This window comes from Lacerta agilis, chromosome 8 (assembly GCF_009819535.1).
Source record: "Lacerta agilis isolate rLacAgi1 chromosome 8, rLacAgi1.pri, whole genome shotgun sequence".
Taxonomy (NCBI): domain Eukaryota; kingdom Metazoa; phylum Chordata; class Lepidosauria; order Squamata; family Lacertidae; genus Lacerta; species Lacerta agilis.
In genome coordinates, this window is record NC_046319.1 from 82816980 (window position 1) to 82930600 (window position 113621).

Consider the following 113621-nt stretch of genomic DNA (forward strand, 5'->3'; position numbering starts at 1 on the left):
CAGTCGTTTAGTCGTGTCCAACTCTTCGTGACCCCATGGACCAGAGCATGCCAGGCACCCCTATCCTCCACTGCCTCCCGCAGTTTGGCCAAATTCATGCCAGTCGCTTCGACAACACTGTCCAACCATCTCGTCCTCTGTCGTCCCCTTCTCCTTGTGCCCTCCATCTTTCCCAACATCAGGGTCTTTTCCAGGGAGTCTTCTCTTCTCATGAGGTGGCCAAAGTCTCGGAGCCTCAGCTTCAGGATCTGTCCTTCCAGTGAGCACTCAGGGCTGATTTCCTTAAGAATGGAGAGGTTTGATCAGAATGGAGAGTCAACAGTGTGATGCAGCAGTTAAAAAAGCCAATGCAATTCTGGGCTGCATCAATAGGAGTATAGCGTCTAGATCAAGGGAAGTAATAGTACCGCTGTATTCCGCTCTGGTCAGACCTCACCTGGAATACTGTGTCCAGTTCTGGGTACCACAGTTCAAGAAGGATACTGACAAGCTGGAACGTGTCCAGAGGAGGGCAACCAAAATGGTCAAAGGCCTGGAAACGATGCCTTATGAGGAACGGCTTAGGGAGCTGGGTATGTTTAGCCTGGAGAAGAGAAGGTTAAGGGGGGATATGATAGCCATGTTCAAATATATAAAAGGATGTCATATAGAGGAGGGTGAAAGGTTGTTTTCTGCTGCTCCAGAGAAGCGGACACGGGGCAATGGATTCAAACTACAAGGAAGCAGATTCCACCTAAACATTAGGAAGAACTTCCTGACAGTGAGAGCTGTTGGACGGTGGAATTTGCTGCCAAGGAGTGTGGTGGTCTCCTTCTTTGGAGGTCTTTAAGCAGAGGCTTGACAGCCATCTGTCAGGAATGCTTTTATGGTTGTTTCCTGCTTGGCAGGGGGTTGGACTGGATGGCCCTGGTGGTCTCTTCCAACTCTAGGATTCTAGGATCTTCTTGCAGTCCATGGGACTCTCAAGAGTCTTCTCCAGCACCAGAATTCAAAAGCATCAATTCTACAGCGATCAGTCTTCTTTATGGTCCAGCTCTCACTTCCATAGCTTTAACTATACAGACCTTTGTTGGCAAGGTGATGTCTTTGCTTTTTAAGATGCTGTCTAGGTTTGTCATTGCTTTCCTCCCAAGAAGCAGGCGTCTTTTAATTTCGCGACTGCTGTCACCATCTGCAGTGATCATGGAGCCAGACCAGGACCTGGGTTCAAATCCCTCCCTCGGCAACAAAGCTCACTACAGTGACCTTGGGGGCCGGTTACGGCTTCTTAGCCCAACCTACCTCAAAGGGTTGTTGTGAGGATTAAACGAGGAGGTGGGGAGAACCATGTCCGCTGCCTTGAGCTATACTTGAAATTTAAGTGGAATGTAAATGCAAGAAATAAACTAACACAAGGTTCCCCTTGTCTGAATCCAACGCTTAGTACAGGTAGAATCTGTTCATCTGTTGGAGGAGGCACTAAGCCATCGGGTTTGCCAGCAACGGAGACAAAACATTGATGCCCGGAGAGGATTGTTCTCATTACACAACTTTTATTCTTGCGTTTAGAAAACAGAGTGGGTGTTGGGAGAGGAAGAGGCAACCGGCACATTTTCGAGGCAAGGGATTCTCTCTGCAATCCGGCAGAATGGCCACCCTCCCCTCCCTGTCTTGCATATCTCTTTTTTAAAAAAAATCAAAGGCACACATTCTCTTCTTCTGGCTGAAACACCTCTTTCACCAGGTCCCCGTGGGACGGACAGTGGGTGATCTTTTCCTACAGCTTCCTGGATTTTCAAAATTAGACAAATTACAATAAAAAATAAAAAATAAAAATTCCAAAACTCACACTGTGATCACCCATTCTGAGAGGGGTACATCAAAACAGGATGTTGGAGTGGGCAGGCGTAAAAAAAAAAAATTCATTTTGAGATCTCCCTCCATGCCTGGTATCTGAAAAAGCCGGACTTGGGAGCTGTTTGATTTCAAAGAATCACATTCCAAAATCCAGCACTAGAGGCAGAAATTCTCTCCAGATTAAAAATGGGAAGGCACCAAACAAATCTCTTTCACCAGTTACGTTTTCTGGATTCTCAAGGGGGGGAAACTCTACTGTACAGGTGAAGCTGGAAAAATTAGAATATCGTGGAAAGGTTCATTTCTTTCAGCAATTCAACTTAAAAGGTGAAACTAATATATGAGATAGACTCGTGACATGCAAAGCGAGATATGTCAAGCCTTTATTTGTTATAATTGTGATGATTATGGCGTACAGCTGGTGAGAACCCCAAATTAACAATCTCAACTTGGGGGTTTTCATCAGCTGAACGCCAAAATCATCACAATTGTAACAAGCAAAGGCTTGACATATCTCGCTTTGCATGTCATGAGTCTATCTCATATATTAAACTCCAGTAGCTAATGAAAACAATTGCTTGCATAAATGGACTTTTCCACGATATTCTAATTTTTCGAGTTTCACCTGTAATACAAAGTATGGCCGCTAGAGGGTGACAGAGCCACATGTTCAAGGAAATCTGTTCTAGGAATACTTGGCGGCAGTCTTGTCATTCAAGGCACGATAGATAGATATATATAGACAGAGAAACAGCTGCCTTTCTGTTCTTTTATTCCTTCAAAATGCATGCATAGAAATTGCATATGTATTGCAAGTATAGAGCTTGGGGGCAGAGTCTGCATGGCACTCTAGCCTCCATGCAATTTGCAAAAAAAGGGGGGCAGGGACACACATTGTTTTTAAAGTGCCAGGAAGACTTTGGCTGTGGTTGCACAAAGCAAACATTTCGCAGTTGCCCTTGGGCAGAATCATACCAGCTGTTTCTTGGGTTTTTAAATATTTTTTAATAAACTGCAAGCCTCTATAACTGGCGATCCTTAAATAGTTTTGAGTGGGTTTCCGCTATTACTGACCTATTGCTTTTAAAACTGCATCCATGCAAAGTGCTACAGGGGCTTACTCCCCAGTTTATAAATGGGGGGGTCCTTCATTTGTGGGGTGCCTGCTATGGCCTTCACGTCAGTCTAATAATCCGACTCCCATCACAACACTCCTGGCCTAACTTGCCCATAACAAATGGGAGTTAAAATGGATTTTATTTTATTTTATTCCTGCATTGCAAGATGACACTTGGGGTCCCTTCCGTCTTTACAGCTGCATGATTCTCAAGGATTATTCGTGGGGGGCAAACACCAGCCACAGGGCAGAATTCGCACACGCAACTGCAGCTGCGATCCTGCCACCAACCCAGACACAAGGACAGCAATGGCTTTGCTAGGGGTAAGAATTTCATATGCACTCCCCCCCTCGGCTCCCCGATTCCCGAAACGAAGGCAATTGTTCCATCGTGAAACTATGGCGAATTATAGAATCTGCAGGGGCACCGCGATAAACCGAGCCGGCCTGGTAAAGGGAAAGCAAAAATCACGCCAAACTGGAGGTTTCTTCTAAAAAGTCACCCATCCGCTGTTAGTAAACAAATCGGAGCGGTTAACGCAAATCTGTATTAGCGGCTGCTTTTCTAATGGAGATTTAAAAATGCTATATAAAACAAACACAGTAAAAGGCCACCCCCCCTTTTTTTTTTTGCTTTAGCAAAGGGAGCGGAAGAGAAACTGGAAAAAAAGGAAAGAAAGGGATTTATTGTAGACTGTCCCGCATCGCAGGGAGGACTGCTAGGCAGCTGTAGCGTGGAACTTCTAAAAACAGTCCGGAACAGGCTCGGTGGTGTCGGTGGGGGGCGCGGTCCCACAGGCAGGCTGGCCTTACGAATACATGGTGAGCTGCAGCCACTGGGGGGGAGAAAGAAGACAAATGTCACTCTCCACATCCTCTCCAAGTTTCTAGTCCTCATCTTCAAAGCATCTCAGCAGCCCAACTCCTTCCGGTGGAGTACAGGGTCAGGTTTAAGGTGCTGGTTTTGACCTTTAAAGCCCTATGCGGCTTAGGAACCTCGTACTTAAGGGACCGCCTCTCCTGGTATGTCCCGGGTAGGACCTTAAGGTCCTCAAATAATAATCTTTTGGAGGTCCCGAGCAACAAAGATGCTAGGTTGGCTTCAACTAGGGCCAGGGCCTTCTCAGTACTGGCCCCGGCTTGGTGGAACGGTCTATCACAAGAGACCAGGGCCCTGCGGGATTTGGCATCTTTCCGCAGGGCCTGCAAGACGGAGCTGTTCCACCTGGCCTTTGGGTTGGTTTCTGTTTGATACTTATGCTTCATTCTTTTATTGGTGGGCTATTTGAAAATGAGACTGCAGATTTAATTTTGAATTTTTAAATTTGTATTTTAATCTGTATTTTAAATGGATTGTTTTTATGTTTTTGCTGTGATTTTAATTAGTGTTAGCCGCCCTGAGCCCGGTTTTTGGCTGGGAAGGGCGGGGTGTAAATAAATTATTATTATTATTATTATTATTATTATTATTATTATTATTATTATTATTCCCCGTCTGCATCTCTCCATCTCCTGCTCCCCCATCCTGCCCCGTATCTCCCAGTCTCGCCCATATGCTGTTCCCCGTCTCCGCCCCAGCACCTCCTCGTTCTTTATTCCCCTCCTCGCATGCAGAGCTCACGGCAAAACCTTTCCCTGAGCCGCAGCACTATGGCATGTGGCAAGTTTGCACCCGGCAAATCCACGGGAGACTCAGTTCCTCCCTTCTCTTTTTGCCGGGCCCAGGAAAACAAACCCCACCAGCACCGTGCGTTGAAAACGGTGTCCCACCACTGAACAGCCACGGATTCCCCCACCCCAAGGAATCCTGGGAAATGTAGTCCGTTAAGGGTGTTGAGCGTCATTAGAGCTACAACTCCCAGAATTCCCTGGGAAAAGGAATTGGCAGTTGGGCCACTCTGGGAACTGTAGCTCTGTGAGGGGGTTATTATTATTAATTATTATTATTACCGTATTTTCCGGCGTATAAGACGAGTGGGCTTTTAAAAGCAACCCCTAAAACAGCTATTTAACATGAATTTTACTATCTTAGGAGACCATCGATCCATAAAATGAAAGCAATACTGTACTATTAAATAAATAAGACAATATTTTAATGTATCCTAATATCTGTTGGAAGCTGCCCAGAGTGGCTGGGGAAACCCAGCCAGATGGGTGGGGTACAAATAAATTATTATTATTATTATTATTATTATTATTATTATTATTATTATTATTATTATTATTATTATTAAAATTCAAATTACCATATTTTCCGGCATATAAGACGGCTGGGCGTATAAGACGACCCCCCAACTTTTCCAGTTAAAATATAGATTTTGAGATCTACTCGACCGCAGATTCTCCACCCGGCATATAAGACAACCCTTGACTTTTGAGAAGATTTTCCTGGATTAAAAAGTAGTCTTATACGCCAGAATATACAGTATTATTATTATTATTATTATTATTATTATTATTATTATTATTTGTTAGTTGTTTTTTCTTGCCCAGGGCAACCCAAAGTGACTTACAACCAACCAGACAATTGGCCCCACATAAATGCAAAAGAGAAAAAACCACCCCAGCCACTTCTAAAAGGCCACAGATAGTTTAAGGCCTGGTTATAAAGGAAGGTTTTCAACTGGCACTGCAATGAAGGTGCCAAGCGAGCCTTCCTAGGTAGAGCGTTCCACAAACAGGGAGCCAACACAGAAAAGGCCCTGTTTTCGTGTTGCCAACCTCTGGCCGTAACAAACTACAGTTCCCAGAATCCCACAAAAGGTGCAAGATTCTGACTGAACATCAGTTAGGACGTCCCGACGGCAAGAGCCGTTCGAGAATGGACCGGGCTCCCTTATATTCTCCTTCATCGGAGTTTTCTAAGCAGAGGTTGGACGGCCCTCTGTCAGGGGTGCTTCAGCTGTGATTCCTGCATTGCAGGGGGGTTGGACTAGATGACCCTCAGGGTCCCTTCCAACTCTACCATTCTGATTCGTTTTGTTTGTTTTTTATGTAGTGCACCACTTAGTGGTGCTTTTTAAAAAGCGCTTTTTATAAACACTTTCAAATAAACAATAAATGCATGTGGCCGTTTTTCGCTCGGCTCATTCTTTACCAACCCTAACCATAGCTGTCAACTTTTCCCCTTTCTTGCGAGGAATCCTATTCGGAATAAGGGAATTTCTCTTTTAAAAAAGGGGAAAGTTTACAGCTATGACCCTAAGCCTTCCGTCCCCCAGATCTTTGGATTTTTGCTGGGTTTCCACACTCGTCGGGTTCCCCCCGCTCAGCTCCCTCGCCCTAGAGCACAAAGTGGAACAAGAGCCGGAAGTTCTCCTTACCTCCTTCAAGCTCACGCGAATCTGCCCGCTTCCATCCCTGTCCAGAGATTTGAAGGCACCTGAAAGCAGAACGGATATCGTCACGGAAGGATGTGGTCGAAGAGAATGCATGGAGAAGAGAAGGTGAAGGGGTGATAGGATAGCCATGTTCAAATATATAAAAGGATGTCCTATAGAGGAGGGAGAAAGGTTGTTTTCTGCTGCTCCAGAGAAGCGGATACGGAGCAATGGATTCAAACTCCAAGAAAGAAGATTCCACCTAAACATTAGGAAGAACTTCCTGACAGTAAGAGCTGTTGGACAGTGGGATTTGCTGCCAAGGAGTGTGGTGGAGTCTCCTTCTTTGGAGGTCTTTAAGCGGAGGCTTGACAGCCGTCTGTCAGGAATGCTTTGAAGGTGTTTCCTGCTTGGCAGGGGGTTGGACTGGATGGCCCTTGGGGTCTCTTCCAACTCTAGGATTCTAGGATTCTATGGTTCTGCACTCAAGAGCCATAGCCTTGAAGTCCGGGAATCAGTGATGCCCATGTTGGGATTTCTATTTATCCTCTGCTGCTACAGCAGGACTGTTGTGATATTATGTTTAGTGTAAATCACATGAGTGTCTGAGTAAGCGTATGGGAACGGAAGTCTGTCTCTTATCTCTTCCGCCTAAGAGTGTTATTGTATGTTTTGGTTTCACTTCTGCCGTGTCGCAGTTCTGTACTCTTCTTCAGAGAACACAGACGTGCTAATGGAGTCTCTGTATATAGACTGTAAATAAAAGTAGTTTAGAGCTACAAATGAGTCTTTCTTCTTGCTGCGTGATGCTAGAAGACCTGTGTGCTCTTTTCATAAGGAAAGGGTCGCAGATTACTGGCATGCTGGACTGAGGGATGTTCCGGCCAGAGAGGGCCACCGGGAGGACGCTCCGGAGTCTTGGGGAGTTTGCCGTCCGCCCCAGAGCGTTTTCCCAACAGCCCTCAGCCCAGGCCATGTCGACATTCACACAAGCGGGTGCAAAGACTCCCGTGCAAAGGCAGCCAGCCTCAAGGTTGGGCCACCAGAGGCACCGAGCCAAATCTAGTGGTTCCTCGAGACAGCTCTTTTTGGAAAGGAATCAAGTCACCCGCGGAGGACCCCTCTGGAAGAACCCCCGGGGGCAGCGACTTACGAAACATGGCGTCCAGGCGCACCAAACAGCTGATGAAGTTGTCGAAGTCCATGTTCCCGTTCTCATCCGAGTATCTGCGTACGATCATGCTGTACAGTTGCTCGTTGAGCTGGAAGCCTGGCGAGGAAAGAGGGGGGAAATGGAGGGCAGGAAAGAAGAAGAAGAAGAAGAAGAAGAAGAAGAAGAAGAAGAAGAAGAAGAAGAAGAAGAAGAGGAGGAGGAGGAGGAGGAGGAGGAGGAGGAGGAGGAGGAGGAGGAGGAGTTTGGATTTGACATCCCGTTTTATCATTACCCAAAGGAGTCTCAAAGCGGCTCACATTCTCCTTTCCCTTCCTCCCCCACAACAAACACTCTGTGAGGTGAGTGGGGCTGAGAGACTTCAGAGAACTGTGACTAGCCCAAGGTCACCCAGCAGCTGCATGTGGAAGAGTGCAGACACGAACCCGGTTCACCAGATTACGAGTCCACCGCTCTCAACCACTACACCACACTGGAAAGAGGGAGGAGCTAGTCAGAGAACAGGTCTATTATTAAAACAAAATAAAAATTTAAAAAAATTACTTCCAGTAGCACCTTAGAGACCAACTAAGTTTGTTCTTGGTATGAGCTTTCGTGTGCATGCACACTTCTTCAGATGTTAACCGATATGCATGAAATTTCATCTATACGGTAGTATATAATCCCTAGTATAGTAAGATAAGACCTTTGGAACAGGCATTAAAAAAAAAAGGTTTTTTTATGAACCGCCCTGGTAGGGGAGTAATTGTTCCTAGATAATTTGTCACCCCCTCCATTATGGAACATGGGGTGGGCAAATGGCTTGAGATACCTATGAGGTCCATAAATGACCATCTAGCGTATATTCAACACACAAAAAACATTTGTTCTTTAAAAAGGACAGCTGGACATAGAAAGGGCCCCATTACCTTCAGGAGCTGAGGGCCGCATCAAACCTCAATCCGGCCCTGCTGGGAACTGTAGCTCTGTGTTCAGAGCTCAACACCCTTTTTAACAAACTACAGCTCCCAGAATTCTTTGGGGGACTGTTTAAAATGACGACATAGTGCTTTAAATGTATGGTGCGGATGGCATTTTTTGGTTAACCAATCACATTTGCCCCTCACCTGCTGCCTCAAAGGCTCCTGGGAGTTCGCTGCTGCCGATGGTCCCAGATCGATCTGTATCAAATTGCTTGTAGATGCACTGGTGTCAGGGCAACCCCAAAATCGGAGAGGGGAAACACAGGTAAGGCAAACTGGACAGCCAAACACAATAGTGTCCTCACCAACCCAAGACTCTCCGTTAAAGAGTCGTTGCAATGGAATCTGGACCTCGTACAAAGTACCATATTTTTCGCTTCATAAGACACACTTTTTCCCTCCTAAAAAGTAAGGGGAAATATCTGTGCATCTTATGGAGCGGATGGTGGTCCCTGGAGCTGAATTGCCCAGGGGCCAAAAGAGGATCATGCTTTTTATTTTACAAAGAGAAAAGGGGGTGTTGAAAGGACCCCGCTCAGCAGCTGATCAGCAAGAGATCGGGAGAGAGATAAGAGTCCCGGCTCCCTTTCAGCCCCGCCCTCCTTTGTTGAATGTGCTGCAGAGGGAGGTTGTTTGTTTCCCCGGCGACATGGGACTGGCTGATTAGATTATCTGTCTGGAAACTGTAGAAAAGGCTCCCTTTCCTTTAGAAGCTGCAGAAATGTGAGTTGAACCCCATAAAAACGGGGCTTTTCCTTTTTGCTTCTCCCCCTTTGCAAAAGGAGCTTTGCTTTCCCCCCTTTGCTAAAAAAAGTTGCAAAACTTTTAGCTGATCCTCAAAAAAAACAGGGCATTTCCCTTTGCAAAAAAAGCTGCAAAACTTTTAGCTGATCCTCAAAAAAACAGGGCTTTGAGAGGAGGAAACCAGAAAAAATATTTTTTTTCCCTTGTCTCCTCTAAAAACAAGGTGCGCCCTATGGTCCGAAAAACATGCGCCCTATGGTCCCTATGGAGCGCAAAATACGGTAGAGGTGAATGTTTTCCACCACAAGAAACGAGCTTCCAAGCTCCACTGTCAACAGCCTTAAACTAGTTATAAAGCAGACGTTGGCAAAATACAAAATCACACATTGCTTTTAAACAGGATTGCAGTGCCTTATTCTTTCTGTTCTTAATGCAGCGCAGGAAACCTGTTCTCTCTTTGGTCCCAGAGAGAGATGCTTTACAGCGGTACCTTGGTTTGCATACATTTTGGGTTACAAACACATCAAACCCAGAAGTGCATGTCCCGGTTTGCAACCTTTTTTTGGATTACAACCCGTTTTTGTTTTTGAATTACAAACAAATTTTTCTGAGGCCCCATTGGCGAAAGCGCGCCTTGGGTTACAACCTGTTTTGGTTCACAAACGGACCTCCGGAACAGATTATGGTTGTAAACCAAGGTACTACTTGGTTCGTCATCCAGAGCTTAGCTTCTGTCGCTGCCACAACTGGCTCCATTGGCTGACTAAACTCTGTTTTGTTCTTGTTCCCTCTCTCTCTGTTTATAATAATTTTTATTGATTTTCTTTCCTCAAAACAAATATCCAGTATCATTGCTAAACATCCAATTTCCCCCCTCCCTGTTGACTTCCCTCAACTACCATTTCTGGTTTACAGGAGAAACTCGAAAAATTAGAATATTGTGGAAAGGTTCATTTCTTTCAGTAATTCAACTTAAAAGGTGAAACTAATACGTGAGATAGACTCGTGACATGCAAAGCAAGATATGCCAAGCCTTTATTTGTTATAATTGTGATGATTATGGCGTACAGCTGATGAGAACCCCAAATTCACAATCTCAACTTTGGGGTTTTCATCAGCTGTACGCCATAATCATCACAATTATAACAAACAAAGGCTTGGCATATCTCGCTTTGCATGTCATGAGTGTATCTCATATATTAAACTCCAGTAGCGAATGAAAACAATTGCTTACATAAATGGACTTTTCCACGATATTCTAATTTTTCGAGTTTCACCTGCATGTTATCACATTTTTGTACTTCTTGTTCTGTTTTGTTCTCGTTCTGATTATGCACTGACTAGTGATTTAAATCAAGACTTACTGACCAGTGATTTAAATCAAGTCTTACCGACCAGTGATTTGAATTGTGATTTAAATCGATTTCATTTAAATCAAATCCACCCTGCCCCAGCCCCATCCCAAAATAGGAGTGTGCTAGATGCAAAAATAAACAAAATAATCATTTTACCTGCCACTTCTTGATGTTGTTCCAGAGGTACTTGAATTCCTCAAAGCCCAGTTTTCCGGTTGTGTCGCTCTAGGCGGGGCACAGTCAAGGAGCAAAAAGCCACAAGCACACAGATTCCCACCCCTTTTCCCCCAGAAGCAGCACGGAAAGGGCCCCCTCGGGCACCAGGTCCCTGATCCTAAGAGCCCCACGGAGGCCCAACCCTGCACAGCCAGTGACCAGGTCGCCAGGCAAGCAGGGAGCCGGGGAACCAGGAGATCTCTGGACTGACGCTTCTGTTTTACTTGAGAAATATTAATGTGGGACTTGGACATTCCCAGCCCGCCCCAGAGATACCAGGGACCTGGGCCATTGGCAAACTGAGCTCCTCCGCCGCTGAGCTTCCGCCCTTCCTCTAAGAATGCAGAGGGAGCAAACCCCAGCTCCAGGTCCCCATCTGGCAAGAGGATACGTCCATGACCGCCACCATGCTGCGACAGGTGTCAATCCCAAAGCCGTCCGTCTTCAAGTCCGGATCTGGGAAGGAAGAGGGGGGGGGAAAGGGGGTTGAAGCCAATGCCGGAATTAGAAGACGGAGGTCTTCTCATCTGGGGTGGGCAAGACCTTGCTGTTGGGACCTCATCTTCCAACAGCTCCAGCCAGCATGACCAATGGTCAGGGGTGATAAGGGTTAATAGGTACTGAAATAATAAATATGAGACACTCCCATCTGTGTTGGCATCCCGCCGGCTCCCATTACCTCGCCGATTTAGGCAAGCGTTCCCCTGAATTGAACTTGAGATTTTAACGGTTTTTAATCTTTACGGTTTTTAATCGCTTGCTGTAGAGTAGAGCAGGTTTTAATGCCATCGTGTATGGGTTGTGTCAGGGAATTGTCCCCGGCTCAGCACAGGGTGGTGAGAGGGCTCTCGGGATTTTAGAGAGACCCTGCACCCCCCCTCCCGCAAACGCCATTTCCGTCCCCCAAAACACGCAGAGGGGTCAAACGTAAAGAATGTTAGAGATTTCAGAGTTGCCTACGTGCAGAATTTCAGCTGTCTATCTCCAAGCAATTAGCAGTTGGCAGAAAGCCCAGATCTGCTCTCTCTCTAGACCCTTAGCAACGACCTGTGATTGGTCAATGAGTTCCTAAAGACTGAGCTCCGTGTGAGAGCTTCTGTGGTTAGTGTGGTTAGTGTGTGGTTGGTGTAGAGAACGTGGTCAGTATAGAGAGAGAGACAGAGAGGAAAAGATTTTATGTTTTGTTTCTTTTATTTTGTAAAGTCTGTAAGTAGTAACTTATGGATACTAGTTGCTTCATTCAATAAATACTGTATATAGTTATCCAGTGAGTTGCTGAGTTCCTGCGTTGTGCTGTCCAGTCAATTACACAACAGCCAGAAGCTTCCAGAAAAGTCTGCGTCTAACTCTGCAGTGTCCAGGAATACGTTATACTCCTGACACTAAATCTTAAGAAAGAAGGGAGGCGGGGATTTCGCATCCCAAAAATCTTTATGTTGGGGGCAAAACCGGAAAGGGGCACTCCCGGATTCTGCGGACGGATGAGATGGACACGAACTTTTGAGCTCTGCACTGTAAATAGCATGCACAATAAAACTGCCTAAAGAAATGTCAGCGTTTGCCTGGTTACTCGTGAGCAAACTACCCAAGGACCTTACAGATTGATTTTGTAATGGTAAACCGCTTGGAAGCCATTTGGGAATATACAATCCTAGATAAGTAAAATGCTGGTTTTTATTGTTGATTTTAATTACTTTTTCTATTTTTTTCAAATAATTGCTTTTAACTGGTTTTTTTTACTGATAACTATCATTGTTTCGTTTTAATCTTTTCCCCCCAAACTGCTTTGAGTTTTGTTTTCTTTACCATCAAGTGGTATATACATTTTATGGAATTAAAACAAAAACCCAGCAATTCCCAGAGGGCCACAGATACCCTATCTGTGCCTCTTTTAAGTTTCAAAATTAAAATACTGTACAGGGATGCCTTGGTACTCAAACGCCTTGGTACTCAAACGCTTTGGTTCCCAAACGCCAAAAACCCAGATGTAAGTGTTCCGGTTTTCAAACGTTTTTCAGAAGCCAAACATCCAATGAGGCTGTCGGCTGTTGTTTCCGGGGCGCCTGCACCGATCAGAAGCCGCGCCTCAGTTTCCGAACATTTCAAAAGTCAAACGGACTTCCGGAACGGATTCAGTTTGGCGCTTTTGTTTTTGCAATTTATTTTGCATTTTCGTTTTTGAGGGCTTTTCCGGTTAATTTGTTTTTGCGACTTGAGTGGAACCCACTTCAGCTACTGACTGATTGTATGACTGTGGAAATGAATAGAAGTCCCCGATCCAAACAATGACTATTATCAATGCAGGGAAGAAGAAAAATATCTACTGTATATTCTGGAGTATAAGACTACTTTTTAATCCAGGAAAATCATCTCAAAAGTCGGGGGTCGTTTTATATGCCGGGTGGAGAATCTGCGGTCGAGTATATCCCAAACTCTATATTTTAACTGGAAAAGTTGGGGGTCGGCTTATATGCCCAGTCGTCTTATACGCCAGAAAATATGGCAATTTGAATTTTTATCATTAATAATAATAATTATTATTATATATTATTTGTACCCCACCCATCAGGCTGGGTTTCCCCAGCCACTCTGGGCAGCTTCCAACAGATATTAGGATACATTAAAATACTGTCTTATTTATTAAATAGTACAGTATGGCTTTCATTTTATGGATCGATGGTCTCCTAAGATAGCAAAATTCATGTTAAATTGCTGTTTTAGGGGTGGTTTTTAAAAGCCTGGAATGGATTAATCCGTTTTGCACTGCTTTCTATGGGAAAGTGCGACTCGGTTTTGGAACGTTTTGGTTTTGGAACGGACTTCCGGAACGGATTAAGCTTGATGCACCAATCTAGGAGTTTCCAAGTTGCTAAATTGCCAATAGATTTAATCCCGGCAGACGCTTGGGACTACAACTCCCATCAGTCTCAGCGAGTACAGCTGGGTAGGCGCCTCCACCCCAATAGGCCCCCAAGGAAAAGAAATCTCCCACTTACGCCGAGTCACCACTTTGTTGAGGATGTTCATGAGCTCGGTCGCACTGACTTCCATGTCCTAGGACAAAATTAAGGGAATGGTGTCAGCTGCAGCAGACAAGGAAAAGCTCAGAGCTTAGAGAAAGTTGTTTTCCATTTCCCATGCGTGTTTTCTCTTTTTTCTTTCTTATAAATAATTTTTATTAAGTTTTACATACATTCTTTTAAGCATCCAATACTATTCATCTCTTACACATATTTTTGACTTCCGTCAACCACTTAGAATCATAGAATTATAAGAGTTGGAAGAGACCCCAAGGGCCATCCAGTCCAACCCCCTGCCAAGCAGGAAACACCATCAAAGCATTCCTGACAGACGGCTGTCAAGCCTCTGCTTAAAGACCTCCAAAGAAGGAGACTCCACCACACTCCTTGGCAGCAAATTCCACTGTCCAACAGCCTCACACTGTCGGGAAGTTCTTCCTAATGTTTAGGTGGAATACTTCTCAGGATTTTCAAATTTCCTAATTTCTCATTGTATTTCCAACTTCACTATTACTTTTTATCACAATAACTGATTATTACCTTCCAGAATTATCTCCACAATATTTCCTAAAATTAACCTTACAAAATGTCTTGCAAACCTACTAGCGGGATTTGTTGCTTACAACTGTCTTTCAAATATTTCTCAAATTTAGTCCAATCCTTCAGGAATTCCTGGTCCCGCCAGTTTTGAATTCTTCCTGTCATAGAATCCTAGAGTTGGAAGAGACCCCAAGGGCCATCCAGTCCAACCCCCTGCCAAGCAGGAAACACCATCAAAGCATTCCTGACAGATGGCTGTCAAGCCTCCGCTTAAAGTCCTCCAAAGAAGGAGACTCCACCACACTCCTTGTTAGCAAATCCCACTGTCCAACAGCTCTTACTGTCAGGAAGTTCTTCCTAATGCTTAGGTGGAATCTTCTTTCTTGTAGTTTGAATCCATTGCTCCGTGTCCGCTTCTCTGGAGCAGCAGAAAACAACCTTTCTCCCTCCTCTATATGACATCCTTTGATATATTTGAACATGGCTATCATGTCACCCCTTAACCTTCTCTTCTCCAGGCTAAACATTACCAGCTCCCTAAGCCGTTCCTCATCAGGCATCGTTTCCAGGCCTTGGACCATTTTGGTTGCCCTCCTCTGGACACATTCCAGCTTGTCAGTATCCTTCTTGAACTGGGGTGTCCAGAACTGGACACAGTATTCCAGGTGACCAAAGCGGAATACAGTGGTACTATTACCTCCCTTGATCTAGATGCCATACTCCTATTGATGCAGCCCAGAATTGCATTGGCTTTTTTAGCTGCTGCATCACACTGTTGACTCATGTCAAGTTTGTGGTCTACCAAGACTCCTAGATCCTTTTCACATGTACTGCTCTCAAGCCAGGTGTCACCCATCCTGTATTTGTGCCTTTCATTTTTTTTGCCCAAGTGTAGTACTTGACATTTCTCCCTGTTAAAATTCATCTTGTTTGCTTTGGCCCAGTTGTCTAATCTGTTAAGGTCATTTTGAAGTGTGATCCTGTCCTCTGGGGTCATCTTATCCAATTCTGCATGTGCGTTTTCTCAGAGGTAAATCCCACCAAGTTCAATGGGGCTTACCCGCGGAGAAAACTGCAGTGGGCAGCAGCCTCAAAACAGCAGTGCCGTTGTGCTGGATGCAACTCAGTTCCCCGCCTGGGACTTTTCTCCCCCTCCTCGGCCCAAACCCAGAAGCATCAGGCTAGTCCTCAGTGTTCATGGAAAGGCCACCGGGGAGGGGGAAAGAGGAAAAACACTCACGTCTCCCGCCAGCTGCACAAAGAGCTTCCGGAACTGCCGCTGTTCCTCGCTCTCGTTGGCTTCGATGTTGGAAAAGTGGCTGCGAGGAGGCTGCGAGGAGAGAAACAGAGAAGCACGGAATTAGATTGGAGGGAAGGAATCCCTGCCAAGCGCCCCGGGTTCGATTCCCGGAGGACTTGAGAAAACCCACGCCTGAAAAGCTTGAGAGCAGTGTGGCCGGGGGGGTGGGGGACCCAGCCTTCCCCAATTCTGTTCAATAAAATTCCAGGCAGTGGCCAAAATCAAACCCCTGGCAGCTTCCTGAATCGGCAACCCAGTATCCTGTCTCCAGCAGGAGCAGCAACGAAGGCTGCGGAGTAAGAAAAATGGAAATGGAGGACTCACCGGAGGTTCTGGGTTGTACTGCGCAGCAGCTTCACTGATGGACGGCAGGCATGGAGGAGAGAAAAGACGGATGTGATCAGTGGTGGGTCTTTCAAAGCATCGCCACGGGAAGGGGTGGTTCAATACAGACCTTGCCAAGCTGGACTACAATTCCCATCAGCTGCTTAATTTTTTTTTTTTAAGCCGTCAATGTGGTTTACAGAACAGGAAAATCCAGAAAAAAACCACAACGATACTTTAAAACAGGCACCCCCAACCTTCGGCCCTCCAGATGTTTTGGACTACAATTCCCATCATCCCTGACCGCTGGTCCCGATAGCTAGGGATCGTGGGAGTTGTAGGACAAAACATCTGGAGGGCCGCAGGTTGGGGATGCCCACTTTAAAACATACACAAAGTAGAATATTAAAACGGATTAAAATTACTTCAACTTTCTACACACCTGGGCAGACTGGACTAAACAAGGTTTTCAGCGGGCATCAAAATGCAAGGGAGAAAAGGAACGAACAGTAACATGTCTCTCTCTCTGTGTGTGTGTGTTCTGCATGTTTTAAACCAAGCTTCTAGCCCTCATTGTCTCAGAGAAAAGCTTGGAATGGTGGGAACATTGCTTTCAGAAAGCTCAGAGGCAGAGCTGACTTGGAATCATCGTGCCTCATGCTGTGGCATTATTTGCATACAGGATAGTTGGAAAATTCCAGGTATGATTCAGCAGGAAAAGGAAGAAACGAGTCATTCGCCTCCCAGAACTACCAATTCACAGAGAGGTTTAACAGTCAATCCCTCTCAGTGTTAGAAACTCAGATATATAATCTAATCGCGAAATGGCACCTTAGACCTGGGTTATGGTCACCACAACGGAAAGTCTAGGCTCCTTGCCCCTTGAAGATTATTATTATTATCATAATCCTATATTTACCACTTTATACAGTGGATGCTCGGGTTGCAAACGTGATCCGTGCAGGAGGCGCATTCGCAACCCGCAGCGTCCGTAACTCGCAGCGCCGCGTCTGCGCACTCGCGGGTTGCGATCTAGCGCGCCTGCGCGAAGCGCTGAAACCGGAAGTTACCCGTTCCGGTACTTCCAGGTTCGGCGTGGTGTGCAACCCAAAAACGCGCAACCTGAAGCGGCTATAGCCCAAGGTACGACTGTATTTTAAAGAACAACTCTCAAAGAAGTTGACAACACCTTAAAACGCCAAATAGGACAATTCAGAATAAAACAAACTCAAGCTTCAAAGAAAATATCTCAGATCCTTCTCTGGCTTTCCCCAGTTGCCAACCTGTTATCCAGAGATCTCCGCAATTTGACATGTGCCAGTCCCAAAACGTGCCTGGTGCCTGGCTGATTTCAGACCCTGTCTCATCTCGCTTTACTGGCCGAGGGAGCCGGCGTACAGCTTGCGGGTCATGTGTCCAGCATGACTAAGCCGCTTCTGGCGAACCAGAGCAGCGCACAAAAACGCCGTTTACCTTCCCGCCGGAGCGGTACCTATTTATCTACTTGCACTTTGACGTGCTTTTGAACTGCTAGGTGGGCAGGAGCAGGGAACGAGCAACGGGAGCTCACCCCGTCATTGCGGGGATTCGAACCGCCAACCTTCTGATCTGCAATCCCTAGGCTCTGTGGTTTAACCCACAGCGCCACCTGCGTCCTGTCTCAGCGCCCTTAACAAACTACAATTCCCATCATTCTTTGGGGAGGAGGGAAGCCATGACTTTCTAACGTGGTACCATGGTTCTTTAAAGGTACGGGGTGAGTGCAGGGGCGGAGCGAGGGGGCAGGGGGGCGGGCCGTCCTGGGTACCACCCTAGGAGGGGTGACACTTGGGGTGACCTCTCCCTCTCTGGCCCGCCCCTCGCCTCCACACTGTGGCTCTGAGTGTGGCCCCAAACTCCTCCTTCCACTCAAGAGCCCTTGACAACGGTATTTTGTTGGGAGCCGCCCAGAGTATTTTTATTTTTATTATTCACTCCCGAGAGTCCAAACTTCAGTAGCAAAGCTGTAAGTGGCACAATAATAACTGCAATCCTCAGTATGTTTACCCTGAAAGGAGTGCCCCAAAGTTAAGTGGGCCTCACTCCCTTGGGACCGAAGCCTAACTCTTCTTCTGGGTTTCATCCCAGCTGATGGTGGATGTTTGCTTGTTGACCTGGGATTCCTTGCATGCTAGCAAACCAGTCCGACGGCAAACACCAACAGCCGTTCCCATCTCTGCAAACAGCGGAAGGAAAGGTGCACATCATGTTTGCCGCTCCGGGTGCCCGAGCAGCTTCCTACACCTCTGCACATCAGGAGGGAACTGACATATTTTGATTGGTGGAATCTGCAGAAAACCGTGGCTGGGTGGATCCCAGATCAATGGGCCAACAATTTTCACCTTGCCGTGCAGGAATTTAAATGCGCCGGGTGGCAGACAAGGTATTGGGCCGTAATAATTTATACCTGCATGGCTCCGCAATAATTTCTGATGCGTTAAACGCTCGGAAGAAAAAAACTACCACTGTCTTCCCTTTCTGGTTACCTGGTAAGCAGGCAAGTGGCTATTTACAAGCCAGTTGGGCCATTCCATGAAAATTGAGCCTGATAAGAATGCTAGATGAGCGCTGGACTTGGGTGAGGAAGATTCCAAACGTGCAGTCTAACCAATTTTTTAAAGCTAAAGACAAAAAAAAAGTTTAGTTTATGGACCTTCTTTTCAAAAGTCCACCCACGTAGTCTTCACAGAAGTGTTCAAGTCAAAAGTTTTCTGATGATTGTCCCACCCGTGACAGCATTTTTTCCTTAATTTTGTATCGTTAAATTTCTTAAACTTAATTTCTGATTGCATAGTTGTAACCAATAAACATTGATTTAAACAGATATGCTGAGTTTATCATTGATTCACCTCCCAACTCACAGAGTTTTTCCATAAATCAAACTTATCTCAAGCTCCGTGTCTTCTTTTTTTTGTCCCACCCGTGACAATACTTTAACATTTAATAAAATTGTCAAAAATATCTATAAAAATAATTTTAAAAAATAGTAAAATGTTCGGTATCTTATTAAGAACATAGTTTAAATTTTGGTTGTTAATTTTTTATGTATATTTACATTGTTACACATGTGTGAATACCAAAAAACTACCACCGTCTTCCCTTTCTGGTTACCTGGTAAGCAGGCCAGTGGCTATTTGCAAGCCAGTTACATAAACAATATACCGTAATGTACTCACCTGATGGCGCTGATGACTCCTCCCAGGATTCCCATGGCTCCGCCTCCACCGCCTCCTCCTCCTCCGCCTCCACTTCCCCCTCCGCCACCTAAAAACCCTCCGATGACGTTGCCAATGTTGATGTTCGCTCCCCCGATCTTGATGTTGCCTCCTCCTCCTCCGCCTCCTCCGCCTCCGCCAAGGAAGTTTTTGACAAGGAACATTTTCGGAAGGGTTTTCTCTGTTTGGAGAGGAAGGGAAGTTTGTTTAAAACACACCGACACACAAAAAAGTGCAACTTCTGCCGTGCAAGGTGCACACCGCGGTGTTACGTTGGTCACAAGTTTCGTGGCGCGTGAAACACATTTCAGGTAACACCTCGCCACATTTTCTTAATGCTAAGAACCTGAAAGAAGAGAATTAAGCAGCAGATCTTTCTTTTCTTTTGTTAAGGGGGGAGAATTACATTATTTTTTTTAGTAACACACCCAAACAACCTAAATCCTGTTGTGTAACGTTAATCTGATTCTGTTCCCAACTCCTGTCCCTGAAACTGTTTCTATTCCAGTTTGAATAAGAGCTACTTTTTAACACTTTGTGCCCAAATTTCCTCCCAACCCGCCCACATTTCCTCTACCCTCCCCATCCTCTCTTCCTTTTGTGCCGTGTCTAAGTATTGTAATCCTGCAGGGAGAGATTCTGTTGCTTTGCCTATATATAGAAAGGAGAAAACCGGTGATATTTTAGGGAGCAGGCTAGCAGGCGGGGCCCACAGTTTACATCATAGGAGCCGACACAACACAAAACACGGTTGCTGTACGTCGGTTTTATTTTATTTTATTTTTTTATCTTATATTTTGGAAATGTACATCCGGGTTCTTTTTTCCTTTAAATTTTATTGGGGCTCCCAAGAGAGGGGGGCCCTAAGCTAGAGCTTGTTTAGCTTATACGTAAATCTGGCACTGGTCCCCAATATTAACCATTCCCACCCCCTAACCGTGTGCATCTGTGTTTCTGCATGATTTCATGTGTGTATGTGTGAACCTGCAACTCAGGATAACCCTGCATTTGGATAGAAATGGTCTGGAGTCCAGAAACCTTTCTGCCATATTTGCAGGGGGTTGGACTAGATGACCCTCAGGGATTCCCCTCCCATCTCTACGATTGTATGGAATATTCTGGTCTTTCAGGAACTCTGTGTTGGTTTTTGTTCCGTTTCGTTTTTGCATCTCGACGATTCTATGAAATATTCTGGTCTTTCAGGAACTCTGTGTTGGTTTTTGTTTCGTTTCGTTTTTGCATCAAAATAGAAAGTTCTTTCCAGTAGCACCTTATAGACCAACTGAGTTTGTTCTTTGAATATACAAAATATTCAGAATTGTATAAATGCATGGAATTGGATATCGGATAGGGGTAACAACAAAGAAGAAAGTGTACTAGAAGTTATGAAACAAAATAATCGTAACTGGTTGTGTTGTACAATTCTCTATCTTTATTTGCAATTCATTGTTTATTACTGTACATTTTGTAAAATAATAATAAAATTATTTTTTTAAAAAAGAGTTTGTTCTTGGTATGAGCAAAGAACAAACTCAGTTGGTCTCTAAGGTGCTACTGGAAAGAATTTTCTATTTTGTTTCGACTATGGCAGACCAACACGGCTACCCACCTGTAACTTCGTTTTTGCACGTTCAACCTTTCCGGGGAAGGGTTATTTGCAAATCTCACGCCAAAATAGCGCTAATTCTGGTTTTAAATGTTGTTGGTGAGCATCGGAGGACACAGAGAGGGAGTTTTGGGGCGACAGGAAATGTTCCGACCCCATACGGACAAGGAAGGAGCAGCGGGGAGAGAATGCAATTGACTTTTCCTGCCCTAAGCACTCACTGTTCCCACACCCTCACGCAATACCGGATCTATAAGCTGGGAATCCTGACACCCAGCCCCCCCCCAAACCTAGTGCTGATGGGAATTGTAGTCCAAAACATATGGAAGACACCATGTTTGTGTGTGGGGGGGGGTGCATTAGAGTTGGATAAAACTGCTCCAACTTCCCCGGTTATTTCATTCTCCCCAGCTATCTAGTCAAATCCATATTTTTCTTTCCAAAGCTGCAAAGGCGACCCAGATACCCCATGTTTCCTCTTTTTTACCCCTTTTTCCACTAGATTGTTAACCCCCCCCCCAAAAAAAGAAGAAATCACTTAAGAGCAGGACCCTCTAAGAAACATTGCTGGCGTTTGGAGAAAGGAAGGCATTTAAGAAATGTTTTTGGAGCAGTAGTTGAAGCCAGAAGCTGGAAATGTCCCTTCCAACATTCCGGGTTGTGTGTTTGTGTGTTTTTGGAGGAACTTTTCAGGCCTAACAGCCTGTCGTGTCTGTCGGGTGGAATGAAACTGGATTAACTGTCACAGGCTCCTCCTCGGAAGGAACTCTGGGGCGTGTAGTTCTGCGGGCGATTAGGGATCTGGCCTGCCACAGCATCCCGATTCATTGCCCTGCCTACAACTCCCAAGGTTCCCTGCGGTTACAAAAAAAAAGGGTTTTCTGTTTAACTGTGGGCAGATCCATACATTCAAAGAATAGCAAATGGACATGATCCCCACGCCGAAGAATCCTGGGAACAACAGCTTGCCTTCACAACACTACCATTTGCGGCACCCTGAACCAAACTACGGTTCCCAGCCTTTTTGGGGTGAAGACATGCTCTTTAAATGTGCGCTGAATATGCTTCAATTGTACGGATCTGGCCTTTGTTGGGGTCCTGGGCTCATTTACCTGGGAGTAAGCCCCACTGTGCACAATAGACTTCCCACCCCCCAAAGAAAAAGGTTTGCTGGCAATTTTAAAAATGCTTTAGAATACTGTAAAAGGACGGTTTGGTGTGTGTTTCCGCTCGTGAAATATAAGGAAAGTGGAAGATGGCCTGCTCATTTTAGCATGATCACTGAAACCTTGAGATCTGGGCAGGGATCCAGACCATTGCAGCAGAGTAAAATGTTCCAACACAAGAGTAACCCTACTGGAAGGAATTTTTTAATTTTATTTTGTTTTTCCTCCCCAATTTAGAGAGCGGCTCAACACAGGGCAAGAGGGATCTGTTGACTTCAAGGGATCTAATATTTTGCAACACTTTGTGGAAGAGTTTGCAATAGTGTTGCCTAGGAGTGTGTGTGTGTGTGTGTGTACACATCCCTATTGCCAAGGAGCTGTGAGAATCCTAGAATTGTAGTTGGATGGGATCCTAGGGGTCATCTAGCCCAACCCCCTGCGATGCAGGGATCAAATCGGGGCAGCTTGGAGCTGGGAAAACACACACACAGAGAGAGAAGCATCCCTAGACAAAACTTCCTCAAAATATTAAATCCTGTGAGGTGAATGGATCCCTTACTTGATTATCTCGCTCCCGACATCATAGGCGTCTCATAGTAGGCCTGGAGGGAGACCCCATAAAGTTCCTGGAACTTTTATCTGTTTAGGGAAGTTTTTAATCTGTGATATTTTAATGTATTTTAATATTTGTTGGAAGTCGCCCAGAGCTTGGGACAGATGGGCGGGGTACAAATAATAAAATTTATTATTATTATTATTATTATTATTATTATTATTATTATTATTATTATTTATCTGGTTGAAGGGCGGTTGGGAGGCATCGTCCGTGGAGCGGCCACGGATTGGGTCCAAGGGCAACAGATCCCAGGAACGGATCCAGGACCATTATGGAAAAAGATGGGCAGGAAAGGAAAAGTATCCCCAGTGGAAAATCACCAGATAAAAGGGGGATCCAAGAAAAAAGAGGGGGCTATTGTATCCAACTAAAGTCTACTCCAAAAAAACAAACAAAAAAACACCCATTACAGTTAACGGGCCGAGGTGAGCCATGTACATTAATCCCAATGGGTCTACTCTGAGTAGGGTTTGCAATGAGGGCAGTCCGGATTACTTAGGGTGGGGGGGTGAGAGAGACAGATCTCCTTCGAAGGGGAGACGATGTGTGTGAAAGGGAAGGGCGAGTTTGTGTCGGGGGGGGGGAAGTAGATTACAAAACGGAAACTAATGCTGAGAGATAGAGAAAGAGAGAGCAGTGAGTGAGGGATCTAGTGTGCGCCGGATCGTGCCCAAATGGGCTCCAGGGTGGGGGCTTAGAGGGAGGGGGGGCAAAACGACAATTATTTGTGGCAAAGGCCCAGTGGAGGAAGTAGATCCTCTCCGTAGTCCTGTGAATGGGGGGGGAGGCCGGATCCACCCGTGATCTCCCCAAGGGATCCACTGCCTGGAAGAAAAGTAGGGAAAAAAACCCAGTTGGTGCCCAGAAGAACCAGCCTGCAGGTCCGGATCTGCTCCCCTTCTTACCTTGTGGCCGAGGCTGCTGCGGGGTCGCTTCTTCTGCTGCGGGCGGATCTCCGGCGGGTCCGCTGCGGGATCTACCACGCCCGAGCGAGTCACTGCAGCGGAGCCACCCGGAGGGCGCCGCGGGGTCCTAGCGCCTGTCTGCTTTAGACCCAGTCGGAATAAGGGGCTTGGGGGGAAGGGGGGGCGCAGAGGGGTTGGCAAAGGACATCCCCCCCCCGTGCCCTTTACAGAGGCCTCTTCGGGTTTGGGGACAGAAGCTTTCCCACCTCGCTCCGCTTCCACGCCACGGGAAGCTTCACCGGTTGAATTTCTGCCTGCCGTGCCAGGAAAAAGAGAGAGAGAGAACGAGGTTGACATCAGCCTCCAGAGGCGGCGTTAAATGGCTGTTTCATTTCTTTTTAAATAGTTTTTATTGAATTCTACAAATTTTCTATTCATCACAAACAATGTTTTCAACACAAAATAAAAAATAATTTTTTTCTATTCATCACAATCAGTTTTCAACGCAAAATAAAAAATTAAAAAAAATCTATTCATCACAATCAATGTTTTCAACACAAAATAAAAAATATTTTTTTCTATTCATCACAATCAATGTTTTCAACACAAAATAAAAAATTAAAAATTTATATTCATCACAATCAATGTTTTCAACACAAAATAAAAAATGTATATTATCACAATCAATGTTTCCAACACAACATAAAAAATATTTTTTTCTATTCATCACAATCAATGTTTTCAACACAAAATAAAAAATAACTTTTTTTATATTCATCACAATGTTTTCAACACAAAATTAAAAAAAAATTCTATTCATCACAATGTTTTCAACGCAAAATAAAAAATAAAAAATTTCCTTCCAGTAGCACCTTAGAGACCAACTACCAGTAAGTTTGTTCTTGGTATGAGCTTTCATGCGCATGCACACTTCTTCAGAGACACTGAAATAGTATATAAATCCCTACCTCCTCCCCCCAACCTCCTCTTCAGGTTCATTAAGCATTTACTTCTCTTGCCCTGTTGTCTTCTAGTTCCATTTTATAATCTTTCAATTGAATATTGTTACAGTCATTTCGATTCTTTTTATCATCTTTCCCATATTACACCTTAACTTTTTTGTTTGTTTGTTTTCTTAATTGTGTTCACCCAAACCCTGCTAGTGAGTCCACTTCTTTACAAATAGTTCTTTAAATACAGCATAAACAGTTCCCAATCTTCCTTAAAATCCCTATTGTCCTTATCTCTTAGTTTCCCCGTTAATATAAAAGTTGATACAGAGGGTGGCTGCTGAATCTCTAGTGGCAGAGCGTTCCACCGGACTATCCCGAAGACACCAGAGGCCCTGCTTTTATCCTATGAGCCTCAAACGTGGGACTAGAAGGGACCCACTTCAGGTTTGGTGTCGCTGGCTCTATCCCACGGTCCTTAAATCCCGCTATAAATACATCTCAGAATCGTTTTCCCTTATCGCAGGGGAACTGTGCGCAGGGCCGGATTGAGGTGTGATGCGGCCCTCAGCTCCTGAAGGTGATGGGGCCTTTTATATGTCCAGCTGTCCTTTGTCCACAACAAATGGTCACTATTTTTTGCGTTGAATATATGCTAGATGGTAATTCATGGACCTAACAGGTCTCTAAAGCCATTTGCACATCACAAATAGGAGCCTACACAACACAAAACACTCTTGCTGTATGTAGGTTTCATTTTATATTTTGGAAATGCACATCCAGGTTTCTTTTCCTTTAATTTTTTGGGGGCCCCTCCCCAAGAGAGTGGGGTCCTAAGCAATAGCTTGTTTAGCTGATACGTAAATCCGGCACTGCTGTACTCCCAACCCCCCCCCAAATGTTGCTGGACTACAATGCCCATCATCCATGGCCATTGGCCACTCCGAATACAGCTGATGGGAGTTGGAGTCCAACAGGGTCTGGCCGGCCGGATGGGGTCTCCTAGTGGCAATCTATCCTAATCTGACAACCCCCCCCCCAAAAAAAAACCACCCCCTCTATAAATAGGGACTAGAGCAGTTTGCGAGGGAGGGGCGGCTCTTGCTTGAGACTAACAATCCGAAGCGGCTCCGCATCAATGGATTCGCGTCACCAGGCGCTTCCCCCACTCCAACCAGAGAGGGCGAACTGTTGGTTTTACTCAGGGAGGAGGAGCGAAGTTTGCTCGGGCCGCTTTCTCTTCCTGCTCTGGAACTGGCTCTGCCGGTTCCTGGACCGCAGCGAGGAAGCGGAGCGTGTCCGATCCGGAGTCATCCCCCCCCCCCCCCGGTTGGTGGGGCGGCCGGATTCCGCTGCTGGGCTCCAGCAGCTTCTGATTCAGGCGCCAGGAATGCGCCTGTTGCCGAAAGGAGGCGACGCCCTCTTGCGGGTAGGGAGGGGTGGGGTCGGGGAGCGAAGGCCTTCTTCCTCTCTGGGGACAATGCGGAGTCACTCCGGATTAAGGCCGACGCGGTTGCCAACTCCTGGAAAATGTATTGAAATCTATTTCCCCGCCCCCACCCAATTATTGTTTATTGAACTACCGTGCAATTGTAAATACAAAAGCAACTCGAAATGCAAAAAGTATGACTTATTTTTTTAAAAAAAAATTCAACGAAATACAGGGCAATGAAATAAATTTTAAAAATTAAAAAATTGTCCAGTAGCACCTTAGAGACCAACTAAGTTTGTTCTGGGTATAAGCTTTCGTGTGCATGCACACTTCTTTCATGCACACGAAAGCTCATACCGAGAACAAACTTAGTTGGTCTCTAAGGTGCTACTGGACAAATGATTATTATTATTATTATTATTTTATTTCGACTGTATCAGACCAACACAGCTACCTACCTGAAACAGGGCAATAATAAGCAATTTTCCATAAGCAATGGAAAACCCGCTTCAGATTTGAATTGGGTAAATCATAATAAACCGATTTCCTAATATTGCAGTTATTTCATAGTTAATTTCCCCCCTCTACTTTATGACATGCTAATACAAAGTTGTACAAGCATGTTGTAGCCGTGTCCTTTCCATGTGTTTCATTATTCATATGAACAATAAAATCATGCCAAATAACACAACAATTGTCATGTTTCTTTTAAATCTACTTTCAATGGAAAGTAGATTTAAAAGAAACATGACAATCTTACACAATGTTGCCAGTTTGTGGCTTAAATGTTACATGTTACAATTAAATTAAATGTTTCAATGTTACAAAGTGGCTTAAAATGTTACATGGTTTCCATCAGGGCCTGGGAGCGTGCATCAGAAAGGGATTGCTCTTAATGAGGCATAGGCAAACTCGGCCCTCCAGATGTTTTGGGACTACAATTCCCATCATCCCTGACAACTAGTTACAGGTGGGTAGCCGTGTTGGTCTGCCATAGTCAAAACAAAATCGAAAATTCTTCAGAAGTGTGCATGCACACGAAAGCTCATACCAGGAACAAACTCAGTTGGTCTCTAAGGTGCTACTAGAAAGAATTTTCGATTTTGTTTTGACCCTGACAACTAGTTAGCCAGGGATGATGGGTGTTGTAGTCCCAAAACATCTGGAGGGCCGCGTTTGCCTGTTACTGCTCTTAATCAAAAGCATGGTAGTCAGAACTGCCACAGACATCGACCATAATAACTTCTTCTGGAGCTTGCTTTTTCCTCCTCCCTCCCCTTCATTTTTCCTTGTGTGTCCTGTCCCTTTAGACTGTGACCCTGAGGGCAGGGGCCATCTTAAAGCTGATGTTTTGCAAGGCAGTAATGCTTCTGAATACCAGTTGTTAGAAACCCTTGGGGGGGCAGGGGAGGGGGCGGCTCTGGTGCTTGAGGGTTTTCCAGAAGCATTTTCTTTGGCCACCTTGAATCACAGAATCCTAGAATCCTAGAGTTGGAAGATACCCCAAGGGCCATCCAGTCCAACCCCCTGTCAAGCAGGAAACACCATCAAAGCATTCCTGACAGATGGCTGTCAAGCCTCCGCTTGAAGACCTCCAAAGAAGGAGACTCCACCACACTCCTTGGAAGCAAATCCCACTGTCCAACAGCTCTTACTGTCAGGAAGTTCTTCCTCGTGTTTAGGTGGAAGTGCAAGTAGATAAATAGGTACCGCTCCGGCGGGAAGGTAAACGGCGTTTCCGTGCGCTGCTCTGGTTCGCCAGAAGCGGCTTAGTCATGCTGGCCACATGACCCGGAAGCTGGACGCCGGCTCCCTCGGCCAGTAAAGCGAGATGAGCGCCGCAACCCCAGAGTCGGACACGATTGGACCTAACGGTCAGGGGTCCCTTTACCTTTTACATTTATAATAATAAGTAGTGAAATAAGACCTTCGGGTATAGGTGGTATAGAAATAAAATTAATAATAATTAATAATAATAATAATAATAATAAAGTTCTAACTAAAAATGATTTTTTATTCAAAACTAACTTAATATTATATTTATATTTTGGAAATGTACAACCAGTTTTTGTTTCCTTTAATTTTTTTTGGGGGGGGGTCCCTAAGAGAGTGGGGCGCTAAGCCATAGATCGATCTCTCTATCTATCTATCTATCTATCTCTCTCTGTCTGTCTATCTATCTATCTATCTATCTATCTATCTATCTATCTATCTTGTCTGTCTGTCTGTCTCTCTCTCTTCCTCCCTGGCGCCTTCCTTCTTCGTTCCATCCCAGGTCCGCCTCTTTTCACCCGCTCCCTGGCCGCGGGAGGAGGAGGAGCTTCCGCCTCCGCCCCGCCCAGAGGCCGTCACTTTTCCCCCGGCCCCTCCCTCCAGGCCACGCCTCCCGCCCTCCCCACGTGACCGCCGGTTCCGGAAGAGGATGGCGGCGGGTGGGCGCCTGGCGCGCTGCGAGGGTCCGCGGCTCCCGCTCCTCCGGCTGGGGCTGCTGCTCGCCTGGGGGGCCGCCCTGGGGCCCGAGCCCGCCGGAGGGGCCGCGTCGGAGCCCGGACGCTGGAACCTGGCAGCCGCGGGGGTGAGTGTCGCGAGGGGGCGGGGCCTGTCGCGACAGGAGGCGGCGTCACGTGGGAGGGGGCGGGGCCAGGGAAAGCACGCGCGAGGGTTAAATGTGCCATTCATGTAATACGCAATTGATACAATTTAATACGGTATGGTCGATATAATATTATTAATGCAAAGTGTGGCATAATATGGTGTAATTAATAAGGGTTAATATGTAATTAATATAATAAGCATTTAATACAATTCTATACGTAAGTAATATGATATAGTCAATGTAATATAGTCAATATATTATAATTAATACAGTGTGGCATAATATGGTTTAATTAATAAGGGTTAACATGTAATTAATATAATCTGCAATTAATATAATTCAATATGTAAGTAATATGATATAGTCAATATATTATAATTAATACAGTGTGGCATAATATAGGATAATTAATAAGAGTTAATATGTATTTAATATAATATGCAATTAATACAATTCGATGCATAAGTAATATGATATAGTCAATAATATAGTCAATATATTTTAATAAATACAGAGTGTGGTATAATATAGTATAATTAATATAATGCTTGTTGATATTAACATTGATAGAATAACGTGGGGTTCTTGTTTTTGTTGATAACCTACGGTATTTACCAGTATTTTTGTGTTTTTATATGGTAAACCAGTGTTTTTCAACCACTGTTCCGCGGCACACTAGTGTGCCGCGAGATGTTGCCTGGTGTGCCGTGGGAAAAATTGAAAAATTACTTTATATATAGTCAATATAGGCACAGAGTTAATTTTTTTAACATTTTCTAATGGTGGTGTGCCTCGTGATTTTTTTCATGAAACAAGTGTGCCTTTGCCCAAAAAAGGTTGAAAAACACTGTGGTAAACCATCCTGTGCTCCTCAGTTGAAGAGTGGCTTAGAAACTTAATAAATCGTAATATAACATGATGGCCTTGGAGAGGAAAGTAGCTGGCGTTGTCATGAATGGCACCCTAATAATAATAATAATAATAGTTTATTATTTATATCCCCATGTGTGTGTGTGTGTGTGTGTGTGTGTGTTTGAAATCAAATTCCTCGGAATAAACAAGCAGCCCATCTGCAACCGCTTGTCATGCTGTGGTGTGACCCAGAAGCCAAACCAGAGCAGCCTTGATCCTCAACGGCCATTAGGGGGAGAGGAGCAGAGCAGAGTCTGGAGCGGGTGCCCCAAATGTATATGGGGGATAATAAGAAGAATAATGGCCCCTGTCGGCCTTGCTCCTGACCAACATTCAGCGGCGGATCCCTGCTGCAGGGCTGGTGATCTTGTGATCCCCTCCCTTCCTGTCCTGCTCCTCTCTGTTTTGGGCATCTGTAGGACACTTAACCTCCTCACTTCGTCCATCAGGCACAGGCAAACTCCGGAGCCCTCCAGATGTTTGGGACTACAATTCCCATCATCCCTAGCTAACAGGACCAGTGGTCCAGGATGATGGGAATTGTAGTCCCAAACACCTGGAGGGCTCCGGAGTTTGCCTGTGCCTGGTCCATGTCATTGAAGGCGCCACGTCTACTTACATGGGTGGTAGTAGTGGTTGCCATTCACCCCAATGGAGCAGGTGAAGACTTTTCCCTCTGTGTTCACCATGCTAACAGATTTAGGAGTGAACCATTTCTGAGTCCTGTTATGGACAGTTGTTTGTGGGGGGGGGGTGTTGTGCAGGTTTGGGGAGAAGTTGGAAGAGGGGAGGGGGGAGAGGAAAGTCCGCACCCCTCCTTTGGGTCTTAAAGGATCGCATTCCATAGAAAGCAGCGGTATTTTAAGGTGGGTAGCAAGAAGGACAGATCCTGAAGCTGAGGCTCCAGTACTTTGGCCACCTCATGAGAAGAGAAGACTCCCTGGAAAAGACCCTGATGTTGGGGGAAGATGGAGGGCACAAGGAGAAGGGGACGAAAGAGGACGAGATGGTGGGACAGTGTTCTCAAAGCGACTGGCATGAGTTTGGCCAAACTGCGGGAGGCAGTGGAGGATAGGCATCCATGGGGTCACGAAGAGTCGGACACGACTGAACGACTGAACAGCGAAGCAAGATGGAGGGGTGGGGTGGGGTGAGCTTCCTTGAGCCAGAAAAAGATCCGAAGGTCTCCTGTCTTTGGGATTGTTTCAGCGATGGGAACGGGCAGTTCATACCATCGATGACAGCGGTCAGCAAACGTTTTCAGCAAGGGTCTGATCCACTGTCTCTCAGACCTTGGGGGGGGGGTGGACTATATTCTGGAAAAAAACCATTAATGAATGAATTCCTCCTATGCCCCACATATAACCCAGAGGTGCATTTTAAATAAAAGCACACATTCTACTCATGTAAAAACACGCTGATTCCCGGACCGTCCGCGGGCCGGATTTAGAAGGAGATTGGGCCGGATCAGGCCCCCGGGCCTCGGTTTGCCTACCCATGATCTATGAGCAAGGAAATCTGCCTCTATTTTCAAGTTGCCCCTAACTGAAAGCTGCTGGCGGTGGGCGGGCGGGATGGAAGGAGCGCTTGGGAAATCAGTCACACTGAGTGTTTATTAACAGGCGGAGGCAACGTCTAGCGGGAAATGCTGTCACTTTCTCACCGCAAGTCCTGATATTACCTCTCAGCGTGAGAAAGTGGGGAGACCTATTTATTCATTTCCTGAGCACACAACCCCCACACCCACCACCACCCTCAATTCCCTTTTTTGGTGGTGCTGCAGACAGTGACAGGTGCATGCATGCTCATCCTGCGGCCTCCTTTTCTGCCAGGTGACTCTTTGTTTTTCGGGCTCGTAAACCTCGCCCACAGTCCTGTGTCCTGGGCCAGGTGTTTTTCCTGTAACTGCATTCCCCCCCCCCCTTGCAAGATAAAGGCTGCCCTTTGAGATTTGAGACTTCTTTTTTTGTTCTCGGGGACAATAAAACTGGATGGAATGTTTGCCCCAGAGTTAATATTCGTTCGCTTGAGCAAACAGGTTGCATTGCTGATTTGGGTAGCAGGTGAATTCCGTTCCCATGTTGGTCTAAACCAGGCATAGGCAAAGTCGGCCCTCCAGATGTTTTGGGACTGCAGCTCCCATCATCCCTGACCACTGGTTCTGTTAGCTAGGGATGATGGGAGTTGTAGTCCCAAAACATCTGGAGGGCCTGAGTTTGCCTATGCCTGGTCGAAACTACCCTTCTCCAGGCTGGACCCCACCCAGATGTTTCAGACTTCCGCCCTCCCCCGAATATCTGCCCAAAAACATCTGGAGGGCACCAGGTTAATTCAGGGCGATTGAATGACTGTGTTTCCCTGAAGGCAGACCAGGTGTCCTCACTCTGCGTCGCCAGTAAAGCCTAGTTCACCTGTTGGGAGTTCCAGTCCAAGCAGAGGAATTTGCCGTGGGTCGACCTCCAGTTGTGTCAAAGGCTGCTCGTGTTTCCTCACCGCTCAGCGGGCTGAAATTTTCCAGCCGCAAGTTCCACTTTGCTGAAGCTAAGTGGTTGTTTTCATTGCGAGTCAGAACCAGAGGAGACATCCTTGCATGGGGGCCTGAAACTGTTTGTTTGGGGAGGAACGAGCCCAATCGAGGGCTCACGGATGTGAGGCGGTGGAGGCGGTGGAGGCGGAGCCATGGGAATTTTATTTTTTATTCTATTTTGTTTTGTCTAATTCAGAGGTCAGCAACCTTTCTCAGCCATGGGTCGGTCCACTGTCCATCAGACCATGTGTTCGGCTGGAATATATTTTGAAAAAAACTATATGAACGAATTCCCATGCCCCACAAATAACCCAGAGATGCATTTTAAATTAAAGCACACATTCTACTCATGTAAAAACACGCCGATTCCCGGACCGTCCGCAGGCCGGATTGAGAAGGCGATTGGGCCGCATCTGGCCCACGGGTCTTAGGTTGCCGAACCCTGCTCTAATCAATCCATTTTTGCTGTTCTTCTCTTTCAGAACCAAACGAAGAACTTGTTTGTCTTGCCCAAAACAATGTTTAAGGACACCCAGATTATCCTCAAATGTAAGTCCCAGGGGTGTTATAAAAGGGAACCAGCTCACTTGTGCGAAGACTTACCTTGTGTCCCAGCCCTGTCGAGAAACTCCCATCCTCGGGAGAGATGCTTTAGTAGTGCAATATGCTCCTAGGTTTTGTGCTATTTCCCACTAAGACCAGGGCCTTTACTGTGGTGGCTCTGGGGTGCACCAACAATGCTGCCATTTGGGCCTCCAGGGCGGATAAAAAACAATGATTTTTTTTAAAAAAAATCGGATTATTTTTTATTTAAATCGGATTATTTTTTATTTAAATCAGATTTTTTAAAATAAAATGCTTTTTGAGGAAAATATATTACCGTCCAAAGGTTATTCAATCATGAAATAAAGATTATTTTTTTAATTATGTAGAATAAAGCTGTATATGTTTAATTTTTTTTGGTAAATAAATTCCATTAATCCATTCACAATGTCATTTATGCTCCTCCAGAGGTTTTTGTAAAATTATTGGGCAGTTTCTCTGCCTACAAGATATTATCACAGATGCTTGGTTTACTTTTGCAGTTCTCAAAACTGAATTTGACTCAACAAATTCTTCACATCAAAAATGTTATAACATGAATAGAGTTGAGAAAAAGACCTTAATCCTATTGTTCTACAAACCTATGAATACAGAATCAACCCCTTCAGTGTTAAGTTTCAAGAAGTTCAGTGAATAGAATAGAAACAATATTTTTCTGATTGTTTGGAGTGGAATGGATCTAGTAAATCTATTTAAATTGTTATTATTAAGGTAATGATTATTTTTCACCTTCCTAAGTACAACAGAAAAGTTGTCCAAATATGAATGATTAACCTATTAAACTGGGGATTAAAAAAAAACTAACATGGAAAGTTGTTATTCTAAAAATCTTCATCTACTTGCATATTAAAGTTATACCAGCAAGAATTAGTCTTTATGTAGAAAACTGTGATTTAAATCAAGCCTTACTGACTAGTGATTTAAATCGTGATTTAAATCACTTTGATTTAAATCAAATCCACCCCGTGGGCCTCCAATTCAGATATAGGATGGAGGGAAACCAGTGCATGCAAAAATGATCCATAGGTCTAGTGTCTAGATGAAAGGAGCTCTATTCCGGCTTGGTCAGACCACACCTGGAGTCCCGTGTCCAGTTCTGGGCACCCCAATTTCGGAAAGAGATTGACAAGCTGGAAGGTGTGCAGAGGAGGGTGACCAAGATGATCGAGGGTCTGGAAACCAAGCCTTATGAGGGAGCTGGGTCTGTTTAGCCTGGAGAAGAGGCGACCGAGAGGTTATTTGTCCCGTGGAAGATGGAGCAAGCTTCTTTTCTGCCGCTCCGGAGGGTCGGACCCGAACCAGTGAATTCACAGGACAGGAAAGGAGATTCCGACTAAACACAGGGAAGAACTTTGTGGCTGCAAGAGCTGTTCGGCCATGGAATGGACACGCTCCGGAGGTGGTGGACACTCCTTCATTGGAGGTTTCTAAGCAGAGGTTGGGTGGCCCCCTGTCATGGATTCTCTAGCTGGGATTCCTTCATCGCAGGGGGGTGGACTAGAGGACCTTTGAGGGTCCCTTCTGGCTCTACAATTCTAAATGCACCCAGGCTTTCTCCGAAGGAGTGATCCAGCTCTGTTTCATTTACTGACTTGTGATATACAGTACTTGTTTCATGGTGTGTTTTTTTTAAAATTTTGTAAGGACGTTCAGTGGTTGCTCATGAGTGAAACGCCAAACGCAGAACTTCTAAAAACTAAGTTCTTTATTGTGCAAAACTATATACAGTGGAGCAAAAGTTCAAACGTCCATCTCATCCCTCCGCAGAGTCCAGGAATGAACCCTTCCGGTTCTTTGTCCAGCAAAAGAGGCGTGGTATTCTGAACCCCCGCCTCCCCCTTCCATGTCCTTCCTGCCTGCGACCTCGGAGCGTGGGAACCTGACCCCGTTCCCCGCTATCCCCTCGGCGTTCAAGCTCTGTGATCCTCTCAGAGCCCCTGCACCGCCTTCCTGCCCCTAAGTCCCTCTCCCCACTGGAGGAATGGTCGCTTCTGGCGGAAGAGGGGGAGGACGAACTGGTGAATAGCGGAGGGGGGGTCCCTGTACTCCAAACGATCCCGGGACGCTACCTACCTTGGGGAGGGGGGTTTCCTGACAAATTTAATGGGCTTTGTGCCGTCCCAACACCACATTATTTTTTCCTGCCATTGGCAGTAACATGTGTGTGTGTGTGTGTTTGTGTGCACAGATTATACATTCGCAGATAAATAAATTAATGCACCAGCCCCAAAGGTTAGCCAGATCAGGGCTCATTTTCACGCCTGACTTTCAACCGGGAGGTTGGGTTAGAGCCAGACCCTCGCTGCCCTCCTGGCGCCTTTGCCTAACGCATCTTTTCCTTCCTTTGCAGTTGTGGAAAAGAACTGCGCCGCCCCCGATTTGTCCCTGAACATCACCTGGTACCTCCGCAGCTCCCATTGCCACGACGAGGTCTACATAGACGTGAGCAGCCGGCCCATTCTTTGCTTGCTGGGTGGAACTGGGGAAGGGGAAGAGTCTCTGAGAACCCCGGGGGCTTCTGGGGTGTCTGCTGGCGGCTCAGAGTTAAACTGTGGAACTCCCACCCACAGGAGGGCCACCAACATACAGGTGAAACTCGAAAAAATTAGAATCTCGTGGAAAAGTCCATTTATGTAAGCAATTGTTTTCATTAGCTCCTGGAGTTTAATATATGAGATAGACTCATGACACGCAAAGCAAGATACGTCAAGCCTTTGCTTGTTATAATTGTGATGATTATGGCACACAGCTGATGAAAACCCCAAAGTTGAGATTGTTAATTTGGGGTTCCCATCAGCTGAACGCCATAATCATCACAATTATAACAAGCAAAGGCTTGACATATCTCGCTTTGCATGTCGTGAGTCTATCTCACATATTAGTTTCACCTTTTAAGTTGAATGACTGAAAGAAACAAACCGTTCCACGATATTCTAATTTTTCAAGTTTCACCTGTAGGTGGATTTAAAAAAGGATCTGACGAATCCGTGAAGGAGAAGCCTATCAATGGCTGCTGGCCAGGATGTCTGTGCCGAGGTCCAGCTCCGAGGGCCTTCTGGCGGTTCCCTTGCTGCAAGAAGCCAAGCTACAGGGAACCAGGCAGAGGGCCTTCTCGGCGGTGGCACCCGCCCTGTGGAACGCCCTCCCACCAGGTGTCAAAGAGAAAAACTACTACCAGACTTTTAGGAGACATCCGAAGGCAGCCCTGTTTAGGGAAGCTTTTAATGTTTAACAGATTATTGTATTTTAACATTCTGTTGGAAGCCGCCCAGAGTGGCTGGGGGAACGTGTCCAGAGGAGGGCAACCAAAATGGTCAAAGGCCTGGAAACGATGCCTTATGAGGAACGGCTTGGGGAGCTGGGTATGTTTAGCCTGGAGAAGAGAAGGTTAAGGGGTGATATGGTAGCCATGTTCAAATATATAAAAGGGTGTCCTATAGAGGAGGGTGAAAGGTTGTTTTCTGCTGCTCCAGAGAAGCGGACACGGGGCAATGGATTCAAACTACAAGAAAGAAGATTCCACCTAAACATTAGGAAGAACTTCCTGACAGTGAGAGCTGTTGGACAGTGGGATTTGCTGCCAAGGAGTGTGGTGGAGTCTCCTTCTTTGGAGGTCTTGAAGCGGAAGCTTGACAGCCACCTGTCAGGAATGCTTGGATGGTGTTTCCTGTTTGGCAGGGGGTTGGACTGGATGGCCCTTGGGGTCTCCTCCAACTCTAGGATTCTAGGATTCTATGAAACCCAGACGGATGGGCGGGGTATAATAATAATAATAATAATAATAATAATAATCTCTATGGTTGAAGGCAGCAAGGCTCCTGAACACCCGTTTTTAGTTTTTTGACTGCCCGTTTCTCAGGTTCCTCCTCTGCCCTCGCAGGAAACCAAGGCGGAGAACTACCTCAGCCTCTACGAGACGGAGGCCAGCGTCGCCGGAGGCGGACAGTACATCTGGTACACGACCCTGGTTCCGTGCGGCCAGCTCAATGAGGTGGGGAGAGCAAAATGGCCGGGGGGGGGCGAGTCTCCGGGACGCGGGCGGAGCGAGCTCGGTTTAACGGGGAACGCGGCGGCTGCGTTGGGGAGGGCTTGCGTCATTCCTGCTCCTTCGCTAACGGGTCGAAGGTGAAAGATGTTGAAAGGAAACCTGATGCGGGGAGGGGCTTTGGGGCAAAGTGTGTGTCGCCGTGGCCCAGTTTGCCCAGCGCAACCCGGCAAACGTTTGGGTTTCTGGGCCGAGGGCCGCGACCCCTTCGCTCCTCCTCGGTTCTTTCCGTTACTTGAGGAGGAAGCCCGGGGAGCGTGGAGGGAAGGGCGGCTTCTCTTTGCAACAAGGGGGGGGGGGGCAGAAATTGGGTCCAGTTTTGCAGGCAAGGGTTGTCTCCAGATTTGGAGGTGCAGGGAGCGTTTTTCTTTAGGAAATGCAAAATGGGGAGGGGGGGCGTGGCGCAGGGGCTTTTGCCGGGAGAAAAGGACAGGGCTCTAACAACCGGCCGCCTCCCTTTCTTTTCCAGCTGCACTTCCCAGAGCTGCCGAAGCCCCAGAAGCTGAAGCCTTTCAAGGAGCAAGGAATGGATAGTTCGGTCAGTGGAGAGTCGAGGAACTGGGGGGGTGGGGAACGGGGCTGTGGGCTCGTCTGTGGAGAAATCCCCGGCCTTGTTATTGCTGCCCGGCGGCATAGTGAGGGGCTGCCAGCTTGCTTTAAAGGAGGGGGTTGGGCTGGATGGACCTTAAACTGTGGAACTCACTGACACAAGGGAGCCTGATACAGCAGGGGGACACAATTTACTCTCCTTATGGGATTCCTGCAAGCAAGCAGCCCTGTATCGGGCGGACCTTTGGCCCGATCCAGCAAGCTCTTCTTTACGCCCAGCGCTACAAGTGCTCCCGTGCTCCCGGGGCCCCTGAAGCCAGCCTTAAATGAAAATTCAGTGGTGGGATCCATCTTCCCACTAGGCCAGATGATTCTTCCGTGAATAGGCATGGTGTTTCTGCGTATCGTTCAGCATGGGGGGGGGGACCTTTTCCAGCCTGAGAACTGCATTCCCTTTTGGGTAATCTTGCAGGGGCCACATGCTGGGGGCCGGGGGGGCGAGCAAAACGAGAGGGAAAGTGGGCAGAGCAATGCATGCAATTTTTACCATTACGGGGTAGACTAGTTTCCATGGGTGCTCAAACACTCCTCCCTCTCCTCCGTCCGAGGAAACCAGAGCTGTTATCAGTATATTCCAGGGATGCAGTTCAAGTTGGGGGGGGGGAGAAAGCTGGGATGGGGTGGCCTGAGGGAGAGTCCCAAATGGGACCTGGAGGGTAGCATTTTTAATAATACGCCCTCGGTCCTGTATACCTGAAGGAGCGTCTCCACCCCCCCATCGTTCTGCCCCCAGACACCGGGGTCCAGCTCCGAGGGCCTTCTGGTGGTTCCCTCCCTGCGAGAAGCGAGGTTACAGGGAACCAGGCAGAGGGCCTTCTTGGTGATGGCGCCCTCCCTTCAGATGTCAAGGAAATAAACAACTACCAGACATTTAGGGGACATCTGAAGGCAGCCCTAGTTAGGGAAGCTTTTAATGTGTGATATTTTAATGTATTTGATTTTTGTAGGAAGCCGCCGAGAGTGGCTGGGGAAATCCAGCCAGATGGGCAGGGTACAAATAATAAATATTATTTATTTATTTATTTATTTATTTATACCCGTCCCATCTGGCTGGGTTTCCCCAGCCACTCTGGACTGCTTCCAACAAAATATTAAACACACAATACAGCATTAAACATTAAAAAACTTCCCTTTCCTGGCCAGACTCGGAAGTTTCCCCCATCCCTGGTATAACAACAGATGCCGTCGGTGGCTTTGCTGTAGCCCTGTGGACGTTCTGCCTGATTTTCTCTGAAATCGCTAACTGCTGGGTACCAAATGCAGCTTCCTTTGTTTGCCACTCCCTCTTTCAGTGGGTGGGAGAGAGAGAGAGAGAGAAGGGTTATTCCCCCCCCCTTCCCGAGACCCTTCGCAATTTGCAGCCACTGCAGCTCTGAGAGCGGTGGGTGGACCGATTCCTCCAAGAGAGGCCGCCCCTTCGTTGGCGCTGCCACCCTTTCCCCCCGATGCCCATTTGCCCGTTTTGCCCGCAGCCCCAGTCGGGAGTGAAGAAGAGGGAGGCTCCCAAGGAGCCAGAGGCCAAAGAGGAGGCGGTGAGGAAGGAGGCCGGAGCCACACAAGACGGCAAGGATGTTGCGAAGCCGACCACCGAGAAGGAAGACAAAGGGGCCGCGAAGAGCTCAGGGGCGAAGAAGCAGAAGTTAGAGGTTGGTAGGCAGTAAAGGGACGCGGTTGGCACTGTGGTCTAAACCACAGAGCCTAGGGCTTGCTGATCAGAAGGTCGGCGGTTCGAATCCCTGCGACGGGGTGAGCTCCCCTTTCTCAGTCCCAGCTCCTGCCCACCTAGCAGTTTGAAAGCACAAAGTGCAAGTAGATAATTAGGTACCGCTCCGGCGGGAAGGTAAATGGCGTTTCCGTGTGCTGCTCTCGTTCCAGTAAAGTGAGATGAGCGCCGCAACCCCAGAGACGTCCACGAATGGACCTAACGGTCAGGGGTCCCTTTACCTTTAGGCAATAAAAATGGTGTGTGCACAGTTCCTTGTTGAGTAGCTGCTGTGCCAAACCCTGCCCTCTAGTTCATCGGGAGTTTTCTCCATCCTTAAAGGTGGTGGGGCATCTGCTTGGCACTCCTGGCAGCTCCATGGAGGTGGGCAACCTGCAGCCCCCTAGATATCGCGGGGCTCGGGGGACCAGCCGTGTGCAGTTCTGGTCTTCTGTGTTCAGTTCTGGTGGCCGCACCAGAAAGAAAGGGCATTGTAGATTTGGGGAAAGGGCGACCGAAACGATCGAGGGATCAGGTTCGCAGCCTCTGGGACTTTCGTTTGGAGAAAAGGCTGAGTCAGAGGCGACGCCGCAGAGGTTTATAAAATTGCGCACGGCCTCGGGGAAGCGGGGATCGAGACGAACGACCCTCCCTTTCTCATCACACCGGCAACACTAGAATTTGGGGGCGCCCAACGAAGCCGAGTGTTGGAAGATTCAGGACAGGGAAAAGGAAGTCGCTGTTCACTTACTCAATAGTTGGACCGTGGAACTCCCCGCCACTGGAGGGAGCGGTGGCTGCCAACCGGGCTGGAGGGGGAGGGCTACCAAATTCATGGAGGCGGAGGGCTACCAAAGGCCTTCGGCATGATGGCTGTGCCATGCCCTCCTCGGCCGGAGGCAGCAGTTGCGGGAAACCGCGGGAGGGGAGAGTTTCTCTTGTGCTCGGATCCTGCATTCCGGTTTCCTGGAAGAGGCAGGTTGTGAGAACAGGATGCTGGACTAAATGGGCCAACGGCCTGATCCAGGAGGCTCTTCTCCTGTTCTTCTGCCTCTGTGCCACAAAGCCACCAGCAAGGAATTGAGGGGGAAGAAGGAAGGAGTCTGGGTTGGGTACCAGTTTGGCACAGCTTGGAAGTCGCCACGAGTTCCGGCCGCAGCGCAGCGCCTTTGACTGACCTGGGGTGTTTATCCGGGGGTCCCTTCCAGGTTTCGACAGTCGCCGTGACCTGGGAGGACGGGCCTTACGTCTTCATCCTCAGGATCTTCAGCGACAAGACCCCGCAAGATCTTCAGCGACAAGATCCCAGCTGGGAGATCAAAAGTGAGTGAAATGGCGCGGCTTTTCCGTGGGCAGTGAGGGTTGAGATCAGTCGACGGAGCGGCATTTGAGTTGGTGTGGAGAGCTTTGCCTTCGTCCGAGAAACGGGGTGGGCTGTTCTGTGCCTGGCATTGGATACCCGGGTGAAGAGATGGGCTTTCTTTTTCAGCTCTGTTGTGTATAATGCAGGATGGATAAATATCAATGGTTTTTTTAAAAAATAAAAAACCCAGATTTTTTAAAATTTAAATTGGATTTTTTAATATAAATCGAATTTTTTAAGTTACAGGTGGGTAGCCGTGTTGGTCTGCCATAGTCAAAACAAAATCAAAAATTCTTTCCAGTAGCACCTTAGAGACCAACTGAGTTTGTTCCTGGTATGAGCTTTCGTGTGCATGCACACTTCTTCAGATACACTGAAACAGAAGTCACCAGATCCTTAAATATAGTGAGGGAGTGTGCATGCACACGAAAGCTCATACCAGGAACAAACTCAGTTGGTCTCTAAGGTGCTACTGGAAAGAATTTTCTATTTTGTTTCGAATTTTTAAAAAAATGTAAATCAGATTTTTTTAAATTTAAATGAGGTTGTTTTTTTAATTTAAATCGGATTTTTAAAAATTTAAATCGGATTATTAAAATAAAATGCTTTTGGAGGAAAAACCTTTCTAAAGATAGTTTTCTATTTAAGTCCAAAGGCTGTTCATCAGGAAATAAGGATTTGCTTTAAGTTTTTCATGTGTGCTAAAACTCAGTCTAAGTTTTTTTTTAATTATTATTATTATTAATAATAATAATAATAATAATATGTTAACAAACATGGATACGTATGCTACAGTGCTTTTGTTTAAAGTCAAATGAATTGTTTAGATTGTTATTAAGTAAATGATTATTTTTCTCCTTCCAGTCAAGCGCAGCAGAAAAGCTGTCCAACTATAAACAGTTAACTTCTTAAACCTCACCATGATTTCACAATTATCTGCCTGCGTATTTCTAATAGTATAGCCAGATCAGTAATGTTTGACAGAACTGCAAAAACTGCTCCGAAAATTCACGGTTCCAAAAATGAAACCTTCAATCTGGGTGTAAAAATTAAGAGGATGCCAGCAAGGTTGAACCTTTCTGTAAAATTTTTTTTACTGACTAGTGGTTTTAAAAAGCGTGTCAGAATTTTGCCGCCCCCTCTCCCCTCCCGCTCACATGTCTTTCTTTCCCCCCTCCCACTTCCAGTTGACGTGCAGATGAAACACCCCGACCAGCAGTACATCTCTGCCTCCGAGTGGCCTCTGATGGTGGTGAGTTGGCCGGCAGAGTTGTTTTCTCCCCTGTGGGTTTCCCCCTGTGGGGATTGGGGCAGCCCAGAGAGACCGGCAACTGGCACAGCTGTTTCGAAACAAAGAGACCCCGGTGGCCGATGGTGCGCTTTGGACCCATCAAAAGTTCCCGAGTCGTCTCCAAGGGCCGCCCCGCGTAGAGCGCTGGGCAGCAGTCCAGCCTGGAAGCTGCCCGGAGTACAGCAGCCAAGACACCTCTGTCCAGTAGTTGCCGCTGGGTCAGGATTCCTGTCTTGACCCGTTTCTATATACCACGGCTGCCCAACTTCCAAGAGGCTGCGATCTACTCACAGTGTTAAAAACTGGCAGTGATCTACCCCCTTTTTGGGGGGTTTCAGGTTGTTGAGCTTCTTTTTTTAGGAAGGAAAGCCCTGTTTTGGGGAGGTTCACGTAAAAGTTGTCGAGCTTCTTTAGGGAAGAGGAAAGCGGCGTTGAGTTTCTTTTAGGAAGGAAAGCCCTATTTTGGAGTTTCAGGTCGTTTTAGGGGTGCAGGGCAAAGATGTTGAGCTTTATTTTTGGGGAGCCATTATAAGTTTTTTTTAGCTTCTTTGGGGGGGGAGCCACTGATCTACCGGTGATCTGCCACAGACACCCAGTGATCTACCGGTAGATCACGATCTACTTGTTGGACATGCCTGCTGTACACCATGCCAGTAGCCAGGCATTGGGACTACAGTTCCCAGCATCCAGTGTAGCCATGGATGATGGGAGTTGTAGTCCAGCAAGGTCTGTTTTTGCTACCCCCGCAGAGCTGGTTGCTCCTCTTCCTCCTCCAGCCTCAGCCCTCTCCTGCCCTTTCTTCCCCCCCCCCCCTAGTTCTACATGGTGATGTGCATCGTCTACGTGCTTTATGGGGTCCTCTGGCTAGTCCTGCTGGCTTGCTACTGGAGGGACATCCTTCGCATCCAGTTCTGGATTGGCGGCGTCATCCTCTTGGGAATGCTGGAGAAGGCCGTCTTCTACGCCGAGTTCCAGAGCATCCAGAGCCAAGGGAAGTCAGGTCGGTGGGGAATCGCTGATAGAGACTTGCTTTGCAATATATATACACACAGGTGAAACTCGAAAAATTAGAATATCGTGGAAAAGTCCGTTTATGTAAGCAATTGTTTTCATTAGCTACTGGACTTTAATATATGAGATAGACTCATGACATGCAGAGCGAGATATGCCAAGCCTTTGCTTGTTATAATTGTGATGATTATGGCGCGCAGCTGATGGAAACCCCAAAACTGAGATTGTGAATTTGGGGTTCTCATCAGCTGTACGCCATAATCATCACAATTATAAGAAATAAAGGCTTGACATATCTCGCTTTGCACGTCATGAGTCTATCTCATATATTAGTTTCACCTTTTAAGCTGAATTACTGAAAGAAATGAACCTTTCCACGATATTCTAATTTTTCGAGTTTCAGCTGCATTTTTAAAAGACATCTGAAGGCAGCCCTGTTTAGGGAAGCTTTTAATTTCTGAAGGACTATGAATGAATATGAATGTACTTTATTCGGTCACAGACCAGCATAAAACAGAATATTTGCATTTATAAAAACAATATGGAAAATATATATTTAAACGGGTACTCGTTACATAGTGGGGGCATATTCAACCTATCCAGCCCGACTTAAACCATGTCCTTAAAATCATTGATTAAACATAGATAAAACTGATAAAATTTAGACTCGATTATCAATTCTACGAGACAGGCTACTAAGGTATAAATCCAACAATATTTTAGGTCTCTATTTAGAGTTGATTTACGTCACAGACCATCTTTCGACGTATATCTATCAAGGCTACACAGAATCTGGCAACAATATATATATATTCTGGCCCAGTATACCTGAAGGAGCGTCTCCACCCCCATCGTTCTGCCCGGACACCTGGGTCCCATCTCCGAGGGACTTCTGGCGGTTCCCTCCCTGCGAGAAGCGAAGCTACAGGGAACCAGGCAGAGGGCCTTCTCGGTGGTGGCGCCCGCCCTGTGGAACGCCCTCCCACCAGATGTCAAGGAAATAAACAGCTACCTGACTTTTAGAAGACATCTGAAGGCAGCGCTGTTTAAGGAGGCTCTTAATTTCTGAAGGACTATTGTATTTTAATATTTTGCTGGAAGCCGCCCAGAGCGGCTGGGGAAACTCAGCCAGATGGGCCGGGTATAAATAAATTATTATTATTATTATTATTATTATTATTATTATTATTATTATTATTAAAATGTATGGTGTGGACCTAGCAGGAAGTTTCCGGTTCATCTCTCCAGGGGCTGCCCCGCATTTCCTCTGCCCTCTCTCAAAACGGCCCCTCAAAACACCCCAGTGTGGTGTGGTGTAGTGGTTAAGAGCGGTAGACTTGTAATCCGGTGAACCGGGTTCGCTTCCCCGCTCCTCCACATGCAGCTGCTGGGTGACCTTGGGCTAGTCACACTTCTCTGAAGTCTCTCAGCCCCACTCACCTCACAGAGGAAGGGAAAGGAGAATGTGAGCCGCTTTGAGACTCCTTAGGGTAGTGAAAAGCGGGATATCAAATCCAAACTCTTCTTCTTCTTCTGCTTTCCAGTTCAAGGGGCGGTGATATTTGCAGAGGTCCTCTGTGCCGTGAAGCGGATGCTTGCCCGCGTCCTGGTCATCATCGCTAGCCTGGGATACGGCATCGTCAAGTGAGTGTGCCGGCCGGGGAGAGGGAGGGGGGGAACCCCTGGACAAAGCGGCGGAGGACACCTGCTTGGTGTGCAGAAGGCCCCGACTTCACTCCCCGATGTTGCCAGTTAATTTTCCTGGGGTGGGGAAGACCTCATGGAGACCCTCGGCTAGGGTGGTGGGAGACCCTTTTCGGTGCTCCCCGCCTGTTGTCCTGGTTTCGAACACACCCTTCTCTATCAGCCGAGCATGGGACCCTTCATCTCAGAGCCGTGGGTTCGAGCCCCATCAGGTGTGAAGTTTCCTGCAGTGCAGGCGGTTGGACTAGATCAGGGGTCAGCAACCTTTTTTAGCCAGGGGGCCGGTCCACCGTCCCTCAGACCACATGCGGGGCCGGACTATATATTTTTTTTGGGGGGGGAGAACGAATTCCTATGCCCCACAAATAACCCAGAGATGCATTTTAAATAAAAGGGCACATTTTACTCATGTAAAAATACGCTTGGCAGGGGGTTGGACTGGATGGCCCTTGTGGTCTCTTCCAACTCTGTGATTCTATGATTCCTGGGCTGTCCGTGGGCCGGATTGAGAAGGCGATTGGGCCGCATCCGGCCCCCCTGGGCCTTAGTTTGCCTACCATGGACTAGATGATTTTCAGGGTCCCTTCCGGCTCTATGATTCTGTCCTCCACCCAAGGAAGCAAGGGGCGTTTTTCAGGTGCGTGGGCACTTCTAGGCCGAGCAAACTCGGGTTGCAGAGCAGGGCGTAGGCTGGGGAGCGTTCTGAGGGCCACTTGGAAAAGCCTGGAGGGCCACATCTGGCTCCCCGGTCTGAAGTTCCCCACGCCTGCCCCAGCCACTGCCCGTCAGAGTTCTGAATCAATTGTCTTCCTACGGGTTTTGTGCCTCTTAGGAAGGGGCCAGCAAACTTTTTCAGCCGGGGGCCGGTCCACTGTCCCTCAGACCTTGTGGGGGGCCGGACTATATTTTGGAGAAAAAAAATAATACAAACGAATTCCTATGCCCCACAAATAACCCAGAGATGCATTTTAAATAAAAAGACACATTCTATTCATTAAAAACATGCTGATTCCTGGACCGTCCGCAGGCCGGATTGAGAAGGCGATTGGGCCAGATCCGGCCCCCGGGCCTTAGTTTTCCTACCCCTGCTCTTGGGGATGCTGCATCCTCTTGCCTGGGAGACGTTCTCGGACCATAGAACCGGTCGCCTGAATTGCAGAGCTGGGAGGGACCCCCAGGAATTGCAGCAAAGGTCCGTCACCTGTACAAGAGGCCTGCCCCCTTTCCGGCGACTCGGCTCCTCGACTTCTGCCCCCCCTTTCTCTCTCTCCGCAGGCCACGGCTGGGGGCTCTCTTGAATCGGGTCGTGGGCGTGGGGCTGATGTACTTGATCTTCTCCATCATCGAGGGGGTCCTGCGGGTCAAATCGGTAAGGGCGGACGGCCGGGGGGAGGGGTGGGGGAGGCAGGGAGGGTGGTGGTGGTGGTGGGATGAGCCCGGGAGCAGCCCTCTCAGCCTGACTGTCCCCCCCCCCTCCTACCCCAGGAGCAAACCAAAGCCGCCGCGCTCATCTGTGAAATTTTCCTGGCGTTTGTGGATTCATGTATCGTCTGGTGGATATCCTTTACTAGGGACTAGAAACTTGGGGGGGGGCAGTTTGCTTTCTCTCAGCTCTTTGCTCTTCCCTTGCCTACTATTTTAGATTGGGGGGTTTCTAAAGGAAGAGAGGGGATGCGGGGGGGCGCTGTGGGCTAAACCACAGAGCCTAGGGCTTGCCGATCAGAAGGTCGGCGGTTCGAATCCCCGCAATGACGGGGTGAGCTCCCGTTGCCCGGTCCCTGCTCCTGCCCGCCTAGCAGTTCGAAAGCACGTCAAAAGTGCAAGTAGATAAATAAATAAAATCTTTATTACGGTCCAGAGACCCGACAATTCATTATAAAACGGTACACAGTTTTGACAGCCCGCCTTCAGGTTATATAAGCATTATGTACAGACTTAGGAAGAGAGATCATTAGTTCATGCCACCACCGATAGAAACTTCGCCACTGCTAATGTTCTATCATTTATCCGGTCTTCCAGTAGGAACCTGACATAGTAAGCCTCTGATTTTCCCGGGAAGAGTCTTAACAGGGGTAATATTAGATAAATAGGTGCCACTCTGGCGGGAAGGTAAACGGCGTTTCCATGCACTGCTCCGGTTTCGCCAGAAGCGGCTTAGTCATATTTGACGAGTTGTTTGTTTTTAGCGGCAGATCAGTTTGTCTCCCTGCCTGCGTTTTTGCCTCCCCGCTCTTTTCTACCTCTCCTCTTCACCGCCTCTTTCTCCTTCTTTTCTCTTGTCTCTCCCCCCCCCCCGCCCCGTTTTATCGTAGGCACAAGATGACTTGGTGCTGCTCTCTGCTATACCTCTGGCTATGCTCGACTCTGCTTTGTGCTGGTGGATATCCTCCTCTGTGCTGTGCCTGGCCGAACCCTGTCCCTTTCCAGTTTCGCCTGCATGTGCCTTTAGGTTTTTTTGCCCTCCTCCCCCCCCAAAAGTTATTTCCCCAATGATCTGCTCCTTTTGTGGGTGGTTGAGCTTCCGGCCCGTAGCGAGAACTGGGAAGGCGTAGTCGGCGGTTGTTAGAACGTGAGAACAACCCAGTGGCCCAGATAACTCATGGAACCCAGATAGACTGCCTCTGGACCTGGAGGTTCTATAAGAAGTGCCCTGTTGGGTTTGGGCAGCATCCTGTTCCCATGGGGGGGGCCAACCAGAGGCCTGTGGGGCAAACCCACAAGCAGGATCCAAGCGCAGGAGCCCTCTCTCCTCCCCACTCTTAATAATAATAATAAATAATTTGAATATTTATACTCGGCCCATCTGGCTGGGTTTCCCCCACCCACTCTGTCCCCCGCCCCCCCCCCCCCGCTGCTGTCTTCCTTAACAAGCAACACATCCTCATTAGCTTGGTGCAAACCATGAAGCTGCTGAAACTGCGCCGGAACCTGGTAAAGCTCTCTCTCTACCGCCATTTCACCAATACGCTCATCTTCGCCGTCATCGGTGAGTCTGAGGGGGGAGGCGGACACCCCACCCCACCCCGACTGCTCCGCGTCTGTATTACGTGCGCGTCCAGGTTTTTCAGTCTCGTCTGTAGGCAGAATATTCACGGGATTGTTGAGCTGGGAGGGACCCCCAAAGGTCATCCGGCCCAACCCCACTGCAGTAAGGCCGGAATCGTGGCGAAGGGGCAGGGGCGTTCTTAGCCCCTTGGCTGCCCGGGGCGGGAAGCCAAGAGGCGCCCCTTGGGGTGGGGGCATCGCGGTGCATGCGTGCGTCATGACGCCATGACACACGCGACCCCCCGCCCCCGGGGGTGCCTCGCGGCAGCTTCGGGAGACTCCCAAATCTGCCGCCCGGCGGCAGCACCCCTTCATGCCGCGGCTGATCGTGCCTGCGTGAACAGCCGCTGCACGAAGGGGGGCCTGACGGCGGATTCAGGAGTCTCTGCGGGTTCCAAAGACTCCCGAATCCGCCACCCGGGCTCCCTTGGCGGAGCGCAAGTCGGGGCAGGGAGAGGGACGGGCCAGCGAGGAGGGGTGTCCTTCCTCGCTGGCCCACCCCTCTCCATGCCCTGGCTCCGCAAGACAGCCAGCAGCGGTGCTTGGCATAGAGGCAAGGGGCGGGCCAGCGAGGAGGGGGTGGCACTCCACATCACTGGCCCGCCCCTTGCCTCCATGCCAAGCTCCGCCACTGGAAGGGGGGGGACTATTTTCGGCGCTGCCAGGGCGGAGCCACAGGGGTGGCCAGCGAGGGGGGGGTGACACCCCGGCATTGCCGAAAATAGCCTAAAAAGAAAAGAAAAAAATTTAAGCCCAGGGGGCGGGGCTGTCCCCGATGTGTAACCCCCAGCAGGGGCGCTGCCCGGGGCTCCTCCGCCCCCCCCTTGCTACGCCCCTGCGAAGGCGTCCCTGGCGGCGTCGGTGGAAGATTCGTTCTCTGAGCCAAAAGCCCACCACGCAAGGTGGCAGAATTATCGCCGGGGGGAAACGCGAGATTTTCAGAAGTACAGCGGTATCTTGGTTCTCAAACTTCCGGAAGTCCGTTCCAAAACCAAAGCGTTCCAAAACCCAAGGAGCGCTTTTCCATAGGAAGCAATGCAAAACGGATTGATCCGTCCCAGGCTTTTAAAAGCAACCCCTGAAACAGCAATTGAACACGAAGTTTCCTGTCTTAACGAGACCATTGATCCATAAAACGAAAGCAATAGACACAGCGTGCTGCAGTCACACGAAATGAACAGCAAAACCAGACGGGCCGCAGCGTGGCACTCAAATCGGAAGCGCGACACTCAAATCAGAAGCGTGTTCGGCTTCCAAAAAATGTCCGGAAACCAGACCATTTGGGTCCCAAGGCGTTAGAGAACCAAGAAACCCCCGTAGCTAAATAAACAACACTCCGATGTGCGCTGAGCACGCTCGGTGCGCACAGAAAACCAATGCTACTGGAGGCAGGGATTGAAACGGGCTGCCCTGGAGGGAGGGCGCGACTGGCGGGCCGGAGAGGAGCGCTCCACGCTGCAACCTTACGTTGCAGCGCTGACCTGCACCTTGGGTTATTCCCCAAAGGGAATCATGGAGGCGATGCCTGGAGGTCGCAGGGGGTGCCTCTGGTTTAAATTGCACAGGGTAAATGTTTGGCCTTGCTGCTGGAAGCTGCCCTCTCTCTCACCTGCCAGCGACTCACCTGAAACTTGTTTCCTCTGCAGCGTCTGTTATCTTCATTATCTGGACAACTAAAACTTTCAGACTCGCCACATGCCAGGCAGTGAGTATTGAGGAGCCCCAAACGGGTGGGGGTGGGGGACAGTTTTTTGGGGGGTGCTGAGCTGGTGTTGATTATTACCTATATTTGAATAGATCTTTACAAATATTGTTTAAATCCCGTGGAGAGTTTTAACGGTTTTTCAGCAATCACACAGGTGAAACTCAAAAAAAATTAGAATATCGTGGAAAGGTTCATTTCTTTTCTTTTTTTAATAATTTTTTATTGTTTTAATCTATAACAACTACAAAGAATAAAAAAATAAATTCACATATATTCATCCGTTCTGGCTACCATAGCCAAGACTTGCCTCAGACCTTCCAAACGGCTTTCAAATTTCTATCTTTTAAATCTATACATCTTAAATCTATCATTGCTTAAAGTATCCTATGCATATTAATCACCATAAAGTCCTTAATTACAATAATATTTCTACGTTTGTCTACAAAGCTTCTTGAAATCCTATAAATGTATTCAATTGAGTATCATTGTCTCTCAAATAATTTGTAAATTAAAACCAGTCTTTGACGAATTTCTGGTCCCGCTGTTCTCGAATTCTTCCCGTCATTTTGTCCAGTTCTGCATATTCCATTAATTTCACTGTCCAGAAAGGTTCATTTCTTTCAGTAATTCAACTTAAAAGGTGAAGCTAATATACGAGATAGACTCATGACATGCAAAGCGAGATATTTCAAGCCTTTATTTCTTATCATTGTGACGATTATGGCATACAGCTGATGAGAACCCCAAATTAACAATCTCAACTTTGGGGTTTTCATCAGCTGTGTGCCATAATCATCACAATTATAACAAGCAAAGGCTTGACATATCTCGCTTTGCATGTCATGAGTCTATCTCATATATTAAACTCCAGTAGCTAATGAAAACAATTGCTTACATAAATGGACTTTTCCACGATATTCTAATTTTTCGAGTTTTCACCTGTAGTTACCGTACTTTCCCGTGTATGAGGCTAGGGTTTTTTCACTTAAAAATTATGTGGGAAAAACTGTGGGTCGTCTTATACACGGATAGTGAATAATGAGGATTTCTTAAATTGGAATGATAGGGGGCGTCTTATACACAGAAAAATACGGGGTACGTTTTCACCTTTTTGTATTTTACCTGTGCAAGCTGCCTTGAGTCCCAGTCTAAGAAAAAGGCGAGGTGATCATTATTATCGTCACCCCGGGTCAAAGAAATCTTTTTCTTTCTTTCTTTTTTATAAAAGGCTCATTTGTGTCCTTACCTGGCAGGGGAGACACCTTGAACACGAAGTGTCCTTGAGTTCTCTCCAGATATGCAGAAAGTGCAAGGCTGGGTCTGGGGTTTGGGAGGAGAGTAGGCCAGGTTTGATTCAGGCTGAGATTTAATCTCTTCCTCGCTGCTCATCAGGACTGGAGGGAGCTCTGGATCGACGACGCTTTCTGGAGGTTCCTCTTCTCTATCATCCTTCTGGTGATCATGTTCCTCTGGAGACCCTCGGCCAATAACCAAAGGTACTAGAGAAATGCAACATGTGCCAACTCATACAACACATTGGTTCTGTCTTGGGCCCGGTCTTATTCAACATCTTTATCAATGACTTGGATGATGGGCTTGAGGGCATCCTGATCAAGTTTGCAGATGACACCAAATTGGGAGGGGTGGCTAATACCCCAGAGGACAGGATCACACTTCAAAGTAGAGAGCCAGTGTGGTGTAGTGGTTAAGAGCGGTAGTCTCGTAATCTGGGGAACCGGGTTCGCGTCTCCGCTCCTCCACATGCAGCTGCTGGGTGACCTTGGGCTAGTCACACTTCTCTGAAGTCTCTCAGCCCCACTCACCTCACAGAGGAAGGGAAAGGAGATTGTTAGCCGCTTGGAGACTCCTTCAGGTAGTGAAAAGCGGGATATCAAATCCAAACTCTTCTTCTTCTTCTTCTTCTTCTTCTTCTTCTTCTTCTTCAAAATGACCTTAACAGACTAGAGAACTGGGCCAAAGCAAACAAGATGAATTTGAACAGGTAGAAATGTAAAGTACTACACTTGGGCAAAAAAAATAAATGAAAGGCACAAATACAGGATGGGTGACACCTGGCTTGAGAGCAGTACATGTGAAAAGGATCTAGGAGTCTTGGTAGACCACAAACTTGACATGAGTCAACAGTGTGATGCAGCAGCTAAAAAAGCCAATGCAATTCTGGGCTGCATCAATAGGAGCATAGCATATAGATCAAGGGAAGTAATAGTACCACTGTATTCTGCTCTGGTCAGACCTCACCTGGAATACTGTGTCCAGTTCTGGGCACCACAGTTCAAGAAGGATACTGACAAGCTGGAACGTGTCCAGAGGAGAGCAACCAAAATGGTCAAAGGCCTGGAAACGATGCCTTATGAGGAACGGCTTAGGGAGCTGGGTGTGTTTAGCCTGGAGAAGAGAAGGTTAAGGGGGGATATGATAGCCATGTTCAAATATATCAAAGGATGTCATCTAGAGGAGGGAGAAAGGTTGTTTTCTGCTGCTCCAGAGAAGCGGAAACGGAGCAATGGATTCAAGCTACAAGAAAGAAGATTCCACCTAAACATGAGGAAGAACTTCCTGACAGTAAGAGCTGTTGGACAGTGGAATTGGCTGCCAAGGAGTGTGGTGGAGTCTCCTTCTTTGGAGGCCTTGAAGCGGAGGCTTGACAGCCATCTGTCAGGAATGCTTTGATGGTGTTTCCTGCTTGGCAGGGGGTTGGACTGGATGGCCCTTGGGGTCTCTTCCAACTCTAGGATTCTAGGATTCTATGACAAATGTTCACGCAGTTGTTTCAGAAAACGAAAAACTCGAGTCAAGAATTTGTAAGAACCTAGTTAAACCAGACATTATAAGTTCACTTTATTTTAGGTAGTTGGGAAGTTTTTGTGGCACTTTGCAAGCAATTGTCTCTTTCTCACAAATCGGATAAATGACGTGAAACCGTTTCTGAAAGAGCTGTGTGAATGTTTGTCGCCAACGCGTTGTATGACTAACCAGAGGTGCAGCGACCTCTTGGCAGGCGAGGCTTGTTTAATTTCATTGTGCACAGGTTGTACGATGACAATAAAGGTATTATTATTATTATTATGAAGCTTAGAAGTAGCCTGAGCATTCACAAACTCCCGACTCGGCCTACCTGACAAGGTTGTTGTGAGGGGAGGGAGGAAGAAACGGATGCAGCTTCTTGGACGAGAAGCAGGCTGTGAACTGTGGCTTGACGTCTTGGCCGCTTCCCCAGGCGTTACAGGGGGGTGGGCTAGATGACACACCCCCCCAGGGTCCCTTCCAACTCCGCAACTCTGTGCTTCTAGGTACGCCTTCATGCCCTTGGTGGACGAAGGCAGCGAGCCGGAGGACGAGGACGAGGAGCCCATGGTCAGCGAGGCCTTTGGTAAGAGCACAGCACGGGGGGCGGGGGGCTCCCTGCATTGTGTGGGGCAGGCCTGGGTGGGGGGCTCAGGGTGGTGAAACATGAGCACCTCTCAAGGCTACTTGCTGTCAGTTGTTACCCGGAGAGGGGAAATGCAAGACGTGAAGTCTCCCGCCGGGGAAAACCGGAAACATGCAGCCTTCTCAAAGTGATGCAGATTTGCATGCGTTTGCATAAATCACATCAAATCGAAACGTGTCGCTTAACCAAATGTAGCCGGAAAAGAAATACCGTATTTTTCGCTCCATATGACGCACTTTTTTCCTCCTAGAAAGTAAGGGGAAATATCTGTGTGTCTTATGGAGCGAATGGTGGTCCCTGGAGCTGAATTGCCCAGGGGCCAAAAGAGGATCATGCTTTTTATTTTACAAAGAGAAAAGGGGGTGTTGAAAGGACCCCGCTCAGCAGCTGATCAGCAAGAGATCGGGAGAGAGATAAGAGTCCCCGGCTCCCTTTCCGCCCCGCCCTCCATTGTTGAATGTGCTGCAGAGGGAGGTTGTTTGTTTCCCCAGCAACATGTGGCTGGCTGATTAGATTATCTGTCTGGAAACTGTAGAAAAGGCTCCCTTTCCTTTAAAAGCTGCAGAAATGTGAGTTGAACCCCATAAAAACGGGGCTTTTCCTCTTTGCTTTCCCCCCTTTGCAAACGGAGCTTTGCTTTTCCCCCTTTGCAAAAAAAGCTGCAAAACTTTTAGCTGATCCTCAAAAAAACCAGGGCTTTTCCCTTTGCAAAAAAGCTGCAAAACTTTTAGCTGATCCTCAAAAAAAACAGGGCTTTTAGAGGAGGAAAACCAGAAAAAAAAATTTTCTTGTTTCCTCCTCCTCCCTATGGAGCGAAAAATACAGTAAGCAAACGTATTTCCCGTAAAACAAGCAGGCGTGGGATATCTCAAGTCGCGAGGCTGGACTTGCAGGCATAAGGTTCATAATTGGTTGTAAAATTGCATCAAATACTGCCGTACGCATGAGCTGCATAAAATACTATCGGTATGTAAAGCCGTTAACTGGTTGGGACCAGTTTGCCGTTCCCCACTTCGATCTGCGGAGCAGGCCCTGTTCTAAGTATAATCCCCGTTCTGCATTTGTAAGAGGTGTCCTTCTCCAACCAACCCCCCCCCCTCTGTTTTTCAGAAGGGATGAAGATGAGAAGTTCAAAGCCGGAAGCCAATGGGATCCTCAAGGGCAGCAGAGTGGTAAGGATCCCGCACCCTGTCCGCCACAAGCCGCGTTCCTGGCACCTCTCCCTGTGGCCTGGTTTGCAAGTCGCGCTCAGCCAAACCATGGTTAGCCGGGACCACGAAACCCCGGTTCACCCTAAACCGTGGTTTGCCTTCCCACGGACGTGGCCCCGCCTCCTCCTTTTCCTTACTCTTTTGTCAGTTCTGGATCGTAAGGAAGCTGGCGGCCTCTTCCGGTTGTCGCAAAGTACCTAGTACAGTGTTACCTTGGTTCTCTGAATTAATCGGTTCTGGAAATCTGTTCCAAAACCAAAGCGTTCCAAAACCAAGGCGTGCTTTCCCCTAGAAAGTAATGCAAAATGGATTGATTTGGTGGTGTTCAAACTTTTTTCAAAGAGGGCCAGATTTGATGAAGTGAAGGGCCGTGAGGGCCGACCAAAGGACCAACCATAGGTTTTTTTTAATCTTTTTAAAGGATAGAGCTTTTTTTCCTTTAGGATTTTACCCCAAGGAATAAACTGCCACAGGGGCCGGATTAAACCCAAAACGGACTTCGGACATGCCTGGGTTAATCCGTTCCAGACTTTTAAAAGCAGCGCCTAAAACAGCAATTTAACGTGGACTTTACTATCTTAACGAGACCATTGATCCATAAAATGTGCTGCAGTCACACAATCAATCAAATCAGCAGCTGAACCGGGTTCCACACAGTCACAAAAAACAAAACAAAAAAGAGCCACAAAAACGCAAAATAAATGGCAAAAACAGACAGACCTCAACGTAACCCTCAAAACGGAGCATGTTTGGCTTCCGAAAAAGTTTCGCAAACCGGAACAGTTACCGTATATTCCGGCGTACAAGACGACTGGGCGTATAAGACGACCACCCAACTTTTCCTGTTAAAATATAGAGTTTGGGATATGCTCGCCTGAGGACGGCAGTGAAGCGAAGTAGTGTCCTTCTATCCTACCTTCTCCATCTCTGCCTCTCAGATCTCACTCCGGAAAGGGGGAAAGGGCTGGGAGCAGAGGGGGTGGGGTGGTGGAGGACCAAAGAGAAGACTTCTGAGTATTCCCCGCACCGCCACGCGCAAGGAAGGAGGGAGGAGGGAACTTGCAGAGAAATTAAGGCGGGAATTTGTGCAGGATTTTTGGGGTTTCGAGAGCAATGGGTGGTGCTTTTTTTCTTCTTGGAATGAGGCTATTAAGCGAGAGAGCAAGCGGCTGGTCCTTTTCTATGTGGGGCCTTGTTTGCAGAAGTGTGAAAGAGAGACAGAGAAAGCCTCTCGCACGCACACACAGGCAAGACACGTCGCGCCGGGGGTGGGCTTTCCCTCCCTACCCTGCGTTTCTGCAAGGGTGAGAGACAGAGAGGTGTGTCGACCCACCGTATAAGACGACCCCCGACTTTGGAGAAGTTTTTCCGGGGTTAAAAAGTCGTCTTATACGCCGGAATATACGGCACTTCCGGGTTTGCAGCGTTTGAGTTCCAAGCTGTTTGCGTACCAAGGCGTTTGAGAACCAAGGCGCCACTGTAATCTTAACATTTCCCACAAATGAAAACACACCGATCTGCTTTCCTTTGCCATATTTTTGGGATGGCATCCCGTTCTCTGCCAGCTTTCGGCGCATGTTTGGAGCCGAGTCTTAAGTAGCACAACCTGCGTTTTCCGGTTCCGAAGCCTTGCTGTTGTTCATCCACGAATCTCGCTCCCTTCCCCTTTCTCAGGATGAAGACTTGAAATGGGTGGAAGAAAACATCCCCTCCTCCATGGCTGACGTGTAAGTTGTCGGTTTCCACCCCCTTAAAATGCTTGTATGTGCGCTGTCAACTGATTTATTGTTCAGCTGTCTAGCATTTAATCAAATAAGTAAGTCAGTGGTTTGGAAATGCATTTTGCGCAAACATTCTGTAAAGATAGCACTTTGAGGATTCTGCAGTAAAGGGGGCATTCACAATCTATTAATAATAATAATAATAATAATAATAAGTATTAGTATTTATTAGTCCCTTTTTTGCCACAGCAACTCAGAAGCCTATACAGGATGGGTGACCCCTGGCTTGAGAGCAGTACATGTGAAAAGGATCTAGGAGTCTTGGTAGACCATCAACTTGACATGAGTCAACAGTGTGATGCAGCAGCTAAAAAAGCCAATGCAGTTCTGGGCTGCATCAAGAGGAGTATAGCATCTAGATCAAGGGAAGTAATAGTACCACTGTATTCCGCTCTGGTCAGACCTCACCTGGAATACTGTGTCCAGTTCTGGGCACCACAGTTCAAGAAGGATACTGACAAGCTGGAACGTGTCCAGAGGAGGGCAACCAAAATGGTCCAAGGCCTGGAAACGATGCCTTATGAGGAACGGCTTAGGGAGCTGGGTATGTTTAGCCTGGAGAAGAGAAGGTTAAGGGGGGATATGATAGCCATGTTCAAATATATCAAAGGATGTCCTATAGAGGAGGGAGAAAGGTTGTTTTCTGCTGCTCCAGAGAAGCGGACACGGGGCAATGGATTCAAACTACAAGAAAGAAGATTCCACCTAAACATGAGGAAGAACTTCCTGACAGTGAGAGCTGTTTGACAGTGGGATTTGCTGCCAAGGAGTGTGGTGGAGTCTCCTTCTTTGGAAGTCTTGAAGCGGAGGCTTGACAGCCATCTGTCAGGAATGCATTGATGGTGTTTCCTGCTTGGCAGGGGGTTGGACTGGATGGCCCTTGGGGTCTCTTCCAACTCTAGGATTCTAAGCCTCATTAGACAGCAGTTGGATGGCCATTTGCGACTCATTCCTCATCAGTGATTCCTTCATTGCAGGGGGTTGGACTACATGTCTCTTGGGGGGGGGGTCCCTTCCAACTCTACAGCTCTGTGATTCTAGACAGGCCCAAGCTGATTGAATCCACTACCCAAGTTTGACTCTCCAGTGAAAGACCTCAAAATAATAATAATTTATTGTTTATACCCTGCCTATCTCGCTGGGTTTCCCCAGCCGCTCTGGGCAGCTTCCAACAGAATGTTAAAATACAATCTGTTAAACATTAAAAGCTTCCCTAAACAGGGCTGCTTTCAGATGTCTCCTAAAATTCTGGTAGTTGGGTTTTCTCTTTGACATCTGGTGGGAGGGCGTTCCACAGGGCGGGTGCCACCACCGAGAAGGAGCTTCAAGATGTAGTGCAGAATTTGATTCACGGACAGACTAATGCCTGAATCACTTACAGAGGTGACACTGGGCCATTGCCATAGCAACTAGTTTGGCTGACTTGCACCTGTTGACTTATCGCATACATGGGGAGATTTTTGCTCACGAGGGAAATGAACCCCATCTTCCATGTCCAGTTCCTCCTGTGGGATGTAAAAAGGGCAGGAGCAGTCAAACAAAACTTTTGCTAGAGTAGACATAAAGGTTGTCTCGGTCCTCCAGCCGGACCTTCCTGCCTTCCTGGACTGAGACATAAGGAGATAGTCACCACATGTTTAGTAACTTTTAAGTCTGCCTCTGGGATCCTTTGTGTGAACAGATGATTTCTTGTGAGTAAACGTTTTATACTTTACTGAAAACTGTGTAGTGTCTTATTAAAAGAGGGATTAAAAGGGGAAGACACCAGGATAATATTTCTAATGACTCTATGTGCAAGCTATCCGCTGTGTGTGTGCTAAAAAGGGAATGTTAACTCTGCAGATATTATAGAACTTGTAAACACAAGTTGGGACAGGATATCTTAAACAATATATCCTCCTCCACATCCCTTAACATTCCCACACCTCCAACACACACTTCCTCTTGTGCCTCGGCTTTCCCTGCAGGAAAACTGCTATTTAACGCCCAACCGGAGCAAACGGTTTTGATATTTTTTCCTGGAGTGACATTGGGTCTGATCTCTCACTAAAGAGCCGGTTTCCCCGGAAAGGAATGAGGCAAGGGGGAAAGTACTTGGACTCCTGCTTCCTAGGTGCAGCGCAAGTGGAAGTGCCACTCATTAAACCTCAGTTTTAATTGCTCTGATTTTATCAGTTGACATCTGCAGCCCCTTGTCTAGCAGTATTGCAAAATTTAACATTAACCACCATCCTTTTTTCCTCTTGCAGCGTTCTCCCTCCTTTGTTGGATTCCGATGAGGTAAGCCAACTTATTTATTTCTTTATTTGTGCCTTTTGGCCTGACGGAGCTGGGCCCTTGCTGCGTTCCTAAGCGTGCGAGTTTCATGGGATAGGCACACTGTGTGGGCATTCCTGGCCAGGCCATTGAGACTGCAACCGAGGACTCGATAAACTATGTCCGCTGAATACCCTCTATCTACTTAAATCATAAAACAACGTAAGGCCTATGCGTCAATTCCATTTCTCCCACCCAGCATCTCCCAGACTGTTCCTCCAGTTTGTCCCTTGAGTGCTCCTGGGGAACGGCTGGTTTTAATGAACAAATACGCTCACAGAATTCAAGTTACATGGTTTCCCCAATCCCTCATTCTAGCTCAGGGGTAGGCAACCTAAGGCCCGTGGGCCGGATCTGGCCCAATCGCCTTCTCAATCCGGTCCGGGAATCGGTGTGTTTTTACATGAGCAGAATGTGTCCTTTTATTTAAAATGCATCCCTGGGTTATTTGTGGGGCATAGGAATTCGTTCATTTTTTCTCCCAAAATATAGTCCGGCCCCCCACAAGGTCTGAGGGACGGTGGACCGGCCCCCTGCTGAAAAAGGTTGCTGACCCCTGTTCTAGCTAATAATTTGCCAGGCCCGTCTATGCGAACCATTGCCCGAGCTTCTGTGAGGTCACAGCAGTTAGACAGAACTACAAAGGAGCTCCTGTTCTCATCTGAAACATACTATATTAAAGCTCTTGTAAAAAGTGGGTTTTCCCTTGTCCTCCCTCTCCCCCCCACCCCTCAAAAAACAGGAAATAGTGACCACGAAATTTGAAATGTCCAAAATGGAATGAAGCCTGGATCCGGCCGAGCCGCTCAGCCACACTCTTTCCCTGGTGGATTTCGAACGGACGAAGAGTTGCTGATGGTCGTCCTTTCCCCCTTTTTTCACATGCATATATATAATATATATACATACATATATATATATATATTTGTATATGGTCAAAATATTATTTTATTACTTTTTGGTGTTTCTCTAACTGGTGCTCCGAGGCTTTTTGGGGTTTTGTTTTGTGTTTTTTTTTTTTTGGCCAGGCGAGGACCTTATGCCCTGACCCCACCAGTTGGGGGGGGGGGCAGGCGTGTTGCCGAGATCACCAGCGCCCCCCACTGGAGAGGAGGGGGGGTTGCGGGGCAGGCGGAGCCGCGTTGCTCTCGTGTCGGCTTCTTTCCCGAACCCCATTTTGGAGCAGGCCTTCTCTGACGAGGGAACGCGAGGAGGACCCTCGGCAGCGCCAGTCTGTGTCCTTCGCCGCCGACCCTCGGGGTACTTGTACAGTCGGGTTTCTTGACCTGAGTCGCTTGGGGACAGGGTGCAAAATTCTGGGGGTAGGGAGGGTGGCATCGGGAATGTGCGTTGAACCCAAAGCGGAAGGAGCTGCTTCTCTGACCTAAGGGGAGAAGGCACGAAAGGGTAGCCCTCTCTTTTTGGAGGAATCCTTAGGGCACCTGGCACCCCCAACCTGCAGCCCTCTAGACGTCTTGGCCTACGATCCCTAGCTAACAGGACCAGTGGTCAGGGACGATGGGCATTGTGGTCCAAAACATCTGGAGGGCTCAAGGTTGGGGGGCGCCTCCCTTGGGGTTGGTTTTTTTGCGGAGGAGACGCAGGCAAGGGGCATGCCCGACTCCGCAACGAGGCCGCCGGTTGGAAAGGGTTGGAGAGGCAGACTTTTATTGCCAAGGAGAGCGTTGGGGGCAGATCTATGGGGCGGGCAGGTCCGTCGATCTCTGGAATCAAAGTTCCCTGCAGCAGCTAGCTGTGTTGAGACTGTATGGCGGGGGGAAGCCCCCGGTTGGTTTATTTTGGGGGGTGGGAAACTGATGGTGAAGGGGTACGGGGAGCGCAGACAGCCCAGCTTGCTTGAGACCACAGCAATTCACTTGGCTGAAGCAATAGCAGATAACAGCCACCATTCCCTTCCATGTTGGATCGGAAGAATGGTCGCAGCCCACCCCCGTCCTCCCCCACCAGCCTTCTCCCTCCCCTCAACCTGGTGCCCTCCAGATGTTCGGGACTATAGTCCCCATCAGCCGTAGCCGGCACATCTGGATATGGCGAATGCTGATGGGATTTGTAGTCCCAAACATTTTGCAGCCACCCAGCTGGGAAAGGCGGCCCTGCGAGGAGATCTTTCCTGGACCACTTGAGATAAATATATATATATGTATATGTTGCTCCCTGCCTTCATTCTGCATTTAAAAAGATGCTTTTTCTAAAATAAAATAAAGAACTCCACCCGGAGCGGTGCACAGACTTCTCCCGTTGGGAAGCTTGCTCTTCCGAACAGCTTCTTCACGTCCCCAAAAACTTCAGCCGGACTTTCCGATGGGATGCTTTCGAGATTACCTGGACACGTGGGGAGGGAATGTCGAGATTTCTTCTCAGATAAACCCTTTTATTTATTTTTGAAATTGTACATACATCTTTGGGGAGGGAAAGCTGTGTGAGTTTTTATGCAGCCCTATTAAAAAAAAAAGGAACAAAAAGTGCATATGTGTGTGCGTGTGCGTGCTGCGTTCCCCGCGGGTTGGGGAGAAGGGGAAGAGGTTCACCGGGAGAGCAGCTGCTTTGAGTGCAGAAGGCACCAGGGTTTTGTCACACAGCACCTCTAAAAAGTCTCAGGTGAGAAGACAGCAGATCCTGGGCTCAACAGAGAGTCCTGTACCTCATTCTGGACTCCCCACCCCACCCTCCAAAAAATATGTGTCACAACATGCCATATTTTTCGCTCCATAAGACACACTTTTTTCCTCCTAAAATGTAAGGGGAAATATCTGTGCATCTTATGGAGCGAATGGTGGTCCCTGGAGCTGAATTGCCCAATGGCCAAAAGAGGATCATGCTTTTTATTTTACAAAGAGAAAGGGGGGTGTTGAAAGGACCCCGCTCAGCAGCTGATCAGCAAGAGATCGGGAGAGAGATAAGAGTCCCTGCTCCCTTTCAGCCCCGCCCTCCTTTGTTGAATGTGCTGCAGAGGGAGGTTGTTTGTTTCCCCAGCGACATGGGACTGGCTGATTAGAATATCTGTCTGGAAACTGTAGAAAAGGCTCCCTTTCCTTTAGAAGCTGCAGAAATGTGAGTTGAACCCCATAAAAACGGGGCTTTTCCTCTTTGCTTTTCCCCCTTTGCAAATGGAGCTTTGCTTTTCCCCCTTTGCAAAAAAAAGCTGCAAAACTTTTAGCTGATCCTAAAAACAAACAAACAGGGCTTTTCCCTTTGCCAAAAAAGCTGCAAAACTTTTAGCTGATCCTCAAAAAAACAGGGCTTTTAGAGGAGGAAAACCAGAAAAATATTTTTTTTCTGGTTTCCTCCTCTAAAAACGAGGTGCGCCCTTTGGTCCGGTGCGCCCTATGGAGCGAAAGATACAGCACGCCCAGTTTGGGTTGAGGGCTACTGTCGCTCAGTGGTTAGAGCATCTGCTTTGCATGCAGGTCCAATCCCCTTTAGCATCTCCACGTAGGGCTGAGAGAGAGAGCCTCCTCCCTGCTTAAACCCAGGAGAGCTGCTGCCAACCCGTGCAGTCTGCATTGAGCTGGATGGACCAATGGTCTGACTCAGTAGAAGCTTCCTATGTTCCCTGCAAGAGGGCGAGGTACAAACGAGCAGACGGAAACTTCATTGGAACAGGTTTAATTGTATTTTTGACACGTCAAACCTCATCAGTCCCTCGCTCCTATTCCTCTTGCCCACAGGCTCTGGAATAAAAGGGTCTTTTCAAAATAAAAATGGGGGGGGGGTGCCATTAAGTTACTAAGGAATTAAGAGGGGGGAGGCTGGTGAAGGCAGTAGGGGAACTGAGGCGCAGGCCTGGCCCCTGAACCCAAGCCTTTAAAGCATGCGTTGTCAACCTGGTGCCCCCCAAATGTCTTGGACTTCAACTCCCACCGGCGCCAGGCAGGAGAGCTGAAGAATGATGGGGAGCATGGTCTTCCTGTACTCGGAAATATATGGAGGGCACCAGGTTGGTGAATATTGCATGCAGGGTTCTCGGCTCCCCCCAGGAACGGGGACCTCAAGGAACTTCTCTGCTGGACCCCATCTCTCCTTGCTCCCGCTCGGCCGCCTTTGCCAGCTGATCTGCTGCGGCGTCGATGGCGGCGCCCACGATCTCCACCGCAGCCAGGTAGAGCCGCTGCTTGTCGCCCGCCTCTCCCGGCTCTGGCACGGTTTCCTCCTCCTCCTCCTCCGTGGACGATGGCAGCTTCCGCCCGGAGCTCCCTCTCCTTTGGCAGACTTCCCTTCCTCCGTCCTCGCACGGCCTTGGTGGGGGTGGCCCCTCCGGAAGTCCTTGCCCTCTGGGTGGAAAAGAGGGAGACGGCTCCAGGGGGGTCGGCAGGGTCTGTGGGAAGCCGGGAGATGTCTCCCCTTCTTCTTCCTCCGCGATGTAGGCCCTAGGAGCGCCATAAGGGTCTGGTTTCAGAGCATCGCTTCTGCCGGGTTCTGAGGCTGGCGGAGGAACTGAGCAGCTGCTGAGATGCTGCAGCACTTCCTGGCGGATGTGTTGGTTCTCTCTGCCGGTGTCTGCCACACGCCCGTTCCCTCCTCCAGTCGCTTGGCTTTCGGGATTGCTTGCAGCAGAAACATCCCTTCCCCGCTTTTCCTTCGGCCCACCCATCCCAACCACCGGGCTTGCCGGGAACTCGGTGTCCAGCCAGCCCAGATCTCCCGTCGCCATCACCATGCCCTGTCCTCCTGGGTTCTCGGCGAGATCGGCGAGAGCCTGTTGCTCTCCGTCCGATGCCTCGGCCCAGTACCCGTAGTCCCCCGGCTCAGGGTCCCGGTCTGCGACGTCTCCCGCCTCTACTCCGTTCCCCCCAGGAAGGTGGCAAGCACCCCTCCACTCAAAAACGCCCCTGTGGCCTCGACTCTCATCCCCAGGCCTCCTTCCCTCGCTCAAGAAAGTGCAGAGCTCGTCGACTTCCCGTTCAGTCGCGGGGTCCGAAATATCGTCCTCTGCCCGCCCGTGGATCTCCAGCCCACACCTTGAGCTCAGGCGGTCGCCTTCACCCTCCTCTTGGGGGCCGTGAGTTTCACCCGCGTCGGATGCAAGAGTTTTGTCCTCCGTGGCTGAAAAACGGGGGGATCCATCCACCCTGGCGATGGGCGAGGTTTCGGGCTCTGCGGGGAGGCGAATACCCCTTCCTTCCGCCGCCTTGGGACTTCTCTCGTTCTCTGGGAGAACCGACCTTTTCTTGGCTCTGCATCTCAGCATGGCCCTGAAAGCTCTCCATGGCTTCGCCCACCACCCGACAAACCTGTCCACTGTATCTGCCACATCTGTCTCCGCGATGGAGCTGGCCTCTGCTGGGCTCTGGGCCTTAGCTCCGGGCTTCCACCTCAGAGGAGACTCCCCTTGCGGGTCGGCGGTTCTGCTGAGGGCGGCCACAGGCCCGCACCTGACTCTCGCCCTTTGGGCCGGTGATGCCTCTGGGCCACCGGGCGTCTTCTTCAGGCACAGGAGGTTCCTGAGGAGGGAGGTGCCGTTTCCCCCTCGCACGGATTCCTCGTCGGAGTCCAGCCCTCGGGCGTCCTCCCGCGTGGCCGGCTTCCGGACAGCTTGGATGGGGCTCTCGTGAGTGGCCTCCATGCAGAGGCGGCTCTTGGGGGTCACCTGTCCCTGGGGGGGATTGGCAGCCCCTTTCCTCTTCATCCAGAACGGGCACCTCCCCTTGAAGAAAGCCCTTCCTGAGGGATACTGTTCTCCCCCCTCAGGTTTTCTTGCAGGCCCTGGAGAAGGTCTTGAAATCAGGCTCTTTCTTGACACTTCCCCTCCCAGCGAAGTTGGTTGGTTGGTCTCACAAGATAATGCAAGGTGGGCCTCTGTTATCCTCTCTGGGGAGGTCTGCATATTTTGTTCCTTTCCTGGAGCTCCGATTTATTTTTGTCCCTTGCTCCCCTTTGCTTTACCTGGATGGTTTGTTTGTTTTTTTTAAAAAAAAAAAAATTTTTGATGCTGCTGGTGTTTCTAGTCCTCAGCGTTTCTCGGCTCGCTTGCCTCCATCTGTGGTCAGCCTCCTTCAAAACTTCATGGCTCTTAATCCAAGCTGCAGCAGGTATCCAAACTCACATATTTCTTCTTCAAATAACTGCTGCCAACAGGTTTTTTTTGTGTGTTCCTCCATCAGGTATATCTCCCTGCCAAAATTTATATTCCCATCTGCAGCGCGTCCGCAGGCTCTGCTTTTTCTCATGTGGGTGTAGAAAAGCCTTGGGAGCACGAGGGAGCATTCCTTTGCCAGGCTTCCTGCAGAACGACACACACACAAAATAAACATGTCCGCTGAACAAATAATTGGAAAAATTATACAGCCAGTTTTGGAGGAACGTGATTATTCTGGGGGACGGCTGCACATACCCTGAGTGGCGAGCCGACTGGGGATTCCCCACAAAGCCCCCTTTTTGGGGCAGATAGACTGACTTTGGAAGGTTCTCACTTCAATCCCTGGCGTCTTCAGAAAGAGCGCATTTCTAGACCTGAACATGCTGGGACCTCCTGCTTGCACAAATGATGCTCAGGATCCAAGATGGGCTCCTTCTCCAATGATCACGGACGAGCCAGCAGTAAATCACACTGTGCAAGTTGGAGTTAACTCTCTATTAGCAAAAGCGTGGTCTGCAAAGAAGTGTCGGGCCTAATGAGTGCAGCAACTCATTCCCCGCAGGTCTTGCCCCATGGATCAGTTGCCGAGACTGAAAGCCCCTGTTTCCCCAAGCAATCAGAGACTGCGCCTGCGTGCAGCCAACCTCTCCTCCGCCCTTTTCATGCCTCTTCTGGTCGTGGGAGACCAGCCGGGAAGGGAGCTTGTCGCAGCAGGAGGGGGAGATCCCTGTGACTCTTCATTAGCCTGACCCATCTCTGCCTCTTGGCCCCCTCTCCTCTCCAGCCTCTGAGTCTGGACTGCTCTCTGCCACAGCCTCTTCCTGCTCACTAAGCCCCGTTGCCTCTCCAGCTCCCAACACCACTTCCTCCCCGTCTGCTCCCTCTTCTCCCTCTGATCGCTCATCACTGTCCCACCACCTCCCCAGCCTCTTCTTCCCACCTTTGTGGGATGTGAAACACAAGAGCAATCAAGTACAACATCCCTAGAGTGGACATAAGAAGGGGATGTTTGGTCCAGCCAGTCGGAACTTCCTGTTTCTCCTGGGCTGGGACAGACTTCCTCTACATGTGACTGGAGGGGAGTGTGGCCTCACCTGTGTGCAGGTAACAAAAGCAAAAGGGCCAGGCGCCATCTCTCTCTCTTGACTTCGCTCTTCAAGCAAGCAACATCTGCTTAGCTAAAGATGCCAGCCAAGAGACGACAAAAGGAGCTATCTCCCCTATGGAACAGTCTCCAAGAAGTATGTTACTTTTTCTAAGTTAACGTCTGCCTTCTGGGATCCTATTGTGAACAGGATGTCTGTAAGTAAACTTTTTATACCTTTATAGAAAACTGTCGTGTCTTATCTTTTAAGGGGGAATAAGGGGGAAATACCAGGACAGTATCATTATAGGGGTTTTAGTGAACCTGAGCAACGCATCCGCTGTGTGTGTTTAAAAGGGGAATGTACACTGTTGATATTGTTGAACTTGTAAACACAAGTTGGAATAGGATATCTTAAACAATATATCCTCTCCTGCATCCCTGGACATTCCCGCAACCTTTCCTCTGCATCAAACCAGTCCATGAGACCAGTGCTTGAAGCCACTTGACTTCTTGCGCTCCGGCGCCCCTCCACCTCTCTTCAGAAGCCACCCCCCTCCTAGGAATCCTGCTGTTGCTGCTTGAGACGAAGAGGCCAAACCCACCCTGCGTACGTTTTGTTTCGCCTTGACGGCTGGGCTTCGTTTTCCTTCTGCAAATCCGGGAGCCGCGTCTATTTCTGGCCTTTTGCCGGCTCCCTCCACTGGCACAGAGCTTGTGGCAGTGAAATGTTCTGCAAAACATCTCTCCAGAATCCCCAGATGTTTTTCTAGCAAGCCGGAGAACATTGCTCAGCCATCCTTATGGCTCTGCTCATATTGAAGAAGGCCGAGCTCAGCAAGAGATTGAGCGAGCGGGAGGGGGGGGGAAGAGACCTTGCATTTGTGCTCATTCTTGAAGGATTAGGATGGCCTGATTCGAGCCCTTGGAAACCAGCAAGCACACTTCTGAGCATGCGCAGAGAGTCATCTCTGCCTCGCCACTTTGCAAACACAAGCTGCCCCCGGGGAATATTTTGTTGGAAGACAAGGTGCATGCATAGCTCAGTTGGTTACAGCGTGGTGCTGCTGACGCCAAAGTTGCAGGTTCGATCCCCGCATGGGACAGCTGCATATTCCTGCATTGCAGGGGGTTGGACTGGATGACCCTTAGGGGTCCTTCTAACTCCACAATTGCAGTATATGTAAGGTTTTGAGCTCATAAAAGCCCCCAGAAGGTGGCTTCCAACAAAACCAAGCAGGCCAATTGCTCCTGGTATACCTTATCACAGCCCTATTTAATAAAACCATAAAATTGTAGAGCTGGAAGGGCCCTCTATGGTCATCTAGTCCAACCCCCTACAAGGCAGGAATATTTTACCCATCATAGGATGCGAATCCACGATTAAGTTTCTGGTGCTTGACTGACGAATTTAAATTTTTTTTGCTTTATTTAATAAAATGCATATAGCTCTTGATTGTAAAACACACAAAAAACCTCAAAACAATAACTATCAATAGTAATATTTTTTTATGACTTTCAAAAAGCCTCCAGGATAGCTCAGTCGGTCAACTATGGGTCTCTTAATCTCAGGGTTATGCGTTCAAGCCCCATGTGTGCCCGAAAGATTCCTGCAACAGACTTAAAAACGGATTCACCAACCTGGAGACATCTAGTGCTTTGAACTACAAATCCCATCAGCCCTAGAGTGCCTAAGGCGGTGCCTGAGAATGGGGGGGGGGGCTGTCTGTGGGAATCTGGCACCTCGATTTGCAACCTTCCCCCCACCCCTCGCCGAGTCCTTTAATCTTGGGGGGGGGGAGGGTGCGTGCACAGAGCGCGGCTGTGGGGGGAGAGAAGGTAGCAACCGGGCCGTGCAGCTTCCGTCCTCTCTGGGGGTTGTAAGGCGGGGGGGTGGGGTCACGAGTAAGGGTCCTTCCCCCCCCCCCCCCGCTTGACTCCTCCGCCTCCAACCATGCCACCTAACTTAGTCCTTGCTTCCCAAGGACTCTGCAAGGCAGCTGGGTCCGTGCGCGCACCAGCCCCAAACCGGGTGTGCGCAAAGATGCTCGTGGTGGCATCCTGGCCCTGCCTGCTGCTGCTGCTGCTGCATGGGGAACCCCCACCCTCCAGAGGTGACCTTCATCTCCCCTCTCCCCAGCTGGATCTACTCCCCCCTCCCTCCCTCCCCCCCCCCCCAGCGATCGCACTGCATCCCCTTTACCTGACTGATGCGCAGCTGATGCCCAGATCGCGCTCGGCTGGCGGAGCATCCGTGCCAGCCTTGCGGCGGCGGCGGCGGCAGAAGCAAAGTCGGGCACCGCCAACTCCTCTTTCTTCTCCTTCCCAGGAGCCCCTCCTCCTTCCATCCGCACGTACCCGGGGGGAGCCTCGCCGCCTACCGGGCTCTGCGCCGGGACCGAGTCTCTCCCTGCTCCGGCCGCGCGGAGGAGCCTCCGACGCACACCACCCGTCGGCGACATCTGGAGGGAGCCCCCGGGCGCCCGCGCCCGCGCACGGGAAGGCGCCCTTCACACGTTCCCGCGTGACACGCAGGCGGGCGCCACGTGCCCTCGCTCTCCTTCGCGGCCTGTAGGAAGGGGCTAGTGGCACGCAGGCACCCCACCGATTTCCACAGCGACCTGGCTGCTGGAAGGGGATTCACGCGTCTTGCAGGAACGTGGGAATGGAGGAGGGATTGGTAGGAGGAGATGATCCTAAGGTGGGATGGAATGGAAGTCCGGCAAACAAACCCCAGACCTCTTTTTCTCCTCTTTATTAGAAAACCTCTGATGCCAAATATATTAAAGAAGGGGTAGTTGCAGGAAGGGGTCATAACATGTGCTTGGTTGGTTCTGGTGGCCTCTGGCTTCTCTGAAGGCAGGAGGTGGATCTTTTCTGTGGCCGCCTGCTGGGCACTGGCTTGTTCATGTTCAAGCAAAGTTTGTGGCAGCAAAATGTTCTGCAGAAAAGGCCGCCCGGACACATCCAGTGAGGGAGCGTGGCTTGGTGGAACACAGCAAAGAAAGAGCAGAGGTTGCCAGAATTGCCATCTAAGGTCCTACGTTTCAAAAAGCAGCCACCTGCGATCTACGGAACTCCTGGCCTCAGGGTGAGGTACGCAGACACACTAAGTTAACGGGGATGGCTAACACAGGTTCCTTGACTTCTGTGACTCTGTGCCGAGTGGAAGAGAGGCTGTGTACACACCATTCATTGAAAGCACACCCAAACACAGGAATCCTGGGTATAGCAGTTTGCTAAGGGTGCTGGGAACTGTAGTCCTGTGAGGTGCACACTACAGTTCCCAGGATTCTTGGAGGAAGGGAATGTGCCGCAAACGTATGGGGCACACCTAGTTGGGCACAAGTTTCTTCTTTTTTAAGGACAGTTAAATGAGTGGAGGAGGATAGGCCTAACAGTGAATATTTGTGTTAACAAGTAATAATTGAACACTTGGGTGGGGGGGGGGAGAGAAACGCTCTCTCTCCTCTCGCCAGGTGCTACAGCCCATCTCTGAGCAGTTGCAGCGGGGCACTGCACTGCAGGACCAGACTCTGGAACCCGCTGGAGGAAGAGCCTGCGGAACTGCCAGAGACAACTTTCTTCTGTCTGGCCCCATGCGTTACGAAGAGTCCAGGCTGCAGCACTCCCTGCCTGCTAAGTGGGTGGTGGCCCACTGTAAGTGAGCATGAGGTGGAAGGACCTGGAGTAGCCGTTTTCCTGGAGGCAGGAGAGCTCCGAGGGGTACAGAGGAAAGGGGCTGGCCAGGAACAGCAGCAGCAGCAGCAGGCTGGCGCTCAGGAGCATCATTGTCCTGTTCCACATGGCGGGGAGTCTGGGGAGCTTCTGGGTTCGGAGGCAGGAGATGATCGGAGGCTGTTGGAGGCTGGATCTGGAAGGACAAGCAAATGGTTCAGATATTATTATTAATAATAATTGTATAATTATTGAAAATTCTTTCTAGTAGCACCTTAGAGACCAACTGAGTTTGTTCCTGGTATGAGCTTTCGTGTGCATGCACACGAAAGCTCATACCAGGAACAAACTCAGTTGGTCTCTAAGGTGCTACTAGAAAGAATTTTCGATTTTGTTTTGACTATGGCAGACCAACACGGCTACCCACCTGTAACTGTATAATTATTGTATAACCTGTGTACAGTGGTACCTCTGGTTACATACAGGTGAAACTCGAAAAATTAGGATATCGTGGAAAGGTTCATTTCTTTCAGTAATTCAACTTAAAAGGTGAAACTAAAACAGTATATGAAATAGACTCATGACATGCAAAGCGAGATATGCCAAGCCTTTATTTCTTATCATTGTGATGATTATGGGGTACAGCTGGTGAGAACCCCAAATTAACAATCTCAACTTTGGGGTTTTCACCAGCTGTGCGCTATAATCATCACAATTATAACCAGCAAAGGCTTGATGTATCTCGCTTTGCGTGTCATGAGTCTATCTCGTATATTAAACTCCAGTAGCTAATGAAAACAATTGCTTACATAAATGGACTTTTCCACGATATTCTAATTTTTCAAGTTTCACCTGTACTTAATTCGATCCGGAGGTCTGTTCTTAACCTGAAACTGTTCTTAACCTGAAGCACCAACTTTAGCTAATGGGGCCTCCCACTGCCGCCGCCAGAGCACGATTTCTGTTCTCATCCTGAAGCAAAGTTCTTAACCTGAAGCGTTATTTCTGGGTTAACGGAGTCTGTAACCTGAAGCGTATGCAACGCGAGGGACCACTGTACAATGAAATTAAACGAGCCTCCCCCCCAAAAAAACACACTCAATCTCTTATCGAACAACACACCACCTCGCAAGTCAATTTCGCTATGTTATTTTCCGTTCAACAGTCTAACAGCCCATGGATAGAAGTTATTTTTTAGCCTGTTGGTACGGCTGATTATACTTTATATCTCCTGCCGGAGGGTAGAAGATTAAAGAGGTGATGGCCAGGGTGAGACTTCCACAGCACACGAAAGCTCATACCAAGAACAAACCTAGTTGGTCTCTAAGGTGCTACTGGAAGGAATTTTTTTTATTTTTTATTTTGTTTCGACTAGTTACAGGTAGGCAGCCGTGCTGGTGTGCCGTAGTTTAAACAAAATAATTTTTTTAAAAAATCCTTCCAGTAGCACCTTAGAGACCAACTAAGGCCTCTTTGGCCTCTCAGGGTTGGAGCCATCAGAATCATAGCAGATTCGGCTCCAAGGCCGACCAGCTGCCCACCCCTATCATGAAGCGCAGAGAGATGTCTCTGTCAAATTGGAGGGAAGCTCTCTTACCCCTGCTCAATGGTGACTGCGATTTCTGCTGATCGGGAGTTGAGGTGATCCTTCTTGCAGATCTATGAAAACAGACACAGAGAGTGAACAGATCCTGAAGCTGAGGCTCCAAGACTTTGGCCACCTCATGAGAAGAGAAGACTCCCTGGAAAATACCCTGATGTTGGGAAAGATGGAGGGCACAAGGAGAAGGGGACGACAGAGGGCGAGATGGTTGGACAGTGTTCTCGAAGCGACTGGCATGAGTTAGGCCAAACTGCGAGAGGCAGTGAAGGTTAGGCGTGCCTGGCGTGCTCTGGTCCATGGGGTCACGAAGAGTCGGACACGACTGAACAACAACAACAAATCTGTTCAAACCTCCCAAGAGGGCAGGTTCTTGTTCTATTTGTTTATTGGTTTTCATTGGTGGCAGGAGAGATTTGGGGCCATGGTTGGTTTGCCTTCATTTACAGCGGTACCTTGGTTCTCAAACTTAATCCGTTCTGCAAGTCCGTTCCAAAACCAAGGCGCGCTTTCCCATAGAAAGTAATGCAAAACAGATTAACCCGTTCCAGACTTTTGGAAACAACCCCTTAAAACAGCAATTTTACATGAATTTTGCTATCTAACGGGACCATTGATCCATAAAATGAAAGCAATAAGCAATGTACTGCAGTCACACAATTAATTAATCAATCAATCAATCAGTAGCTGAACTGGGTTCCACACAGTCACAAAAACAAAAAACAAACAGCAGAAGCAGACAGTCCTCAGCATAACACTCAAAACGGAAGTGTGGCACTCAAAACTGAGCATATTTGACTTCCGAAAAAAGTTCACAAACCAGAACACTTACTTCTGGGTTTGCAGTGTTTGGGTTCCAAGTTGTTTGAGAACCAAGGGGCCACTGTATATTGCAAGGAGATGCCGCCAGGGCTAAAGTCCGGCAGGAAGCACAAGCTCAATGGGCCTCCTAAATCCAGAGGGGTGGAAGTGGCTGGAGGTTGTCCAATATAACCCCCCAAAGAAAGCACTCTACACATGCTCAGAAGTGCATTCCTTACAGCTTCAGGATCTCCAACCATTCATTTCTCGGTTGCAGCCCAAGGCAGCGAAGCCACAAGGATCCAGGGATTCATTTCCCGGTGTTGCCCAACCTATCAGTTGCTTACCTGCCCAACGTTGCTGGCTGGGGTCGGCCGAGTTTTCTTTCTCGCCCGTTGCTGTGACCTCTGCCTCTTTGGTTGTTTCCCGCTTGCCTGGGATTGCACTGGGAATTGCAGATCTAGGACAGGTAGGGGGACATGCCCACAAGTCCCAGTGACCTACAGAGTGGACCGTAAGATTATAAGGTGCTGCCCTATATGGAGCCAGATCTTTGGTCCATTAAGTTCAGTGTTGGCTACACAGGCTGGCAGCAGCAGCTCTCCAGGGTTCCAGGCAGAGGATTTATTGCCCAGGACTGAATCTGGGACCTTCTCCATGCGAAGGATGTGCTGTAACAAGAAGCGGTGGGCTCTTCCCCTGTTATTTGGAGCATCTGCTTGGCATGCAGAAGGCCTTGGGTTCCATCCCTGGCATCTCCAGGTAGGGCCAAGATGGGAAAGGCTAAAACCCAGGACAGCCACTGACCACCAGTGTACACCAATATTTCTCAAACCTGAGTCCCCAGCTGTTGTTGGACCACAACTCTCACCATCCCCAGCTAGTGAGTTGAGTGGTCAAGGATGGTGGGCGTTGTGGACTTGAGTTTGAGAAACACTGGTGTGCACCATCTTTACTCAACCCGGTGCCCCTCCAGATGTTTTGGACTACAGCTCCCATCAGCCCATAGCCTGCACAGTTATGGGAGTTGCCGTCCAAAGAGGTTGGAGGGTACCAGGTTGGAGAAGCCTGGTGCCGAGAAGGCGCAGCAGATGGAGCAGTAGATTCCTGCACCCAATATACCGTATTTTTTGCTCCATAGGGCGCACCTCGTTATTCTGGTTTTCCTCTAAAAGCTCTGTTTTTTTGAGGATCAGCTAAAAGTTTTGCAGCTTTTTTTGCAAAGGGAAAAGCCCTGTTTTTTTGAGGATCAGCTAAAAGTTTTGCAGCTTTTTTGGCAAAGGGAAAAGCCCTGTTTTTTGAGGATCAGCTAAAAGTTTTGCAGCTTTTTTTGCAAAGGGGGAAAAGCAAAGCTCCTTTTGCAAAAGGTGGAAAAGCAAAGAGGAAAAGCCCCGTTTTTATGGGGTTCAACTCACATTTCTGCAGCTTCTAAAGGAAAGGGAGCCGTTTCTACAGTTTCCAGAGGGATAATCTAATCAGCCAGTCCCATGTCTCTGGGGAAACAAACAACCTCCCTCTGCAGCACATTCAACAATGGAGGGCGGGGCTGAAAGGGAGCCGGGACTCTTATCTCTCTCCCGATCTCTTGCTGATCAGCTGCTGAGCGGGGTCCTTTCAACACCCCCTTTTCTCTTTGTAAAATAAAAAGCATGATCCTTTTTGGGCCCCTGGGCAATTCAGTTCCAGGGACCACCATTCGCTCCATAAGACGCACAGATATTTCCCCTTACTTTTTAGGAGGAAAAAAGTGCGTCTTATGGAGTGAAAAATACGGTATACGTTCTCTACAACCCGAGATGTTCTCGTCCTGCTCCATCGGAAGAACTTACCTGTTCCACCTCCAGCTTCCCTCCCATCTTCTCCCGGCAGCTCTGGCCCAGCCAAGTCTCAATCCGTTCGGGGTCAAATCCCATCGGTTCCGCTTGACGGGGGCTCCCTCTCTCTGGTGGCCCATTTTGGGGGTGCTGACATCCCTGGAGCTCCCATGAGTGTGACGTTCCTACCAGAGAAGGCAGCAAGAACATCAGGTCAGGGTGGGAATCCTGCCCCTAAAGTGGAGCTTCACTCTCCATAGTAGATGGTCACAGAGCACTGGCAAACAAGAAACGGACATGCCTGGTCTTTATTGAGCATTTGTTTCTCATTTGTTTGCGGGCAGGTTATATGGCATTGAGCACCCATCCTGATTTGCTTGTGCGGTGGGTTATGGGTCTTCCGTTTAACCAGTCGTTTACCCCACACTTTTAGCACATTTCCCCCGTCACTTTCCTAACTGCATAAATTAATAACAACAATAAAAATTATACTCCCGACTTTTCCCCTGACAGGATTCAAGTCGGCTTAGAGATAAAAACAAGAATCGCTTAAGACAGTTATGGAAAAGTTCATTGAAGAATGGAGCAGCTTTATGCAATACCTAAAGAAAAAAATGCAGTATTAACACAGTATTAGCTTTGGAATAACCCCTGTTATTTGGAAAACGACATAGGAATTAAAAAAGCACACAAGATTAAACCATCAAGAAATATAAGAAGTAAAGTAAAAGAGGTCGGTGTCATAATTTTATTTATGAGGATCAATTTTCTTACATATTTTAATGAAGAGATTGACAGGGAAGTCGAAGAAAGACATTATTCAACAATTTAGTCTTATCGTGGTAAGCGGAAGGCTAGAAAGAACAAGTTTATTTTTATTTTTTTAAAAAAAACAATTTATGCAATAAAAATATAATTGATTGAAAATGAGTCTGGAAGATATTAAAATATTTGGATATATGTATATGTATTGGTATAAGGTATTGAAATTGTATTATGTAATTGTAATTGTAATTGTATGAATGTAACTGGATGTGTATGTGTGTATGTGTGAGTTATGTGTAAATGGAATTGTATAATGTATCACAATAATAAATAAATAAAATTTTTTTAAAAAAAGACAGTTATGGATAAACTTTCTCAGATTGGAACTATACTAGCTAACAGCTCTTTGAACTTATTGGATGAAGAAGAAGATCTGCAAGTTGGAAAACAAGGAAAAGCTCCCTAGGCGTGAGAGGCAGGAAGCCTGTAGTTTTGACAGAGGAGAGGGTGCTGGGGGTGGGAGCCCTAGTGCCCAAGATAATCAATTTTGGAAAAAGCAATATGTTACTATCAAGGAAGTGGATACTGTCAGTGTAACCATTTATCAAGAAGAAAGTTACAATCTGAAGCAGAAGAAGTTACAAAGAATGCTAAGTGTTGAGTTGGACATGACGGGAATTTCAAGAAGGAGCTGGAAAGGATGGATTTTTTTGGGGGGGTGGGAACTGTGGGGGAGGGGAAGGGGAAAGGCAAGGGTGGAGATGGTTAGGAGAGGGGTGGGGTAAAGGAGGAAAGTGTAAAGGGAATGGATAAAAAAGGTTGACCACGGATTGCCGAAAGCAGGGGGGAAACGATGTTTATGAAATAGAAGAAATATATAGATTTTTGTTAAGATAAGATTCATTGATAGATGTATTGGAATCAGAGGACATATCGGCTTCAGTATTAGAGGTTAAGTAAAGAGAGGATACAAGAGGTTGAATAGGGTAATATGATGTTTAGTTTGTTAGAATAAGATATGAGATTTGAAGGTATGGATGTAAGATCTAGTTTAAGTGTGCGAAATAAGATTTCACAATGTTACAGAGTTACTAAAGAAGATTAGAAATGAACGCAGAAGAGAGGACGAGAGGAAGTCCATTAATTAAGTTTGGAAATAAGATTAAAATAGTTAAATTGGTGTGTTCCTGTTGTAGGTGTATTGTCAGGTAATGTATTTGTCTTTTTTTTCTCCTTTTTTGTATTTTGTATTGTAGTTTGTATGTATTTTTGTAGTATGTGTGCATTTGGTTTTTGTTTGCTATTTGTCTAAATACCAATAATTTTTTCTTTTTTTTAAAAAAAAAAACAAGAATCGCTTAAAGTCAGGTAATGTATTTGTCTTTTTTTCCCCTTTTTTGTATTTTGTATTGTAGTTTGTATGTATTTTTGTAGTATGTGTGCATTTGGTTTTTGTTAGCTATTTGTCTAAATACCAATAATTTTTTCTTTTTAAAAAAAAAAAAACAAGAATCGCTTAAAACACAGTAAAAACAATAATTAAGAAACAATTGTCATTTTCACACCAGAGGGGGCAAAAATCTAAACTTCCAGTATGTGATTGACTCACTCTTGCAAAATGCTGGCAATCTGGAGGAAATCTTCTGTGCCAGACTTTACACACCTGCTGAAAACTTTTCTGTTCTGCCGAGTCTGTGCAGGCAATTAAGAGTTCAAAATAATCATGTCATTTCTGGTTTTAACTTTCCATGTGGTTTTTAATTTGTATGGTATGTACTCTTGTTGTAAACTGTTTTGATTTTGTTTTAATGAAATAACAGCATAAAAATATTTTTACAAATACAGGTGAAACTCGAAAAATTAGAATATCGTGGAAAAGTCCATTTATGTAAGCAATTGTTTACATTAGCTACTGGAGTTTAATATATGAGATAGACTCGTGACATGCAAAGCGAGATATGTCAAGCCTTTGCTTGTTATAATTGTGATGATTATGGCGTACAGCTGATGAAAACCCTAAAGCTGAAATTGTTAATTTGGGGTTCTCATCAGCCGTACGCCATAATCATCACAAGTATAACAAATAATGGCTTGACATATCTCGCTTTGCAGGTCATGAGTCTATCTCATATGTTAGTTTCACCTTTTAAGTTGAGGTTACAGGTGGGTAGCTGTGTTGGTCTGCCATAGTCAAAACAAAATAAAAATTTCTTTCCAGTAGCACCTTAGAGACCAACTAAGTTTGTTCTCGGTATGAGCTTTCGTGTGCATGCACACGAAAGCTCATACCGAGAACAAACTTAGTTGGTCTCTAAGGTGCTACTGGAAAGAAATTTTTATTCTCTTTTAAGTTGAATTACTGAAAAAAAATGAACCTCTCTACGATATTCTAATTTTTCGAGTTTCACCTGTAAGTTCCAGGCACACCCAAACGGATGATTCAGCTTATTAAACCAGCATCTCCTGTAAAAAGGGGACGGAAGTCCCTGGGAGATCAAATGCGAGGACTTACCAGAGCTGCACCTTTTTATTTCCTGGTCTGTGACAGAGGAACTGAACTGCTCCCACTCCTCTCGGAAGCCATTCTGCCCCTGTAAAGTTGTAAGGAAAGAAAGGAGGGGGAAAGAAAGATGGGGGCAGTTATGAAATCACAAGGAAAACAATTGAAGTAGCAAGATTTTGGGGTGGGGGAACCGGCCATTCTGAAAACCAGATGGGGTAGGGAGGAGGGATTATGTGGCATGGGGTGAACCTGGTTAACCTGTGGAACTCTTTCCCACAAGAGACAGTGATGGCCGCCAGTTTAGATGCCTTTAAAAGACAATTGGGCAAATTCGTGGAGGAGAAGTGTTATCAATGCCCGCTAGCCAGGATGGCTATTGCTCTCCCTCCACATTCAGAAGCAGCAATGTTTCTGGGTACCAGTTTCTGGAAACCACCAGAGGGGAGAGTTGCTCTCGCACTCGGGTCCTGCTTGTGGGTTTCCCAGAAGAGAATCTGGTTGGCCACTCTGAGAACAGGAAGCTGGACTAGATGGGCCACTGGCCTGATTTGGCAGGCCAGCTTAAAACATCGTTTTGTTGCTGGATATATCTATTTTAGGCAGAAAAGTGAAGCAACCATATTTGTGCTCTCTCCTCCACCCCGGCCGTTCCCAAATGCTTACAGATAAGTCTTCCCGGCTGCCGCATCTCAAAGGCAAGGAACGGGATGCACAAGCAGGAGGCTTGCACTTCCAGCGAGGTTCTTCCCACTGGCCCATACCTGCAAGGTAACAAAACAGGCGAAAGGAATCCAGCTGCTGCCCAATCTATCAAGGACCACATCAGAATACCTGCTTCTGTTTTCTTTAAAAAGTCAAGCTTCCAGCCCTTATGGCTAAGTATACAGTAGCCTCCCCCAGCTTGGCACCCTCCAGATGTCTTGGACTAGCAACTGGCAGTAACTGGCCCAAGGTCACCCAGTGAGCTTTGTGACTGAGTGGGGATTCGAACCCTGCTCTCTCCCAGGTCCTAGCCCAGGCATGGCCAAACTTGGCCCTCCAGATGTTTTGGGACTACAACTCCCATCATCCCTAGCTAACAGGACCAGTGGTCAGGGATGATAGGAATTGTAGTCCCAAAACAGCTGGAGGGCCGAGTTTGCCTATGCCTGTCCTAGCCCAACAGCCTAACCACACTGACTCTTCTGCGGTCAAAGACTCATAGAGCTGAAGGTGCTGTTTGATGGCTGTAGGTGCTCAGAAACTCTGAAATGAATTATGATGATGATGATGATGATGATGATGATGATGATGATGGTAACAACAATTTATTTCTCATACCCCTCCTGGACACTCTGGGAGGCACCCAACAAAAAGACAATATCAAAAATCAAAAGCTTCCAAAGACAGGGCTGCCTTCAGATATATTCTAAAAGTTGTGAAGTTCCTTATCTCCTTCATATCTGAAGGGAAGGGCGGGTGCCACCACTGAGAAGGCCCTCTGCCTGGCTCCCTGTAACCTCACTTCTCGCAGGGAGGGAATTGCCTGAAGGCCCTTGGAGCTGGACCTCCGTGTCCGGGCTGAACAATGGGGATGGAGATGCTCCTTCAGGTATACTGGCTCCCAGTACGTTTCCGAGCACAATTCAAAGTGTTGGTGTTTAAAGCCCTAAACGGCCTCAGTCCCGTATACCTGAAGGAGCGTCTCCACCCCCATCGTTCAGCCCGGACACTGAGATCCAGCTCCGAGGGCCTTCTGGCGGTTCCCTCCCTGCGAGAAGCAAAGCTACAGGGAACCAGGCAGAGGGCCTTTTCGGTGGTGGCACCCGCCCTGTGGAACACCCTCCTATCTGATGTCAAGGAAATAAGCAGCTATCCTATTTTTAAGAGACATCTGAAGGCAGCCCTCTTTAGGGACGTTTTTAACATCTAACGCTGTATTGTTTTAACATTCGTTTGGGAGCTGCCCAGAGTGGCTGGGGAAGCCCAGCCAGATGGGCGGGGTACAAATTATTATTATTATTATTATTATTATTATTATTATTATTATTATTATTATACAGTGGTACCTCTTGTTATGTACTTAATTTGTTCCAGAGGTCCGTTCTTAACCTGAAACTGTTCTTAACCTGAAGCACCACTTTATCTAATAGGGCCTCCTGCTGCCGCTGTGCCACCAGAGCACGATTTCTGTTCTTATCCCGAAGCAAAGTTCTTAACCTGAAGCGTTATTTCTGGGTTAGCGGAGTCTGTAACCTGAAGCGTCTGTAACCCGAGGTACCACTGTACAGGGCTGAAGCTGTTTAGGGCTTTCAAGGTCAGCACCAACACTTTGAATTGTGCTCGGAAACGTCCTGGGAGCCAATGTAGGTCTTTCAGGACTGGTGTTATGGGATCTTGGTGGCCACCCCTAGTCACCAGTCTAGCTGCTGCATTCTGGATTAATTGCAGTTTCCGGGTCACCTTCAAAGGTAGCCCCACGTAGAGCGCATTGCAGTAGTCCAAGCGAGAGATAACCAGAGCATGCACCACTCTGGCCAGACAGTCCGTGGGCAGGGAGGGTCTCAGCCTGCGTACCAGATGGACCCTTGTTCCTGTGCCATGATTCAACCCAGCTCCGTACCCCAAAAGCAGGGGGCCCTCCCTCCCTCCCTCCCTCCCAGGCCACGCCTACCCGTGATGGCGCTGAAGTATGAGGAGTCCTCTTCGTCATGCGATGTAGACCCCCCTATATCCACAGAAGGGTCCCACTCCAGATCCACGTTTGCCTCTACAGGGGGAGCTGGCTGCTGGCGGCGCAACGAGGGGTTCTTTGGGGTCGACTGGCACATGGGAGCAGCAGGAGGCAGGGGTGGCCCAGCGCCACCACCGCCCATCCGCTCCAGGGATTCGTCCGCGAGGGACTCGGACTCCAAATCGCTACCCCGGTCCGACAGCCACTCGTCCTCAAAGACCTGGGGGGCAAAGATAATATGTTCAGGAGAGAAAGAGAGAGAGATCTATCATCCACTTAAAGAAATCTCAGGCAGCGAACTCACCGCACCTTCCATGCCCTTTTGCAACACATACTTTACCTCAAGGAATTCTGAGAGCTGCAGTTTTCCCGTCACAGAGTTACAATTCCCAGCTTAGCAAACTGCAGAGCCTAGGATTCTTAGAGGGGAAGAACGAGCTCATAGAATCCTAGAATCCTAGAGTTGGAAGAGACCCCAAGGGCCATCCAGTCCAACCCCCTGCCAAGCAGGAAACACCATCCAAGCATTCCTGACAGATGGCTGTCAAGCCTCTGCTTAAAGACCTCCAAAGAAGGAGACTCCACCACACTCCTTGGCAGCAAATCCCACTGTCCAACAGCTCTTACTGTCAGGAAGTTCTTCCTAATGTTTAGGTGGAATCTTCTTTCTTGTAGTTTGAATCCATTGCCCCGTGTCCGCTTCTCTGGAGCAGCAGAAAGCAACCTTTCACCCTCCTCTAGATGACATCCTTTTGTATATTTGAACATGGCTATCATATTCCCCCTTAACCTTCTCTTCTCCAGGTAAAACAGACCCAGCTCCCTAAGCCGTTCCTCATAAGGCATCATTTCCAGGCCTTGGACCATTTTGGTTGCCCTCCTCTGGACACGTTCCAGCTTGTCAGTATCCTTCTTGAACTGTGGTGCCCAGAACTGGACACAGTATTCCAGGTGAGGTCTGACCAGAGCGGAATACAGTGGTACTATTACTTCCCTTGATCTAGACGCTATACTCCTATTGATGCAGCCCAGAATTGCATTGGCTTTTTTAGCTGCTGCATCACACTCTTGACTCATGTCAAGTTGATGGTCTACCAAGACTCCTAGAGCTTTGCGTGTGCTTTACAGATACAGTGCAGTGGGTTCCTAAAGTGGGCCGGAGATGCCAGAGATTGAACCTGCAACCTTCTGCAAATATGCTCTGCCCCTGAGCAACGTCCTTCACTCGCAAGGGGCTGGATTCTGCACCCTTGTAGCGCTTTCTGTGCTTCTGTTGTGCAATTCAGACGTGCAACTCATCATTTGATGTACATAGCCTGCTGGATCCGGCCAATGGCCCATCGAGTCCGGCAGCCTGTCCCCACAGTGGCCAGCCAGATGCCCATTATGGGGAACTTGCAAGCAGGACCCGATCCACAAGAGCAACTCTCCCTTCCTGTAGTTTCCAGCAGCTGGTATTCAGAAGAACTGCTGCCTCCAGCTGTGGAGGAAGAGCATAATAATCGTGGCTAGCAGCCCATTCCTCCATGAATTTGTCCAGTCCTCTTTTAAAGCCACCCAAGTGGGTGCCCGTTGCTGCTTCCTGTGGCAGTGAGTTCCGCTGATTAACCCTGCACTTTGTAAACGAGCGCTTTCATTTTTCAACATTCAGCCTCGCTGATGTCCATGAATTCTCGCCTAATACAAGAGGGAGAAAACCTTTGCTCCTCGGCACCCGGGGTGGCAACTGGAGGCACCCCTGGGGGCGGGGCACCACGACGTCACATTGTGACGTCACGACGCAACGTCACTGTGGCTCCGCCCCGGCAGCGGGGAGAAAAGTCTTTTTAAAAAAGCAAAGCGAAGGCAAGGAGCCTGCTTGCCTTGGCTTTTCTTTTTTTTAAGGGCTTCTCTCCCCGCTGCCGGGCGGAGCCGCCCACAGGGGTGAGGGGGGCCAGCGAGGATGGGGGGGTGTCACCCTTGTGACAAGCGTGACACCCCTCCTCCTCGCTGGCCGCCCCGGCAGCTCCGCCCTGGCAGTGGGGAGGAAAAAAAAGGAAAGCAGGCACTGGCGGCTGGCTAAGGCAGCAAGCGTGGTGGCACCGATCGCGGGGGGCAGTGCCCCCCACCCCCCAAGTGTCACCCCCACCCCAGGGCACTGCCTGGGGCGGCACGCCCCCCTCACTACGCCCCTGGCTCCATCCACTTCCTCCATGCCCTGCAAAATTTTATAAACTATCATGTCGCCTCCTGCCTTTTCTCAAAACTAGAGAAAAGCTGCAGCCACCGGCCGATGAGCTTAACCTAATCCTGACCATCTGTGGCTCGATGCCTTCTCCAATGCCTCGATTGGCATATCGGATTCCCTCTCCGTCCCCCGGCATTTACCAGCCGCATGCTGACCAGTCGCCCCTGGAAGCGGAAGACTCTGCGGAAGACCTCCTGGCAGAAACCGCTCAGGTCCCGCAACTCCTCCTCCAGGACCTCCGCGTCCTCGGGCTGGCTCTTCTGGATCAGAGCTTCCCCGTGCACCAGCAGGCGGTCAACGCGGTCTGCGCTGGCTTGCACGTCTTGCTCGAATGCCTGGAAAGAGAGAGGCAGAGGGATTATCCCTTAGCTGTCCTGGGACGAATACAATTCCCACCATCCCTAGCCAGTAGGACCAGTGGTCAAGGGTGAGAGGAGGCAGGGACTGCCATCCACCTGGGTGGCTTTAGATGTGTACAGTGGTGCCTCGCAAGACAGAAGCCTCGCGAAACGAAAAACCCGCTAGACGAAAGGGTTTTGCGATCGCAGTGGTAGCTCAGTTGGTTAGAGCATGGTGCTGATAATTCCAAGGTTGCAGGTTCGATCCCTGTATGGGGCAGCTGCATATTCCAGGTATTGCAGGGGGTTGGACTAGATGATCCTCAGGGTCTCTTCCAACTCTATGATTCTATATCTTCTATATCTATATCTTTACGACTTTTTCTATGGCCGTTTTTCGCAAGACGAAAACGTTTTGCGGTTTTTATCCCCCCCCCCCACAGTCGTTTCAATGCCAGCCGCGCTTCGCAAGACGAAGCGACTCACGGAACGAATTAATTCTGTCCTGCAGGGCACCACTGTATTTCAATCTGTTTTTAGTTTACTGCCGATTTTAATTTTAAAAAAAATGTTTTAACTTGCTGTTTTCAACTGTTTTTACTAATAATTCTATGGGGTTTTTTCTATTTGTAAAATGCTTTGCTCTTTTAAAAAAAATCAAGCAAAATAAACGAGATGTTAAACTTTTTCAATATACAGTGACTGCGGCTAGGATTTTGCTGGCACAAAGGTGGAAACAAGAAGAAACACTGACAAAGGAAGATTGGACAGTGAAACTAATGGAATATGCAGAACTGGACAAAATGACGGGAAGAATCCGGGAACAGCGGGACCAGAAATTCATCAAAGACTGGTTAAAGTTTACGAACTATTTGACTAATAATGACTTGCAATTGAATATGTTAATAGGACTCCAAGAAGCTTTGTAGTTAAATGTGGAAATATCAATGTAATTATGAATGTTAAAGTGATTAATATGTATAGGATATTATAAGCAATGATAGACCAAAGAAGTAGAATATTAAGATAGAAATCTGAATGCCATGTGAAAGGTCTGAGGGAAGTCATGGCTAGGATTGCCAAAGTTGATAAATCAATGTGAATTTATATTTTATTTTCTGTAGTAGTTATAGTTTAAAATAATAAAAATTATTATATACATAAAAAAAATAAAAAATCAAGCAAAATATACATTTTTATGCAGTGCTCCCCCTTGGGTACTCAGAGGTATGCAGTACTGGCATCTCACCCACCCCATCCCCAAAATATTAAATTTGTGGCACTTCCTGTAACAACTTCATAACTTAAAAAAACAACAACTCTGAAATTATTATGAAATAAAATAAATCTCTGAGCTTTTGCAGGACACTATCCACGCATGGATTCTTTCTTTTCTTTTTTGGAAGAACATTGAGGTCCAGAACCGTTTTCCTCAGCAAATGCCAACCTGCTCAAGATGACAGGTCCTGAACTGAGACTCCAGAAGCGTTCGGTGAATCCCTGGGGAAACGTGTAGCCTTGTGGGAAAACTCTTGATTTCCCGCTCCCCTTTCTATGAACCCCTTCCTCAGCTTTTTACCTACCTGCAGTTGTATCATTTTCTCCAGCGACGTCCCTGCGGAGAAGTGCTCCACGTCGGTGAGTCGGAGGTCCAGCTCCACCAGCCAAACCCGGATGGTCTCTTTCTCCAGCTCAAACTTCTCCCACTGGTTCACAAAATGCTGGCGGGGGGAGGGAAGGGAAAGAGCGTATCAAACACCGCCCTTCGTTCACGGAGCTAAGAGACGTGAAATATACTCGGAGCCAAGTGTGAATTCCACGCTCTTTATTCAGCTCATAGTAGCAAGGAACGAGTCTGCTATATATACACAATGGGCCCCACGTGATTGGCTAATTCCGGGCTACTCCTGTAAGCCAATCAGGTTGTGGATTCATTTCCTCTAGGAGCCTGATTGGCTGCTCTTGCAGGCCAATCAGGTCGCTGATTCACTTCCACCTGGAGCTGGATTGGGTGGCTCCTGCGGACCATTCCGACTGCTGCATTCTGGATCCTATTGTTCTCGGACCAATCCAACCGCTGCATTCTGGATCCTATTGTTCTAGGATTCAGTTCAGTACATAACACCCCTCCCCTCTAAGTTCCAGTCCTGCCCAGGAGGTTGCATTGCAAGATATACATAACAAAATGCTTGGACAATATTGTAGGAGGAACACCTGCCCTGAAGCAGCTATTCAAAAATGGCCTAGGTTATCCCTGTGAATTGATGCTTTTGAATTCTGGTGCTGGAGGAGACTCTTGAGAGTCCCATGGACTGCAAGAAGATCAAACTTATCTATTTTCAAAGAAATCAGCCCAGAGTGCTCACTAGAAGGACAGATCCTGAAGCTGAGGCTCCAAGACTTTGGCCACCTCATGAGAAGAGAAGACTCCCTGGAAAAGACCCCGATGTTGGGAAAGATGGAGGGCACAAGGAGAAGGGGACGACAGAGGATGAGATGGTTGGACAGTGTTCTCGAAGCAACTAACATGAGTTTGGCCAAACTGCGAGAGGCAGTGAAGGATAGGCGTGCCTGGCGTGCTCTGGTCCATGGGGTCACGGAGAGTCGGACACGACTGAACGACTGAACAACAAAATCCCTGTGACCAACAGCAGGGGGTGCCGCGGCTCAGACTACCAGTTCTCTGCCTCTTCTAGGTGCTTGTGAATGTGCATAGGAGAGCCGTAGCTCAGCAGTAGGGTGTTTGCCTTGTAAGTGGAAGGTCTCAAGTACACAGGGGCGTAGCAAGGGAGGCGGGGGCCCCCCCGGTAGCGCCCTGGGGGGTGACACTCGGGGCGGAGCCCTGCCCCCCGCAATCCCCGCCTCCAGCCAGCGGCGAAAAAAGCTGCTGAAAGAGGCGGCTTTCCCCCTTTCAGCGGCTTTTTTCGGCGATCCGCTCCCTGAGGCGGCGGGAAATGGAGAGGGGCGGGCCAGCGAGGAGGGGTGTCACCCCCCTCGCTGGCCCAACCCCTCTCCATGCCCGGGGACGGCTCCGCTCAGGGAGCGCAGCAGCAGGAAAACCCGCTGTGCTCCGTGAGCGGAGCCTGCGGGGAAAGGAGAGGGGCGGGCCAGCTGGCCTGGGCGGAGGCGTCGCTCCGTGCGCATGCGTCATGACGTCGTGTGCATGGAGCGACGCCCCGCCCCCAGGGGTGCCGCTTGGCTTGCTGCCCCCGGCAGCCCAGCAACTAGCTACGCCCCTGCAAGTACAGGACTGCCTAAAATCCTGCAGAGCCGCTGCCAGTCAGTGCAGACAGTACTGAGTTAGATGGAGCAAAGATCTGACAGCTTCCTGTGTTCCTGAACTAGCCCAGTGTATAAAGTTAAAATTCAGCTTCGTTGCTCCACAGACCACTGGCATGCGGCCCTTGGAAGGTTATCCAGGAGGGAATGTGGACCTCCAGGTGATTTTAGAACTCCTAGGTCCCACCGGGACCCACCTTCAGCCTCTTGCAAATGGCAGCCGTCCGAGCCTGCAGTTCGTCCCAGCGCTGGTTGACCTTTTGCACCGTGGGCCTGAGCTGTGGGCCGATGCTCCCGCTCCTCACCAGCTGGTGGTATCGCCTGTTTAAGGATTCCAGAGGCAGCAGCTTGTCTGAGACTTGCCTTTGCAGCACCTGAAAGGGAGCATTGAGACTGGAGCAGGCAAAAGTCTTCGCCCCTACCTCCCTACAAAGCGGTTCGAGGCTGCTTGCAGACAAATACATGGGGGAATAAAACGTTATTAATGTAAGGTTACCAGACGTCCCCGTTTCCCGGGGACAGCCCCCGGATTTACAAATCAGTCCCCTGACAAAATCCATTGAAGTTGAAAAGTGTCCCCGGATTCATTGGGGAAAAAAATCTGGTAACCTTATACAGTTACAGGTAGGTAGCCATTTTGGTCAGCCATAGTCGAAACAAAAAAAAAAAAAAAAATCTTTCCAGTAGCACCTTAGAGACCAACTAAGTTTGTTCTTAGGGGACCCAGGTGGCGCTGTGGGTTAAACCACAGAGTCTAGGGCTTGCCGATCAGAAGGTCGGCGGTTCGAATCCCTGCGACGGAGTGAGCTCCTGTTGTTCGGTCCTAGCTCCTGCCCACCTAGCAGTTCGAAAGCACATCAAAAGTGCAAGTAGATAAATAGGGACCGCTCCAGCGGGAAGGTAAACGGTGTTTCCGTGTGCTGCTCTGGTTAGCCAGAAGCAGCTTTGTCATGCTGGCCACATGACCCGGAAGCTGTCTGCGGACAAACGCCGGCTCCCTCGGCCTATAGAGCGAGATGAGCGCCGCAACCCCAGAGTCGGACACGACTGGACCTGATGGTCAGGGGTCCCTTTACCTTTACCTTAAGTTTGTTCTTGGTATGAGCTTTCATATGCATGCACACTTCTTACCCCTTGCTTTTTCCTGTAAGACCAATGGCAGTCGTTAACAGTCGTCAACAGGTTTTCCACACCCATCAGCTGATCCCCCATTCCCACCACCCTTCTGAGTAACACCCCTCCCCACCCTCTCACTATATATAAGGGTCTGGTGACTTCTGTTTCAGTGTATCTGAAGAAGTGTGCATGCACACGAAAGCTCATACCAAGAACAAACTCAGTTGGTCTCTAAGGTGCTACAGGAAGGAATATTTTTATTTATTTATTTTGGTAACATTATATTAATGGTTCGTGCAGCTTTCATGTGCATTCACACAGAAGTCGGTTCGGCCTGCTTTCTGTGTGATGACACGATCTGTTTTTTTTTTAAAAAAAAACTGCCTTTTAACAATATTTTAAAGTCAAGATCATTTCCTCCAAAATACCCATTTCTAAATGTGTTCTCTCTCCAATATATTCTGATACGTTGTAGGGCTGTGTCAGTGGTTCCTTAAGTGGACTGTCCCACCCCTTGGGGGGCAGTGGGATTACCTAGGGGGGCGGCAGAGGGGTGCCGAAGGTGTTTATGGCCATCAGACTTTGAAAAGCTGGCATCGCTGCATCAAGTTCATCCATTCTGTAGACTTAAAACTAAATCATTTTAATTGGGTTTCGAATAAATATGCAATTCATTGTTAACTGTCTTGAATTATTGCCTTATTACTTTCCTTAGTGGGCTGTGCAAACTGCTATTCCTGAATGATGCTTTTCAAAGGGTAGGGCAGGGGGCACTGAGGATGAACTTAGGCAGTGGCCTGAAAAACTTTGGGAACCACAGGATTGTGGCTAACTTTCTCAGATTCATATCTGGCTTTCCCACTAAGAAACAGATGCCATGGTCTGACAGCTGTGCACCCTCCCTTCCCCTGACATTTACTTGCCGTGAAGCAGGTGGGAGGGAACCTTAGACCCTCCAGATATTGCCTGAACTACAACTCCCAACAACCCCAGAAAGCATGGCCAGGGCTGGAGAAGAGTTGTAGTTCATCTGCGAAGCCCGAGGGCAGGGACTGAATTTGTTCCAGATCTCTAGGTTCTGCAGTGAGGGCCAGTGGTTGACTAGCACCTGGCAGGGGCGTCGTAGGGGAGGGGCGGTAGGGGCGGTACACCCCCAGTGACAGGGCGATAAGCGGCGGGTGGGGGTGACAAGCGGCGGCCCCTCCCGCCACTCCCACGCGCCGCCGCTCCCTCCATCACCCTGGGAGCAGCAGCGCTGCTCGCTCGGCCGAACGCTGCTGCTCCCGGGGTGACCGGTGGTGCGTGGGGAGTGGCAGGAGGGGCCACCGCTTGTCACCCCCACGAACCGCCGCTCGCTCCGCCGCCGTGGGAGCAGCAGCGCACAGTGTGTGCGGTGCTGCTGCTCCCGGGGCGACGGAACGAACGGCGGCCGAAAGAGAAGGGGGGGGAAGCAAAGCCGGCGCTTAAATGCGCCACTTTGCTTCCTTTTTCCCTCCCCTTTCGGCACTGAAAGAAGCCGAAAGGGAAGGGGGGGAGCAAAGCGGGCGCTCTCAAGCGCCTGCTACGTTCCTTTCTTTTTTCCTGGGGGCGTGGCGTCGCGCTGTGAATGTGCGTCATGACGTCATGACGCACGCGCACGTCACGATGCCCCGCCCCCAGGGGTGCCTCTTGGCTTCCCGCCCCGGGCGGCCAAGGGGCTAGGAACGCCCCTGGCACCTGGGAAAGGTAAAGGTAAAGGGACCCCTGACCGTTGGGTCCAGTTGCGGACGACTCTGGGGTTGCGACCCTCATCTCGCTTTATTGACCGAGGGAGCCGGCGTCCATCTTCCGGGTCATGTGGCCAGCATGACTAAGCCGCTTTTGGCGAACCAGAGCAGCGCACGGAAACACCGTTTACCTTCCTGCCGGAGCGGTACCTATTTATCTACTTGCACTTTGATGTGCTTTCAAACTGCTAGGTGGGCAGGAGCAGGGACCGAGCAACGGGAGCTCACCCCGTCATTGCGGGGATTCGAACCGCCGACCTTCTGATCAGCAAGCCCTAGGCTCTGTGGTTTAACCCACAGCGCCACCCGCATCCCCAGCACCTGGGAAACCAGGGTTCAAATCCCCACTCGGCTGGTGACCCTGGGCCAGTCGCTGCCTCTCAGCTAGAATCAAAGAATTGTAGAGTTGGAAGGGACCCCAAGGGTCATCTAGTCCAACCCCCTGAATCGCAGGCATCTTGCCCATAGCCATCCCTGGCTGGGCTTGAACCACCAACCTTCTGGTTACACACACTGACACATTGAGCCACACAGTGCACTGACTTAATGTTGTGGAGATGAAATGAGGAGGGTTGGCGCCTTGGAGAAAAAGATATGATATAAAACAAATAAGTAAATAATTGGTGTTTTATAAATCACCTATATTGAGAAAATAGAAAGAGGGCGAGAGGCATGGAACCAAGAAGCAGCAGAAGTCAAAGCGCCTGCAACATTTCCATGCCAATTGTATTCGTCCTAAGTGACGCTACAATGTTCCTTGACGCACCACCGCAAAATTAAGCCCTGGTGCGAGTTTCGGGGTCCCAGAACCGCCTCCATTTTAGCAATTCAACCTGCTGGCTGGCCTTGCTTTGAGCGCTATGAATTTCTGAGCGAGCCGTTCTCATCTTTCCTTCCTTCTCTCTCGTGCACAAACACGCACACAAGGTGACCTGGATTGCTGCGGCTTCAGAAGTTGTTAATTCGCACAAAAGTGTCGGCGGTTGGGGGGGGGAGGAGGAAGAGAACAAGGCTGCCTTCTCTCTCCCTCCCGCCGGCTCCCCTCGAAAGGGTGGGCCCATCCTTTCTAAATGCCTCGTTTGTTCGCTCGTTTGTTATTTCTGGCCCATCGCTGCTCCTTTAAGATAAAAGGTCTGGAGAATCCCAAGCTATCAAATGAGAACCTGGCAAGGGGGGGCTCTGTAACTGGCAGCTTCAGGACACTTAAAACACACGGACTCCCCTGAACAGGGGCGTAGCAAGGGGGGCGGGGGGCAGGCCACCACGGTTTCCATAATGGAGGGGGTGACAAATTATCAAGGAACATTTTTTTTTTTGAATTTTTTTAAATGCCTGCTCCGAAGGTCTTATCTTACTATACTAGGGATTATAAAGCTATATATGAAATTTCATGCATATCGGTTAATATCTTGACCCTCCTCCACCAAAATAGCTGTTCACTCGGCTGTTTTCCTATGTCGCGAAGGCTGAAATTTCCGTTCAGCGGAGCACTTACTGTTCCCAACCCTAACCCTGTGGAAAGCCGTCTAATTAGACTTTAATTTGATTTTGAGATCTTTTTAGGAGGTAATTTAATGATTGTTTGATTTTATACCAATGTTATGTATCTGATGTTAGCCACCCTGAGCCCGACTTCGGCCGGGGAGGGCGGGATATAAATAAAAGTTTATTATTGTTACTTGTTATTATTCCTTTGTAAGAAAATATGAAATAACGTAAAAAACCATTTTTGCGGGGGGGGGGGGAATCAATGGGAGGGGTGACAAGAAATTTTCCGCACCGGGTACCACCTGAATTTCCCATGCCTTGAGGCGGGGGGTGACAAAATTATTTTTGCCCAGGGTACCAATTTACCTTGCTACGCCCCTGCCCCTGAATAATCCCATGGACTGCAATTCACGACGCTAAAATTCCCAGCGTTCTTTGGGGGGGGGGGGAAGCAGTGTGTTCTATTTATTTTTTTATAAGAATTTATTAAATTTTAACAAAATATAACAAAAAGTAACAAATACAAAATACAAAATAAACAAAACGCTACAACAAAACTACAATACTACAAAAATACAAATACAAAAACATAATAAACAAACACTTATTTACCTATTCTTATCTTCTTCAGTGTGTTTTAAAGGGCATGGTGTGTATGTATGCAAAGCAAGGGCCAGACACCCCGGCCCTCAGGAGGTCCCGCCTTACCTTGAACCTTTGAAGCTCTTTCTTGGAATTGGCGTAGGATACCTGCGAGGAGTTTGGGGAGGCAGCCATGAGCTCGGCAGCCCACAGCCAGTCCTGGAAGCGGAAGAGCAAGTCTTGGAAGGCTTTCCGGAGATGCCACGCCTGCTCCTCTCTGGAACGGGGAGAGGAATCGATCCGTCAGTGCGCAAAACCAAGGCGGGACTCCGGGAAGAAGAAGAACTGCCCCACCAACCGCCTGCCGGAACTCCCATCTTGAATTTAAAAACATTTCTACAGGGTAAGTCTTTTAAAAGAGGCCCCGTGGGACATGTGTGTGCTCTGTATCCACGGTGCCTCATTTAAAGGACTCACCCTGGAAGAAATTTAAAGACTATTTGAAACGACGTGAAAAGCTAGACATTTGAATTTGAAATCAGAGGACATTTAAGGCTGTAGTAATGCTAGAAGTTATATTAAAATAGGATATAAGAAGTAGTTAGAAATATGTTATGTTTATTTTTATTAGGATTAAGATTAGAGTTATGGTTATTGGTTATGAAGATGAAGATTAAATGAGAATGAGGGTTTTACAATGTTAGAAAGTTACTAAAGAAGATTAGAAATGAACGCAGAAGAGAGGACGTGAGGAGGTCCCCAAACAATGTTAGGAATAAGATAAGGATAGTTAGATTTATGTATTTTTGTAGTTTTGTAGTTTTTTGTTGTTGTTCTGTTGTATTTTGTATTGTTTGTTTTATTGGTAAAATTTAATAAATTCTTTATAAAAAAATAAAAATAAAGGACTCACCCTCTAAATGGCTCTAAGTGTTATTTCAATTGCTATGTGCTTTTTAAAACATTTTTTTTTTTTGTGCGGCAACAGGCCTTTGCAGCCGTTTAAATGTTGATTGATCAGTGATTATCTGTATCCCCATCTGCACTTTATATTTAAAGCACTACGATGCCACTTTAAATTGTCGTCGCTTCTGTCAGGGAAAGAGGGACTACTCGGGAGGAGCAGGGAGAGAGAGGGGAGCAAGCTAGAGCTGGGAGAGAAGACAGCGATTCCTCCAGGGAAAGGGGGGTCGCTGGGTTATAGAGAACAGCCCCCCATAGTCTCTACAGATTCATCGTCCTCCTCCTCCAGCCCCTGTCAGGAAATGTCTCCGGAAGAGAGGGAGATGCCAGGCTTGGGGATGACAGAGGAGAGACACAGCACCGCCAGTCACAGACAGGAAGGATGAGCCGGGGGGGGGGGGAGACGCAGGCGTCATTTTAGGGTGCCGATCCGTTGGTTGTGTTGGCGGGCGAGAGGAAGAACCCCACTCCGAGGAACTGAAACTGACTGAGCAGTCACGGCTGCAGAGACTCGCTTCCCCCCAAAAGAAATCTGGGAGCTGTATTTTTTTTTTAAAAAAAGAATGTTTTAACTCAAAGATTTTTTTCCCATGAGTAACAGAAGTACATTCAGCGTCTCTGCTTTCAAGTCGTAGAGTCCTTCATACAGTCCGGCTACGTTCAGTTTCAGACATTATTTATTAGGGGTAGTGTGAGTTTGAGGGAGAAATAGAGGCGGAGAGGGCAGGGGAGAGAATAGAAACGGGAGGAGTTGTAAACTTTCATTCTTTTTCGTGAATCTTGGCAGGGGCGTCTTGCCCATAGAGGCAAGTGGCGCGGGGTGCCAGGGCGCCAAGTTCTGCAGGAGAGGCGGAGGCTGGAAGCAGCGCCTCCCGGCACCAGCTCACCGCCCTTGCCCACCTCGCCCAAGCAGTGCCAAGCCCAGAGCCTCTGTTTCTTCCCCGCCGGAGGAGCTGCCCTCCTGCAGCCGTTGCCCGCCTCCTTCAGCCCTGCAAAGCTGCCAGCAGCGCCGTAAAAATGTCGGCAACTCTGGGAAAGGGGTGTGTGTGTGCCAGAGGGATCTTTGCACCACGGCGGCGGATATACATAAGACGGCCCTGTATCTTGGTTTTGCTGACATAGTTGTAGTTTGTTCAGGATGCTGAGAGTTGTTTGGAGATGCCTCCATTGCCTTCTCAGGATGCTGAGAGTTGTTCGGAGATGCCTTCTCAGGATGCTGAGAGTTGTTCGGAGATGCCTCCATTGCCTTCCCAGGATGCTGAGAGTTGTTCGGAGATGCCTCCATTGCCTTCTCAGGATGCTGAGAGTTGTTCGGAGATGCCTCCATTGCCTTCTCAGGATGCTGAGAGTTGTTCGGAGATGCCTCCATTGCCTTCTCAGGATGCTGAGAGTTGTTCGGAGATGCCTCCATTGCCTTCTCAGGATGCTGAGAGTTGTTCGGAGATGCCTCCATTGCCTTACCAGGATCCTGAGAGTTGTTCGGAGATGCCTCCATTGCCTTCTCAGGATGCTGAGAGTTGTTCGGAGATGCCTCCATTGCCTTACCAGGATGCTGAGAGTTGATCGGAGATGCCTCCATTGCCTTCTCAGGATGCTGAGAGTTGTTCGGAGATGCCTCCATTGCCTTCTCAGGATGCTGAGAGTTGTTCGGAGATGCCTCCATTGCCTTCTCAGGATGCTGAGAGGTGTTCGGAGATACCTCAATTGCCTACCCAGGATGCTGAGAGTTGTTCAGAGATGCCTCCATTGCCTTCCCAGGATGCTGAGAGTTGTTCGGAGATGCCTCCATTGCCTTCTCAGGATGCTGAGAGTTGTTCGGAGATTCCTCCATTGCCTTCCCAGGATGCTGAGAGTTGTTCGGAGATGCCTCCATTGCCTTCCCAGGGTGCTGAGAGTTGTTCGGAGATGCCTCCATTGCCTTCCCAGAGTGGTTGAGCAATAAACCCCTCTCCGTAGGGAACTCTGGGAATTGTCGTTCTGGGAGGGGCTCTCCTAACAATGCTCAGCATCCCGAACAAACTGCACTTCCCAATATTCCCAGCCACAATTCTCACGACTGTTTAAAGTGGTATCACTGTGCTTTGAATGTGCGGTGCGCAGGTGGCCTGTATATATATATATTTTAATTATCTCGAAACTCCATTTTGCATTTCACACTCCCTCCTTGATACACTTTACGATACGGCGGGGCAGAAATACTTGTGAATAAATAAATGTTAAGGTTGCTCACAGGTGGGCGAGGGAACCTCTTTTGAGGGGCTCTGGGTCTTCACCCAAAAAGTGCGCTAACCTATCCCAGTGCGCTAACCAAAAACCGGGAGATTTTTTTTCAACGAAACAAGAGCTCACCTGATGCGTTTCTCCACGGACACTGCGGAAAGGTCGCAAACAGCCATCTCGGGCACCAGCTGCTCTCCACAGAGCGTGGCACGTCCGTGGCAAATGTGGCTGTCCCTGAAATCAAGGGGAAGTTCCTGCCTCCAGCCAATTCTTTGCATCCCCAGACCAGAGTTTTGGTGTGGTGACTGTTCTTCAGCCGACTATCTCTGCGGCGGAGGACGCACCAGCCCTCTCCGAGATTTTGCAGACGGCTCGGGGAAACAATAAGTGCCACATGGCGGCCCGTCGGTTTGCGGAGCGAGTTCAGGGTCTGCCCGCCAACTCTGCCTGAGAAGGAGCACAGTTAAATTTTAGAGAACGAAAGGGAGAGAGAGAAATTAGCCACTGCAGATCTCGAGGAAGTCTATCTGAGGAAAAGACAAAGGGGTCAAGGGGTCCAATCCAATTTCTGACAGGCTTAGCCCAGGGTTGGGGGGAAGCAGCAAGATAGGTCTCTGGGCACGTGCAGAGTGCATTTGCCTACGCGTCACCACACATCTTGGCTAAGAAATAAAAACACTCAGGGTGAGTGCAAAGGCCTATTTATTGTAGATAGTGAAAATACAGACACTCCAAAGAATAACCTTCTTTGAACAAACACATCCCCAGCCAAGTTTCCTCCTCCTCCTATAGCTTCTTGCTTAGGTAGCCAAGTTCATAACGACATATCTGCTTCTAAGCAAATAAACACAGGAAGGTTTATTGCCCAGGGAACCCATAAATTATTATTATCTTAAAGTCTGTTGAGAATTTTCCGCATCACCTACATCAGTGATATGAAAGGAGTTTAGTAACGGGGGTTCACACAGTCCAGATTATTTGCAGGCAGCTGATTTCTAGAGGAGGAGAAAGAGAGAAGTAGGAGGGCTACTCATGAGTAAGCTACACCTTTTGGCCTGGGAGCGGTGCCTCTTAACTCCTGTTCAAGTGCAGGCTGTCGGTGGTTCAACAGTTAATACAATGCACTCTGCACGTGAAGTCGGTGTGTTAAGATTTTAAGATTTTGAACTAGTGAAGAGATATGCTAATCTTTTTATTAGCAGCAGTTTAAGTGAAATAAGATGTATGATGTCAGTTAAGAAGTAATAGGTTAGTTTGAAGTAAAATTAAATATTAAGAATTATGTTTAGATTTTTTCTTTTGTTGGATGATTTAAATTTTAAAGATGAGAAGTTATTAAAGTAAATTAGAAGTGGAACCAAAGGAGAGAAAACGGGGGAAGTCACCCAGTACAGATTCAAACAAGATTTATTTATTTTTTTGTTCTAAACAAGAAAAAGAATTATTGGTGTTTTACTGGTGGTTTGTATTTGTTTTTCATTATGTCTTGATTGTTGTGTTTGTGTTGTTGTATGTGTTTTGTTGTTCTTTGTCTTGAATAAAACCAATAAAATTCATTGGGGGGGAAAATACAATGCACTCTGCACGTGGTCAGAGGCCGTCTCTCCATCATTTCCATTTATGTAAAATAATATTTACAAGCCATATTTTTGTTCCCTGGGTGGAGTCACATGAAAGAGCCTAAGGGAAACCCGCAAGTGGGAGCTGAGCACAAGAGCACTCTGCCCTCCTGCAATTTCCAGAAACTGGGACCCAGAAGTATCCTCTTTTAAATCCATCCAGGTTGGTGGCTATCACTGCATCCTGTGGGAGGGGGTTCCACAGGTTAACTCTGTGTGGAGGACATTCTTTCATCTGTCCTGAATCTTCCAACATTCAGCTTCATTGCGCGTTACGATAGAGGAATAAAACCTCTTCTCTATCCATTTTCTCTATCCTGCCATGCATAATATTATGAATGTCTGTCCTGTCTCCTCTTGCTCTCCTTTTCTCTAAACTAAAAATATCCAGTCACAGGTAGGTAGCCGTGTTGGTCTGCCATAGTCAAAACAAAACAAAATTTTAAAAAATTCCTTCCAGTAGCACCTTAGAGAACAACAAAGTTTGCCGGAAGAAATATCAACAACCTCAGATACGCTGATGGCACAACCTTGATGGCAGAAAGTGAGGAGGAATTAAAGAACTTTTGAATGAGGGTGAAAGAGGAGAGCGCAAAATATGGTCTGAAGCTCAACATCAAAAAAACTAAGATCATGGCCACTGGTCCCATCACCTCCTGGCAAATAGAAGGGAAAGAAATGGAGGCAGTGAGAGATTTCACTTTCTTGGGTTCCATGATCACTGCAGATGGTGACAGCAGTCATGAAATTAGAAGACGCCTGCTTCTTGGGAGAAAAGCAATGACAAACCTAGACAGCATCTTAAAAAGCAGAAACATCACCTTGCCGACAAAGGTCCATATAGTTAAAGCTATGGTTTTCCCAGTAGTGATGTATGAAAGTGAGAGCTGGACCATCAAGAAGGCTGATCGCCGAAAAATTGATGCTTTTGAATTATGGTGCTGGAGGAGACTCTTGAGAGTCCCATGGACTGCAAAAAGATCAAACCTATCCATTCTCAAGGAAATCGGCCCTGAGTGCTCACTAGAAGGACAGATCCTGAAGTTGAGGCTCCAGTACTTTGGCCACCTCATGAGAAGAGAAGACTCCCTGGAAAAGACCCTGATGTTGGGAAAGATGGAGGGCACAAGGAGAAGGGGACGACAGAGGATGAGATGGTTGGACAGTGTTCTCGAAGCGACTGGCATGAGTTTGGCCAAACTGCAGGAGGCAGTGAAGGATAGGCGTGCCTGGCGTGCTCTGGTCCATGGGGTCACGAAGAGTCGGACACGACTGAACGACTGAACAACAACATTACTCAGAAGGGTGGTGGGAATGGGTGATGGGCTGATAGGTGTGGAAAACCTGTTGGCGACTGTTAATAACTGCAATTAGTCTTACAGGAAAAGGAAGGGGTGAGATGGCTAAAGACAGCTTTGTCATGTATAATGAGACAAGAATCCAATGTCTTTGTTCAGACCGGGTCTCTCCATGGTTTTAAGTTTGGTAATGAATTGCAATTCAACCACTTTCTCTTTCCAGTCTATTTCTGAAATTCCTTTGTATTAAGACAGCTACTTTGAGGTCTTGTATAGAATGTCCTGGGAGACTGAAGTGTTCTCCTACTGGTTTCTCTGTCTTGTGATTCCTGATATCAGATTTATGCCCATTTATCCTTTGGCAGCGTAGGGTTTGGCCTGTTTGTCCAATATAGAGAGCTGAAGGGCACTGTTGGCATTTGATGGCATACACAATGTTGGAAGATGAGCAATTAATTCCCACCCCCCTTCTGAGTCATACCCCTCCCTGCCCTCTCACTATATATAAGGGTCTGGGGACTTGTCTCAGTGAAGAAGTGTGCATGCACACAAAAGCTCATACCAAGAACAAACTTGGTCTCTAAGGTGCTACTGGAAGGAATTGTTTTTTATTTTTTATTTTAAAAATATCCAAACACTGCAACCACTCTTCATGTGGGGGTTGGACTAGATGACCATCAGGGTCCCTTCCAAATCTATGATTCTCCACTCCACCACCCCCACCCCCCCATGATCATTTTGGTTGCCCTTTTCTGAGCCTTTGCCAACTAGACAATATCCTTTTGAGCAGAACTATGCAAAGCACAGCATAAGTGGCAATCAAGGCAGGAAGAGGAGCAGCAAAAGAAATGTCAGGTTCACCAAGATTCCACACACACACACACTTCTTCTGTGGTGGTTTTCACAATTAACAAATACTACCCTGAGGTGCTGGGACTGAGGGTGGGAGGGATGACATTTCAAACTGCAAAATTCAAAAGGAATTATTTTTATTTTTTTATTTTGTTTTGACTACGGCAGACCAACACGGCTACCTACCTGTAATTTCAAACTGGCATCCAAGAAAGAAAGAAAGAAAGAAAGAAAGAAAGAAAGAAAGAAAGAAAGAAAGAAAGAAAGAAAGACTCAGTCCTTTTGTTAGAAGGAAAAGACCAAGTAGCTTTTGTTGCAAAGGAAGCACATTTAGCCAAGATTAGCAGGAGAATCACGGTCTGAGCAGAGGCTCTTAAAAGAAAAGAGAAGAAAAGGAGGGGGAACCATAGAATTAATTGGGGAGTTGAAAGAAGAACCCAAAGGGTCATTTGGTCCAACCCCCTGCAGTGCAGGAATCACCGCTGAAGAATCCCTGACACATGGCGTTGCCAGGATTTTTGTTTTGGGGTGGGGGCAGGCCTTTTGTTAGCAGAACCTCAGTTAGCTATGTATTTTTATTGATTTTTATTGATTTAAGGGGGGCAGGCAGCTGCCCCTCCCTGCCCCCCTTTGACCACGCCCCTGCCCCCCAACCTCTGTTTAAATGTCTCCAACAAAAGAGGTCCACCACTTTCCATGGAGACAGTCCTTTCCATGTAAAAGCTCAAAATCCAGCTCTTCGGCAACAGGATACTCTTTTGACTGGCTCCTCTTAGGAGAAAGAATCCTCATTTATCCCTACAAACAACTTGGGAAGGCCTGTTTATGATAATGGAGGGTGAGTCTCCTCTGCACACCCACCAAATATAAAATTGCATCAGCTCTCCGGGATTTCAGAGGTGGAACACCCCCCACCTTGACCCTGGAGGTCCTGCCTTGGGACTGAACCTTCCACATGCAAAGGTCTTCCACTGAGCTCTTCTACAAATTAAAAAGTAGCTGTAAGGTGTTTCAGTGGTTGCCATTGAGCAATCAGGCAAACGCAGAACTTCTAAACACTAAGTTCTTTATTGTGCAGATATTTACAGTGGAGCTAAAATAAAGACGTCCAGCTCATCCCTCTGCAGAGTCCGGGAATATCCGGTTCCGGTTCTTTGCCCAGCATAAAAGGCACGGGATCCTGAACCCCCGCCTCCCCCCTCTACGTCCTTCCTCCCTGCTACAACGGGGCAACGGAAAGGGTTCCTCTCCCCCTCTTCCCGCTTGGTGCAGGGGCTCTCCATCCCTGCCACAGCCCCTGCTCCCACTTCCTGTCCCCATCTCCCCCTCCCCACTGGAAGAGCGATCGCTTCCTCCACCGGGGGGGGGAAGATGACGAGCTGCTCAGTGGAGACGGGGGTTCCCGATACTGAAACAGCCCCGGGCCCGCTTGCAGCTTCGGCGAGGGCGATTTCCTGACAGTAGGCTTTGGGTCCACGGCTTAATTTGATGTGAGGTGCCTCACAGCTCAGACTCAGAAGTTGTTTTTCAGGGCGAGAGAGCTTTGCCCCAGAAGTAGGCACCGAACGATAACAAAGAACATAGCCTCCGAGCATATGAAGAATGCATTTTCCTTGCTGCTGCGGAACTGCAGCTTCCCCACACGTGACTCAGTCGGTAGAGCAACGGACTCTTAATCTCAGGGCCCCGCTTTGGGCAAAAGATTCCTGCATTGCGGGGGGTTGGACCAGATGACCCCATAAACTTGACATGAGTCAACAGTGTGATGCAGCAGCTAAAAAAGCCAATGCAATTCTGGGCTGCATCAATAGGAGTATAGCGTCTAGCTCAAGGGAAGTAATAGTACCACTGTATTCCGCTCTGGTCAGACCTCACCTGGAATACTGTGTCCAGTTCTGGGCACCACAGTTCAAGAAGGATACTGACAAGCTGGAACGTGCCCAGAGGAGGGCAACCAAAATGGTCAAAGGCCTGGAAACGATGCCTTATGAGGAACGGCTTAGGGAGCTGGGTATGTTTAGCCTGGAGAAGAGAAGGTTAAGGGGTGATATGATAGCCATGTTCAAATATATAAAAGGATGTCATATAGAGGAGGGAGAAAGGTTGTTTTCTGCTGCTCCAGAGAAGCGGACACGGGGCAATGGATTCAAACTACAAGAAAGAAGATTCCACCTAAACATTAGGAAGAACTTCCTGACAGTAAGAGCTGTTGGACAGTGGGATTTTCTGCCAAGGAGTGTGGTGGAGTCTCCTTCTTTGGAGGTCTTGAAGCGGAGGCTTGACAGCCATCTGTCAGGAATGCTTTGATGGTGTTTCCTGCTTGGCAGGGGGTTGGACTGGATGGCCCTTGGGGTCTCTTCCAACTCTAGGATTCTAACCCATCAGGGATACCCATGCTGCAGGACATCTGAAAACCAGGCTCCGTAAATGGGAACGCCTTCCCCCTAATCCTTAGTGAGAAAGAAAAAAGATTCTTTGCCCATTCTCAAAGGCACTCTTGTCCTTATGATTAGCCCCCCAAAAAGGATTAATGGCTAACAAAATTAAGCTCCCCCTGGCTCTCTTTTCCTTCCAAAAGGCTAAAGGAATGGCTGTTTAGAAACAATGCCAGCCTCCTTCCCTTTTATGCTCAGGCCAGAAGATGCCCCCCTCTCTGTGCCCTGCCTTATCAGCCCTTGTGACTTTTTCAAATATTGCAAATATTCTTACTGCAGCTAAACAAACACCGTGTTTCTCTTATGGCCCTTGCAGAATTATTGCGGCACCAAAGCAAGCACAGCGGCAGCTTCCCTTGGGTCGCCTGTGGCGTCCCCTGCCAATAGACTTGGCAAACACGTATCGGTGTACACAGAGGTTTGTTTGGCTTCTCTTTTGGCACGTAGCTGAGGCATGCACCTTGCAAACGGACTGGCCAGGGCACTCCAGTCTGGGATCTGTTATCCAGAGTTTGTGGGGCATAAACAGGACAGTGGCTCTAAGCGTACACAGAGTTCATTCTCTTTCCCCCCACAGGTGTCCACGCCTGCCTGGGATCAGGGAGCACAGAATCCGTGCCAGAAGCTGTGGTCGCTAGGTAGATCGGAGGCATCTCATTTTCCGAAATTGAGCATCCATGCTACTGAAGGTGCCAGAGGAAATATATGGTTTGATTAGCCAGAGTGAGAAGCGGACATTCACAGACACTCTTTTCCAATAAAGGGCTTTGGTCCAGCTAGCTTAGTGTTGTCTACACTGACCGGAAGCAGCTCTTCAGGGTTTCATTTTTTAATTGGAAAATCCAATAAATTCTTTAAAAAAAAAAAAAAACTCTGGGCACTAACAAAATCACCAGTTTGTATATAAAATAAGTAACCTACAATTGCCTGCTGGGATTAATTCAGATTTTGACCAATTAATTGTATATCCTGAAATTCTACAAAATCTATTACTTTTATTAATTCTGGTCAACTAATAAAGAGTAATAAACCTAAAAAAAAAAAAAGAGTGCCTCTGGACAATGTTTTGTTGTGTGACCCATGGTTCTTCTGCGTGAAAACTTTTGCACATGGTGTTTGTTGCCGTCAAAATGTCAGCCTGCATTCCTCATCCACCTTAATAATAATAATAATAATAATAATAATAATAATAATATATTTATTTATACCCCACCCTTCCCCGGCAAACTGGGCTCAGGGCGGCTAACACCAATAAAATCACAACAAAAACATAAAACAATTCATTAAAATACAGATTAAAATACAATTTTAATTTAGACTGCCGCCTCATTTTTTAAGTAGCCCACCAATCACCCCAAAAGAATGAAACATCAGGGTTAAACTGAAACCAACCCAAAGGCTAGGTGGAACAGCTCCGTCTTGCAGGCCCTGCGGAAAGATGCCAAATCCCGCACGGCCCTGGTCTCTTGTGACAGACCGTTCCACCAAGTCGGGGCCAGTACTGAGAAGGCCCTGGCCCTAGTTGAAGCCAACCTAGCATCCTTGTGGCTCGGGACCTCCAAAAAGTTATTATTTGAGGACCTTAAGGTCCTACCCGGGACATACCAGGAGAGGCGGTCGCTTAGGTCCCTTTAATCTTAATGCAACCTTTCTGGTGAAAATCCACTCATATAAAAATAAACCTCTGGCCAATATGACTTTGCAAACTACCCCTGTTAACTGTGTGCCTTGTCAATCCCATAATTTAGCAGCAAGTGTGCCACACCCACAGGATTGCTGTGTGCGAATTCACATAGGTCAAACAGCCACCAAGAGACTTCCGGTTAGGTGCCGAGTCAATGGCGGACGGGAGTCCGATGGCTCCGTCCTCCGTTAGGCGATAGGGAGCTCCGTGCCTGCGCCACGGGTCCCTTAAAGCCACGGGAAGAGCGTCCCGTGGACCGACAGCTTCGTGGGTCCCAGACGTGCTGTCTTCGTTCCCGATTTACCCTCGTAAGGGGGAGAATCGGGTGAGCGGAGCTCCAGCACGGGACTGAAGAAGCGGCTGCCTGCGGAGGATCAAAGCAGCGATCCCGCCAGACCCGAGCACCCGGCACTTCCTACATAGAAACTTCCAAAGAAACTCTGTAAGTCAAAATTTTGGATTATTTCACAAGTTTAAAGAGCACTGCTTGCAGAGGAAACTCTAAAAGGAAGCCTGTTCCCTTTGAACTGTTTGTGCGAGCTTGGTAGCGCTAAAGGATCAAAGCCGCGGCTAACGGGAAAGTTTTGCGAACTCTGCCAAACTTCTTAAAAGTGATTTAAAAGTTGTTTAAAGTTTGTTTAAAGTTCCAAAAACAGTTGATATGGCAAAAGAAGAAGCCCCTCACCCTCTGGATTAGGATTCCGGGTCAGTAGCGGGCTGGGTTATATTGTTGCCATTTTTTCTTTGTTGGTGTTCCAGTGTTACAGTGACTGTTTACCAGTGGAGATACTTTGACTCTTTTACAGCCAGATACAAGTTACTTTAAAGACTTGGTGGTTACACTGCAAGTGAGAAAACAGCTACTGGCTTGGGCTATTTAAAATAGACTCTTCTTGGCTTTAAGGAATTTACAATTTTGAAAAATCTGAACTCTTTGCCTAAAAGTTGGATTAATGGACTATTGTGGACTCCTGGCTCAGCAGCCTCTTTGTTCTCAGAAGGCTAGCTGCAGGCCACCTGGTGTTTACTTTTGGGACTGTTGGTCTTCTGCTGTGAATGTCTGAGATTGTTACTATAGCAACTGGAGTGACCTTGAGATTACAGTTACAGAGCCCACAAGGAATGGAACTTAGATCTAAAGGAACTGGCTCTGAAAAAAGGAAAGGCTCTGTTTCCTTAACTCTTCAGGAACAAATGGAGAAATTGGCTGCAAGTGTTGCAGAAATTGCAGAAGGCCTAAAAAGTGTCACCGAAGGGTTGAAGCAAACACAAGAATCGGTCAATGCTATTGGTGCATCAGTGAATACAACAGTCAACTCTGCAATAGAAAAGCTCCAAGTGGATATTAAGGCCGATATTAAAGCCTCCACCCAAACGCTAGAGAAATCGATTGGACAAATTGAGGAAAACGTAAGAAAGAACAGAGACGAAATTAATAAAATTGGGCAGGAGGTGACTACGTTAAAAAAAGATTCGGAGGAAATTAAAGTGGTCAGAGAAAAAATAAAAAAGGTGGAGGAAAAACTGGACAATTTAGATTTGGAGCAGATTGAAAATATTGGAACACGACAGAGGACTGTGGAAGAGTCTCTTGCTTTTTTGCAACTACATCAGAGAGAAGGAAACCTAAGAATAAGGGGTCTTCCAGAATTGGAGGGGGAAGACCTGAAAGCCTATATTGTGAAGCTATTCTCGACTTTTTGGGAGTTGGAAGAGGTAAACGTCTCAGCACGCATAGTGAAGGCCTTCAGATTCGGACCAAGAGGTTCCAGAGGAAAGAAAAGCACTAAAACAGTCAGTGACTGTTTGATTGTGCTACACGATAGGCACGACAGAGACTATTTTCTGGATTTACACTATAGAAACAACCTGGTGGTACAGCAGAATAAAGTAATTTTTTATAAGGATATCCCCAGATTCTTTTTAGATAAAAGAGCTCCTTATAACGACCTGGTGACGGAGCTAAGAAGAAGAAAAATCTCCTTCAGTTGGGAATTTCCAGAAGGCCTGGCATTCACGTTTGAAGGGAAAAAGATAAGAATAAGGTCCTTGGCGGATAAGCAAAAGTTTCTGGACAAGCATCTGGAACATTTCAAAGGAACTCCATTGGATCCAGCACAGCTCTACAAGTTTCCAGAAGTATTCCCACCACCGCCGGGACCACCAGGACCAAGCCAAGATCCAGAACAAGATAAGAAAGGACAGGCAACTGGAGGAGAGGAATAAACAAAGAAATGGCGCTCAAGTTAATGACTTGGAATGTTCGGGGATTAAATCAGAGACCAAAGAGACGCAGAGTGTTTTACAGCATAGAAAAGAAGAATTTGGATATAATATGTCTACAGGAAACCCACATAGTTCGGCGTCACAGAAGATTGTTACAGAACAAAAAATTAGGCCAAGAATTCATATCATCGGACAAGGTCAAGAAGAGAGGAGTAGTGATTTACGCAAAGGAGAAATATAGCCCAAGACAGCTATTTAAAGATGAAGAAGGGAGATACATCGCAATTGAAATTAATGTACAAGGCGAAAAATTTTTAATTCTGGGACTCTACGCACCAAATGATGGAAAGTCGATTTTTTACAAAAAAATCCATGACTTGCTGTTGGATTATTTGGACTATAAGGTAGTTTGCCTTGGAGACTTTAATGGGGCAGTTTCCACATTAATGGACAGATCTCAAAGAACAAAATTAACAAATGATGGGAAACTCCCAAAGACTTTCTTTGAAATGGTGGACAACTTGAACTTGGTAGATTCTTGGAGATTAAAAAACCCCACAGAAACAGAGGCAACGTACTTTAGTGAATCTCAGCAGTCATGGTCGAGGATAGATTACGTCTGGATCTCGAATGAATTGGCTCCAAAACTACAAAAAGCAGAAATCGGTCCTAAAACGCTTTCAGACCACAATCCGGTACAGGTAAACCTAAAAATGATTTCCAAGGATTCTTTTAGGTGGAGAATGGATGATGCATTGATGAGAGATACCAAGCTAGTAGAAAGAGCGGCGAAAAAGATGAAAGAATATTTTCAAATCAATTGGAACTCAGATGTGGAGAAAAGGACTGCCTGGGATGCAAGTAAGGCGGTAATGAGAGGATTCCTCATTAGTGAAAAGGCAAAAAAGAAGAAACAACAAAGTGCAGAGATGGAGAGACTGTTGAAATTAATCAAAGAAAAGGAAAAAGAACTAAGAGGACATCCTAGATGTGTTAAAATTCAAAAAGAAATCAAATACTTGCAATCCCAATATGCTAATATTATGAATCAAGATATCGAATGGAAAGTGAAAATGATGAAACAAAGAACATTTGAATCTGCAAATAAATGTGGAAAACTACTAGCTTGGCAATTAAAGAAAAGACAAAAGGCAAATGTCATCAGTAAATTGGTAGTAAATGGAAAAAATGTAGAGAAACCGGAGGAAATCAGATGGTGTTTTCAGAGATTCTATAAACAACTGTACAAGGAGGAGAAGATAGATGACGTAGAGATAGACCGATTCCTGGAGAAGAATGGACTGCAAAAGGTCCCAGAGGAAAAACTAATAACTCTCAACCACCCAATAACGACACAAGAAATAGAAGATGCAATAAACAACATGCAACTGGGGAAGGCTCCAGGACCGGATGGATTAACAGCAAAATACTACAAGACATTGAAAGACTGGCTATCACAGCCGTTAAGAGAAACTTGCAATAGAATACTAGAAGGAGATAGGGCACCAGAGACGTGGAAAGAAGCCTTTATCACACTGATTTTAAAACCAGATACTGATAAGACTTTAATGAAAAACTATCGTCCAATATCCCTTTTGAATGTGGATTATAAAATCTTTGCAAATGTTCTGGCTACAAGGTTGAAAAGAGTGTTGAAAGACTATATACATAGAGACCAAGCAGGTTTCTTGCCAGGAAGGCAAATATGTAATAATACGAGGATTATTGTGGACATTTTAGAAAAACTGGAGAGAGACATAAACACAGATGCAGCACTATTGTTTGTTGACGCAGAGAAAGCTTTTGATAAAGTATCCTGGACATTCATGAAAAAGAATTTGGAAAAGATGGGAGTTGGAGAAAAATTTTTAAATGGCATAAAGGCCATTTATACAGAACAAAGAGCAAAAGTTATTGTAAACAGTGTGATATCGGAGGAGATCGAAGTAGAGAAAGGAACAAGACAAGGGTGCCCTATCTCCCCTTTACTTTTTATCACGGTCCTGGAAGTCCTTCTGAATATGATTCGGAAAGATAAACAGACAAAAGGAATTAAAGTGGGAGAGAAGGAATACAAATTACGTGCCTTCGCGGACGATTTGATGCTATCCCTGCAAGAACCAGAAGGCAGTGTCCCCAGAGCCTTGGAATTAATTGAACAATTCGGACTTGTAGCTGGCTTTAAACTAAATAAGCAGAAAACCAAGGTTTTAGGTAAAAATATGAGTGCAGAACAGATCCAAAGAATTCAAGAAGCCACAGGCCTCAATTTTGTCAAATCCGTAAAATATCTAGGTATCAATCTCACAAGTAAGAACTTGAACCTGTTTAAGGACAATTATGAAAAACTGTGGATGGAGATAAAAAAAGACATGGAGATTTGGACAAGACTCAAATTGTCGTTAATGGGAAGAATAGCAGTGGTTAAAATGAATGTCCTACCAAGGATGCTGTTTTTATTCCAAGCCATACCAATTCTGGACAAATTAGACTGTTTCAAAAAATGGCAAAAGGACCTATCGAAATTTATATGGCAGGGCAAAAAGCCTAGAATAAAATTTAAGATCTTAACAGACTCTAAAGACAGAGGAGGCTTTGCCCTGCCGGACTTAAGGCTTTACTTTGAAGCTGCGGCCTTTTGCTGGTTAAAGGATTGGTTTAAACTAGAGAACGTGGACGTGTTGGACTTGGAGGGACACGATAATATGTTTGGATGGCATGCATACCTTTGGTATGACAAGGCTAAAATCCACAGAACTTTTAAGTCTCATATTGTGAGAAAATCCCTATATCAGGTTTGGACTAGATACAAAGACTTGTTTGAGAGAAAGACTCCTAGATGGATCTCCCCAGTGGAGGCCAAGGCATATAAGAGACCGAATATGTCTGCAAACTGGTTAAGATATATGGACATATTGCAGCAGGAAGGGGACTCCTTTAAGCTAAAAAGCTATGATCAAGTAAAAAGTCAGGTCCCCGACTGGCTGCACTACTATCAGGTTTACGAAACATTTAAAATGGACAAAAAAATTGGTTTTCAAGTAGAAAAATCAAAACTGGAAACAGAACTGATAGAATCGAACTTTAAAAACCTTTCCAAAATGTATAATCTTTTGCTAGAGTGGCATACAAAAGATGAATTGGTTAAATCCTCAATGATAGATTGGGCAAAAGATGTCGGACATAATATTATGATGGATGACTGGGAGAGATTGTGGCAAAAAGGTATTAAATTTACTGCTTGTCATGGTTTAAGAGAAAATATAATGAAAATGGTTTATAGATGGTACTTGACACCAGTTAAGATTGCTAAGATGAACACCAAAATGTCAGATGTATGTTGGAAATGTAAACATGCGAAAGGTACCTTTTTTCATATGTGGTGGTTGTGCCCAGTGGTAAGTGCCTTCTGGGACAAGATTTATAATGAGCTTAAGAAGGTAATGAAAGTTACCTTTTGTAAGAAACCAGAGGCATTTCTCCTGAGCATAACCAATGAAGAGATACCCAGTCAGGATAGAGTGTTTTTTATGTATGCCACAACAGCAGCTAGAATTTTATTGGCAAGAACATGGAAAGGTGAAGAGATACCAACGGTGGAGGAATGGCAGATGAAGATGATGGAATATATGGAACTCGCTGAACTGACCGTCAGAATCCGAGACCAGAGGGAGGGGAAGGCGTCGCAGGAGTGGAAAAAATTCAAAGACTATTTGGTTAAATCAGTTAAACTGAATATCTGAGTAGAATTAAACAGAACATCGGCTTTGGTAGATATGTGTTAGATATGAATGGTAAGAGGAATTGTTGTTATGTGAAAGATGTATGTGTCAAAATATGTTAAGATAGGTTGTTAAGATAAGATACATAGTTATTGAGATATTTGACTAAGTGAAAGCTAAGTATATTAAAATTTAGGTAAAAGTGAATTGAACAATATATAAAGCTACCTTGAAGAAGTATATGTTTTTTGAAGACAGTGGAGGGAACGGGGGAAGTCCCCAAACAGAGAAGTTAGAAACAAGAAATATTTAAAGAAAGATATTGGTTAAGGTTTGTATATGTTTATTTTTATGTTTTTATTGTTGTTATTGTTTTGAATGTTGATTATGTATATTGTTGATTATGTTTAATGTTTATTGTGTTTTTATCGATGTTTATGCTATGTGTTGTTGTTGTATTTTGTTCTCTTTTTTCTATTGGAAAATAATAAAACCTTATAAAAAAAAAAAAACAAACAGCCACCAAGAAGTCCAACAAGCATATTGTTCTGGCATACTGCAATGACATTTTGATTTCCCAAGATGGAACAGACTGTGCCTTTGCCTCACGCCACCTCTGTAGTTTTCCAAACTGGCCCCAGTCCCATCACTGCCTGGCATGATATTCACTAGGCACAGTCCTTAGATACATCCCCAATATTTGCATGTTTTCAAATTGCAGAAACTGATCAAAGGTTTGGATTTTGTCCATTTCTCCAGACCTCCACAAACCTCCACTAGTAAGGCTCGACTTTAGAAACTCCTTTCAGCAACGCCAGCATGCCAATACCTGAGATAGTGAGATAGCCCACAAGCATGCACAGAGTGCAATTCATTTGCCATTGAGTAAACACTGCCTCTCTATTACTTCTCTGGCATGCTTCCCCCTCCCCCCCAAAAAAATAAACTGAAGGAACTGCAAGAAGCAAATAATGTAATACCCAAAATTTAATAAAACACAAATTGCTACTCCTTTCTTTAATATATTATTTTCATTGCCTATTTATCCTTAATGCACTGAAACCAAAACAGCCCCAAATGTGCCCATAAGGTGCCATCCTACTAGCCTTATTTGGACTCCTTCAGGGAACTACAGGGAACCAGGCAGAGGGCCTTCTCGGTGGTGGCGCCCGCCCTGTGGAACGCCCTCCCATCAAAGAGATAAGCAACTACTTGACATTCAGAAAATACCTGAAGGCAGCCCTGTTTAGGGAAGTTTTTAATCTGTGATATTTTAATGTATTTTAATATTTGTTGGAAGCCGCCCAGAGTGGCCGGGGAGACCCAGCCAGATGGGCGGGGTACAAATAATAAAATTATTATTATTATTATTATTATTATTATTATTATTATTATTATTATTATTATTATTAAACTGCGTTTCACATCATCCAATCCAGCAACTTAGGCTGCTGCAATCCTCACCCCGCTTCCCTAAGAGGTGAGAGCAAGCTGCGTTGAATTCAACAGGATTTCCTTCCAAGTAGACAGGGCTAGGCTCGCACTGTAAAAGACTGCAGTCTGACATCATGCAAATCGAGACTGAAACGTTGCCAAGTTTTATGGCACTGCACTCTCACCCGGACAGCAATTTAAGGAGCAGGTAGCAGGTTTCACTTCACGCCCGGGGCAATGAAGCCTCAACCTGGAAAGCTGGCGGCACGGGCAGGTGGCGACTTACCTGAACTGCCTTTCTAAAGAGTCACACAAAGCAGCCCAGCTTCATGCGGATCAGCGATCCCCGCACCAGATCGAAACCCAGTGTCTTGCTTGAAGCTTGGAGGCTGCATCGACAGCGTGACCCTTCGCGTTTCCCCCGCGCGCGCCTGTCAATCATTAAACAGGTGTCCTACTAGCGCAGTTGTTGCCACATCACCCACAGCGGTGAGCGCGCAACAGGCGCAGCTGGCTCCATCCTCTCCTCTGCCGGGCGCGCACACCTTGATGGATGGAGACCTGGCTGGAAGCGACGCGCTGAGAAAGGGGATGGACTCTATAAGCGAAGGGTTGAAAAGGGCAACCCCTCTGCCCCAAACCTCTGCCGCTTTTCCTCCCACTTCCGCCCTCCCTCCTCAACAGGTGAGCTGTGTTCTCTCTCTCTCTGCAGATACCTGCACAAAGAGAAACCAGGAGCAGGGAGGGAGGGTTGCCAGGTAATTTGATTCTCCAACGGTAACACAGGGGGGGGGGAGAGCCCAACCCATCGGTGCACTCCCTCGGACAAGCCGGGTGCCTCTCTTCTCCCTTTGCAACGAACAAGAAATAAAGCGCACACTCTGCACCGTGGAAGCAAGGGCTGCAGTAAGCAATGAAGAGGCAAGAGAGGAAATATTAAGTACATTTTCGCACAGCAGTAAGGAGAAATGGTGGCATTCTCTCCCCACTAATGTGAATGGCTGTACAAAGATTATTAGGCAAATCTGGGGAGGAGAAAGCGATCAATGACTGCCAAGTCGGAACAAAATTTTAAAAAATGGGTATTTTGGAGGAAATTATTTTGACTTTAAAATATTGTTAAAAGGCAGTTAAAAAAAAAAGATCATGGCATCACACAGAAAGGAGGCCGAACCGACTTCTGAGTGATTGCCACGAAAGCTGCACGAACCATTAATATAAGGTTACCAAAATTAAAAATTTAAAAAAATTCCTTCCAGTAGCACCTTAGAGACCAACCAAGTTTGTTCTGGGTATAAGCTTTCGTGTGCATGCACACTTCTTCAGATGCTGTACACTGAAACAGAAGTTACCAGACCTTTATATATACCGAGAGGGTGGGGAGAGGTATTACTCGGAACTGGTGACTTCCGTTTCAGTGTACCTGAAGAAGTGTGCATGCACACGAAAGCTCATATACCAAGAACAAACTTGGTTGGTCTCTAAGGTGCTACTGGAAGGAATTTTTTTATTTTTTATTTTGTTTTGACTATGGCAGACCAACACCTGTAACTGTGCCAAGTCGGAGGCAGTAATGTTTCTGAATGCCGGTTGCTGGAAGCCACAGGAGGGGAGGGCTCTTGTGTTGGGGGGTGGGTCCTGCTTGGACATCTGGGCAGCTACTGTGAGAACAGGATGCTGGTCTGGATGAGCCACTGGCCTGATCCAGCAGGCTGTCCTTATGCCATCCTCACAGCCGCCTGGGGGCTCACTGAAGGATGGCAATTCCCCAGGGGCGATCCAGCTATGTTGATCAGTATTAAGCTGATCCACTTTTTGCACTGCATTTACTATTTGCTTTACAGGTGCAATTTTATTATTCATTTTACACTGCCCACCACTAAGACCTTTTATTTGTAATGTTGGTGGTATATAAATATTTGCACAGTTGTTAAAACAAATAAAACCAGGGAAGAAAACCCCATTTGGTGGTTTCGCTGGTTTTGTTTCTTTGATTTCCACTGTCAGCAAGGGAGGAAAAATCAACCAAAAATGGAACTGGATCTGAACAGCTGAGTCTCAGAGAAAAGCCAGAGGTCACATGAAAAGAGCAGTCACTCTCTGATTCACCACTATCAAGTACAGATGGTTGCACTGGTTTTCTGTTAGAGAACTTCTGTATTGTTATGTTAAATGTTTAGGTTTTTTTCCCTGAGACAGATAACAATAAAAAGTCACTCTCTTGCAGGCTTCTTCTTTTCTTCTTTAACCACTATTGTTTGTTTGTTTGTTTGTTTGTTTGTTTGTATTTATGTGGGATGTGAAACTCAAGAGCAGTCAAGTACAACATCCCTAGAGTGGACATGAAAGGGGATCTCTGAGTCATCCAGTCAGAACTTCCTGTTTCTCCTGGGCTGAAATAGACTTCCTCTGCGTAACCAGAGATGGGTGTGGCTTCACCTGTGCAGGTAAAACAAAACCACAGGCTAGCCACCATTTCTCTCCCTCTTTTTGACTTACTTTCAACGGAGCAACATGTGCTTAGGCAAGATGCTCTCTGAGAGGAGAAGGAGCTATCGCCCTTAAGGAATAGTCTCCTAATGTATATTATATTTTCTAAGCTAAAAGTCTGCCTTCTGGGATCTGATTGTGAACAGATGATACTTGTAAGTAAACTTATATTGAATACTGTGTCGTGTCTTATTTTAGGAGGGAATTAAAGGGGAAAATACCGGGACAGTGTTATTATAGAGGTTCTAACAAACCTGAGCAAGCTATCCGCTGTGTGTGTTTAAAAAGGGGAATGAAAACTCTGCTAAGTTCTGGGACTTGTTAACCCAAGTTGGAATAGGATATAATAAACTATATATCCTCTCCTGCATCCCTAAACATTCCCACAATTTATATCCCACCTTTTCCTCCAAGGAGCTCATGGATTCTCCCACACCTCATTTAATCCCAACAACCCTTTCAGGTCGGTTAGGCTGAGAGGCAGTGACTAGTCCAAGGCCACCCACTGAGCTTCGTGGCTGGGTGGGGATTTGAACCCTTGTCTCCCAGGTCCTAGTCCGACACTCTAACCACTACACCACACTGGCTCTCAAGAGTCTCACTAGTCCGCCTAGACCACTTCTGTTTGCTGTGAATGCCAGCGACTCTCCAGGAACTCGGGCAGAGAAACTTCCTAGTATCTGCTATGGCTACGCAATTCTTTTAACAAGAGATATCGGGACTGAAGCTTCTGCATATCACACATTTGCCCTACCACTGAACCACGGCCCCTTCTCAGCTAAAAGGCTGTGAAAAAATTGAAGGAGCTTCGAGCTGTCTTGTCTTCCTTTATTTGCAAAAGATGCTCTTCACTTAAATATCACCACAGCTGCATACACTCATGAAACAACTATAAATAATGGTTGGTGTCCATTCAGATCACATCCACATCATACATTTATAGCACCATGATACCACTTTAAACAGTCATGGCTCCCTCCAAAGAATTCTGGGAGCTGTAGTTCGTTAAGCTGTTAGGAGCTTCCTATTCTCCACCCAGAACTACGATTCCCAGAGATCCCCGCGAAGAGGGTTTAATTGTTAAACCACTCTGGGAATTGTAGTTGTGCGACAGGAATAGGGGTCCCCTCACAGTTCTCAGGACACTTATTATGATATTACATCATCATCGTCATCGTCATCACCACTGCCCTTCGCCCTAAGGTCCCAGGGCAGATTTCAACATTAAAGCACAATATTAAAAACAGCTTAAAACAACTTGCAATCGCAAAAATAATGTGGGCTCTAAGTGTCAAAAGCCAGAGTAGAATCACAGAATTGTAGAGTTGGAAGGGACCATGAGGGTAATCTAGTCCAACCCCCTGCAGTGCAGGAATCTTTTGCGCAACGTGGGGTTCAAACCCACAGTTCTAAGATTAAGAGTCTCATGCTCTACCAACTGAACTAAAGTGGTGCATCTTCAGCATTCACCAGAAGCTGTACAATGAAGGTGCCAGGCAGGAGTTCCACAACTTAAGAGGCCACCACAGAAAAGGCCCTCTCCTGAGCTGCTGTCTCTGTAAGCCTCGAGGGGGGGGGGAGAGAAACCACAAAGAGAGCACCCTCTGCCAATCTCAGCACCCTAGAGGCACTGGCAGAGGAAGAGGAGTGTGGGGGGAGCGCCCCACCCCTGGCAGCGCGATCCCAGCAGGGTGCCATCGTAGCTGCCCCCCAGCCCGTGCTGGGTGCCCCACCCCGCAGGCGGTGCACCCCGCCCCTGTGGACAGCGTGCCCTGCCCCCAGAATGCACGCCAGCTCCGCCCCGGCTGCTTTCCACACACACACACACCGGTGCCAGAGCATGAAGCTCCGCCACTGCCTAGAGGGTCTGTAGGGAAGGTGGTCTTTCAGATATTTGGGGCTTAACAGGCTTAAAACACACACATAACAGCTCCCAGAATTCCTTGGGGAAGGGAAGCCATGACTGTTGGCATGTCTGTTTCGGGGGCCTAATCTGGCCCCCCTGGTCGGTTTCATCCGGCCCCTGTGGAAGTTTATTCCCTGGGGTAAAAAAAACCTCAACAACTAACAAAAGCTCAACAACATCAATCCTAAAAAAAAAGGTTAACAGCTTTGGTTGGCCCTCTACGTCATCAAATCTGGCCCTCTTTGAAAAAAGTCTGGACACCACTGTAGCAGCACAGTCTGTGCATTAAATGCATGGCGTTAAAAGTGGCTTGGGACTGACAGGGAAGAGAGCAGAGAGGCCAACCTTAGGTGCAGCCAGAGGCAATGACACCCCATCCTCCTCCTCGCTGCCGAGTTGTACCAGGGCAACCCCGAGGAGGAAGTTCGCAGCCAGTACCACTCCCCTGGACTGGAAGGCAGGCAGGTGAGGACCAGCTCAGGGCTGGGTGAGCTGGGGTGGAAAAGTGCAAACTTTCCTCTAAAGGACCAGCCCCCACTGACAACAGTACAATTAACGCAACACGCAATAAAAGATTGGGCAGCTGAGGCCAGTAAATGCTTGTTTGAATAAAAATGTTTTTGTTGTTGTTGTTCAGTCGTGTCCGACTCTTCGTGACCCCATGGAGCAGAGCACACCAGGCACGCCTATCCTTCACTGCCTCTCGCAGTTTGGCCAAACTCATGCTAGTAGCTTCGAGAACACTGTCCAACCACCTCATCCTCTGTCGTCCCCTTCTCCTTGTGCCCTCCATCTTTCCCAACATCAGGGTCTTTTCCAGGGAGTCTTCTCTTCTCATGAGGTGGCCAAAGTACTGGAGCCTCAGCTTCAGGATCTGCCCTTCCAGTGAGCACTCAGGGCTGATTTCTTTAAGGATGCATAAGTTTGATCTTCTTGCAGTCCATGGGACTCTCAAGAGTCTCCTCCAGCACCATAATTCAAAAGCATCAATTTTTCGGCGATCAGCCTTCTTGATGGTCCAGCTCTCACTTCCATACATTACTACTGGGAAAACATTACTACTGGGAAATACATTACTACTGGGAAAACCATAGCTTTAACTATATGGACCTTTGTCGGCAAGGTGATGTCTCTGCTTTTTAAGATGCTGTCTAGGTTTGTTTTTAACTGCTAGCAAAGGCAGAATACTGAGGGTGGCCGTCGGATCTTTGACCG

At 47.4% G+C, this 113621-nt stretch overlaps 4 protein-coding genes across 8 annotated transcripts; 1 reads left to right on the top strand and 3 right to left on the bottom strand.

Annotated features, from left to right (window-relative positions):
• Window positions 1-3619: 3619 nt before the first annotated feature.
• CAPNS1 (calpain small subunit 1) lies at window positions 3620-19338 on the bottom strand. The gene is made up of 10 exons (XM_033158615.1): window positions 19121-19338; window positions 15906-15939; window positions 15522-15611; window positions 13718-13775; window positions 11113-11177; window positions 10662-10730; window positions 8551-8629; window positions 7427-7543; window positions 6277-6335; window positions 3620-3789 (listed from the first exon to the last, which is right to left on the bottom strand). The coding sequence occupies exons 1-10, from the start codon at window positions 19321-19323 to the stop codon at window positions 3763-3765; spliced, it is 801 nt and encodes a 266-aa protein (XP_033014506.1). The 5' UTR covers window positions 19324-19338; the 3' UTR covers window positions 3620-3762.
• Window positions 19339-28254: 8916 nt separating this feature from the next.
• LOC117051898 (transmembrane protein 87A-like) lies at window positions 28255-58595 on the top strand. 5 transcript variants are annotated; one of them, XM_033158619.1, is made up of 20 exons: window positions 28255-28409; window positions 32352-32418; window positions 34823-34914; window positions 36332-36463; window positions 36987-37055; window positions 38599-38772; window positions 40037-40151; window positions 41379-41443; window positions 42299-42482; window positions 44038-44137; window positions 45473-45566; window positions 45683-45754; window positions 47075-47183; window positions 48889-48947; window positions 50340-50443; window positions 52259-52338; window positions 53512-53570; window positions 55284-55336; window positions 57640-57670; window positions 58449-58595. In XM_033158619.1, exons 1-20 carry the CDS (start codon window positions 28257-28259, stop codon window positions 58488-58490), a joined length of 1854 nt encoding a protein of 617 aa, XP_033014510.1. In that variant the 5' UTR covers window positions 28255-28256; the 3' UTR covers window positions 58491-58595. The 5 variants fall into 5 exon arrangements, with proteins under 5 accessions (XP_033014510.1, XP_033014512.1, XP_033014509.1 ...); XM_033158621.1 differs by having other exon boundaries at window positions 36353-36463; window positions 58449-58594; XM_033158618.1 differs by lacking the exon at window positions 45683-45754 and adding an exon at window positions 46510-46578 and having other exon boundaries at window positions 53509-53570; window positions 58449-58593.
• A 3086-nt stretch (window positions 58596-61681) lies between these two features.
• On the bottom strand, window positions 61682-63551 carry LOC117052097. Its single transcript, XM_033158821.1, has one exon. The coding sequence runs from the start codon at window positions 63549-63551 to the stop codon at window positions 61716-61718; it is 1836 nt and encodes a 611-aa protein (XP_033014712.1). The 3' UTR covers window positions 61682-61715.
• Window positions 63552-68488: 4937 nt separating this feature from the next.
• Window positions 68489-108395, bottom strand: SYNE4 (spectrin repeat containing nuclear envelope family member 4). Its single transcript, XM_033158622.1, is given in 14 exon segments — window positions 68489-68761; window positions 70163-70224; window positions 71314-71466; window positions 72796-72993; window positions 72996-73057; window positions 76058-76136; window positions 76712-76809; window positions 78702-78981; window positions 81129-81323; window positions 82910-83047; window positions 84803-84979; window positions 89684-89834; window positions 92870-93183; window positions 108297-108395. Coding segments are annotated over 13 exon segments (1875 nt in total). The 5' UTR covers window positions 92917-93183; window positions 108297-108395; the 3' UTR covers window positions 68489-68526.
• Between the last annotated feature and the right edge of the window lie 5226 nt (window positions 108396-113621).

Bases quoted from the DNA above. Each gene is read 5' to 3' on its own strand.
- LOC117052097 (XM_033158821.1), bottom strand. From the start codon at position 63,551: ATGCAGACCTCCCCAGAGAGGATAACAGAGGCCCACCTTGCATTATCT.
- LOC117051898 (XM_033158616.1), top strand. From the start codon at position 28,257: ATGGCGGCGGGTGGGCGCCTGGCGCGCTGCGAGGGTCCGCGGCTCCCG. The intron at 53,571-55,283 runs GTAAGGATCCCG...CCCCTTTCTCAG, and splicing joins TCCTCAAGGGCAGCAGAGTG to GATGAAGACTTGAAATGGGT. The intron at 57,671-58,448 runs GTAAGCCAACTT...CTCAAAAAACAG, and splicing joins CTTTGTTGGATTCCGATGAG to GAAATAGTGACCACGAAATT.
- CAPNS1 (XM_033158615.1), bottom strand. From the start codon at position 19,323: ATGTTCCTTGTCAAAAACTTCCTTGGCGGAGGCGGAGGAGGCGGAGGA. The intron at 15,940-19,120 runs GTGAGTACATTA...GCCGTCCATCAG, and splicing joins GGAGTCATCAGCGCCATCAG to TGAAGCTGCTGCGCAGTACA. The intron at 8,630-10,661 runs GTAAAATGATTA...CCCTGACACCAG, and splicing joins ACAACATCAAGAAGTGGCAG to TGCATCTACAAGCAATTTGA.